The sequence below is a fragment of the Drosophila willistoni genome (genome assembly GCF_018902025.1).
Source record: "Drosophila willistoni isolate 14030-0811.24 chromosome 2R unlocalized genomic scaffold, UCI_dwil_1.1 Seg167, whole genome shotgun sequence".
Taxonomy (NCBI): domain Eukaryota; kingdom Metazoa; phylum Arthropoda; class Insecta; order Diptera; family Drosophilidae; genus Drosophila; species Drosophila willistoni.
The window spans coordinates 1,818,549-1,962,727 of NW_025814050.1; the positions used below are offsets into that span (position 1 = coordinate 1,818,549).

The 144,179-nt window shown below is 37.7% G+C and overlaps 5 protein-coding genes across 6 annotated transcripts; 3 read left to right on the forward strand and 2 right to left on the reverse strand.

The window, feature by feature from the left end:
• Positions 1 to 18,908: 18,908 nt before the first annotated feature.
• On the reverse strand, positions 18,909 to 21,435 carry LOC6644062 (protein nemuri). 2 transcript variants are annotated; one of them, XM_047010633.1, is made up of 3 exons: positions 21,243 to 21,435; positions 19,334 to 21,189; positions 18,909 to 19,280 (listed from the first exon to the last, which is right to left on the reverse strand). In XM_047010633.1, exon 2 carries the CDS (start codon positions 20,280 to 20,282, stop codon positions 19,809 to 19,811), a length of 474 nt encoding a protein of 157 aa, XP_046866589.1. In that variant the 5' UTR covers positions 20,283 to 21,189; positions 21,243 to 21,435; the 3' UTR covers positions 18,909 to 19,280; positions 19,334 to 19,808. The 2 variants fall into 2 exon arrangements, with proteins under 2 accessions (XP_046866589.1, XP_002066538.2); XM_002066502.4 differs by lacking the exon at positions 21,243 to 21,435 and having other exon boundaries at positions 19,334 to 19,700.
• Positions 21,436 to 22,666: 1,231 nt separating this feature from the next.
• On the forward strand, positions 22,667 to 23,713 carry LOC6644064 (cysteine and histidine-rich protein 1). The gene has a single exon (XM_002066504.1). It carries the CDS (start codon positions 22,667 to 22,669, stop codon positions 23,711 to 23,713), a length of 1,047 nt encoding a protein of 348 aa, XP_002066540.1.
• Positions 23,714 to 38,057: 14,344 nt separating this feature from the next.
• Positions 38,058 to 39,607, forward strand: LOC6644065 (E3 ubiquitin-protein ligase NRDP1). The gene is made up of 2 exons (XM_002066505.4): positions 38,058 to 38,134; positions 38,219 to 39,607. Exon 2 carries the CDS (start codon positions 38,265 to 38,267, stop codon positions 39,234 to 39,236), a length of 972 nt encoding a protein of 323 aa, XP_002066541.2. The 5' UTR covers positions 38,058 to 38,134; positions 38,219 to 38,264; the 3' UTR covers positions 39,237 to 39,607.
• A 5,996-nt stretch (positions 39,608 to 45,603) lies between these two features.
• On the forward strand, positions 45,604 to 105,009 carry LOC6644066. The gene is made up of 13 exons (XM_023176754.2): positions 45,604 to 45,867; positions 49,647 to 49,837; positions 85,353 to 85,394; positions 85,587 to 85,792; positions 86,111 to 86,176; positions 86,248 to 86,287; positions 86,399 to 86,554; positions 86,635 to 86,763; positions 89,683 to 89,820; positions 93,208 to 93,372; positions 93,795 to 93,854; positions 95,335 to 95,421; positions 103,800 to 105,009. Exons 2-13 carry the CDS (start codon positions 49,711 to 49,713, stop codon positions 104,426 to 104,428), a joined length of 1,845 nt encoding a protein of 614 aa, XP_023032522.1. The 5' UTR covers positions 45,604 to 45,867; positions 49,647 to 49,710; the 3' UTR covers positions 104,429 to 105,009.
• LOC6644067 (glycerol-3-phosphate dehydrogenase, mitochondrial) lies at positions 54,672 to 57,413 on the reverse strand. The gene has a single exon (XM_002066507.4). It carries the CDS (start codon positions 57,175 to 57,177, stop codon positions 54,940 to 54,942), a length of 2,238 nt encoding a protein of 745 aa, XP_002066543.2. The 5' UTR covers positions 57,178 to 57,413; the 3' UTR covers positions 54,672 to 54,939.
• Positions 105,010 to 144,179: the final 39,170 nt, after the last annotated feature.

Here is a 144,179-nt window from a genome sequence, read left to right on the forward strand (position 1 = left end):
GGAGGTAACATTGTTGCCAAAATAGCATGACAACACCGCAACAACAAACGCTACAGGCGACAACAACAAAACTGAATAAAAGGCGTTAAAGCTGACATTTCCATACCCTGTAGTCATTGGATGAAAGTGCCTGTGGACTCTGTCACCAATTCAATGAATATGTAATAGTCTTGAGTTCTGATTTTAAATCCTGTCTGTCTGAAAACAATCTATATAGTATACATATAGCGCTAATATGTTCTGGAATAGCCTTAAAGATCAACTACAAATGGTAAATAATAAGATTTGCACATATTAAGCCAAAGTGCAGGATATCAGAAAGACGACTCTACGATTTTTCTGCGTTGACAATGAAAAGTGTGTATGCCATGTGTGTGTGTGTGTGCGCCTGTTGTGTGTATGATTTTTCACTTTTGTCGAAACACATTTTTATATTATTTGACATGGCGAATTTTGTTGCTGCTGCTCGATTTTGGCCCCAGCCAAACTTGATAAAAATGTTTTCTCCTTTTTTCCTTTGCCTGCCAAGATAGATGAAATCTTTCAAAGGAATCTAAAGAATGTGTTATGTGTGTGTGTATGAGTGTGAGTCCGCATTGTTAACTGGTTTATTTGTTATGCTCTCTGACTTATGACTGTAATAAAAATATTGATGCGAATTTAATAAAAAAAGTTTCAACTAAGTGGAGAACTACATTTGAATGATAAGAAGATTACTTTGCTCTTCTTTTCGTACACTTCAATGCAATTTTCCCTTCACATTTAAGGAGGAGAAGTAAACCGAACAACCATTTGTTGACAGTTTGTATTTTAGTGCCATACGAATTGGAAAATGTTTGAAAATCTCTTATTGAAAAAACCCTCAATTAGTACTTTGTATTTTCCACATTTAGGTAATTCCTAATAGTTATAACTGGAGTTATATAAATGGAGTCATCACTGACTAAACAGAATTCCATATCTTTGTCTATGTTCATTTTTACCGATTTTAAATATTTTTTTCCTGAACTTATGACAAATATACTCAATTAGTTATCCAGTTTTTAAAGATAGTTTAATTCAAAACTGGTTTTAGCTGCCTTGAGATCAATAAATCTTACTAATTTACAGGATTTTTAATCATAGGCACAAAATTTAATACTAGTACATCAAATGAGAGTCCAAGCAATGTGTTACAAACGAGTTGATAAAACTAATACGCCCTTTGCAACGTCCTAAAGAAAGACCTATCCGCAGCTCTCTAAATAGGTCTCATCTACAACTGGAAAGGCTCTTGACACAACTGTTTGGATAATAAACCAAATAAATATTATAACTTTATCAACTGCTCACAACAATCTCGTCGACCCCCGCAAAGTGTTGAAGCGCAAAGATTGATGATAAAAAAATGTGGGACTGACCAGGCCAGCAGGAATCGACCCAAACCCACAACAACGACCTGCTAGCCCACACCCACATCGTCAGGATAAAGTTTGCTCATTTTGCTGGAGAATATCTGAAATATTTTTGACCATCTTTTGCTTCACGTATCTTCCTCAATCATCATAATGTTGACATTTTTCCTGCCACAGTTCATTGGGCCCACCCGCAGAGAGATAAGTAGGAAGAGAGAGAGAGAGAGAGATGAGGACTCAGTCTGTCTGCCTGTCTGTTGCTTTGTTTGATTGACTTGGCCTGGCCTTTGTTTCAATGACTTGAAACATCTTGATGATAACTTGTCCAAACAGAACGACGAATGAATGGCCAGTCATCTGGCATCTGTTTGATTTGTTTGGTCTCATTTTTTGTCCATTTCTTGGTTCACTGCGTGGGCAAGTAGCAGTTCAATATTTTCAATGTCATTTTCTTGTCATTTAATAGGAAAAAATAAAATTCCTCGTGCCTTGGATGCCTGCCTATTCATCGACGGCCTCTTACCTGCCCGGCTTTTGTTGTGTTGGCCGGCCCTTTTCGTGTCCCCATCGCTGTCACATCATTAGGCCACTTTCGACAATGGCAGTCGAAAGAAAAAAGAAAGTCCCATACTTCCTGTCTCACCCTCTTGCCTCTCACCAGCTATCTCTCACTTCGTTCCTTCCTCTGTCTGTCTCTGATTTGTTTGCCTGGCAATTATTATCCTTATCATTGACATAAATCGCCATTTAATTAGTTCAATGCTTTTTGTGTTATGTTTGTATTTCGAATTTCTCATTGATTTGTTGATTTTGTCCATTATGTGGCCAACTGAGAGACAGCCACACCAAAGTCCGGAATGAGATGAAGACGAACGAGATGGAGGGGCAGAAACAACGAGGGAGAGAGATAAAGGCAAATAAGAGACAGGGAGATTATTGGCCACTTGTCTGTCTTGCTGTGTTGCCACAATCATAGTGATTCCATTCGCTGTGGCTGACAGTTGGGACAGTTTTTCTAATTATGTATCCCTACATCTATTATGTTGTTTTAGTGCTTGAAAAACGTGGATTTTAGAAACTAAATTGAGGAAAAAATTAGAGGGGAAATTTTTGTTTGATTAGAGAGCATGCTGAAATAATTGTGGTCAGAGTCAAAACAAAAACATCTGTAAAAGGTCAAAATTTCAATTAATTATTTTTATAAATACATTTTTGTCAAAATCATTAAAACTGATTAAATTAAATGAAATAAATAATATAAATATATTCTCTGAATAATTCGAGTTCGGACAGCGACCTCCAATTAGACCTCGAGAAGGTTGAAATTGAAACTTCAACCCCTTTGACCTACAAAACAACGGATGTTTACTGCAACCGAAACTAAACACAATTCCTATAAATCAATTAACCAATAAAAATCAAGATCCCTTGTCACCATATAAAAAGTTCCCACTACTAACGAATGTATGAATAATTAAAAGTTAGTTCTTACGAAGTTATCTTCTAATAAAGATCAATACGTTCTCGAGTCTCGATTTTCAATTTTTTTTTGATTGGTGAAAGAATTGGGTTTATTACTATATAATACATAAACCAGCAATTTCAATTTGGGGTTGAAGGTTGATTCCAATCAAACCTCAAAATGGTTAACTAAAATTATTGCATAACCTTAGTTTATATTTTAGTATAAGTCAATTAATAAATAAAAATATTGAATTAAAACTTTATGCGATTAGCTCCCACTATTTTGTTATTGTATTTATGTATTTTTCACTCTGTTCTTTTACATAAAACTTAAAAACATTTGCATTTGTCTGTTTGACTTTAATAAACAATGTTTTAGGACTTTTCGTGCCAAATCGAAAAATGAGTATAGAATACAACTAATGGAAGATGATTTGATGATTAGAACGTTTTTGTTGTAAAGGAAATTTAAAATAGTAGCTACAGTTTCGGAAATTTATACACTAAATAGTGGTTGGCTAACCATTTGAAAAGAAAACATTTGGAAATTTCCACTTGGCCTTAACTACTGTCAACACATGTAACATTCTAATACGTGGAATTGCCATAATGCTGGTACTATTTGTTACGAAAAGAGCTCCAACTAATTTTCATCTCACAATCGGTCAACATTGTTTCAGCATTTTGATTAAGTAGCCAAGATTACCACTGCTGAGCTCACCATCTCGATTTCGCAGGATGGCTTTGCTCCGCCACAAACCTCAGCGGCCTTTGACAAACATGTTACTCATTATGCAAGTCACAGCCACAGGGGAACAGGGGAGAGCTGCAGGATCAGGAACAGGCTCAACAGGAGGACTAGAACGAAACCGAAACCTAAACACACTCCGAAGCCAGCGCATATTACAATAAGCCACGCCCACAAGCAACTAACAAGGCAAACAGTGGGATACTGTCGAGATGGGTTCAGGACATAAACAAACAAACAAGCAAACAAACAAACACACGAAGAGCCAAACCATAGAAGTAACTGAAGAAGCAGAAACAGAAGGAAAAGCAATGGCTGTTAATTGTGTAGAACAACGAGGAAAATTGCAGTGAAAACAAAATGAACGATGCAAGTGGATGTCAAAGGACAGACTAGAATCCAGCTGAAAAGGGCGTTGCCGGGCAAAAGTTGAACTATAAAATACTGCGACACATACAACAGCAGAAACAAAGATAAAGATACGGCAATCCGGTTGACCAGTACGGTGACTGGGCGAGACAAGAGAGAGGAGAGAGGGGGCGTTTATGGCAAACTGCACTTTAAGTGCTAAAAGTCGACGCTGGAAGTTAATCGTATTGACGCTGACATTAAGCAGCTTACATGAGTGCACTTGTCCTGCAACGAAACGAAAATGGGGCGTATCTTTAAGATACACAAACACTCCCACACACACACACACAAACAGAATGTACGTATAATTGCAAATGCGGCTGAGGGACCCCAAAAGTAAATTATGGCTACATTTCATGTTAATTAAGTCGGACCAGGGGATTCATTTCATGCAGATTTATGAGTAGAGTTTTACCCTAGTACCCTGAGTGCCCCGCCCCACCATTCACCCATTCACCCATTCGACATAAATAGACAAAAAAGGAGCAAACTGCAAAGACACCAACACAGCACTTTTCCCATGTCCACCTTAAACTAATGCAGACATAATTAATAGTTGCCCAAAAAAGGTGAACATCACCCAAAGGTCGATGGCGACCTGACTACATAAAATGTTTTGTCCGCATGTAACTATCACACACACATCCCACAGACACAATCACACACACACACACAAACACACACGCACAGGTGTATGAAACGGTACAGATAATGCAATTACATTACTCGTTTTAATTGTAATTTATGTTTTACGAATAAAAGTTGAAAGTGATTTATTAGAGGTGCTTTACCATCCGGCAACAACTCTACAGGCAATGCATTTGAACATTTAACATACAATTTCGCCTAATATCGGCACTAATATATATGGTAATGTTATGCCCAATGTATCATAGGTTTATGCAGGCAGATAATTTGAATTGCAACGAAATATTATCAATCTTGATTTGTAAAATGACGATCACTGTTAAAAAGAGCAAAAATAACGCGTGTGTTGTGATAAGTACTTCATCCACAAAAAACATTTTTGAAAAAGTTACGCTTTACTTTTCAACATATTCTTCTTTTAGGTCGATGCACTTAACCCAGTTGGAGGATGTAAAGCAATTTTTGATGATCGCCATCGAAGATCTACCGTTTGGTTGTAATCAACCAACAAAATAATCTTTGCTATATTGCAAAGTTTCCCAAACAAAAATGAGTCTTTATCTTAATTATGTCCTTTATAATCTAAAGGTAAACCTCAAATATATATTACAATTATTATTGTTAAGAAATTAGCTTTAAGTTTTTAAAAAGTCTCTTCTCCATTCTTCAAACTACAAAACTTTTGCTAGACTGAACTTGAATTATTCACAACTAAATAGAAGAGACATGTCTGTTGTATTATGAAGTCAATTTAGATTAACTCAATCACCACATATGTTCAGAAACAATCGGTATATATAACTTTTTTTCAAATTGAAATGCAATGCAAATATTGTTTGGTTTTTATTTCCCATGAAGTGACAGTTTTCAGTGGAGGAAAAAGTGCAACGCATTCAACTAAAAGGCAATTCAATCAAACTGACTGCACCCACTTTCGGAGCACTAACTACGTAAATGTGTGGTGGACGGTTGATGGGGAGAATGGCAACAAATGATTTAGAAAATGATTTATGGCACATTCATCTAATTACCACCGACCCGCAGAGTGGCCAGGACACAGCTTGGATATAGGCAAAAAGCCAAAGCCAAAGCCAAATCCAAAGCCAAATGCTGATAACAATTGGGTCCCATTTGTTGTGTATGTTTTGTGGGCGTGCCTCCAGTGTCTCTGTGTTTGTTTGTTTGTTTGTGTGTGTGTGTGTGTGCGTGTCATCATTGCTGACATTAATGACGCATGCCATCAGTCAGAGGCCCAGAATCCCAAAAGAAGGACACCGACAAAGGAAGCCTGGTGACAAAAATGGAGAGAGGGGAGATACTAGTTTGCCGCCTAAGCCTTTTTCCGCGACTGCAGCGCATCAATCGTCATCAGATGAGAGTGTTGGCAAATGCTTCCGTACTGGGACTGGGAAATGGCTTTCGTATTAATAACGCATCAATTATAATTTTCAGTTGACAAGCGAATGCGTTTCGTTTTAGTTTTTATTTTTACCATTATCCTCATTCTACACCTACATATACAGATATGTATGTATGTATGTATATCCGACCCCATCCTTATTTGATGCAATTTTTGCACGACTGTTAGAGGGGCTTCTGCTCCATCATCTGCCACTGCTCCCAGTATGCTCTCTCATCAAATGTATCAATTCTGCTCAATTCGAATTTAATTTACGTGGATAAAAAAGCGAAATGCTCTGCTTTCCGTTTTTATTTTATTGATTTATCATTATGGTTGTGTTTGGGTTTGTTTGACATTCGTGTTTTCTGGCACCCAGGAGTGTGTCGGTGACAGTTTTTGGCTAATGGTTGTTGAATGGATTCAATCTGAGGGAAAGTCATTACGTTGCAAATGACATTGTTCTGATTACCTACATATCAGGATGTTTGGTCTTTAAATGATGGCGACAAACAATTGATTTTGATTTCAGAATATTATAAATCCACTTATAATACACTATTTGGAAACTGGTCATTAAAGTATTATGACATCACGATAAGAACCCATAGTACTGATAAGAATGTGGGTAAAGTAGGCCAATTTTGATTAGTTTATTTCTTAAGTTATTTGTTAAACACAATAATAAATGTTTGATATGTATTTAAATATTTTATGAGATTCAAATGACATATAAAGATTCTATTATTTGAATTCATTAACTCGTCGAATGATGATTCACTTAATAAACGATTTTCTAAAAATAAGAAAATACTAAGGTCCCAGGAATCAGTGCTGGTCAAAATTAGTTATTGTTTATAAATTTTGTATAAGCTATCTGTATTTAATAAATAAATAAGACAAAACAGTTTGAAAATCTTCAACAAACTTTTATTTGAAATACCCGATGTCAATTATTTAGTGTCTGGTGTCTTTCACTCTGAATGCTTGAAACTGGGAAAGCATTTTCTACTAGATAAAGTATTATTCTTAGTCCGCATGACCAAGCATGAGAAGTTTGTCTTAGGTTTTTATCAAGCCCCTTTTAGAAAAAGAGAATTTCTTCTCCATACATTTGTGTGGTAAAATATGGCAGATGCGGATTTACTTTTAAGCTTCATAGTTGTATGACTTTAATTTCTTTCTTTTCTAATGAGATTGGGCATACTTTAAACTACCTACAAATCCAACGAAAATAACTAAAGATCTTATGTACTCTTAAATTAGACTAAAAAGATTGGGGAAAAAGCTAAGAAGAGAAAGAGATCGACGATGTTATTATCATATTAATTTACATTGACATGTTTTTATTTATTAATATTAGTATAGGATATAGTTTTCAACTATCAGCCCAACTATGTTTAACAACTAGCAACTGTGGCCTTCGTCTTAGACGAAAAATGATGTAAAGAAGTCGCACCAAGTGAAGATATATTTTCAATTTCGAAGACCAAATATATGTCTATTACATGTCTATTACATTGTTATACCCTTGCAAAAAGGGTATATTAATTTTGGTCAAAAGTGTGCAACGCATAGAAGGAAGCATCTCCGACCATATAAAGTATATATATTCTTGATCAGCACGACGAGACGAGTTCAAATAGCCATGTCCGTCCGTCCGTCCGTCCGTCTGCATCAACGCAAACTCCTCCTAGACCGTAAGAGCTACAGAGCTGAAATTTGCATGTAGGCTTGTATATACTGCAGGCGTTGTATATCTCGGATTCAGCCGGATCGGATCACTATATCATATAGCTCCCATACAAATGGCAAAGTCACGAACAGTGACTTTTCTTAATAACTTCGTTATTTTCTGAGCTATTGTCGTGAATTTTAATATTGGTGAGTTAATTACACATATAAACGACTATGCCAAATTCGATCAAGATCGGGTGACTATATCATATAGCTCCCATGGGAGCGATTTTTAGATAAAACGTTTTTCCATAGGTAAGGAAAGAGTTACCAAAAATGTTGCAAGGGTATACAAATTTTGACGCGGTCGAAGTTAGCCCCGGCCCTCTGGTTTTTACATTGTTTTTACATGCCTCATGCCTCATACAAAGACAAGAACACTCTAGCGCCGCCACTGGCCAACGACCAGTTCTGCCATTATATACCCGCCCAGTAAAATACGTTGATACGTATGTATGTACATTTTGAATGTTTCTAGACCGATTAATAACATAGTCTGTCGAATTTCATTACGATACTAAAAAAATACGCAACTAAAATATGGACAAAATTGGTGAATTTAACTTTCTTAGTTTTCGAGAAAATCAGTTTTATTCAAATAACAGGAAAAACAACGCTTGGCAAATTTTTAAACCACCAATGTCTGATCATATTGAGTAAGTATCACTTATACTATTACTACTAGAAATTTGCATGAATGCATCCAAAAGGGAAATTGAATCATTCATTCTAATAAGGTATACAACTTTTTTCTGTACAGTTTTAAATGAGTGTGAGTAAATGTTGTCAAAATTATATGAATTGACACTCACTCCAGTGTTGTACAGCGGTAAAAGAGTACACTAAAATTGGCGTACAGTTCATTTACTGCACATTAAATTGATACTGTAAAGTGAACACAAATCTTTAGTAAGAATCCACATATCTTAGTAATTTAACATAAATAAGTAATATATAGTTTTATTTTAACAAAACCTTCCGCTTCTTATCGAATTTGTTGCGATTGGGTCATTTTCTTTGGCGGCCATGTCCACCTTGTGCGAAATCTTAAACTCATCTGTACAACACACAAAAGGTGTACTCATAATTATGTTTGCTGTACAAGTTGTAGAGGCGAGACAAATATAGAACTCATTTTGGAAGTATACAACTATTACTGACAAAATGTTGTACACTATTTTGATAGCTAGATGAATATGCTGCACAGCAAAGGATAAGCTCAGTATTTTTAAGAACAATATATGTACATACTACTGAACAGTACTATGGTATTGAAAATGAATATATTCATGCAGACCTGTAGTACATACGTACCAAATTTATCAAATTTGTAGCTAGTATAGTCTTTAAGAAAATCGGAATCGAGGGCAGAAGTGGGCCTGGCAAAAATTTGAAATAAACCCGATCACTTTACAGACTGCACGAGTCTACAAACCAAATTTGGCGGCTCTAGCTCTTAAAGTATCCAAAATCTAGATGTTCATAAGGGCAGACGGCTGGACGAACATGACAAGATCATCTTGGCTGTTGATTCTGATCAAGAATATATATACTTAATGGGGTCGGAAAGGCTTCCTTCTGCGAACCTAAATGACTGGGCTAATTAGACAAGTCATCTACCATGAACTGCATATGTTTTCAAATTTCATGTTAGTTGCATATGAACAATATGACTATAAATGATTGACTTTAAACAAAATAAGTATAAAAGTTAAACTTAAAATGGGTTTTCCTGGGAAGAGAACACAAAAAAGAATGTAAAGTAGTCTAAATGCATCGAATTCGACATGGAGCAACACTTATTCCAGATTTCGTTTTTGAATGATTATGTATAATCGATGCTAAAGTTAAAAAAAATTTAAAATCGAGGCGAAAGTCACTAGTCTAAAGTCAAAGCTAAAGAAACGAAAATATTAGACATTCAGATAAATCAGTTATGAACAATAGGAGAAAATTAGCATCAAGTCTTCGTATATGTATAATTAAGAAAGTACTCATTTAAAATTACATGATACTAATTAATCAAATAATAAAAGAATACTTTCAAGAAATATTACTTTTTAACCAGTGGAAAGTACTTTCCGATACGTACATCTTCATCGGTCTTCTAGTTATACGAAATTCAATCTTATCTGTAGGTTGGTCTAGCATTTGAGTGGAATTAGCTTGATTGGGCGAAGATATCTTTTCCGACTAAAGACTCTGTTTAGCACAAACAAATGAGCATATTTGACAAACCATTTATTGTTGTTTTTTTTCTTTTTTTAGGCCTTCTTGCAAGCTAAGAACACAGACATTCAGAAAGCTCTTTTGTTGTTTTGTTGAACAAATCACCTGTCTGCAACATATCCCCGACAGGAACAAATCAAAAACTAATTCCAAAAACACGATTTCAAAGCTTTAGCACTGCTAACGCCAACGGCGTTCCTTTCCCTCCTCAGACCCCCCTCTTTGCCACCTGCCCACCCACCCCAGCATCTGTCAGAAAAATAAACAAAACTGCAAATTTTATCGTCTTGAACGTTTATGCGCAAATTGCTTCCAGGTTTTGAACGCTGTCTCATGCCGTTGTCGTCCTCCTCGATGTCCTTGGTGTCCCTGTCTTGGCAGGAGTCTTCTTATCGAATTTCGGAGACGACTCGACTCGTTCATCGATTCCAGACAACGCGTTGACGACAATGGAGCTCAGATTCTGCTCTGCTCCGCGACATAGTAAAGTTTTCTTGCTCAAGGCGTGAAATGAAATCGACAGTAATTTGTGTGTGTTTATCTGTCTGTCTGTCCCTCCGTCTCTCAGTCCGTCGATTTTCCCGTTCCGTGCGTTAAAATAACAATTGTGACAACTTTTTTGTGTCGGCGGAGAGGGAGAACAGTTGCAGAACAGGAAATTACTTTAATTCGAGAAAGTTTGCCATATCAAACTATAATATCTAAACGATTTGAGTGGTGTTAATGTGGGCGACAAATATTGTATTTTCGACTTAAAGTCAATAAGCCGACTTCATCATATCGCCATATTGGCCGGGATGGAGGGTGAGGCATCAGAGTGACTCCATCTAAGTCACTTTGATGGCGCATAAGTAAGTGCCCATGAATAATTCATGCGCTATTTATACAAAATCGAAATGATAATCGTGCACTTTAGCATTTAAATCAGTTTATAGGGTGTGAAAAGGATGAAACACCGGGGAACGCTATAAACGGAGTGTGGGGAAATAAATTTACACATCATTGACGTGGTAGAGCAGTGAAGCTTAGTTGAGGCCAACGTTAGTAGGGGAATTATTAACCCCCATCCCAAAAATATAAATAACATTTTATGTAACACAATCCGAACAAAAAAGGAATACCATTAATTGTATAAATAACAATTCAAATTTTTGTTTTGTCTCTTTTAAAATGAGGTAGGAGAGGAATATTGTCCTCACTTTTGAAAAAATCGTTAAAGATTTTAAACAAATTAAGAAGGAATAGGAAAAAGTTAGACAGATAGGCCGATTGAGATCCTTTCTTCTTCTTCTACTGTATAAAAACTGTATTTAAATAGTGCTTAGTGCAAGAATAAGTAAAAGTTCAAATTACCAATCACTGGAAACTTTAAATACTTTCAAGATGAACTATTTGAAATAGTTGGCAGTTCAGTTTGGCGTTTTCGAGTTGATGCAATCAGTTTTGAGTTTGGAGTGCTCAAATGTACATATTTTTAATGCAAATAACATTTCGTTGTGCAAGAGGGTAAAAATTATGAATAAATGGAAAAATCTGTTATTCAGATTGACTTGCCACAAGTTTGTAAGGCAGACAACGTCGAGGCCTTCGGCTGCTTTTCCATCGTTCGAGTATGAAGCATATTTATAGTTTCTTTTTCCTTTTTTGTTTTTTGTGGTTTTCGACCTATTTTTCTTTATCGAACAACAGAATAAATATTCGTATACAAGGCAAAACAAAACAAAAAAGCAAAAGCAGAAACTTACAAAAAAAAGTGGGAAAAAAAGAAATCAAAAGAAGAATCACACACAACAATTTTCAATTGAGCGGCGGAAATGTAACGGAAATAAATTTACATAAATACAATATGGTGCGTGCTTGTTGGTGCCATATTATTTGAACAATATATACATACACGTCGACATATACAGAATATATATACATATTGAACATGAACAGACGAACGAACCACCCATCGAACCCACCCACCCACTCACTCACACTCATCGACATATTTGCACAGAAGTGCGTATTGATTTGCGACACATGCAAGTGAAATGGAATTTTCCTGGATTTTTCTCTCAATTGTTGAAAATGGAAATTTAAAATAAAATCTTAAGTACGGGTAATATTGTAACACAATTTCGTGCCTATTTCTTTAAAGTTCGTGACCAAATTTCGGAGCACTATCACGTGTTCCTTTGCAGACCGCACACACCTGGCCATCCTCCGGCATCAGAAGTGCTTCGCATGCAGCATGCATTATTTGCATAAGATAAAAGATGGTAAAACAAGGACGGCAAAAACGCCAGTCCGTCCGGAGACACAAATCGGGGAGGTAAGTCAAGACGCTATTCAAAGTGCTTACGGCCACAAATGGTGAAAATGTATTTTCCATCGTAAAAGCCAAGCAAAAACACAGCCAACGACGATGACGACAGCGTCGAAGATGGAGGCGCAAGCGAAAGGAAGGACGACATCGATGTCGCCGCTGATAGAGACAACAGAACAGCACAGAACAGGAGAAACGTGGCCGCTGTCGCCATTTTGTAGCATTTGCAACTTATATGCATATGTGGCCGAAAAGGTTGCAAATAAAAAGGCCAGAACCCGCAACCCTTCGCCAACTGCCAACGTGCACTAAAAATTACATTTTCTGTGCACGAATATTCTTCTGCCCGCACTTTGCCAGCCAACGGCACACAAATGCACAAAGATTCCCTCTTTTTTTCGGCGTACCTACTTTGCTTCACTTGCTCCAGAAAGCGGTGAGAACAAAGGAACATTCCTATCACTTTACAGTGGGCCATCCAGAATTCACTTACAGAATTAAGTTCAAACTATGAAGTTCCCAAATTTGGTTTTTATTATATAAAAGTGAATAATATTCACTGTTTTAATGTGCAGAAGAATTCTATTGAAGCCCAATCGACAACTGACCATTTGGCGAAATCGACATTTGGGATTCAGGTCAATACGTATTAACGATCTTGTTTTAAGAATCAGTTGAAAGGCTCTTGTCTTTATATTACTTATACTCTCTGAGACATTATTTGATCTGTTTTTCAATACTTGCAAACGATCGTGGAACAATCCGTTCAAACACTTGCTTTAGACATTTTGAATATGCTCAAGTTCCTTATGATTTGTTTTAATAAGAAACTTAGAAGTCTATTTAAATAATAGTGAACAGTAGTAAATAACGAATTTACAACAAAATAATTGGTGTATAATATGGTAAAGAATTCAAGTGTTTGCATCGATGATGTTTCATTTGCAATTTGTTTCTCTTGATAACAGAACGCATAAAGATATATATCTCTATATACTATATAGTCTTAAATCTAACTCTAACTAAAACCAGAGGGCCGGGGCTAACTTCGACCGCGTCAAAGTTTGTATACCCTTGCAATTTTTTTGGTAACTCTTTCCTTACCTATAGCCATCAAAGTGGAAAAACGTTTAAGCTAAAAAGGCTAATGTTTCCGAAAGAACGGCCTACATAGGAAATAACGAAGATATTGATCAAAGTCACTGTTTTCCACCGATCGTTCCTATGGGAGCTATATGATATAGTTACCCGATCCTTATCAAATTTTGCACAGTCATTGACAAATATATTAAACTAACAAATGCTTAATTTGAAAGCAATCTCGGCAAAAGTAACGAAGTTATTGACAAAAGTCACTGTTTTCGAAAGATCGTTCCTATGGGAGCTATATGATATAGTCACCCGATCTTGATCAAATTTGGCGAAGTCGTTTATATGTGAAATTAACTTACCAATATTAAATAGCTCAGAAAATAACGAAGTTATTAAGAAAAGTCACTGTTCGTGACTTTGCCATTTGTATGGGAGCTATATGATATAGTGATCCGATCCGGCTGAATCCGAGATATACAACGCCTGCAGTATATACAAGCCTACATGCAAAATTTCAGCTCTGTAGCTTTAACGGTTTAGGAGGAGTTTGCGTTGATCCAGACGGACGGACGGACGGACGGACGGACGGACGGACGGACGGACATGGCTATTTGAACTCGTCTCGTCGTGCTGATCAAGAATATATATACTTTATATGGTCGGAGATGCTTCCTTCTATGCGTTGCACACTTTTGACCAAAATTAATATACCCTTTTTGCAAGGGTATAATAATACTAAACTTACCAATGTACATGGTAAGTTAAAATAATGTCATTGAATGAATGAATTTGTGAATATAAAACTAGTTATTTTTGTCGGATTCAAACCACTTTATATACATATGTGTTGGCTCAATCTCTTACCAGATAACTTGGATTTCGGTTTACCACAAAAGTATACTCACTTGCTACATTTTAGCATTCATAATGTTTGGCTCATAAGATATCAAAGAGTTTAAAGATTAACTTAAAGTGATAATGTGCGCCATCTGCTATGTCAATCCTGTTTCATACGTTTTTTTTCAAAGGATCAATCAATATAATGCCATTGTAACCGTTCATTAAAACTACATAGAATTCACAATTTTAAGTTAATTTACTTAATTTTTCACACTTTTTACAGGGGCTTTTAGAGTTTGTAGCTAGAAAGAAGTCAAAAGTCACAATTTTCTGAATCGCTTGAGCCCACATCTTAAAAGAAAGAATGATCACTTTGATCACTCACAGGTCGCTTTATCACTTTTGTTTTAAACTTTATTTCATCTTGACCCACTGTACTCTGTTAGTTTAAATGGCATAGAAATCGGTTTTAGCACTCGTACGTTTGGCATATTTTACAAATGCATTTGACATAAATTTTAAAGGGCTTAAGTGGCCCAAGCCCTTTGCTGGCTGCTCTCTTCGCTCTTTGATAAGGCGCAGAACATGGCCATGTGGTGCCTGGTGGCGGTAGCGGTGGATGGTGGTGGTGGTTGGGTGGGTCGTTAAATCTTAGCAGGGTGTAGACATAAAATAGCGCAATTACAGCCAAAGATCATAAATTATGCAAAGCTCGGCAACAAGTGAGCGATAAGCTCAAGATGCGGGCGATGGGACACACAGACGGCCAGGCAGAGGCTCGGATGGGGCAGAGTCCTTTGCTGGCCATCATCACTCAGTCTCAACTCGAGCGGAGACACATCGCGAATTGAAATAAGTGCAACTGCATCTCTCACTACAACTGTGTTTTTTCCACAGTGTGTGTGTGTATTTTTACATGTGGAAAGCAAAAGGAGCCCCGACACTCTCTAAGTACTCGGAGAGAGCATGTCGTTTATCAACTGTCAGAGTGAAAATGCGAAAAATGCATTTCACAATGCTAGATTCCTTTTCTTGGTCGGCTGCTGCCTTCACTACTCAGTTCTCTTGAAGTGAAGTGACATGCAAATCGGTTTTACCCAGGCATTAAGTGTGTGCGATTTTCTTTCAACAAGACAATTTAACAGAAAAATTCATGCTTGACAGCTGCCTGCCAATGCGTATGAGAAGGCGAGAGTAAAATGAATGGAAGGATCTGGATAAAGGAATGACGAAGACATGGACCGATATGAAGAAGCAAGCAAGACGACGGCAACCGGGAAGGAAGGAAAACCAATTGTAGTTATGAATAAATAGAGATACCACGAACTTGACTCTTTTCTCCCTCGCATAAGTGGTGCCATTTTCAGTATAGAACTTTTTCCATTTTCATACCCACTATCAATAGGGTATAGCAGACCATTAAAAAGTATTCATAACTTGTCCGTAAGAGAGCTTCGGTTGTGTATTCATTTGGCAAAGCAGTAACGAGCACGGTATCAAGACGTCGGCCATCCCGTTTGACGACTTGGACGTGTTCTTTGCTAGGCCCACATTCAACATTTTACCATGTGGAATTTTGTGGTGAACCATGAAGGGGTGTGCTATCGTTAGATTTCGCATGCTTGCACAAGCCATAAATGTCAATTGGCATGGTAAACGGAAGCCTTCCATGCATATATTGGGGCCGAGGAGGTGGCTGAAGAGTGACGAAATCACTTTAATGGCGAGGAAATGAAAAGCGGTGCAGGTGGCGCCGTAATTACAGATGAATATCACTTTATATCCAATGATAGGAATATAGACATATAAACATTGCCAATGTAAAGAGTGCATAAAAATATATTGCACCAACTGTTCTCCCCTTTGATGATAGGGAAATGGTTAAATGTAAGCAAGTGGAAAAACTCTAAACTGATATCCAAAGAGAACTGAACTTGACTTGAGCTTTATTCCTCTAGGCAATCAAAATGCTGCACTTATTCAAATATAAATTAAACGGAAATCATTCGGATTTAAGTATTTAATTGGCTCTTATTTGTATGGAAGGACGCAAATTTAAACTCCAGTTCGAATTACCAGCAAACTGCCAGGGATAGGGGAAAAAAAAATTATTCGTTATCCACAATCGTTTCCTTTATCCCCGACGGAACTACTTTTTAGTATTGCTTCATCAGGGGGAAACTCGACCTACATACGTCGGGGTTCGAACTCGAGAACAACAGAATTGTAGATTTAGGGATAGGGAGAGTGAGAATGAATGTTACAAATTAACTTTTGAAAACATTCTTAGTTGATATTAGATTCTTCAATAATCACATTATTTGAAATGTTGCCTTTGGTTTTCCATCATCCGGTTAACCCAAATCATTACTCTACGAATGGTAACAAAATTGCTACCCAAACAAAAATAGATATCTTAATGCTTTTTATACTTAGTCAAATTCAAGACAAGTCTACTATGGTTGACCCATAAAACGTATTACCATCAATTTATTCAGCTGCACTTTGATGAAATTTTCTATTGCCTCACTCCCCAAGCTGATTGTGATGAATAAAATCAACAATAAAAGTAATAGTAATACAATAACTACAACAATAATACCAACAACGTTGGACAAATGTGTATTCATAATTATTTAAAGCCCTCTGCCAGGGCTGTGCATATGAAAATTAAATTTTCAGTTTCAACAAGAACAGCTTTCTTTGCATTTCGTGATCTGAGCATAGAGGCGCATGGAATTCATTACCTAACTGGCTTATTGTTGTGTCTCTTAAATGTTTAGCTCCATTTTGTTCTATGTTGATGCTGCTAAGAGCCAAACAATGGAAGTTCATTGTCTTCTTAATAGGCCTGAACAAAGGGACAACTTTTGTGCATTGAGATACACTATCAGCAGGTATCTCTATCTGTGTCTGACAGTGGCTGAAGGCATGCCACACGATGTAGATGAAAAGGAAATTACATTGAAATATCATTGAACACTCGGAGGAACAGGAGTTTAATTAAAAATGTTGCAAACGTATTGAGAGCTATCTCACTCTCTCTCATCTCTCTCTCTCTCTCTCATTTCTCCCCCTCAACTGTGTACGAATGCAGTTTTGTAATGAAATTCGAGTGCATAATAATTGAAAATGTTCATATACGAGTATGACGATCACGATTTCACATATCACATGAGTTTAATTTCCTGCAGCCCACAAAACTATTTGAGGTTGAGCAATTCTTTCCCTGTCTCTTTCGTTTACTCTTTCTGTCTCTATCTCACTTGTTTATTCTATCAGCTCGTACACTATGAGAAACTTTTGTTGTGTTGATAAACTTGCTCATCCAGTGTCGTTGATGTTCCACCAAGTGTTGTCTAATAATCCAAAAATGGACTTAAAACTTGATGGCCACAGAAAACTTTTCCATCCAGCATACCAGTCACCCACACACACACACACAGACACACACACGCATACATTGACACCCACATCCACAACATGGCCAACAAAGAAGTTTTGGCAGAGTGTATGGAGCTGGGACCCAGGCCCGGGAACATTGGCACATTCATCATTTTTACCAAGTCTGAGCAACGACAGCAGCTGTTGCAGCATTGCCGCGGCAAGTTCTTGTCACATGTCACGTCGTCAGTAGGAGACAGAGAGACAAAGCGATACACAGAGAAGAGAAAAGGCAACTCAGAAAAAGGAGATTGCAATAGAGGCGGAGAAACAGGCCTGACATTTTCCCCTTTTCACATTTTTATACCCTTCATTTAAAGCTGGCAAAAATAAAATTTTGGGTAAGTATTGTCAACCAGAATAGGTTTGTCTGTTACACATGAAATCTCATAGATCTATATTGCTACTGCTCTAGAAATGCACTTTAAATATCCTGGAAAGTTAACTGCGCTTTAAATCTCTTTCCGCTCAGTGCAGGGTAACTCATATTCGATGCTTCCACGTTTCCAGATGTTTTTATTTAAGCCCGAAGCCCATTGAAAACTTTCTACGTATGTGTTGCTTTATGGGGTTAAACTCTCGACCCTGTGAATTATCTGAGGCCTTTAAGCTTCAAGCTGCTTTCACTACTCGACTATAAATTCCCATGATATAATTGGTTAAATATGAATTCCATCTACAATACACCAAAAACTAAAAAAGTAAAGTATAAACTAAATTCTGCGGTTCCATTTTCACGTCTCTCTCAAATGTTTCATAGAATATCATGGTATTGGAAATTAGAAGCTAAGGTAAAAAATGTAGCAATAAGTTAATAATATTTAAATAGGCATTCCATGGAGAAGGAGAATAAGCCAATCTTCATTTGTTGAATTCAAAATATGAACTGATTTTGTTTTATTGTGTTTATATGTATCTTAAATCTTAGATTTTAGGAGGCCACAATTGTTCTTAAAAATACTTTTTGTAATGACCCATGTTTTCTAGGGTTAGAAATTGTTTATACTCTATGCTCGGCGTTGGCCACTTGACATCGTGCCGTTCTGTAATTTGAAATTTGATTCTTTATGACTCAATTTTGTTTTATATTTTTGTTTCTTTAGTGCATCTGATTTGGTGAAGACATTTCAGATGAACACGATGCTTAATCTTAAACGATATTAAGAAAATTGAACCCAACTGCTCAGTACATTCTCTTGGTTTTGAAATCATTAAGATCATTAAATTTTATTTCGAGCCAAAAAATGGAGAAACAACTTTCTGAGCCTCTTATAAACGATTTGCAAATTTTCAACTTACAAATTTGTGTTGATACTCAATTGCAACTACTTATAAACAGCTGGGCTTGAGATTCTCTGGGCATATGGTTACTTTGGGCTCAACACAAGTCTTTTCCGCGTTGTCCACATTAACGGGATCCACACGCTTAAAGCCATCTGCGCATTCGGGTTTCCTATCGGTTACGGAAATGTCACTAGACTCACTGAACAGCATCTCTCCATCAACTGGGGAATAGGAGGCTCCTATTAGCTGTTCGTCGATCCATTTAAGTTGCTTGTTGATCTGCGGGAAATCGAATATTAGAAAGGACAACAAGATCTCTCTTATTTTCGGACCTTTGCCACCAGCGACTGGTTGTTATTGCAATCAAATAGTTCGGCCGCAAAGTGGAAGATATTTTTGGGGTTGTGACTAATGGCCTCGGTGATAATGACTCGAATTATGGCCCGCACCTCCGGATGCTGATGCAGATAGGACCAGTCGCTCTTTCGCAAATTCCGCGACACGTTTCCAATGGTCTCGTAGAATCTTGCCATATTTGCATCGATCAGCTCTTTTTGTTTCAAGATTTCACTCGCGCGGTGTTCGGACACTTGGCTTTTCCTAGAATCCATTTCGAATTTTTTTGTAGAAATTGTTAAACTCAAATCTCTACTACTGACTACAAACTCGGGTGATTTAAGAAAATTTGTTTTTTGGTTTGTCAAAATGTGAAAATATATTTATTGATTTACTAAATAATTTACAAGGTTCAGTTCTAGATCAGGGGTTTTTTTTTTGAAGGTAGGGATGGAATATCGAGTATGGCACTTAACCCTGGGTGCGTTTGCTGCTGCGCCTCTTCACGGAGCGACGACGGGCACCACCGCGTCCGCGACGGCTGCCACGCCTACGGTTGCTGCGACGACCGGATCTGCGGGAACGGCGACCACCGCGACGTCCGCCACGGCGACCTCGGCGACCAGCACGCACAATGCGACGGCGAGCACGGGCATCTTCCTTGTTTGCTCTCACAATGGTGTCCTTGTTCTCTGTTTTGTCTGTGTTCTCGGTGTTGGCAACAGCATCTTCGCTGCGAGCTTCCACTTCTTTTACATCAACTTCTTTAACTTCTGACTGCTCCTGCTCGAGCTCTTGAGCGGCCACATCGGAATCCTCGCTCTTCTCGACCAGCTCCGAAGAGCGACGAGATCCAACCACACGGCTACGTGCAGCTGCCTCTGTGGAGGCGATCAGGCAGCAAAGAGCCGCTAGGGCAAATACCAGGACGTACTTGGGTGACATGTTTTGTTCTTGCTAGTTGTAGTAAGCTGTTTGTGATGTCTTCGAAGAGTTATTGTGGTTCTTTTTATACTCTCGAGATGCCCTCACTCAATTCAATTTGTGGCGCAACGGCAACTGTTTAAATGTTTGCCCACTGCAGCATGCTAAACCACCTTTCCCCCTTTCCTCTTTTCTCAAGCTGCCGTCTGTGTTGGCTTGTTTGCCTATGCCCCGCATAGTCTTCTTGGATGCTATTAGTTTGATCTTTTGTTTGCCCCGGCACATTCAACTGCAGCACCAACAAGAGCAGCACTTTTTCTCCCCCTATCCATTGCTTATGGTTCATTTCGTGGCAAATTGCTTGCCCTATGGCTTCCTTTGCACAAATAATTGGTTCCACCGCGAAAGGGAAATATCATTTAAAATGGAATAAAAACGTAAATAATCGAATTGTGCATAGAAAAACTATTCAGTCGAACGATGTCCGTGGCCCTATGTCTGAGTTAGGTAATCTCTGAGATGGAGCCACAGCGGTCAGATTCGAGCAAAGGAGCCTCCGCAATTCAGGTACACTAGGAAAAGAATATTATATCCTTTTTTGCAAGAATCTTGCAATATCCTTTGAAATTTTTGGTATATTCAGTTTGAAATCAAACAATATTTTCCCTGCAAAACTAGGCAAATCCGAAGTTCTGTCTTAAATGGGAATAAAATTTCTTGTTTAGTTCAAAATGAACCATCAACCACTGATTTTCTTCAAGTGTATGTATAGGTAGAGATTGCACAATACATACAATGAGCGACTATTAAAAACTGCGGACCAAATAGCTGGCAGCGATTTAGTTACTCACTCGCGTATTAAATGAATTACAAATTTGCGCCAGGAGTAGGACGTGAGGGATGGAGTGAAGAAGGAGTTGTGCGAGAACTTTTTGAGGAGTGTGAAACATACTTACACTACAATACATTATACATACGTACATGGACATATATATTTGGCAACTTGCCCAAGAATCAAATATATTTATTGTGTTTAAAAGCGATGCCAAGACCTTTTGCTCTTGCGGGTGGAAGGGTCCACTAGTTGGGGCACGTGCGAAGCCATTGCGGAAATCACGTGGCCGACATTTGTTGAAATGATTTACAATTGTTGACTATTTAGTAGAGACGGCAAGTCAAATTTTTTGGAATTTCATGTGAAATTCAACACGGCATGCTATCCTTGATGTCGATTTGCAGCTTCTCTTCAAAAATTAATTAAAAAGCTTTGGTTAAGTGAACAAAAGATTTTCAATTTACGCCAGTAAAGGAGCTCGCATGTCCTTCTTTGCAGTTTCGGCCGAGGGAGAGCTAGAATGAGAGAGAGGTAGAGGAGAACTCTCAGATGAGTTGCATTGTCCTGACTGTTCAGTGGAGAACAATTCGTTTGGAATTTCATGGCTAGTGATAAGAAAGGATGCTGCGGAAAGTGCAGGATATTTAGCAAATCATTTTCTCTGCTTATTTTCAAAGTGTTGTAAGAGAATGCTAAACATGTGACACAAAAAATGGGAGAATGTACCTAAGTATGTACATACTTATACATATATGCTTCAAGTTGGGGTCAAATCTAAATTTGGTTAATCAAGTGGTAAATCTGAGTAAGAATCGTGCTAAATTTAGAAAAACCAGAGGGCCGGGGCTAACTTCGACCGCGTCAAAGTTTTTATACCCTTGCAACTTTTTTGGTAACTCTTTCCTTACCTATAGCCATCAAAGTGGAAAAAAGTTGGGAGCTATATGATATAGTGGTCCGATCCGGCTGAATCCGAGATATACAAACTGTGCAGTAGGAGGAGTTTGTGTTGATCCAGACGGACGGACATGGCTATATGAACTCGTCTCGTCAAGCTGATCAAGAATATATATATTCTTTATATGGTCGGAAATGGTTCCTTCTATGCGTTGCACATTTCTGACCAAAATGAATACACCCTTCTTACAAGGGTATTTAGTATACTAAACTTCATCACGGTGCACACGACATGAGTGGTCGCTTGGCTATCATAGTCTCCGATAACTAGGTGCTTTTCTGGACGGACATGGCCAAGTCGACTCGGTTGTTGATGCTGATTAAGAAAATACATATATACTTTGTCGGGTCGGAAAAGCTTCCTTCTGCCCGTTACATACATTTTAGCGACTTTAATATTCCATTTCATCCTATGAAAGTATGGTATAAAATATATTAAATCAAATACTCATTGTGCTTACTGAAATTTTTACTTAGTTTGTTACGCCACTAAAACTATTCATTCGATTTCTGGAAGTACAAGTTTCAATATCAATAATATAATCTTATATATTTATATATTTTATTTTTCATGTATAAACAGTTTGTTCTCAAAGGGTGCGAATAATTAAACATGTCATGCAATTTGGATGCAGGATCAGAAACTTCTGAAGATAGCGAGCAAAATGGCGATAACGATAAGGAGACCACTTTGGGTGGAGATATCGATTTGACGAATGTGGTTACACCTGACGGCCCAATCATGGACTCGGCTGGAAACCCTGTCCATCTTTGTGAACTAATGCGCTGTGTTAAGTGCCATACTGTCCCTATAAATGAACTCTTTCAGTGCCAGAATGGTCACTTGTTGTGTGCCAGCTGTTATCAGGTACAAGTGCTTGACAAGATGCTGGGCCCCCTGCTGGGCACCTGCCCGTCCTGCTCAGTCAGGATCTATCGACATCTTCCCAATCGCAATCTAATTGCGCAGCGCGCTCTGGCCGACGTGCAAACCATATGCAAGTTCTGTGGTGGTGCAACGAAACGTACGACCATTCGCCAACACCTGTTAAAGGAATGTCCAAAAAGTATAGTCTTTTGCAAGTATAGGCGCATCGGCTGTCAGTGGAACGGCATAAAGTCACAGATGGCAACCCATGAGGCTAAGTGCAGCTTTCCCCATAAAACTGGAGCCGAACTGCGTGAGGCGTTGTTACAGCGTCAAGCCTCATTAGATGCCGACAGGGAGCATTACATGCGCTTCTCCCGGTTCACTCAGTTGGCCAACATATCTGTGAGACTCATACAAGTTTTGCCATGCACCGAGGGTATGGTCCTTGATCAATCCAAGGCCGCAGCATGTTTCCAGGCCTACAATGTTCATTGGACCATGCTTCTGAGGATCGATACTTCTGGCCACAATTTCGATGGCCTGTGCTCCGTTATGTTCAGGCTGCGTCTGGACTCTTCTGTCGAATCTACGGTCGTCCTAAGCTACGCTATGTTGCACGGCACTTATTGTGAAATAAGGTTCTTGCCCAATCTTTGCGAACGTTTTGGATTCTCCAACGAGAAGAAGCTGGGACCAGTTAATGTAATCTACCGCCACGTTAAGGAACAGTGTCTGAAACTATTGAATGAGCGCGGTCTCTTTGGCCGACTCCTAATGGCTCGCGCCTAGTTCCAACTTTTTTAGTAATGTTTATACAAAAAATTATTTTCCAAAAATCTTTGTATCAGAATCATAATTATAATATATAAACATAAATACTAAAGGCAATGATTACGGAAAGTAAATCTATGTAATCTCATCAACCTCATAATAAAAAAGCAATACAACTGGAAAAGGGGTATGTTTTTATTACAGTTCACAAAAAGGAACCTAGTAGCTAATCTCATCGGTGAAAATGAATTTTGTTCCAATGCCAATATTGCCTAATAAAATTTAATATTCTATGGCATTGCTCATTTGTGAATAGGAATAAGATTTTTTTCAAATACTTTGTAGAAAGTAGCCAGCAGACTATTCGGACGGTATAAAGAAACGCACTCCTCTGGTTTAATTGGCTTTGCTATCAACCTTATCAGGACAACTCTTAAACGAGAAATTTACTTAATGGTTGCACCAATGGAAAATCAAAGTCAATGCACTAGTCTGTGCAAGAAATATACACTTTAGAAAGAGGAACTTGTCCAGAACTTATACTAAAGAACAGTGACATTCCTTAAAGCTATTCAGAGAATATCTTATCTTAATAGACGGCTAATGTAAAATTAGTCTTGAAAATAAAGTAAGCATGCTTCTACTTAAGCGCTGCATCTTCAATCATTTTAATTGAGCCGACTAGTCCTCTTTTGGTTCATGTATATACAAATTTACTTATTGTTGGTAAATACAAAATTATATTATCTAAAGAAGAAAACGGGTATGAAAAATTTGGAGCTTGAAACATTCTACACTGTTCGACAGTTATATAAATACATACCTATTTTGAGTCTTTATTACTAAATCTGATGTCTAAATCTGAATCTCCTCCAACTGGTCATTGCCCAGTTATTGTCACCGCCAGGTTGATGATACATACATATGTATATGTATCTACTTCATTTCTTTTAGAGCTTGAGGGAATGTTTGACGATGGTAGATGAAGGCCATCTATCGCCATGATAATCTTTTTATGTTTCGGTTGGCCTTCGCTGACTTTCGACGATTCTAAATTTAAGCCAGACTAGTGCAGCTAAAACACCAGTTTGTCTAAGCCTGAGCAGGACACCAACGACAGCTTCGGGCCATTCACCGGCACTCCAAGCAGAGAAACTCTTTGGGCTTTCACACATTTGCTTAAGTTATTTGACTTTTTCTCCTGTTGTTTGTTGTCCCCAAACAGCAAAAGGGCAAAAAGATGCTCTCTAACATTTTGTTGCCAAAACATGAAGTTTTCTTTTATTTTTCGTTTGGTTTTCTCGTTTTCCTTTTTGGTTTTCGCCATTGTCTTGCACAAGGACTTGCCTGATATGGGGAAAGAGAGAGTAGAGCGTGTCAGATCCCTTGACATGCCTGTAGGGCAGGAGCACTGGGTCTGATGTAAGTACTGCTAGTATGTAAAATCCATTGATGTGTGTGTGTGTGTGTGTGTGTGTGTGTGTGTGTGTGTCGGTGTTTGTGTTTTGTATGTCGCTCGACTTGATTGAGTTTTATGCACAGTTTACTCTCCATTTCTCACTCTGTCCCTGTGCATCTCCCTCTACACACTTCTGCTTTTCTCTCAGCGGACTGAGTGTCGCTTAATAGCCGCCAGGCCTAGGGCACACGTGCCGTACATCTTTAATTCGGGCGTCTCTTTAAAGCCAAATAACGAAATCTGTCAAGTGAACTTACGGCCTCTCATGTTTATGTATGTGCTTAAACTTGACTTGACTTTTGCCTCATCATTGCCAGCTCTCATTGTTCTCATTGCCTCCCACCATCTCCGACTCTTCGTTTGTTTGCCTATTCACCTTTATTTGCTTCAGACTTTTATTTCGATTCCAAATTTATAAAGATTTATATACTCTGTTTACTCTCGGTTTAATAGAATATATTTAGATAGTAATTAAGTAAGTTTCATTGATGGAAAACCTAGAAAGATTCTTTTAATTGGCAGTTTAGGACAAAAAACTTACAATAACGAACAAAAGTAATATAATTTGCTTGGAATTGAAGATTTTAGATAATTGGATAATTTTGGTATAACAACTTTTATTTAATTGAATAATTCGAACTCAGCATTCGCAAGTGTATTCAAGAGTCGCAGCTTTGGCTTACTTTCTTTATGGGAATGCACGTAGCTACAAAAATTTATTTATTTGGCTTTTAGCTAAACTTCAGTTCTTTTAGTCTTTTGTGCCAACTTCTATTTGAATGGGTTGGCTGCTGCTGTTGAAGCTGCTGCATTCATGAGAAGTCCTGTCTGGTCCTTCACTTTTGACTCGTGTGCCTTTGGTTTGGGTGAGTCTGCTGTTTTATTTTGTGCCCGCTTTTGCGCTTATTTGAAAGTCATTGCTTTCATTCAAACAACCAAATCCTTGCATTAAGTTTTCCTTTTTGGCGTAGCAGCATTTCGCCCGTGCCAACATAATCAATAATTTGCATATTACCTGCTCGGCCTTTTTGGAGCAACACTTTCAAGTCAGCTTCAATTACAGTGACTTCTCTTCTCTTTTTATCTTTATCTTTCTCTTCTATTCTTCCTTGAATACTTGCAAGAGATTTTCTATTTGCCATCAACGCTTATGCAAAGTACGTAGACGACTTCACCGTCGTCCATTATGCCTGGCAATTGAGGCGAAAAACTCAGGTCTATAAGGGAAGAGGGAGAGAGAGAGAGAGAGAGAGACAGAGAGTATCTTCTTCTGTCAAATGAATTTCAGTACCGAGTTTATCGATTGAATCTGCCATTCCAAGGCCATTAAATGCAGGCCAGATAATGGTTAGACAGACTTGTACGTTGCCTATATTATGGAAAACATTTTGATACAAATAAACCCAAGCCCACAGATACACACACTCACCCGAATGTGTGCCCCTGAAATTAGGCAACAAAAATTATGATTATGATGTGTTCATTGTTTTAATGTGAGAAACAAGCACCCTCTCCTTACGTTGCCACATTCGTAAAGTCACATGGAACTTTTCAAGTGCTTACAAATCGTCTTTGTATTCGATACCCTGTAGAATATTTACTTGGCTCTGCTTATATGTGCATATCAGTACTACCAGACTGATGAGGTTCTCTTTATTTTAGACAGGAATTTAGTCAACTTTCCTTCTTAAAATTCATTGTCAAAATCAACTTAAGATTTCAATGGTTCAAATCGAGTTCTAATATTTTGTTACCAATCAATCCCAGCTTTGGCAGAATCTATTATCACGTTTCATAAGTTGTGGTTTGTGGTATTAGTACACAAACTATTGGTTCAGAGTTAATCCTTGGGACATAAGACATTATTTAGCCAAGTTTTGTTTCCTAGAAAGTGTCAAAATTTCATCACTATCTGCCTTATTCCTAGATGTTGCTTCTCAGATATCTTTTTTGCTCTAATATAGGAGTTTTAAGTTTATATCCTTTTCGATTATTGCTCCTCACTTTGTTCGACATGAAAAGAAACAACTCATATTCCTTTGCTGTCTTCCCAATTGAGATGATAAATGAGCTTAATGTGGTTAACTCGCTAGTCTTACCTAGAATGTTAGTAGCAACGTCACATTTAGTCGGATGGTTAAAAAAACTATGACCATCAGTTTGTTTAGTTAGTCTTGGAGTCGTTAATGTTTTAAGCCCAAGGTCATAAATTGAAATGAATCCTTTACTCAGTTTCTGATAAAAGTCGGGACTACCGAGGGTATCAAACAGTTGAGTTTTCGTCTTAGAAAGATTTCCCCTCTGTTTTGTTTTGTGGATCAAGAATTGAGTTTTGTTTACATTTTGTGCTGCTGCTAATCACATGCAAATCCTTTTAAGTCGCAATGACTTTGTGACTCGAGCATATAATAAGCTCATTTGTAATGGAAATAAGTACGCACACTCACACACACACACACACACAACCACATACGCACATTTAAAAGGAAACAAAAACAGAGAAAGCAGGAGAGGAGAGAAGAAAGACCTTTTGGGTTGTGGGTGTGTGTGTGTGTGTGTGTGTTTGGAATAGCTTCAGGTTATTTGGCATAACCTTTTTTCCTCTTTTCCAAACAAACGAATAATGGGGGTTGGTGGGGCTTTTCCTCGCCCTTATTTATATGCCTCTGCTCATGCCTCCTCCATTAAAATATGAATCTAATGTTCATTTTATGCGCGTAATTTACGCTGCAAGGCATTTGGAAGGGAAACACACAAGCCTCATTTGTGTGCCTGATACGGAGCATGGAGAAGGCTCGACGAGCTGCTGAAATGGGTGCAAATGAATCTCCGAGGATATATAGAGGAGCGCTCGCTGGTGCCTGACAACTTTAATTTGAAATATGTTTGAAATTTCCTTATTAAAAAAATATATATTTAAATAATTACATTTGCAATAAATTTTGCTATTTGCCTATCTTTAATGCGTTTCGAAATCAAACGTAATACATATACACACATATCGAAACGCATGATTTATTCTGCAACAAATTTTACCCAATTTGAAATGTGGACCAATTTATTAGCTGGCATTCCACTCTGGGGCAGGCACCTTAAAAATTTTGTAATAAATGTCACACACGGTGGGGAAGGTGTGGGGCAAGCAGTTCGCGGGGTCACCACGCACCCACCGCGCCAGCGACAGGAAATAAAGTTATGGCCACGCATTTGTCACATGCGTTTCATACGGAAAGCAATACAAACAACAAAAAGCATTCTGAACACAAGCGGAAAAATACAAATAAATACAATAAATAAAAATATTTTTAATTAAAATTTCAAATAATGGGAAATTTAACTTGACTGAACCGAAATCAGGAGGTGTTCTCATATACTTCACGCTTTATAAACGGATTGGGAATCGATATGTTGAAAGCAAGAATCCTATCAGGAACTGATTTTTGACCATAAAATTTCAGGATTTATATATCAAACTACTAGGTCACTAGCCCCTTACGCCTGAAGCTGTGGACGTGGACGAAACAAAAGAGAGTTTACACTAAGTTAGCCATTACTAACGTAAGTACAGTTATTATTTATACCATTCTATCCTAAATGAACTGGAGGTTCCTGCCACCGCGGCGCGCCGCGATGAAAAGATAAGATTGTGACGGGTTTATAGATGTTCCAGTGTTACATTTATATGATCATATGATAAAATAGATATATTGTTAGTAAATTACTTTCACAAATAATTTGTTTCTTTTATTGCTTGCTGGTCTAATTTGAAAATATAATACAAATAGTAAGTCTACTATAAAAGTGTAAATCGCACGTCTCCAGAATAAAATCGCAACGCGTTGAATAGATAACGTAGCTTCCGTAGAATCTTTAGGAAATCGGAAAACACAATTTCTTAAACACATGAATGTACTCTGGAAACTCCATATAAGTACATTAGTATACATAAAGTAATCTGCCAGAGACCATTTTCTTAATTTAAAGCAGCCACAGCGATAATAATGGAGATCCTATTTAGCGTATAGAGACTTACTGCTCAGAAGGGTCAGAACTAGCAATCTGATTGCTATAGGAAAAACTACTAAAGATATCTGACATTTATGCAAACTATACTGTTTCATTTTCAACCCATAGAGATAAATAGTAAATGTTTCTGCCTAATAATATTTTTAAGAGTGGTTTATTTATGCTTTATTAGAATACCTTTTCGTTTTAGAAACTTTAGACTTTCTTAAGTGAATAAATATTCAAAAAACTCTTCTTTCGATAACACTTAGTCTTTTGGGGCCTAAATGAAGCAATACATACATAATTTAAAAAAAGTGAATAGGATAGATTGTTAGTTTTTTTTTTGCATTTATGCCATTCTATATTGAATACCTTAATATTCGAAGTAGGAGATTTTCTTGTTTGAAACTAATTAATTTATTAACGGTTTACAAGATGCTCTTCCTAACTGTATCATTACCTTTGGATTCATGTGACTCCAAACAATTGTTTATTTTATTTCAGAATTTTAAAAGGCGCTCTTGTATCTTGTCGGAATAGACAATGTTATCGTTTAAAATGAGAGAATTAAAGGTAATTAATCGTGACAAATTATCCTTGAGATATATTTATAATAAATATTTTTTAAAACTCGGCGGTAGCTTAAGTGCTACTAGATCTTTGCTTCCTAGCTTTTAGCAATACTTGTCCTTCGATTAACCCTAAAGCTAATGACTCTTTCACCTTTCTATATTTGGATGAAAAAGTTTTCCGGAACACTCTGATGTTCAATCATATACGTGTAAGCCGTATTTTTGTTGGTCACAAACATCGAATTGAATGCTTGAACAAATGCCACTGCCAATTATAAGCAAAGAAATTTATAGTGTGAATTTATTTGTTTCTCCTTCTTTACACCCTTTTTTTACCCCATTGGACTTCTGCTTTTTTAGACTTGTTTCTGAGCACGTTTCTGGGGACCAAGACAAAAATGAAATGGCTGGTGTTGCTGCAACATTGGAGGCAGGAGAAGCGGCATAAGCGACGGCAGCAGCTGTTGCATTTTTAATGCTGATTATATAGTTTTCATTTTACGCCCCCGTCCATTTCACTTGCTGTCATAAAAGTCAATATGCCTTGACCCTTTTTCCTTCAAAGCCCTTCGTCTTCGATTTCCCGATCCTGTAACACATATGCGCCAACTTAATCGCAGCATTTTCATAAAATTTTATTGAATTTAAAGAAAAGGAAGAAAAAAGAGCAGTCGGCTGGCTACTTGAGCAAATATCATTTATTTTATTGTTCAATTCCGGCGTAAAGTATTTGTGTGTTACATGTCCTTGTTAGAGCACTCTGCGCTTGTATTTGCGTCTATGTGTTTGTGCTTTGTGTGTGTCCGTGCTTTGATTTCCTGGCCGTCTGCTGAAGCAACTGTGGCAGCTGCTCTTTGCTGGCCATCGTCCTTCGTCTGTTTGTGGCATTTCGGGCCATTCGTAATGAATGTTTATTGCACCGGACATGCTCATGTTTTGCTTCTGCTTTCTTCCTTTTTTGTGTACATCCCCTGTTTGCCCTCCTCCATCTCCTTCGACTAGCACCACATATTACTAGGTCTCCTCTTTTTCTTCTTGCTGCTATTTTTGTTTTCAATGGTCCACAGGACAACTGCGTAATTGCTTTTCTTCTTAACGATTCCTTAGTTCAAACACATGACAAAGCTATTGGAGCAATCTTTTTCAAAACGAGAACAAAAACCACCCACAATTTTAAAATGTTGTTACGTATATCAACATAATACTTATATGTATACATTATATTTAAAATGGGTACTAAAAGAGTACGATTACGTGTTAAAAATAAAGTCATTCACTAATTGAATTCTCTTATATATACATTTAAACGAAATATATCTGGAATCCTATGAGAAAGATCATTTCTTGGATAGGACGAAAACTTCTGTGTAAATACATAGATTGGAAATATTTACTTTAGATAACGCGACGAGTTGAATATCATATTTATTGTGTGTTTTGGTAGTTTCGTATAAATATTAAAGATCGATCGTTCTAAAAAACTTTTTTAGTTTCATTTGAAAATTTCAACAACCTTTTGACCAAACATAAACACGTAATAAGGTCGATGTCGAAATAAGATGACCAACATTTTAAAGTTTTCAGTTTCATGAGGTTATGTATATGTATTATTTATGAAATCAATGGTTTCGTTTAGTGTTTACTAGTAGAAATAGTTTTGAAAATTGGTTTTAGAAACAAAATTGCCGGAAATAAGTTCCCAATGTTCCCTAGTCAAATGTTTGTTGGTTCGTTAGACTATTTTCTGTTATTTTTCCTCAAATTTTTAATGAATCCAATTGAAGGAAACCCTAACGACATTGAACAAACATAGATGCGATTATATTAAAGCTCTCAAGATGTGAGCAAGAAATAAACATATGTAACATTTTAATAATCATAAAAGCCAACAAGCAAAAGCCGAAAAGCGCCCACAACAAAATCTAGTTAAATAAAAATAAACGTTTCCACATATTAAAAACGAGGTGGTCCTGGCAAACCGCAGGAAACGTGGGCTGGGGCGATGGGCTGGGGCGATGGGCGGGGATGATGGGCGAAAAGAAAAAAAGAGAAATTCGAAACTCAACAAGGATGACAAGGACGAGAGTAAGTCATTGTTATGCATGACGCCAACTGCAAAAAGCCAAAGCCAACCAACTCAGAGGGCGCCTGTGATTTCCATAAACAGCAGCAGCAACGGCCCCAACACCATGAACTATGAAGGGGGCACAGAGAGGGCTATGGCGAGGACAGAGGCGTTGTGCTTGGGTAACAAGAAAAATATTAAAGATTCTCGAAAAACCATAATCTTATTGACGTGATAGGATTACACTTTGCTAAGTGAATTAATAAAGTATGCAGGATGGTGGCAAAAGTGTGGCCAACTACTTAAAGAGAAGTATATATGTGCGAGGGGCGGAGGAAGAGTGCAGGGACAGAGGGACGGAGGTCTGAAACGTGGCCTGATTCTTGACAAGGGATGAGCCTTCTGCCGTCTGTACAAAAACTTTTCTGCCAACTTCTGCCTACTCAACATTATTAACATAATTTATCACAACCAACGGTAATGCAGCTCAATAAGCCAACACTTTTGTTCAAAACTTTTCGAGTTGCACAAAAAACGAGAGGAAAACAGCACCGAGGAAAATGAAGAAAACGGCAAAAACTTTAGCCCCCGCCCAGTTCCCAACTAGAACATATTCATTACATAACAACGATTTCATTAACACCCATCGCCCAGTTTTCCGGTGGCAACATAATTATGTCATCTGCAAAATGATTAATCACGTTTCGATTCGTTAGACATTTGAAAAGTTATTTTCCTCAAGCACAATATAAATTGGCATTTATTGTGGAGGAGCGTCGTTCCTTTGACAACTATATATCAAAATGTCCAACAGTTGTTTAGCGCTGAGTGCCCCCCAGGGAGCATTTAATGTTGCCTTTCTGCGGTGGCTTCTCTTTTTTCTTCCCCGTATTTGAGATGGCGAAGATGGGGGCAGCATTTGATGGGCGAATTTTAAACGATTTGGATTTTGTGAGGTTTTTCTCCTTGCCCGCTAAATTGATTTCAAATGTTTGGTTTGACAGAGGATTTTCCCTTTCAGCTACCTAAATTAGCGTTTCGTGCTGCCAATTTATTTTGATCTATGACTAACCTGCCACAAAATAATCACAATGTGAAATATGGTAAACATATTATTTATCAACATCATCTTCTTGAGATACGGCGATTCCCAACAAATTTCTGGACAGCAAGAATCATGGCCAGAAATAATAATGAAAATAACTATTTTATTCGAGTAGTCAAGTAGCAATTGAAAGTTTTTGACAAGAAATATTCAATCGCATTGTGGAAATATACTGACTAAAGCTCATTTAAGACCCATTTGGATAGCATTTAAGATTTGTTAGAACACGGTTGAAATGGCATTCGATGGCTAACTTCAGGACTTGAAAAATGTCGCTAAACTTATGGACTTTTGCTACCTACATATTAGCGGCAACTTGCTGACCTTGAGGAGAGAATCCTTTTGGCTTACAGATGGAAAGGTGGAAAGAAGAGGCTGAAGAAATTCCATTCCAACACCCATAAAAAGTGCCCGGCTATCCATAATTTGCAAACTTTTGGTCGACCAGGCTAACTAGAGCAAGTCAAAACTTGAAGTTTTCAAGTTTCGGTGGCCATTAAAAAGTTGCGCGTTTTCATTTCAATTGCCCCGACAGCCGGTCCACCCGCTCCGCTTCCCCTCCGCGTGGACCCCACACTCCAAGTTGGCTAAACAAATTATAAACTATGTACAAATTTGCACTTGGCAGAAAGAGAATGACATTCCCGGGCAACATGGTCGATTCGGTGGTTGGTGGTTGGGGGGAAATGCCTTGTTGCAAGTGTTGCAAGACTTTGTAGCATGAAACTTATTTTTAGCAGTTGCCAATAAATGCAAATTGCCAGCCAATTAGTTAACAGGAGAAAGGAGGTAATGGGTTTTAGGGATGGGCCAAAGTTTGAGGATGGATAAAGATCAGTCATGATATTTATTAATTGGTCTGCTCTTTGTTGGGGTTATGGTTAGGGGCACTTTTATTTCTGCACTGCAAGTAGGGGAAAGGCTGTTGGGGAGGGGAACCCGGAAAAGAGCAGCGGAAAATTCAAATAATTCGTGGTCGTAATTAATGCAAATTAGATATGAGCCTTTGTTGAAATGAGTTTTTCATCAAGTCTAACAACTTAATTAGCTCATAAAAATGACGCCTACCCCAAAAGCTGTTAACCCAAACCCAAACCCAAACCATAGTCCGCTGCGTGTTGCGGACACTTAAACGCGGCACAGATTGCCAATTCCCACTCCCAATCCCCTATCCGACCGACTCCTTGTACCACTCTGGCTGGCGGAAATGCTCCATAGCAGGTCGTAGGTCACGGCGGCATAGGCGCAAAGCTAATTAGTATTAAGTGCTCTTGTGGCACTTCAGGCCGTCTCTTATGATGTGGTTGTTGTTGCTCTTGTTGCCGGTTGCTTGTCGCCTCGGGTGTGGCAGCAAAAAATATTTTTGTGTGTGCGGTCAGTTGTTAAATTTCAGCCAAAAACGGTTGAGCAAAGCACCAAAATATGAGAGCAATTTGCTCTTCTTGATAAAGTGATTATCTGTATACTCTTTAGCACAACTTTACCTGCAAAAGAATTCTGCGAGAACTAGGTGATAATCAATCAGGTTAGAATGTGAAATAGGTTCAATCCTTTTGATTACTGGCCGGAAGAAAATATCTTTACAATTCGAATTTCGGTGGAAGGGCTACAAAGGGCATCTCATAGTCAATAAGCCCTTCATACTGGGCAAGTGGAGCTGGGGCGGATCGGGTGGGGAGCCCAATGCCAATGGCATAATTTGTACAAGCGATTTAGTATCGCTTGAGCGGACAATAAAGTCAACTCCAAGTCCAAGTTGGCCTTTTGCCTAATTGTGTAGTGAAATCGAATGACGACGATGCCGACGATGATGTTGATTATGACAGGCCAATAGCAGGTGACTTTGATGTTTTTATGACTCAGGCCTAGGGTAAGAATGAAGTTTCCCAAATTTAAACATTTTGTTACATTTCATTCGCCAACGATATAACGATATATGAGCTATCCCATATCCAAAGGGAGGTCAATTATCTTATTAAAATCCATTTTCACTCGTCTAAAAGAACCAAGTGAAGTGGAAACTGTCGTTTGCCGTTTGTCATTCATTTGGCCAGCACGTAGACGCTTTACTTTAGTTTTTCAACTCATTTCCGCTGCTCACATGACTTTATGCAATAACGGAGGAAATAAAATTATCTTATCAGCCACTGAAGCATCCTGCGTGTCCTGTATGTGTGTGTGTGTGTGTTGGCTAATTTTATTGCATAAAACTTGTGCTTATTGCGTTCTCATCCTGCAAAAGAAACTGCACGTTTCGGTCATACAATACGAACGTGACCGCTTGCTCACGGACCAAAAAGATCGGGCTGACATGGCCACACGTTTGGGCAGCCTCTTCATGACGATGATGTGGATGATGTGGACGATGTCTACGATGACCACGATGTACATACAAGATGGCTTGTGCCATTTCCTTGTAATGTTCATGGCTTAGCACAAACAGCACAAGCCAAATTACAGTAATTCATGGTAATTTTTTGTATATTTTGTCCATTTGTGTAGTACAAACAGAATGAAACAATAGCATGAATAGGACGGCTACATTGTTGTCCTAGGAAATATATCCTGCCGAAATAAAACCTGTTTAACATCGAATAGACCAACAAATTCAAAGACTTTTGTCTATTAAAAATATGTTTAAGCTAAGAGAGGTAAGTAAGTATTATTAACTGACTTTCTTAAACAATAATTAAGAATCCAGGGTGAATCCAATTCATAGTTTGTATTGATACTTCTCAACCCTAACGATATGGATCGCAGTCGTCTGTTTATCATATTTAAAGTATACAGCTTAAAGATAAGTACAGCGTCAGCATAGTCCTCAGTGTCGTAACTGTTCAAGTCATAAATTCATAATTTTGTTGTGATTTTTTGTCATGGTTGAGTGAGCGAGAACTCCTAGTAAAAAGTTTAGTAATGTGTAGCTTGTAGTTTGATGTTGAGAGATTGTAGTTTTGGTATTTACGATACCAACTTATTATACATTTTCACTTATTTGAACCCTCTCTGTTGCTCTTTAGATCTTTCTTTAGATTTCTTTTAAGTTTTTTACTTTCATTATACGAACAAAAAAGAATTTTCAAAACATTGCTTTCCAACATTTAAATGGTAATGCCAATTCCCATTAGAAATGAGACTGAAATGAAATTTATCAACAAAAAGGAAAACTATCATCCATTTTTGCACCTCGTTTTTTTTTTGTTGTTTTCTACCCCTCGTCGTCTCCTGTTTTGCGCATTTTCTTAGCCTGGTCGTAAAACCCTTTTGCATATTTATAGCCTCCAAACTGTTGCGGAAGTTATGCAAATTGGAAAACTTATGGCACAACGCACACCAACAAGCCACACACACACACACACACACATACAGGCAGGGCGACATTTAAGCAACCAACTGTGTTTGTATCTTGGGCAACCAACAAGCCAACAATCTAGACAAAACAACAAATTTTGCCAAAATTGTATTTATAAAGTAAAATTTTAACAAATTAACTGCAAATGCTGAGACATTGGCAAACAAATAAATTCTTACACTTGGAAAAAGAGACAGAAGCAGAGACAGAGATGGAAGGACTAGGAGTTGGTTGCACTATGAATAGAAAATGTGGCAGCAGATGTGATGGGCAAAGGGAGAGGGGATTGTGACATCATATTGTCATGTCAAAATATTTACACTATATCAACTGCACATATAAACACACTGAATATGGATGGGAATATTTCTAGTTTGAGTTTAAAATTTCATTTGGTTCTTGCCATCCGTTTTGGATATTAAATTTCATATTTTTCTTCTTTTGGATTTGCCATTGTTCACAGATACTTTCAGTGTTTTTCCTCTCTCTCTCTCTCACTCTCTCTCTCTCTCTCTCTCTCTATCACTCTCTCTCTCTCTCTCTCTCTGTGTGTGTGTATAGCTCTAGAACATTCTTCATTTCCCTTTAGCCCCTTTCCTACAAACAGCCATCACTGGCTTATGCAATTTCTTTTTGAATTGCATTTCCAAGTGACCAAAGCTTGCTTATCTCCGAATGCAGCTGTCACTGTGAAAGTTTTCATCTCTTTGAATAAGTTTCGTCCACCAGGATGAACAAACAGTTATTGAAATTCTAATCGAAAAGTGTTGTTCTGTTTTTTTTCCCCCCTAAAGGTTTTTTGTATTGGTCAACACTGCTGGAAATAAATCAATCAGCTCCTTTAATAACTACACACTTATGGATACATATACATATGGATATATTGCTACATTGTTAAACTGATGAAGCGAATTAGAAAATTATCAGCAATTTTCATTTGACTTGATTCCGATAAAATGAAAGCCTGCTTCTCGACCCATTGAAGCGGTCTCATTTGATAAGCCAGGCAACAACAACAACATTTTTCCAATTGAACTAACGCTATTTAATGAAAATCAACACTTCCGGCTGGCAAGAGGATCCGATTCCAACGACTCGCAACTAACTAATAACGCTGGCTCCATCTCCGACCAGAAACACTTTGTGTACGTGAGACTCTTTAAGGGTGTGTGTGTGTGTGTGTATGTTGGTGTAACGAGCTACAAATGTTTACCGCAAAATTGTATATTTGCATTTATATTTGTTGTACTCGTTGTCATTTCATTGCAAAAAGCGTACGTGCCACATTTGCCCCAAGTTGCCGTTGCTGATGTTGGCGTTGTCAGCGACGATGCGTCCCACTCATTTGATGATAATCATCCGAAGGCTAAAGGAAGAACGATGGCGGCAACAAATGAGGTCGACAAATTTAAGGGCTTATTTCGTTGTTTAGTAAATGCAGCAAAATAAGGACAAATATACATACTTGTGTGTCGTACATTGTCAGTAAAACAAGCAATCTAATTTACCTTTTGCCAAAGTACTTTTAAGTTGCCTATCGACTAAAACTATGCACTGAACAAATTGATTGAGAAAGATCTTACAAAATTTTGCAATAATAAATTGATAAATACGTCATTTGACAACATTTGACAATAAGGTCATAACATAGATGATGAATCGAGTGACAAGGTCAATGGGGTATATCGAAGTAGGCGTGTCGACTTTGTTAATGTTTTCAAATTGAATTGAATTAAATTTAAATTTTAGTAGGCTGAGAAATTAAATGTCAGTTGTGAAAAACTTAACATACCAACTGAACACAACACATTCATTTCAAACGAAGATTTCGTAGAGTCGAGTTGTTCGGACAAAGTTGTACAATAAAAAGAGTCTTTGGTAATTTTCCCAGCACCGAGAAATTAAATTTCGATTTTTTTTTTTTACGAATTTTCAAAATTTTTATTCGTCGTTTTCTTTTAGCGACAGCAACATTGACACCCTTATTCGAGAGGAAAAAAAATCAAACATGGGCTTCGACATAGCTCTTATTATCGGCCGCACCGACGAGGAACTCATATGTCCGATATGCACAGACATCCTGGAGAGTCCGGTTCAGTCGCCCTTGTGCGAACACGCCTATTGCCGGGAGTGCATTGGGAAATGGATTAAGGAGAAGAACAACTGCCCGGTGGACCGCTCGGATCTCTTCCACAGTCAGTTGGTGCCAGCCTCGCGCCTGATGCGCAACATGCTCGGCCGCTTGAAGATAAAGTGCTGCTATTTCGAGAACGGATGCGCTGAGGTGTTGGAGCTGGAGGACTTTCGATCGCATTTGGCTAGCTGTGACCATAATCCCAAAATGGATATTAGGTGCACAAAGGGTTGCGGAATGAAGGTACCCAAGGACGAGATGCCCAGACACAATTGCGTGGTGAACTTGCGCGAATTGGTGACGAAACAGCGAGATGAGGTAATCAGGATAAAAGAGGCTTTGGCTAGTCAGCACCAGCGCATTTCGTATCACCGTCGCGAACTGGAGCTGGTGCAGCACTATATCACCGGTTTGAGGTACACAAATTCGGTGGTGGGTAATATCGGGGACCAGCTCGAACGGTTCTCACTAATGCAGTGGGGAAATAATTTGAGACTGGCCCATATTACCAACTGGGGCAGTCTCATATCCACGCCGGATATATTTTTACACATGAGGATTAGGGATGGACTCGGCGCAAGTAGCTGCCCGTTGAACCTGATAAATAAGATCGCTGATCGGTGTCATGAGGAACGTTGGCCGGAAGGATTATTAAATTTAAGCACAAGGCGAGAGAATCATCACAGACTCATGCTGTATGTCACACGGATCTTGCCCATTTTTATGACTGGGAAATCCTGCGTGGTTATGCTGGGCTGCGACAACACACACATGCCCGAGAACCTTCGACCCGGGGTTGGTATGGCCATGATCTTTGATGATGGAGTCGTGGAGGCGTTGCTGTAAGACGCGTCTATCTTGGTCCTTTGCTGTACATTTTTAACAAGTTTACATTGTCCGTGCTTCACTCAAGTCAAAATTTTAACCAACGTTCTTAGCATTAGCCGCATCTATCTATCTTATATACCCAATTAATACTATTTTGAATTCATACACAAATGATACTAGACAAACCATACAACACGATCTGGAATAGTTACATTCCTAAAACTGAAGGAGCCGAAAAATGTATCCTTATGGCAGAAGCATGTACTTATTCATACGAATAATATTCGTATAACAAAATTTTGAGAATGTTAAAAAAAAAAAAAATGTAACATAATCCGCTCCTCTGGAATTCATTATCTATAAATTCATTTATAAAGCTTGATCAAGAATCGAAAGACTTTTTGTTAACCCATTTTTTTTAGCTACTACTCATCGGATTACAAGCGCAGTAAAAGATCGACTTGAACGGATGCCGGTCAATAATGTAAGCTGCGTTTTCGCTTTTTAATAAGTAAACTCTCGAAGTCCTGGCAACTGTTTTATTGGGCATAAAAATTAAAAAATAACGCTAAAGTTTTTAATAGATTTTAAGATACCATCGCGCCAAATTTAGCGCAGAAACTTGTAATGGAAATGTGAAAAGTTTCACGGCTCTTCGCTGTAGTTAGCGGCAGTTGACAGTTTCCAAAGTTTCCTCATGGAATATTTTGAAAATTTAAAATGTGTAATAATTTCAGATAAATTTGCTCAATAAATTTACTTGCCATATGCCAAGCCAACTTAGCCAACAAATTAGTTGTTTTGTGCGAAGTTAATTAAGTGACACGGGAAAGTTGCGTGAGGGGCAGAGGAAAAAGTGACTTGATTAGACAAAGACCACAGACTAACTAACTAACGAACTAATACTCAAGGCTGATACCTGAAACAAAGGCACACTGTCCAGACAAAAACCAAAAACTTAATTAATATTTACATGAGCACTAGGGGTAGATTTTTGGTGGGGCGAGACTTGTCCATGTTGCAGTTTCTGCCTTATCTTTGGTGCTGTCGTGTTTGCATATGTTGAGCTGACTCCCGTCCCCGTCCCCGGCATCGGCCCCAGCTCTGGACCCGTGTGTGGTGCTGCTCCTGGTCCTGGTGGCAGCTTGCATGGCTGCTAGAAATCAATTCGCATTGTTAACCCATGATTGGATATTATTGATTCAATTTGCTGCCACTGGGAAGCGAGACATGTTTTATGCATGGCCCATGTGTGTGTCTCTGTCACCCAGGCTACCCCCTTCTCGCTCATGTGTGTGTGTGTGTGTGTATGTGTGCTGATAATGTCTCTCTGTATCGATAATGGAGAACATGCACGCTCGCACACCAACACCCATACCCACACCCACACCCACACACACGCACACTTTCATATACATTGACTTGACTCTCGGTTAAGTTTAATTTATGCATTTGTTGCACTTGACTCTCTCCTAAAACAGTGGATGAAATGGGCGAGAAAATTGAAAAACAAATTCCAAACAAAAATATTACTCAAGATGAAAATCAATAAACACTTTATATATAGGTATACTATAATAGAACCTATTCTCAAGTTACCCAGCATTTCAAACTTAATCGGTTTAAGGATATAGAAACAGAATATCACGCCACTGGATCAACAGTTAGCTTCCGACATATGACTTTAAGGAGAAAGTTTCCTTTCATGCCTCCAAATTTTCTTCCTTCTACTGGTTTACTTCAGACTTCCTTTTGTCAATTTTAATCGAGTCTATGATAAATATTTAAGTTTTGTGCTAATGTAAACTATTTCTAAAGAAAGTGACATTTTTATATCAACCATTGTTGTTTTATTTGTCATTTGCCATACACATACCTATCTAGTAGGTCCTGAAACATTTACTCCACTTGAGAACCTTTAAGTTAGTCCATAAAGTTCGAATGAATACAAAGTTTAGATATTATTTGTTCGGGTATTGTTGTCATTGTGTTTGGCTTCTCTTGTTGCTCTTGCCATTATCGTTGACAATGACAATGATAACACAATGTCAAACAATCACACAAACACGCACACACAAGCGGACACACACGGGCAGGACTCGATGCAACACCACGCCCACAATTGCCGCCCAACGCTTGAGGCACATTGTTTTTGGATTTTGAAGTGTTTGACATTTCCTGTTGCATTCGAACTTGATTGTTAAAGTGAAATTTTCAAATTTCTGAATCTGAGAGCCAGCAGAGAGCCCAAGACCAGAGGCACAGCCAGCTCGGTTAACAATTACGTCTAATCACCTTGGTATAAATCACTTGCTCTCGCTCTCAGCACAATGGAAACGTCTGGAAAAGCGAATGCACAGAAAAAAGGCGGCAGTAAATTGGCAGCGATAAAAATTGAAAGCCCTGTGGAAGCTGAAGTCAGCCAGACGAAGAGGCGATGTAGGCGCGTTGAGTTGTGAAAACCAAACGGAAATGGCGGCCATAACTCGCCAATGCTGCCACAAAGGCCCGTTGCAGAGATATCGGGCCAGAGTCCTGGCTATTAGGTGTATTTTGCTTTATGCTCCCATTCATGTTTCTATGTTTGTTTTGTGAATGTGTTGCCTACTCGCTGGGTGAATGGATTTAAGGATTGGAGCCAGCCAGCGAATATATAGGGAAAGAGTAAGCCAGCAAGAAAGACTATGGCAATATGGTATGATTTTGATTAGCCGGAGTTGTTAAAGGCATCAATATTGCGAGGATATAATTGAGCAGCCCTCAAATATATGCTGCATAAAATTCAGCATATGGCAAGAAATATGAGCGACTAGTGGTTTTTCTTATTCTAGGTTGTGAAAATGAGAGGAAATCGCATGTTAAATTGGCAGCAACCTAAATCTATTTGTTTTCGCCAAATAAATCAACCTTTAAGCTTCACTTGTCTGCCTTCCGATATCGTAGCGCTTATTTCTTTTACATTCTGCTTCGGCTGCCCCGCAAATAAAACACAAAACTTGAGCCACAAATTATGCAGAAGTCCTGCGAACTTGGGGGCAAAACCGTTTATCCACTTGCAACCAATTGACATATATTTCACTTGAGCTGTCTGAATGGAGGCTAAACGATTTAACCAATTTATGTACCTGGACAGCAACAAATTCATTGCGTATGTGTCTCTGAGCTTGTGTGTGAATGTAATAAAAATTTAATGGCATTTATTAAGTACACATTAAATTGATTTACGGTTGCAAATATATTTATTTTTATTGCCAGTTGTGGAGCAAAAAAAATGATGAAAACATTCAACTATCACTTTAGATAGATTTCCCTCTACTTTTCCTTCCGCTATACTATTGTCCGTCAGTCTACTGCAAGTCATTTCATCAGCTTTTCGATCAGACCGCATCGATTTTATGATTTCAGGTAAATGAAGGATAATTGGGTCACTAGTAATGTAAAGGGCAACCCGCATGACTGGCAACAAATAGTGAATTAGTTCCTTTCCAAAAATATCTCATTGTCTTTAAAGGCCTGGTACGTTCTCTGTCCCTTTGCTAATACTCTGACTTTCAGTTTATTTTGAAAAATCAATTGTTAAGAGACAGGGACATAAATTGCATGCAACAACAATGACGAAAATATGGTAATAGGACTCCGAAAAGCAGATTAAGTACCAGTATCTTTCCCCGCTGCCAATGCCAACTCAAGTAGCAGCAGAACCCATTGCCAGTTGTTGCTTTAATGTTTTCCTTTTTTTGTTGCTTTTGCATTCCCTTTTTTTCTATTTTGGTAAGCTTCTCAATTTCTTCTCTGTCCCCTCCCCTCCTTATTCTACATCTCTCTCTCTCTTTTGTATCTCTGGTTTTGTCTCCTACGCATATTTGCTGAACACTTGAAATTTTAGCAGCAATTTACGCTTTTAATGCAATCAGTTTTTTGTTGTTCCTGCTAATGCGATTTAAGTTGAATGCTGCCACGCCCTCGGAGTTGGCCATTCTCTAGGAATCAATTGGCAGTTGCCACTTGGGGGTCATAAGAGGAGCCAAACAACTGGCATCTAGCAGCCAAGCAAAAAGGGTTTTATCTCTTTGCTCCCCCTCCCGCTCCCGCTCCCAAACGCTCTTTTACACTTTTTGTTACTTGCAATTTACGCCAATTGCATTGAGGGGCGAAACGGAGAGTTCTTTTAATGCCCGCAGTTTTAGTTGTCGTTTCTTATATGACATCCAGCTGAAAGTGTTGAAATTCGGCTAAGCGCTGATCCCCGGAGGGCCATAGCTGGCTAGAAAATGGTCTGAAACACTGATTCGCAGTCAAAGGGAATTTGTTCTCGGTCTAAAGAGCTCTGTGCGATTGTGCATGGAACAGATTCTTCAATGGTATTAACTTTTTCCAAATTTTTATTTCATCTTGACAAACAAAAACTGCTAAAAATAAAGTCAAATGGAACCTTTATAAAAATGTTTTAATGCGCTTTGAAATGGATCAGGGGGAAATATGAAAACAGGGTCTCGTTTGGCCCATTTGACTGAGTCGCCGTTTGTCAACTTTGCCACTTATCTCCCCACCTCTCCTATCTCATTATGGCAGTGAAAAATTATCCTTTGTTCCTTTTTTTTTTTAGTTGCCAGATAAAATGTTGGTCAAGCTTCAGCAACACTAAGTGGGGCCAAGTGGAATGAGGTTCCGTCATCCTAACAGACTTGGTTTAAATTTTTCGTTTATTTCATTATATTTTTGTTGTTGCTCCTGCTATCGGTGTTGTTGTTGTTGTTGTTGTTGGGGGTTTTAGTTTCTCCTGGCTTGATCCAGCCGTCTGTCCATTTTGCTCGGTTTTAAGTTTCCCCAGTTATGTTTATCTAACTGATGCCAGCCAACACTGCGTATGTGGAATATTTTTATTGTGGTTGTCCAGTTTCCAGTTGCTAGTTGCCAGTTGCCAGTTGCCATCTACCAGTTAGCAGTTGTTGGTTAGCTGCTTTTGACATTTGTTTAGCCCCAAGATGGGAAGGAGAGGGAAAGACAGCGGGCAAGAGGGGGCTCGAAATATATATAACAGGGAGAATTTTTGTGTGCTTTAGCAGATAAGCCAATTTATGCAGTTGTTGTAGTTATTATTTCTTTTTTGTTGTCTTTGAATGTGCGTGTTAATTTGGTTGAGGGGTTCAAAGAGAAAGCCATCGCAAGAGGCGGGAAGGATGGTAAGTAAGGGGTGGGGTTGGTGTTGTGTATTAGCTTGTGGTTTAACTTGGTTGTGCTCTATCTGTGTGGTTGGGTTAATAAGCTCAGATGATAAGGGTTCATTTAATATGTGGATAATTTGCTTTGTGTTTAAAACTTTTTAATTATCGTTTTGTACTTCAATCCAAGATTTCTACTGCATCGAAAAGAATTGATCTCCTAAATTTGAGTAAACTGTTGTTTTGAGTGCTTAAGTATTTAATTACATTTTGGTGACAAGCATCAAAGCGAATGAATTGATGAAATATTTGCGTAAAACTTTTCACATTATTAGAGATAAAAGTGCAAATTTAGGTTTAAAGTGCAAACTCTTGGCGTTAATTCCGATTAAGCCACTTTTATAATCGGAATAAACTAAATATATAATAAATATAAAACAAATCCTAGGGCTAAATTGAAAATTTGATATGCCATTTATCTTAGATTACCTAGACCTACAACTTCTTCAAAGAATACACATGTCTAACTATAATATTAAAGATTTTGGCAAGACTGCGCTGAACTATTGTCCAGCTGCGAAGAGGGGCTTTTCGTTCAAACTTACCTGAAAAAAAAACGTCGAAAGCTGGCAAGTCATTATCTAAATATAATTATCAAGAAACTACTGTAAACATTTTATATTTAACGTTACGTAAACAATATTTGTGTCTAAATGTTTAGAAGAAATAATGCTGTGCTTTCATTTTTGTGATTGCATATTTTAAATTATTTTGAAAGGATCTGTTTAATAGTTGACTTAATTGATGCACCTGCAATATACATAAGTACCATTATGCAGTTAATTTGACTAGGGATTACAATTTGTTTGATAATCCCAAAATGTCCTTATTAGCCTATCCCAAGAAGTTGATGCTTGCACTAGCCAATCAACTTTCTCTACCCCCACTCTGTGTATTATTTTTATCAAATCATCTACTAGAGTCAAACACCATATCGAAAGGACATATCACCTTGCCAGCAAAATGAACTCAACGCCAAGTGCTTCCAGTGAGGTCCTCTCTTTGGATTCATTCTCTCTTGTTTTTCGAATTTCGAAAAGCCGACAGGATAAACTCGTGCCGCGACGAGAAGCGAACCGATGTCAGCTCGTCGTCGGCTTGGACTAGTCGCCGCCTTTCCACCAATGGAGACGAGCGCCATTTCAGTAGTGAATCGGTTTTTCATCTGCACGGACGGAACAGTGCGTTGCGTTTGATTGTAGTTTGACGTAAACGTTGATTCTTTTCCATCTAACAGGCGATTTGCGATTTCACGCGAGTGTTTTTACGGGATATTCGACACGAAATGCTGCTCGGTGCGTTGTCATTTGCCGGTTTCATCCGCATCCTTACCCGAGACGAGTGCGAGTGAAAGTTCTGTTGTGGAAGTTGCTCCACTTCGGTGTATTATTACTCTCATACCATAGCGTGTTGCTGCTCAATTTAATGTAATTAACAAACTGTTTGCCCTCATGCGGCCAAATCATTTCTGAAACTAATTCACGGGGCTGGAGAAAGCATTTAGCGGGGTCTGACTGTTGACAAAATACCAGATACATATGTATAAGGACACGTTTGTTTGTTTGTATTTTGGAATCCACTGACTTGACTGCACCTATAAAGTCTATTTCGATTCATCGAGTTGTTTTAAATCTGTTGCTTTAGTTTTGGTTGTAATTTTAAAGGTTGTTTTTAGATTTGCCTAAAACAAAAGTCTTGGTATCTTAGTTACAAACAATAATGACAGTGTGTATTTAAATTAAGCAAAAGTATTTTCGTGGAGTAACTAAATATCGTCTGATTATAAAAATCCATGTATTTTATGAGATCAATCTTGTATAGTTCTTGATCGCTGCGATCGTTTTTGTGACGAAGAATTTAATTATTATTATAAGCAAACGATTTAAAAACGATTTATTAAAAATTGTTAAAAACTCATAAAGCAACCAAGTTGATGGCTCAGAAATATGTTGGAAATGTGAAAACATTTTCGCCCTATTCGACTAAAGTTTTGCAAATAATGTTATTAATAAAAGAAATACGTATGTATAAATAATATTTTCCCATTTTCAAATAGAATTGTTATAAACAAGAACTGAAAAATAGCTTTGAAAAAATTTGTTATTTCGCAATTTAATGTCATTTAAAATTCATTTAGTTATTGGTGTTAAAAACTATTTTAATATATTGTAACAAAATTAAAAAAAGTTCTTAATGAGTTGCTAATCTTTAAAACCGAAAGAAACAATACACAAATATGATTTTGGAAAAATACTTTTGGTTTTTATTTTTTTATTAAATGAAATCAAAAATAATTAAATCAACTAAAGTTTCGATATTAAAAATTTGTTTAAAGCTGCAGTAGAATTTATCCTACGAAATAAATAAATGAAAATGAAACGAATATATAACGATCTTCTCTTGAAAACAATGCAGACATTTTGAGTTACATTGTAGGATAAACATTTTGAGTATTCAGCTGTCGGTTCATGATCCCTTTGATTCAAATCGCTAGTCCATATAAATCCTGTAATCGAAATATGTTGATATTTAAAAATCAACAGAAATAATAGGAATCCGGATTCTCCTCTGCTTTCCCTCGTTAGCGACTTTGTCATGCTTCAGTATACCACTACGTCAAACTGTCGACGTTATGCTTCCCAGCCAAATCAACTTTGACAAATGAAATGATTACACAAAGTAAACAGCAAAACACGAAATACAAACCACCTGTCAGAAACTTTTTCGCAAAAGGCAAACACAGAGAGAAATATTCCCTGCCCCAGCAAATTCGCCCGACTCCCCAATTCCAATCCCAATCCCAGCCATCTTCGCCCAAAGTTGAACCTGAAGCTAAAAACATGGCAACATTTTACAAGCGGAAAGCCAAAAGGAATATTATCAACACAACAAAAATGCCAAAACCAAAGCGAACCCCAAGCCATCCCACCGCATTGTACCGCACCGCACCGCGTCTCACTGAAAACGCAATGGCTGATGCCTGCAAAATGGCAATGGCAACACTTCCGTTTCCGCTTCCGGCGCTGCGGGCGTCTTTCTCTTGCACAGTTGGCAAAATGTTGAGCAAACTCAAAGGCAACAACCAGAACCAGCAACAGAACCAGCTCCAGGACAAGGACAAAACATAACAAAGCTTGTTAGTGTTGTGCCCCAAAGAGCAACAACAACAAATGCATCCACCAAGCCTCGGGCCAAAAGGGCTAAGGGGGAGAAACTTTTGCGAAGCACGGACTGGGCCATGTTCCCGTCCAGACATGGAACAATGGCGACGAAATGCACAAAAATTTTAAACACTTTTAATATTAAAGCGTCCGGTATAGAGACACAAAGAGTGGCATGGCAATATTGGGGATGAACGGCTGCGAGGGGGAGGGGCATACAAAGTGCAACACGGCGTGCAACAGCAGAAGCAACAACACGAACAACAACAAAGCAAAACATTGCCACTGGCATGTGGGGCATGCAAAAAGCCGCGACTCTATGAAAATGCCATGCGAAAACTCAAAAAATAAAAACAGAAAGAGAATGGCAAACGTGAAGGAATTCGCACAAGTTGTGAACGTCCAACAAGACCGCTCACGAGAATGGGAGACAGAGAGAAAAGACAGAGCAGCTGACAGAGATAGAGAGAGGAAAAAAAACCGAAAAGAATCTCCAATACCCTTAACAAATTTAGAAAATGATCAATGATCAACTTGCACCTACTTGATCTTGGTAAAAAAAAATAACAGAAAGAGACAAACAATTATTAATTATTCTGCACTGAAAAGTATGCTAAATTTTTGTAAATAATTTTGATCTAATAATAATCTCTTATGTTGGATAATTTCCCCTTTCTGATATCATCAAAGAAAAGCCTAATGTGTACTACTAATTGATGTTTTATTTCTGTTTAATGTAAGTTCACATTTTAGTTTCTGCTACATCAGACTCTTAAAACTAATTTTAGTCCTTCGGATTTTCGTTCCATGAGCAAAATGTTTTAGTACTTGAATAACAAAATTTTCTGCAAATTGCATGTACCTCTTCTTTGCATTTCTCATACTACAACTGGAATGTCTAGGCCCTAAGGGGCACTAAGGACTTCGTTCTCATCCGCAACCTATTTGTGATTGCATTTTTGCAGTTCTTAGAATCTGTGGCCAGTTGCCCAGTCGCCCTGCTGGCTCTCTCCTCCTGCTTCGTGACGAAAATGTTTCGCTTAACTGGATTTTCAAATATTTATTGCAGTAAATTATTTTGTTGGTTACATGGCAAAAGTGTTACATTGTTTGTGCCTTGCCCTTTCGGCTCTCTGCAGTTGGGTTTTTATGGCTATTTAGTTTTGTGATTTTTTCATTGTGTTTTTTGTAAATAGGATTTAGAGGATTGAGAGTTTTGCGGTCTTAAGCCCAATTGCCGTATAAATTAAAGGTATTAAATATGTATAAATTGCATTTTATTTTTGAGGGCCAGATAAAAGAGTAATTTGTGGCAGGCTTACCCAAGCATTTCCATTTGAAGTTAACAATCTGTCTCTACAATCTGTTGTTTAAACTCGGCCATCGCCTGTTTACTTGGTCTTTGAACTTTCATGATTATATCGCAGTTAAATCAAATTAATGTCTAGTGCTGTCTAAGCATATTTCATTTAATTGCATATCCAAAAGTCAAAGGTTCTTCAACCTCAACACCTCAAAATTAAGTTTGGCAGCAAGAGTCAAGAACAAAATACAAGCAAACAAGGTCGAAAAGCTGTAGCTAATACTATAGACGGGAAAAACGCGTGTTAGCAGCAGGAAAAGGCAACAACATCGGCAACAGCAACAGCAACAACAACAATAACGGCAAATACAATTTTGACTTTTACCACGCAGCCGGAAACGGAATTGAGGGAGGTTTCTGGCTATCGTCTCCTCCATTTCATCGTTAAGTGCTAGCAAACCCGCACGTCATCATGATGGCCTTCACCCACATCATCCCCATCATCCCCATCATCATCGTCATCATCATCACCATCATCGTCATCATCATGACGCTCCATTTCAATCCTGTTGACGGTGTCGGTGTTGATTGCCACCTTGTTGTTGTTTTTGTTGTCGCTGTTGTTGATTACGCGCCGTTTAAGTGATTAAAGGTGAACAACGCCCCCGGTCTAAATCGCTCCGCGGCCCCCCACCCCCTTGAACACTCTATTGATGTCTCCGATTTCGTGTGGAATTTTTAGGCAACTCAATTTGTACTGTTGAAGCAGAAATAAAGTAAAGTAAAAGAATTTTTTGTGAGCCATCATGCGAAAGGCAGCAGGAGGAGCAACCCAATCACGACCACATTGCCTGGTCATTGTACTCATTATCCATGCCATCGTTGCCATGCTGATGACAGCCAGACCCACACTGGCCGAGATTCCCTCAAAAGGTAAGTGCTTTGATAATTTAATGAGCCAATTTCAACTGCGAGAAGGGTGGTCAGTTGGAAGTTGGCTTCCTAACAACTAATTGCTTGATTTACTGACTATGGACGACTTGCCGAAGAACTGCAAGTGCTGTACAAAGCGCTCAGCGTTTCCCTTTACCATCCGTAATAATCTTTGATAAGTAGATCATAGAACAAACTCATTAAATGAAAACTATAATTTTTCATCTACGACAATGGGGGTTCAAATCAAATACTTGACTTGATGAAATGAAATTGACACAAGTACTTTTTCTTTGATTTTGAAGATTTGGTAAAAGTAAGAAAACAATGCGAAACATTTTCTGGACATCAGCAAAAATCTTTTTGGTTTCAAAACTCGTATTTTCAGTGCTTCTACTAATAAATCTTGGAATTCCCAATATTAGTTTAACTTTTTCGCCTTTAATGCCGTTTTCGATATTAATGAAAGCTGAGTTGAGTTTGAGTATACAAGTCTCTCTTAGTAAGAGTTCTGCATCTAAATAGATTTTTAAGTACCTCTTGAAAATTTCTAGTCATAAACTAATCTGAAATGTTACTTCTTTTGGATGACTAGAACGAATTTCAAAAAATTTTGTCACATTCTTTTACTATCTTAGATAATCAACAAAAGTTCAAAAAGTTTATAGTTTATTGTGTGAAAAGTACTAGATTTATTTTACGAGACTACCAAAAAATGTATGAATATATTGAGTAAAAGAATGTACCAGAACAATAATTCAAATTCTCAACCTAGATATATTGAAAAATATTCAGTTCAATATCTTCGAGTAGTTCCAAAAATGGAATTCCATTTAAAAAGCCACAACTAAGTATCTGGCCAACTTGACATTTGCCAAGAAAAATATTATATTTTTCGCTTTACCATGCATAAAATCATAATATATCTTGAGATACACACTCGTATTCATACACACACACACACACACACAATATTGAGAAAGGGAGTCGACGGAAATGAGAAAATAGTAAAACAAGCGAGACAGAGAGACATTCTGAGAATGGCCCAAACGATAAGTGACAAACATGGTAAGGGCAAACAAATGTATGTATATTTTATACTTACATATGAAAAGTTGCTTGCGGTGGAGGGTGTAAGGGCAAGTGGAGATGTGAGGGGGTTGGTGGAATGGGACAGAAGATGCACAACTGTCAGATAAAAGCGGAGAGTATTTTGCGGGAGCTTCGTTTGCCCGCAGGTGACATGTTAAACGTCTTGTAAGCATTTGCATTTCCTTCTCGTCGCCCATAAAATACAACAAGAAGACAAGTCTGAGAAAATGCAGAAGAGGAAGAGGGATAGCAAAGCCATGGCAATGGGAAGATGTGGAAAAGTAAATTTGCTAAAAATAAATAAATAACTAAACAAAAAGCAGAAGCATCTTTTATCTAGCGACAACTTCAAAAAGGGTTGAGATGTTGACTTTGGCTTAAAGCATATTTGATTATGTCATAAAATATCCTTAAAAGGCAAGCTCCTCCAATGTCCTTGGCTCCCAATCTGCTCTCTTCTCCACCGCCTTCTCCACTTCCGTTTTGAAATGCCCTTGAAGCACTTGCCGTTTACTTTACTAAAGATAAATTTAAGCAATATGCAAATATGTACAAGAAAATTGGGAAATTATTTTTTCATAAATTTTCTCTTCTCGATTTTTGTTTGATGTGAACGAAACAAAAAACAATTTATTCAGCAAAGCATTTGGAAATAGGCTCAAGCCTCAATACCAAGGAACCAAGCTGAGATGATTTTCTTCACTAAATTGCTTTTAATGGCAAGAGTAAATAGTTTTTCCAGCAGCAAAAGGGAATTATTTACGGATAGAATGCAATCAGATACACTTTGAGATAATACAAAATAACATTTTCTTAGGTTTAATTGAAAAGCACCAGACAGTGAAAGACTTTCTCGATTATGAATAATCTTTCGAATAAATAAATTTTGTTTTAATTATTTAATTAAAAATGCATTTAAATGTCTTGAGAAAAAGTCATAGCAGGGATCCGTATTAAACAACACTCGGACTTTATTCTATGCACTCTATTGCAATTGGTAAGAGTTGATTTAAGTAGAAAAGTGATTAAGAGTACCATTATCAGCAATCTTCCACCAGATTCGGATTCTACGAAGAATTCTAGGATACTTTCGTCAAGACTACTCGTATGGTCTCTAAAAAATGAATTCCTAGACCGCCGTAAGAAGCCTGAAGTTTTTGTGTTAAGGAATATTTTGGTAGTTTTTTGTGTTTAAGGTATGAAAAAATAAGTACTTATTGCAAATACTTATGAAATTTGTTGTAATAATAAGAATCAGAATCGAGTTTAGCATTTTTAAAAATCTTCTCTTTTTTCAGTACCTTAAATACATAAAAAATACTCAAAAATACCTAAGCTGCAACCGAAAAAGCGGAGGCTTCTCAGCGCACAGGCTTCTTTCCGCGGGCTAGGAATTCATTTGAGACATATGGTTTCTTAATGAAAGAAACTCTTATTTTTTCATAGTATCTATATCTGGTGTATATTATACATACATAATTGAAAAAATAGATATCGGAACACAAACATGTTCATCAATTTAGCCTCAAAATTTTGCCATGGAATGCGACACCCTAGTAATTCGACAAAAATTGATTTTCCTTCACTTTTCATAAATTGCTTTTGCATACATTTTAAAGACTCTGTTTAGTCATCGGGCGTCAGTAGAATCGGACCTTAAAGTTCTTTCTCTTTTGTCAATTTAGATTTTAGGGAACACAATTTTTGCATTTGCAAGTTTATAGGGAACGGAACTTGCTTAACACTCTACAATTTGGCTCCCCTCCCTGCCTTCTTATGGGAAAAGTCTTCTCGTTGGGAGAGTAGATTTTCTACTTTCATGGCAGTAAAGCATATTTTATTGCCCACTATTTTCGTGTTATTTCCGTTTGCCATTTTCTCGACAATTCTGGTATGGGTGATTTTTTTTTCCATACGTTCTTGTGTTGCTTCGCATTTTAAAGCATTTTGGTTTTCTTTTTGCCTAAATGTCCTTGACTGCATTATAAAAAGGAACTGCACACATGGGTCCACGTCCCTGTCTCTGTCTCTGACACTCTCGCACACTGTGCCACCCTGTAATGGCTGCGGTTCGTTTGCGAAAAATTCTTATTATTAAGTATGAGCTCGCGTGTGCGGCACATGCATTTTTCCGCCATTATTACGACTTCCGCAGGAGTCGGCGGGGCGAGGAAACTTATTAAAATTTTTCGTGCCGCAGGCGTTTACCAACACTGGAGGGCGGCCTGGCCCAGACCTCGTGCAATTTATGTTTTTCAAGAATTTTTGTGTGCTGAAATTCTTGAAATAGTTTCGCGTGTTGCAAATTGTTAACGAAACTAATCAGCATATAAGAAAATGCAGCTGCAGAAGGCGAAAAAGCGGGAGAGAGTTGAAATGCCGCTGGCAATTGAAATAAGACTGTGGAAAGTGTAAGTGTTTGCTAGCAGGAAAATGTATTTACTAGCCTTATTTATGGACTTAAAGTAGTAAGCTGAGCGTGCAAGAGAGTTTTCAGCAAAGTAAATATTGCAATTCAAATGAATTTGTTAAAAATTTAAATATTCATTTACATGCTCGTATTCACTTTAACTTCGATTTAAGTTGCTAAGACTCCCCCACACCCACTACCACCCACCCATCCATCCACTCACACACGCAAAAAAGAAATTGGCCATAAAAAGCTCATTTGTGTGGCTAACGAGGACGCCCACCATCGACTCAGCAGCTCGCACAGCTTCCAATCAGCCAATAAATCAAGCAATATATTATACGAACGATAAGCATATTGCTTTAAAAAATATAACAACGAGAAATGCCTTCATTTCATGCCTATAACAGTAACTCAAATTGTGCCACCCCCTCCCCAAAAAAAAACATCCCCTCCTTGACTGAAAAATCAAATTTGGCTAATTTATTAAAAACAAACGACAACAGCAGCAGCAAATTGCCAAAGTGACGCCAAGCAACCAAAAGAAATGAAAAAGCCCTTCGCACCGACTTCGTTATACCATGCACCAAGTACAAATGCCTTTCTTAAATTCCCCTACACAGAATTACAGTATTGTAACGAGTCTATTAAACAATATACCCCTTTTCTTTTTAATTACTGGGTGAATCAAAATTCAAAACAAAAATATTTAAATGACTTCCGTGTGTTGGCAAAAAGAAATTGAAACCTAAAAATGGAAAACTTACCAATACATACATACCTATGTATATATGTATTTCTGTAACTTATTTATATTGCTATTGGTTTTGCCCCAAGCTCATATTTCTAGGCGAGACTAAAACTTAAAAGGACGAGAAAAACGAAAATAAAAATAAATTGTTTTCCACAATTTAAACATCTTTAAAGTAGAAAATACTGTGTGAAACTTAATATGTAGATGTTTCAATATAAAAATTTACTTAATTCGTATTGATTTAAATAAAATTCACATTCTGTATTTTAGATCAGACCACAAAACGCTTCTTATTGAAGGGAAAGTTGGAGTTGAAAACAAATACCTACAGAAGACGACAAACTAAACCAAAAGCAAAGTGCTGAAGAATTTTACATTTTTAGTCTCCTATTTCTAGTTTGCATTTAATCGGTTAATTGAACAGTTCACTACCCAAATCCGTTTGATTTTGCTGCTGACATTGTATCCTTAAGCTATGTTATATCACATGCATTGAACAGGGATCTAGTGATCATATCCGTGGTGGTATGAGTAATTTTTAAGATTTTCATAAACTAAAAATAAGGAAACATCTGCGATTTGTGAAGTTTTTTTTGCTTTTCCGAAACTATTTTTATTTTGATTTTGATCTAAACACCAATCGAGAGTTAGATGGAACTTGTTTAATGGGCTCTTCCGGTCCTTCAGCAGACACACACAAACGCACGCACACACACACACTCACAGAAGCGCACACCTCGAGTAGCAGTGCGTGTCTGTGTGCCGTTCGTGAGGTGTGAGCGGGTCGCAGTGAGCGCATTGACAACTTGCGTAGCATCCTCGTGCCGAGCATTCCGTGGTCCAAGCTTAGCACATGAACTTGTTGCGCCAAAAACTATCGGTGGCGAGATCGTTGTTCTTAGGTGGTCCTTGTTGGCTGGTTGTCGCAGGCACCATCCCCGGAGAGCTGGCGGCACTTTCAGCAACTACAGGTGAGGTGATTCCACTTGTCATTGGCAGGACTGCAGGCATTGACAGAGGTGTTGTATTTTGGTAAAGCACCAGACGTTGATTCACAAGATTCTTTGCAAAATGACATTTATGGTGCTGCTGTGATTGTTGGTGATAAGCGGGATGCTGGAAGGTCGCCTGTTTGGGCGGCGAGGCATCTGCTGCAGCAGATGTTTGTCCACCTGAGTAGCTGCGCACCTCCATTTTTTGCGGCGAGCCGCCACTTGGATCAGAAGACCCAGAGGAAGCCTTCTTTGTGCCCTTGGGTTTTGGTTTGGGCTTAACAATGGAACCTAAGCCCATTTGACGGACCAGGAATTTCTGTGCCATGATCAGTTGCTTCTTTTGCTCCTCCTCATCCCAGTTGTGGTGCTTCGACATGATGGCCAAAACACGAGGCAGCATCTGCAGGGCTGCTACGGCATCCACAAAGGCGATACGCAACCGTCTGGCTATGATGTCCACTAAAGTGCAGGCGTATTCGTGTCTTGCAGCGTATTGAACCTCCGCCTCTATGTACGGGAATAAGGGATGCAATCGTTTCTTCAAGGCTGGAGTGGCCTCCGACAAGAGAACGTGACCATTATGTCCGTAAGAATCGGAAATGTGTTGGGCCACGTCCATGGGAACGTCGTAGGCCTGCACAAAGTTCAGAGGCGTCATGCAGCACCAACCTTCAGCTCCATCCAGCATCAAGTCCTTTGTACAACTGGGGGGAGCCTCACGATCAAGATCGCAGTAATCAATAGCGGCATCCACAGCTTCTTCGGCCATGACTCGATATGTGCTCCATCTGCCTCCACCAAGGGTAATCAGTCGGCAGTCGCTGATCTCCAACAGATAACTACTAACAGGCTGCTGCTCCGGTGCATCCTCAGGCGGAGAGCAGGGCCCTCTCATAGCTCTGGATTGAGCAGGACACAATACATTTGTCCTCATGCCTGTCCACGCACTGAGCACATGGCCAGACCCTAACTGGACACACTCATCGAAATGTTCCCGTGCCATATCCAACAGCTCTTCGACATCTTCGGGTGTGGGCGCTGGGCTCTTGCACAAATCCTCCACCTCGCCATCCGTAGTACCAAGGATCACTCGATTCTCAAACGGCACCATTATGAGAGAGGGCTCGTCCTTTTCCGTGCTAGGGCTAAGTAGACCATATTGGTTCGAGCCGAAATATTTTGGCAAGGACAAATGTGTGCCCAGGGTAGGCACAGAAATGGGCAGCTGAGTGTTATCGTCCATCAGCCGCACCGTATCCGTGTGCGCTCCCGTACAATTGATTACAGCCTTGGCCTGAATGAAGAACGTCTCTCCGGTAAGGATATCTTTCACGCCCGCACATCGACAGCATCCATCCTTCCGGATCAGCTCAGTCAACTCCATATGGTTTGCCACGTTGGCGCCCAGTTCGACGGCCGTCATGATCAACGCTATGCACATGCGGGCGTCATCGAGTTGTCCATCGTAGTAAACCAGGCCGCCCCTGAGACCATCTTCTTTCAGAAGGGGGAACTCAAAGAGAGTCGCCTCTTTCGAGACGAAATGCGAGCCACGCACATTCGACATTCCCGCAACCCAGTCGTAGACCTTTAAACAGAACCAGTAAATTGGCATTTGCAGGGCATTGTAGATTGGCATCAACATCGGTTGCACGCGATTCAGGTGCGGGGCTATCTTAAACATGGTGGCACGTTCCTCCATCACCTGCTGCATCAAATATAGCTGGTCGAAGTTCTTCTCCCTGATAGCTGCACTAAGATACGATCCGGCGCCATCAATTAATTTGCTCGACTTGGAGCTGGCACCGCTTGAGAAATCGTCCGCCTCGATCAGGGCAGTCTTGAGGCCACGGCACGCCGCATCCACAGCACAACCGCAGCCAGCGGCTCCACCGCCAATTATCAACAGATCGAAATCTTCCTGCTTTAACGCATGCAGATGCTCCTCCCGCGTAGGCACCTTCTTCTGCATGCTTACCCCATGTGCTTGGTGAAGTTGCAAGCCTGTGGCTGTCCGCAGCAAGTGGCAAGCCTCCGATGAACGGCAGCTGCCACATCGAGCCAAGTTGCAATAAAGTTTCGAAAGCATCTTTCAATAACGAAATAAGAACTGGAAAAATGAAATGAACCGACCCAACTATTTTGGGCTTACTACTGAATTTTGAATTTTGCACCCGGTTACCATTCTACAATTGCATCTCACGGTTTTAGATATTTATACGAAAATTGTTTCGGTACTTGCAAAATTTAGATTACTGAAATGCTACAATATTTTAGGCGAAATGAAAATCTTAATACACAACCGAGTTAAATGATTTCGACAAAGGGAAAAACTAGAATAAAGGCCTACTGAGCACTTAAGTAAGTCTACATTACTGGAAATTTTCAGAGTACAATGTACATATACACCAGCTAGCTAGCTACTCGAAAATAAAAGAGAAGTTGCTTCAGGACAGTTTTCTTGACAAACTTAAGCTCTTTCGTTTGTTCTCTGATTAAAGCCCGAATAGTGCGAAGCCAACAAATATTTAATTTCTTTGAACACGGATTGAATACTCCCGTGCTTCATTGATTATTCTGCTGTCTTGGCATAAATAGTTAGAATGAGAGAAAAGCTTCTGCTCTCCCATCCACCCAGAGCCAATTAAAATTAATGAAAATTATAGATATGCGGGTCGCCGTTTCACCTTATCGTCCGTCTGCTCCGCCAAGAAAGGTGTCACCCTGTCACAGTTTCTGATAATTTAAACTCGTGACTGGCCTTTAACCGCAGAAGGGGCAAAGCCGGAGGAGAGGGAAGTAAATTACTATGCTTAACACATTAAGGTTGGAAAATTTAATTACACAGAATGACCGAAAGGGGGCAGCAAAAACAGAAAAATTTCTTGAACGGGAGGTGGAACCAGAAACAATGGCATAGGCGTTGTCCCAGTGGTTAGACACGCTGACGGTAGAGAACAACAAACACAAACATGGGCAACAACATTTTCCCTTTGGGGAACCCAAATGATCCTGGCCGAGGTGTAAGAGGGGGCATGCGAGTGGGACAAGGACAAACAATTGGTGTCAACATTGGGCCAGAACTCTGACTTTCACACGCTAATGAGTTTGTTTAAGTAATTTCAATTCATTTGTTAATTTTCAACTATTGTCTCTCTATTGACTTTATTAATGTTGCCGTGCCGTGGCGCAGAGGTCCTCATCACTCTGACTGCCAGAGCGGTGTCAGCCTGTCAGTCCTTCAGCCTGTCGCTCTGCTTGTCTCTTTGTTTGCCACTGGGAATACAAGTATTTCACATTGCGTGCTCATAATTATTGGCAGTGTCCTTTTGTCATTGCCCATCGAATGGAGCTGGTCATTAATATGAATTTTGCTTCTTTTCCTTTGGCCTGATAGATAAGTAAATTGTGCACAGTTGTGCGCTACACTGATAAGATATACGTATCATAAAGTAAATGGATTTCAATTTTCAATTCGTTATGTAATAAAGGATACTAGAACTTTTCTACCATTCAGTGAATTTAATTTATTTTTCTGATTATGTACATATTTATTTCAATGATTTTTTTTTTAATCACTGATCCACATTAAATTTTATACACTTATCGATGGATAGGGCGCAAGAGCGAAGTCACTGGTGGATTTCTTGACCCTTTCTGCGTCGCACATTGTCACCGTGCCCATGCCCATTTCCTTTTGCAGCTATTTCACAGTATGATGCAGTTCAGCTTCTTTAATTTCGCTACTCCACGTGAGATTTGTTCCCAACATCCACTGCGGTTTGGGCATACTCGAAGATTACTGCGTATGAACCCAAGTGAGGGCCACGTCAAAGGGTATATTGAAGGTATGGGATATGTCGTAGGGCAGCTGCTTCGTCCAAAGCTGAGCTGCATCTAGGGGAAGCTTTGCAGTCTGGCACTCACAAATGACTGGAAGATTGGCTATTTGCACTGCCTTGTCAATGGCGTCTTCGGCCATTGCTCCACTTACCACAAGCAATGGTAAGCAAATTGTGCTCACTGAGCAGTAAAATGGATCGTTCAGCTATCGGATTGCATGTACCCGCAACATTGGGCCGTAAGTCTTTCCAAGCACTTAAATCATGCTTTCAGGTCAAATTAACCTCGGGCCTTAGCTTTCACCGGAATTTATCCAGCAATTGTTCAACTTCATTTTGAGTAGGCTCTAATCCTAATGGTCCATCGCTGCAGCCTAGTAGAGCATGCCCCTTCTAGGGCATGACACAGAAATCATCTGGGTTGAGGCCAAACTATGACTTATCGCAAAGTATCCCGACAAGACAATGTGGGTCCCGGCGGATTTTTGAGCCATGGCTTTACCTTTATCAGAGTCCAGCCGACGCACTGAGTTCACAAATGGACCGGTCGCACTGATCCCGCACTTGGCACTAACAAGGCAAATGCGACGCGATGGCAAATCCACAGCAAAGACGCTTCGCATACCATTTTTATCTATCGTCGTCTTTTTGGCTTGGACATAGTTGCTACATTTGCCTTTTGGCGGGCAGCTGTGAGGGCCAGAGCCAGACAAAGCCAAGCATCGTCCATCTGTAGTTCATAATTGTCCAGAGACCCCTTTAAATTCTCTTCGACCGCCAGTAGAGGACAAGCCAATTGCGTTTCTTTGGTCGATAGAAAATGCGAGGACCTTACATTTGAGTACATTTACAATAACGCGTCAAGTCACTGTAATTGTCTACGGGCACCAACATGGGTATTGCCTTTACCAGATGAGGGGCGATCCTCAGGAGTGTCGCCCTCTCTTTCAGTGAATAATAGAGTAAGTGCAATTCCAGGACATCGATTCTCCTCAAAGCCGCTTGCAAACTCTGCAATCCACCATGGAGCCCGACTCGACTTTAAGCTAGCGCCGTTCCCAAAATCTGACGCATCCACCAACGCCGTTTTTAGTTCTCCAGAGTCATCCAGAGCACAACCACATCCCGTAGCACCAGCTAAAACAACAAGCACGTCGTAAACGTTTTTATTGAGATCTTCAAGTGGCTGCTTCCTTGTCGGTAAACGCTTGAGATCCTATTTATGCCGACTCTCTTGATGAAGATGAGAAAGGAGCGTTGGGCATTGACGGCCTCACATGAGAACAAGGACAACTGATTTGAAATTTGTAAAGCTCCCACACGATTTTGAAATCATATTCTTTCCATTTTTTGTTAAAACTCAAGATTTTGTTGTCCTTGGAACCATAAGGTATTCTTTAATTCGTTTCGTACAGAAGTTTTCGTACAGCAGAGTTTCATGCTCAGGCTACTTTGCATTATTCGAAATTGTCACACATACAAATTAAAAGTTCCATCTATAGAAATTTACTATATAGTTTCTAAAATCAGTAATGTATAATGGAGGTTAAATTATTGTTCCAATGTGTGTTCTTAAAAAATATAGCTATAAATACTTAGGTATATTGAGACAAGTTTCATTGAAAATATTTGGACAGTTTTTATTTGCCTTTTATTTGGATTGCATGTTTTTCAAGGTAAACCTGAGCTCAGTGTATTAGCCACCTCCCATTCAGCCAAACACACAGTAAACATCGAGTCGTAGTGCCAGATAGGATCCAAACTAACCGAGAGTGAAGGACTGCTGACAGCAATAGCAACAGCCTAAATACAAATTTCCGGTTTAAGCCACATAACAAACCAGGCCTGTTACCGACACCAGAGTTGCCTTTCCGGCTTTCCATTGCCCTGGTGACCCCGACGACCGCCCACCACTTTGTTACATTTCGTTACCTCGCCAAAAGTGCCTCAGCACATTTGGACCTGGGGTCCCCGTTTGGCCTTGTTGCTGCAACTGGCATTGTTTTTCTTTCTTTTTTTTGGCGTGTGGCTCACCTTTTTTTTCTGATTTTTTCGTTTCTTTGTTTTGTCCAAGGGTAGACCCCCGGCAGGAAGGGCATTATTGCAGCTATAAAGTCAGTGCCTTGAACTTTTTTCTGTTATCCCTTGTTCTTTTTTCTTGCTCTTTTTTTCGTCGCCTTATTGCTATTGAAGTTTGTTTTTTATGGCCTGGCCGAGCTTGACAATAAGCACGATGGCGGCAAAAACTTTTCCACTTCTCATTTATTATTACACTCTCCTGCTTCTTCTTTTCCGGCTCGCCCCCACCATTTGTTGTCAATGTTGTTGTTCTTGCTGTTGCTGTTGTTTTTGTTGTTCTTGTTGTTGTTGCCAGGACAACCTAACGACAAGAGTGAAAAAAGGAACACAAATCGCAGACCCCGACAAAATGCAAACAAGCGCATGAAATTTGTCTAATATTCCTTTTTTTTGTTTTTGTTTTTTCCCTAGCTGTGTCCTAGAGTTTTCTTTTTTTTCCCTTATTCGTGAAAATTAAAATAATTCAAATAAACGATTTGTTGCGCTTCGACTAGCAATCAGCGAGGTGTTAAGTGGCACAAATTGTCTGCCAGATGGATAGAGATTTCCCAGAAATTTGCTGACAAAAGTTTTGATTTATTTCTGCAAAGTCTGGAGCAATTTTGAATTGTTTATTGTTTCAGCTACAGGTGCATTTAACAGAAAATTTTAATTAGAAAAGAAATGAGTCACAAAAATGGTTAATTTGATCGTATGTGTCATGTACTCATACGAATGTGGTACAAGGCTAATTGTAAGACTTATTTCATAAAACATTTTCGCATATTTTCATTCTTTAACTTACAAATACCTTTTGAGCATACCTAAGCAAAGAAAAAGAAAGTTTGAGTCTCTTAAATTGTTTGTTAATTCTTAGGTATATACCTTTCCATGATCACTTCTTTCTTATTACTACTAAAACTACATAAACTAAATGGTTTGTTTTTTACTTGATGATTTACAAATTTTAAGTTGAGAAATGGTTTTAATGTGATTCATATCATAAACGTCGATCGGACCCTCGAACAAAGGTAAAATTAAATGCCTTAGAGTAATTATAAGTCGATGGGCCATAGGGATTAGGTTAGTCTCAATGATTTCAATGACAGTATTTATGAATCCATTTTCAATATTGATGTTCATATTAAATGACCTAGTGCATAAAAGTAAAATCAACTCAAACGCGTAAAATCCTTCCCTTTTTAATCAGTATTTAAATAAACTCTACCCTAAGGATGGAGCATGTGAGTAGATGCAATGCTGTGGATAACCGCAAGTTAAGTGTAGCATAACTAAAAAGCCAACGGGGTATTGGGTAATCGATATAATATACAAACAACAATAGAACAAAAGAGTCTGTTGCGGTCCAGAGACTGGGGCAGGATAAAACCGAACCACAACAGTTGCTGCATGTGGCAAATACAAATAAGTGGCCGACTGACCACAAAATGGCCAACGAAAGGGAACAATTAAAAAGCTCCAAGGCTTAAGTTTGAGAGCAATGAAAACCATCATTCTCCTTCGCCGGCGCATTGAGTCATTAATTTTAGGTAAAAGTAAGCCAAAGCATTGACAAGTTGTCCGGGGATAAGGAGATAAGTGGGAGGGGCGAGACGGGGAATGGCTTGCAACCTTTGCAATTTGTCCACATCGATTAGTGTCTGGGCTGGACAGGTTGACAGGCATGTCCACGTCTATTATTTTCAACTTAACATGGTGCGCGCCTTTAACAATTGGCCGGGACATTGTCCTTCGGTCTTCGTTTCGACAGAGTTGCGACTTGCTCACCGCAAAACTGCACAAACGGCGACCTACAAGTTACTTCCTTCCGTTTGTGTTTTGGACCCAGTGCCACGCCCTGCTTTCTCACCTCCACCCATCCTCAGTTGGTCTACACACAGAGACCGACATACACGCGTTGCTGTCCTTTCTACTTCGTTTGCCCTTTGGCTCGGTAATATCTTTAATGTTTTTGTGTTTTTTTTTTCTTTATATCGTTGTTCTTGTGTTTTTGTTTTGGTGCCCTCTGGCAAACGTGTGTCCAGCGGAAATGACAACGACAGTGGCAATTACATTGTTGCATGACACAAATAGTGTTGCCTACAACAACAGCAACAACAATTGCTGCAAGCACGAAACAACTGAAGGAAATAACAAGTGGAAAAGTCTCAATGGCCACTAGTCGCACCGAGAAATACCCTGCATCTGGAACAACATATGCGTCAAACTTGAAATAACAAATTCAATATTTTTAATATTACCCATAAATACACTTCAACAAGTGCTTTGACAACAAAAGATCCATAAAGACATCTATTCAAATTTGTAATTTTTTGAATAATTTTGAAGAGTAATAAATTTCCTTCATATGAATACACTGAAAATTTAAATATTTAATTTTAAATTTAATAAGATAATTTAAAACAAATTCAAGTGAATAAAATATACTGAGATTTGAAATATCTACAAACATAATTCTGGTTATGGATTTATTTGCGAACATTTCTTATAAATGGGAGAATTCTTCAACACCGGAACTTGAATATTTTGTCAGTGGAAATGACGAACTTTTCAGTTCTATAATTATTAACAAAGTTTTGAATTTTGCTTTGAATTTAATTATTAAGGGATTATTTCATCCAAGTCCCAACTCAGGGTATTACAAGAATTGTAATAAAATAAGTTACTAGTGTTAACCAAAAGCTTTTTCCCCTTCTTTCTCTTTTTGCTTACCCTCTCGCTCACTCTCTACCTATCTCTTTTCTCCTGTTCTTTCTTTCCAATTTTATATCTTTCACTTTTTCAGATATTGTTTGTGGGGCGTAAGGCAGCGGAAGAGGTTAAAATTTAATTGATGTCATGTCGTGAAAAATGCGGCACCAGCAATAGTTGGTAGTGGCGGCGCTTTAAGCGTGGCTACGTTTATTTAATTGTTATCAAATGTCCTTTGTTTATCCGCAGTCGTCTGCATATCGGTCTTTGCTCGGTGTCCTCCAGGCAAACCCATTTGGCATTTGGCCATTTGTCGAGTGCCAAACTAATTGCTACAAATTAGCGCCTTTATGCTCTCAGGCCACTGGCTGAGCATTGGCTTCGTTTCGCCATCCATCGACCTGACCGCTCCGCCTTGCTCCCCCGTGCCGAACCTCCTTCCGCCCACAGCGGGGCCTGCCCATACCTGTGCGTGTGTAGGGCTCAATTATGCCTGAATATATTGTACGACAACAATTTGTTGACTATATTTGAGTTGACAATTGTAAATGCCTTTTGGGCAACATTCATTACGGACCCACCTCCCAGCAATTGATGGACTTTGTGTTTTTAGCAAGTGAGAAATTATGGCCTTTAAATGGCCATGGAAAGTGATTTGTGAGATAATAAACATACTTAAACAAAATAGTGTCCATTATACTGAACTGTTAAACAAATTCTAAGATAATTAAATTAAGTTCACTTAAGGGTTTAGAAAAGTTATTTAAAAGTAGGTACATTAAATGTTAAAAAAAGAGGGTCGGGGCTAACTTCGAGCGCGTCGTAGTTTGTATACCCTTGTACATTTTTTTTCCTTACTACTTTACGTATAACCAACAACGTAAACAAGATTTTGTCTAAAAATGTCTAAAGTTGGCGAAAAAACAGCCTTCAAACCTAGGCAATGCATGGATATAAGTTTCCAATTTTGATTTAGCACAAACATCTTCTTTAAACTGAAGAATATTAAATTATAAGGCAATCGTGTGAAAACTACCAAAGTTATTGATAAAAGTTACTGAGCTTTTTGATATAGTTATCCGATTTTGATCACATTCAGCACAGTCATTAATAAGCATACTGGACTGACAAGCACATTTTTATGACAATCGCGTTCAAAGTAACAAAGTTTATCATAAAAATCACTGTTTTGACCGATCGCTCCCTTTTTGCAAGGATATACAAATTATATTTTTATTATAAGATTATCAATATTCCAAACCAGGCCGAATATGGATGATTCTAAGAACACTAGTCTATTTGTAAGTTTATTAAAACATTTACCTTCATACCCGAAACTCCGACCTCGACCAATCAAGTAGTTCTTTCAACATAGTAAAAATATTAAGTTAGATAAATAATTTTGGAGATTTTAAGATATTAATATTGTAACTCAATTATTTTTCCCGTATTCAGTGGAACTTTTTGTGTTTATTCATTTCTTTTCTAAAAATCAACATTGTTGAGGTCACATATACTGAATGTTGAATAGAAGCTTTTCTTCATTTTAAAACCATTTCATTCTAAATTTCTTTAAATATGTTGGTTATATAAAAATATTAATGATACTCATTGTCAGGTTTGGTACACAAAGTATTAGTTCATTGTAGTAAAAGTATATTTTTATAGAAGAAAGTAGTAAATTCTATAGAATCAACTAGAGTCCTAGTCTCAAGATCCTCAACACTTTGGGGATAATTTGAAAATTTTTGTTACTCATAATTTCTCAGTTTGACTAGACACGCAATTTATATTTTCTTTCAAGAGGTGTATATGGGTATTATTTGTCTGACTTTGCCTTTTAAGTTGGCAAAGTATGTAAGAGTTAAAAATAACACAAGCCGACATGATCTTTGGTGACTTTAATTTGGGAAGTGCTTCTAACTAATTTGGTTACGCTTATTCTGAATATGAACTCGATTTTTGCCCTTCACGTCCAGATTTATCAAAATCAGGGGATCGGGGATTGGTAAATGGGCACCCAAATGTAAACTATAGAAAGTAAAGTAATTTGTTTTGTACATTTTAAACAAATTTTAGATCCTACTTAAGAAAAATATTTCTTGTTTGCAAACATTATTAATAAATAATCAATTTGTTGAATTCAAGAGATTTCAATAACTGTTTACAATTGAATAACAGAAATTTTGTCGAATCTCTATAGCATACTTTTAGGTTTAAATTTTACAACCTACATTATGGCAGAAAAGTACATCTTTGTCTTTTCATTACACCTAAAATAAAAATGATTTTAGTGTGATATTATGTTTATATTATACAATATTGCAAATGCGGTGACTTTTAAATAATTTGAACACATTTTCCGTAAACCTGACGTGATGGAAAAAAACCAGGTATAGAGCTGCGATCACCTTCAATTACTATAGGACATTATTAAACTTAAAACACTTTTCATGACCTCAAAGAAGTCGACCTGTATAATCGGAGAACTGTTTTCAGTACATTAGTTAATAGTCCATAATCAATGTTCGAAAACTTACTACATACCCGATTACTTACTTAATACACACATTTTACTGAGCAACATATGAAATATTTTATTGATTTGTAATTGTAATGAATAAATATTTAAATCTCTTTCAGGTAAGAGTCGTGTATGAAGATCTGACAAAAGTTTCCCAAAAAGTTCTACCCGTAAGTATTTGATTTTTTCAATTTCCTCTGACCTTTGGTCACGCCCAGAGAATCACTTTGTCCTAACCTGATTCCGTGTGTGGGGCTTCCCGCCCCTCTTTTGGCACTTTATCACCTGCTTGGGCATGGACAGCCATTGGCTCACACCGACACATCGACCATAACATTTAATGGCGCTCCGCTTAATGCTTGTAAACACATCAGGCCACGCCCCTTTGCCCTCGACAATCAGTAGTTGTGTGGCTATGTGTGTGTGTGTGTGTAAGTGAAAATTTTTGCTATTTTCTTGTGCTTCAAATCCAAATTATGCCCATTGGGCATGCTAATTTCACTTTAGCTTCAAAACTCTACAATTACCGCTAATAGGTGCCTGGCTGAAATCGACTGCGTGGAAGCGAAATCAAAGTCCGCCCAAGAGCCATTCATTTGGGTTAATTGTAGGAAGAAGGAAGGTTTGAGACGGAATTACTACAAATTAACAAATCGCTGAAAATTAATTAACCAACTTGTTGGTTAAACTTTAACAATTTTCCATCCCATCCGCAGAGCAAATAATTTGAATTTATGCCAAATGGAAGACAACAGCTAAAAATTTGAATGGGAAAACAAAAACCCAAATTGCCATTAGGCCTTAACGCTCTGCTTAACTCGTTATTGGAGCTGAAATGGAAAAGAGCAAATAAAAATACTTGGATATATATAGAAAAGTCTATATAGAAAAGTTTTCAGCTGCCGGCAATTATCCTCAAGGCAAAAGGAAGCGGAATTGACTTAATTGATTTTCTTACCCAGCAGCCGTTACATTTTCAAAAAAGGATTTTAATAAGCGCATTGAGTTAGTATGTGTGTGTGTGTGTGTGTGGAAGTGTGAGTGTGGGTATTATCGCATCTTGTCTAAAGGGATTGTTGGCCTTTTGTTCGTTTAGATAACAAATTTTTTTGTCGGCTTTTTTTCACACTTCTTTTGTTGTTCTTGTAGGCGGACGTGCTCAAGTTGGGTCGAGGCTCGGCTCGGACCGGGTTGAAGGTTGAAGTTCAAGTGTGTCTGTTTGACCGGAAGTTAAGCTGTGTGTGTGTATGGGTATGTTATGCCAACAGCTTGTAAGTTTAAATATAATTTGGAAATTGTGTTTATTTAATTGCCCAGAAAGCCCATTCGTTCCCCTTCAATTTTCGCAGCTGATTGAGTTTAAGTGAATGAGGAAAGGCAAAGTATTCCATTAAATTTAAGTATGTGTGGGTAATGATGCCTGGTCGAACGTTTGAATAATATAGACCCTTGCCCATGTGTGCCAAATAAGATTAAAAACCCTTAACTACCAGAATCCAATTATTTAATATATTTTAGAGTGGTTAATGTGTTTCAAAAAGCTTTCCAAACCAACATTAAATACATAACTTAAAATACTGTATTTACTGCTTTTGACTGAAAAACGCTTTCCTTAGGTGGACATTAAGAATAAGCTCCAAAACGTTGATTAAATACAATTGTAACTAGGGATTGAAACAGACTATTATGCAAAGCAATAAATTATAAAACAATAGTTTGATTTGATAACTTTTTTATTAAACCACTTTTGGGCATCATTCAACTAGCTGACCTAGACAATGGAATATTGTGATCTAGAATCAACAGTTGCTAAACCAAATAATTACTCCCCTTGCTAAAAAGGAAAATCAAAAGAATATCCATGGATACATTTTAGCGTGATGTGACACGAATTCAATTAAGCCCCAGGATAGAGAGACACAGAGACTCTGCAAGAATGCAATGGAAACCATATTCATTTGCACCTAAGCATGGGAAACTTTTCAACACACTTCGAGAAAGTTTCGCCAAAGCGGATATTCTTGTAAACTTGGCAAAAATTCTCAAAATGCCATAACTAAAATAAGCAAGAGCGAAACAGAAATGGATATTGGCATGGTGGAAGGAGGCAGGAGGTCTGGTTACATATTATACCTCAGGGCAGAACCAGATTCCGAGCATGTTGAAGTTTTTCTGCAATGGCAGTGCAAGTGCTTGATGCAAATTATTTGGCCTAGAGGTTAACTAGGGTCGTTTAGCAAAATGCCTAACACACGCACTCCCCCACAAGCGCCACCACGCCCCAACGCCCCTACGTCTTTTTATGAGTTGCCCAGAGTCGCCTCTATGCATTGGCATTCATAAGAGTAAGTAAGGCATTTTTCTATGCTGAGCTGGGGATTTCGCCAGAGCCAGGAGGAGTCGAGAGAGCGTCTGCAGGCTCAACTCCTCGAACAAGAACAAGAACAACTACAACAACAATGACAAGTACAATAAATGCCTTTCAACTGCGGTTTCACATGCACTTGAAGTGAAGTGGCGAATGGGCGGGTTGGATTGTGGGCGTCTCGATGGTCTGTGTGCTCCAAGCCCCCGCCAAACCACCCACTCACCCACTTCATAAGCCTCAAGTGTAATTTTGAAGTGAAGTGCCTCGTATACTTGAAGTATGATAGCTGGCCTCTATCTCACTCTCTCGTCTCTCTCACTGTCTGTCTGACTGCGGCTTTACTTTAGTTTTGGGTCCATGCTAGGCTCCTCTTAATGAAACTTTATCCCAGGAGTGTTAAAAGTCTTGCCATCTGGCAGAATCCTGTCAAAGTCCTCCAACGCCTCCTCCAACTCTCTAGTCATATTGGTGCCCGTATATGTGTATTGACTCTATTGCTCTCACTCTCTGTCCTTATCGTTTTCTCTAATTCTCTCTGTATGGAAGTTGCACTTATTGAACATTGGGTATTTTAGTTCTTTTGTTCTATTATATTCTGATTTTTTCCAACAAATTAAGCAAAAACTTCAATTGAATATTGATTTTATAAAACAAACTGGACAAGGTTAATTTTGTCCATATTGAATTCATATTATAAAACTTAAAGCAAATATTTTGTCAATTTGCAATTTATAACTTAAATTCCACAGTCTTTTATACTAAGTAGCAGTCAATATTAGTTTGAATTGTTTAAAGTGAAAATATTTGTTCAATATGTTTGGGTAATATGGAAAGTTAAATGCCAAATATGGAGTTAATTCTTTTGACTTTCGATGTTATCACAGGGACTGTGACCGTAATTACACCTTTTAATATGCATGGTATACAAAAGTCGGTGCCACAACTTGGCTAATTGTCATTGACAAAATAAAGTTTAAACGAGCCATGAATAACATTTAAATTAACATTGAAATGTTTTTGACTACTTTTCTATTTTGTTCTATTTATTATCAACCTTTATTTTGATAGTTTGTTCGGCTTAAACTAATCTTAAACTACGTTGAAACCAATCCAAATTAAAAGCGGAGTAGGACAGAGAAATAAAGTTCCAGTTAATGCTTTATATGTGCGTAAATTTTGCTCCTTTAAACTAGATCAAAGGTTATTCCTTTTTATCTCCTAGTAGTTAGTTAATTAATACCTATGCTTTCAGAATAGGTCAAACACTCTCAAGTAGATTACTGTCTGACATTTAGTTGCTTAAACAAAACAAAACGTCTACACTTTCTGCATATTATACGAGTTCTCACATTCACTTGCAATTAGGATAAGCAGTTATTTGGCTTAAAGACACTAATTTTGGTAACCAGTTGTCGCATATGCCTGGTCCGGGAATGTCGTAATAGGAATCCACCAACCCGCAGTATTGACTCATTTGCTATGGAGGGCTGAAGCAGCCTTCTTGGAAAAAACCACAAAATGAGCGAAATAAAACTTCAACTTCAATTAGTTGAGCAATCGCAGGAAGTAAGTAATAAAACTTGCTCCTGCACTAGCAAGGTTTCCCAGTGATTGGCTCTAACAACAACCTAACAATAGTAGGAATTGAACATTTTCTAATGTCTGCCTCGTGCAGGACCTTCAACGCAAGGGAAGTGAAATCTTAATTGAGATTGATATGTTTATTTATGTGTGTATGGGTGTGTGTGTGTGTGTGTGTGTGTCATTCGTGTGTCTTTAGTTGTGCCTTTCTCTACAGGTATTCTCATTTTCCAATCTTGTTGTTTCATTCAAGGAATTATTTATCAGAACGATATAATTTTTTTCCGCCGAATTGTTTTTGCTGGACGTGTTAAAGTAATTAGTCGATAGACCGATATCTTTTTGCTCTTTTTTTGTGTCTGTATTGAACTTTGATTTTTGCTTTTGTGTCGAGTCAATCAAAGTGTCATGTGTCCTACAACTGGTTCCCTTTCCCACTCTCCCGTTTTCGGTTTTGTATGCCAATCCTTTTCTCATTCTGTCCACTGATTGATATGCACAAGAAAAATGAAAGGAGATGCAAGTGTGTGTATGCAAATTGCAGTCACTGTGCCTAAGTAACCATGCTTGTGGTCAGGTGTGTGGCAGAACGATGTGTGGAATTTAATGGCTGCTGTGGTAAACCGCACCAACGGCAAAAGGCGGATGTTAAATGGGTGACAGCAAAGTGTTCGATTTCCATTGACTCGCCACCATTTATCCATGATAGTTTTCACCCTGTGATACTCCTCTGAAGCGTTTGAGAAGCCAGAGATAATAAGTACGCGACTATTGAGTATATTAGAGTCCTCTAGACAGAGTGGAATGTATTTGTGGAATCACAAAGTTAAATAGGTTCTTATGTAATATGAAAAACATCTGCATTGACAAGTTTGTTGCTGGGCTAACATTAATAAGAAATATAATTGAGAACAGTTCCCTTACAACAATTGTCTTAGCGATTTAAGTAGTTTTTCTTTCCAATGAGAGTTATGTGGGAGTAACTTTAAAACAAGTATTTCAGCTTCAATTAAAACCTCTACAGAAATTCTATCCGACAATACTCTTTTACTTTTCAGCATCAATCAATAAAATCTCCATTCACTCCTCGTATAATCTCCAATTACAATTTCGTCTTTCCCCCTGTCAAAATATCAATAAAAGCAATTAAATTTTCTATTAACGAAATCAACTGTGGCAAATGCGGTGAGCACCGAGAAGCCCATAACAGCTACAATAGGAACAACTTCATCCACATCACTATCAAAACCATCATCGTCATGATCATCGACATCATCATCATCATCAAAATCAACAAGCAGCAGCGCATCATCTATAAAAACAATCAAAACCATAGCCAGCCGGCAATTGCCGTACAGAGTTCATCAAACCAGCGAGCAAAAAGAGGAAAAATAGGGGAAAGTACCCCAAAGCACAGCCCCAAGGCCCAACCTTCATCATGATAGGGATGAGGGATGAGAAGTAGAGGAGGGATGGAGGGGGTGTGGTGTGTATGTCGGCGTTATTGTTATTGCTTTTTGTCCAGAATCGCTTCACAATGCAGCAGCCTCATGCAAGTTTTTTTGGTTTTTCCCTTTTATTTTTTGGCTGCCTGCCAAAAACTCTTCATCATCAAAAAACATGAGAGGCAGCCGTCAGCCATACAACCCTGTAAAAATTAACATAGACCTGCGGAATACTGAAGGGGAAACTGTTGCCTTGTAGTCGGCTCAGATGTGCAGCAAATGAATGGGAAATTCGCCGTACTTCAAATGCTGATGAAGTTGGATTCGAGAGAGTAGCAGAAGCAGGAACTGAATCCGTGGATTCATTGCATTGCATGGGTTTTGCAATTGATGGGGAAGGGTTCGATGAGCAGATGAAATTATAAATCAAAGAATTCGTTGGCAAATTTTACAAATTTAAAGTGAGAGTGCTAAAATTCTGTATGGCTTCAAAGCGAAGAGTTATTCACATTTTCTTTTTTGCTCTATCTATTTGTTTTAAAATTTTCTTATGAATTTGTCCAACGTTTGTTATAGACAAAAAGATAATTTAATTGGAAACTTGGCTCAGTTGCCTTAAACTCGGTTGAAGCCTTTGAAAATAAATCAATAAATTGAATTTGATGTACAGGCAGTATCTATGTGACACACACTGACTCACACACACACAGGTTTCAATTAAATTTAAACACTTCACAAACATTGTTGTTGAGAACATCAAAGCAGAAGGGCACTTTGATTAGTCTCATGTCCAAGTACTTACAGCTACACGAAAATTCTCAACAGTATTTCAAAGTTTGAAGTCCTCATGAGGAAGCCACTTAAGCATATGTATGCAGCACTCAGGATATATGTTTATTAATTTATTAAATTATGTTGAATAAGACAAAAGTTTCAAAGTTTTCCTTTTGCCCCAAAATCAATTTTCAAATAACACAAAATTTATAAGTTTTTCTCAAGATAATTCAGGCGGGTCAAAGTCGAGTGAATTGTCAATGAAAGCACTTTCATATTAAAGTTTTCCCCCTAGAATTCCAATTTCATTCAATTCTTATCTAACCATAAGTAATGTATGTATATACATATCTAGGACTCTTTTTTCAAGTTTGGTGCGCCGATAAGCACACCATTTATAAATTTAACTTTAAATTTCACAATGTTACTTAAAAATCAGCAAAAGATTGAAAGAAATTAATCATAAAAAAGGTTCCCTCTTTGATTTTTGACATTTTACCACACCCGTTTTTAAACCGAAACAATCTTTGACGTGTTTATCTCAGTAAAGCCTTTCTTGGTCAAAATATCACGGAACAGATAACACACTACGTCGTAATTTGGACTGATTCGCTGGAGTTCTTAGATTTAAAACAAGATTATCTGGAATCGTGATTAATACGAATTTAGAAAATTATCTTATAGCCTTTTAATTTCTATTTTTTATAAAAAAACCCTTTTATAATTCAGAATAAATGTTTTCTTTCAGTGTTATTTGGAAAATAAATTCGAACTGTTTGCCCAAATCGTTTAACTTAAATTGCCGTAAATTTTCAGCCCACACAAACAAGTTGACTGAGGGCATAAAAAATTAATGTGGCCAAGTGTTGGGCCTTTCAATCTGAATCCAAAGGCAAGGTCCCTTGAAGCTGGCACAGCTTTTACTCCTTCTTGAGCTAAGAAGGCCATGAAACGGGCCGACGTCAAAGGCCAAAAAGTTAAGCGCAAGCTGGAGTTAAGTTCCTTTTCACTTTTCTCTGGTGTAGGCCCTTTGGGCATAATTTCGCAATTGCAGGCACATGTGGCACACACACACACGCACACTCTCACCCATTCACAGTGGGAATTTCTCATCCATGCCTTCGCACCATTTCACACTCCCTCTTCAATCAAGCACAATGGCCCATTGAATCTCTCCAAACACACACAAAACATACAACACTTTTACCACGGTCAGTTAACGTTTACGCATTGGCCACGCCCACCCGGCAGCTTCTTCCTTCAACCGCCCTACTTGTTATTTATATTATGACCACTCACAGTTGTTGGCTCATTGTCATAAATTTCTTCAAGTGTTTGCTCTGTGGCCCAGGCAAAACGAAAAAAAGCGTAAAGATTTTCCCCTCCCCCTCTCCCTCACCCAGTCGCTCTGTATAGTTTTTCTCTCTTTTTCCTCCCCATTTTGTTTGCATTGTTTTGTTTGGCCAACTGCCTAAGGGCTTTTGTAGCAGCTACACAATGGGCGCCTCTTGGCCAATTTAATAAATTCCATAAATTGTTTATGTTTAGCCTGCCCCACTGATGTATGTTTTGGTTGTTCTCTACGATAGAGCTCGACTGACTGGCTGGCTGACTGACATTGTCGTTGAATGCTTTGACATCTGAGTAGTTCTCTCGCTTTGTTTGCATTTTAGAAAGCCTGTTAAGAGACGCAAAACAAAGGCACTTCAATGCGTTGAAATAACTAAATTAGTGCCTAGTAAAGGGCCAATAAGCAGACAATAAACAAATCCAAGAGATACATTTTCAACAATTTTAAAATCAATTCATTGTACTGCACAAAATTCAGTCTAAGGGTATTAGAGTCACTGCATATCTTGATTGATCTGCATACCATATCGAAAGGAATTCAGAAAGGAATCAAAGTTGTATCAACTATCAAGGCGTTTAAGACGGATTACGGATTAACAAGTTCAAAAGCTGTCGATAAGTGTAAGCGAAATGGGCGAATAGTTCGAAGGAATAGTTGCGCCTAAAGATTATGCAGGTTACTATTTAAGATTGGAAATTAAACTGAAAAGATTTTGACCACATTTAAACACTAGAACACATTTAAAACCATTTAAAAGTGAAAACAGTGTTAAAAATTTCAAGAGTACCTATAGTTGTGATCTGTATTGACTTTTTATGATTCCAGGACTATTGAGTTTATTGTTTATTGGAAAAGTTAATATATTATTGGTTCTTGTTTCAGAAATGGTAAGCAAACATCGCCTCTCACTAATATATCGCGACTTTTACAGTGTCTGTAACAAAGCAGTTATCCAACAAAGACCCACATCAGTCTAGAACCAAAACAGAATTGATTGGCATCAGTGGATCATACATTTTGCCAGATATGTCCCTGAAAATATATCTGAGTTGACTTTGCTTCTCTTTCTTCAAGTCAATTAAAAGCAAATTATTTCGTCTCGCATAATGGAACCTTTATGTACATATTTATAAAAAACTGGCACGTTTTCTTTTATAGAAAAAAAAAGAAGAATTCCTTGCCCGTTTTCCGTGTTGTTGTTGATTTTTAATTACTGAAACTCCGCAGAGCTGCGAGACCCTCCAAAGACATTGGGCTTTGAACAAGGAACAGGGAGGAGTCGGCAATGGGTTGAGAGAGATGGGGATGGCTAGGGTGTGGGGGGATGTACATTACTTTGGCATTAAAAAAGTAAACTGGTCGCCAGCAAAATAATAAAAAGGAGACCAAAAAGAGTTTTGTGTGCCCACCACAAAAACTTGCTGAATAATTCAACAACGAATGTCCTGCCAACATTTTAATTTAAGTTTGCGCTTCGTTGCCTGGTTAGATAAGAAATTGTTGGACATTGGGTGGGGGGGGTTGGGTTGAATGTGTGTGTGTGTGTGGGGGGGGGGGGGGTCCCACTGACAGGGACTGAGAAGTTTGCCGTATTTATTTACACTTTTACTGGCCGTTGTCGTCACCGCCAAATGACAACCACAAAAATTAATAGAAAAGTTTCACTGGGCAAACGGAAAAATAGACGAAAGACGAAAGGAAAGTACAAATTATGCAGCAATTTCATTTTGATATTTTCTTCTTTCTTTGGTCTTTTTTCTGTTTTTGGTGTGTTGGCTTGTTGAAAGGATGTTAATGTAAATGACTGTCACAAAAGTAGCCAAAGAAAAAGAAGGCGGCAAAAGAAAGCAAAAACTTTTAATAATGTCTCAAAAGACACATTTCTTTTATTTTTTGGTCGGGAGGCTTTTGTTTCTGGTTCACACTTCATTTCAAATTCAGGCCGGGTTCTTTGTTGTGTATTGTGTGTGTGTGTCAGAAATGGGTCTGGCAATGAGGGCAAGGACTCGCGATGCCTAATTATTATTCGCAGGAATATAAGTCCTTGGCCATGGGTGGCACTCGATGTAAATTATGTTTATGCTTGCCTCTGCCCAATGCCATTAATTTTTATAGCCTGACTTTATGGTCCAGTTAAGACAGTTGTTGTCCCGAAAAAATTGCAGTTGGCCATAGATTGAGGTCAGTCAAGGAAAGGAAAAGTAAAGGAAAGGAAATGTGAATGTGTTCTTTTTGAAAGCCTTTATATAAGTATGAAGACAATTTTATCCCAAATGAGCTGCAATAACCTTATGCCTTCGTAGTATCACTGATCACTGAACATAGATCAGTAGATAGATCTTGCTTATGAATATTTATGATTTTAAACTAGTTTCCTACTGGTAACTGGGCCATTACATGCATTTATTAAGTCATTCTGAATGAACGATGGTAAAAAAATTATCTTTAAATTCTCATCATGAAAAGTTTCATTTAGCCTAAGCTAGAAACCGCGACACATATTCCGAGCTTTCATTGCTGGCCAAAATTCAGGCCATATGTTAAATGTCTGTACGTGCCAACTGAAAACGAGTCGTTGCCATGTCTGGTCCGCCCCTTTCTCTTTCCCGTCTCTATCTATATATCTCTCTCACCCGTCTGGGATTGTCGACATATCTTAATTCCCATAACCAGGCAAAAGCGTCTGCATGAATTTCAAATTCAATTTGGCGCATTTTACATATTTTTACATATATTAAACAAAGGACTCAACAACAACAAACAGAACGTTTTATTGCCTGAGCGACGGCTAACAAGGCACTTTTTCCGCCTCCCTTCGCCTCTATCACACACACACACACACACACACACAGCTTTTCCCTCTCACTTTTTGGATATATGTGTGTGTGCTTGTGACATTTATAATTTAGGTGCGAAGATTATATCGTTGCAATATGGTTAAAATTGTTGACAACTTAATTTGTAAAGTGGTTTCTGTGTGGCCGGTAAATTCCGCGTGCTCCTACAGAGGAAATATCACAGAGAACAAACTGTAATTTAACTGCGAGCAAAAGTCACGCAATAGCAACTTCAACGCCAGGTCCAACTCCGACTACAACTCCGGCTGGAGAGACAGGTGAGAAATGTGCTGAAGAAGAAGGAGAAAAAGAATATTGAGAACGGAGTGAGGACAGGAGCAATTGGCAATTGGCATTGGCCAATTGAATTATTGAAAAATTAAAAGTGCTCAGGGAGAAAATTGCTCAACATGGAAATGCATTTTACCGTGTCGTGAAAAATTGCCTGAATAATGTAGCATACTTTTACGGGCTGCAGCTGACGTTTCCCGATTCCTGCTCTCTTCACGCAACTAGGCCATCGTCTGGGTCTTTAATTGCCGTCATCTGTTTGTTAATTGCTACATAATTGTTTGAAATAAATTCACTTACGAGTCGGCTCGTTTCGTTGCCAAGATGTCGACATACTCCCCGGCGCTCTTCATCCCACCATACTCCACTCCTTGGATCCAACGTCCTGATGACATGGCGTATGAGTAATGTGCTGTAAAATGTCACACAATTCGTGATGGTTGGCATCGCGCAATTTGCATGTAGTTTAATTCTCCACTGAGCTAAAGGAAAATGCGCATTTCCCATATTGTTGTGATGATGTGTGCAAGACAACTGATTGTGAGTGAGTGAGTGATGAATTCAGGAAAAGGACTTTCATATCTGGATGGCGAATAGCCGTACATCTGTAAATTGAATGTGGTTTAAAAACTTTACTGAATATATGTAAAAGAGATTTGCGTTTAACTGAATCTAATTAAAATCAGAATAGACTTCAACATGACTTTCGCGTTGAAGTTGAATATGAAATAGCTTAAGAATTACTTCAGTGACTCAAACACAAAATTGAAGTGAATACGATATTTAGTGAGTTTAAGGACATTCTTATCAATCATATGAACCATATTTGTGGCAAAGTAAGCATGCTTATATATGTCTTTCGATTTCAATCAAATTTAAAGGAATTTATCTTATGCATGTTAGTTAATTATCCAGTTTTATCAACTTGTGTTCATACTTTATAAGGATCCAATAATTATACATATTAATTGATTGGGGCAGGACATGTTCAAAGTGTTCCTTAAAATTAACGTCGCGTCATAGTTTCACATTTCTACTCAGCTCAGTTTAGAACTTTACACAAAAACAACGAGATATTCTTGAATTTTTATCGCCGTGAAATATGTTGAGTTATACTTTAATCTTTTTCGTGGTATTCAGTATAATTTTAGCACGGCTGACTTAAAAGCAAATAGCATTAAGCTTCAAATGAAAAATTGAAGAAATGAACATAAAACTAAACTCCATTAAAGAGGATAGGGTTTCATTGTGTGACTGAATGCCGGTCAAGTCGAGTTTCCATCAAAATGTTTCATCTCTCGTCCTTCTTTCCTTGCCCATCTTTCAGCTGAGGCACTTTACAAATGTTTCACAAGCGTTTAAGAAATTTGAGTTAGCAGCAAATCTCATTCGCTTGAAAAATAAAACTGCTAAATTGAAAAACGCTTAAACATTTTTACAGCTTTTAACACGGAGCCGCATATTGAATTACGTTGCTAGCCAGGGCCATTGCCAGGGCTCTGGACTCAGACTCCGGGACGCAGAGTAGAGTACTCTGCCACTGGACATTGCCTTCTTCCTGTCGTTCGTCTGCTAGAACTTTTTAACTTCTTCCCCGGCAGCTGCTGTCTATGCCTTCCTTTTCCCCACCAGTGTTTCTCTTTATTTTTCCTTTTTGACTGGGGGAAAATGCTCAACACGATTTTCGCTGTTGATTTACGTTTTAGCACGTTTTTCGTATAGTTGGGAGTCAGGTTTTCCTTAGCTCCTCTCTCTGTATCACACCTTTTCAATTTTACCTGCCAACGTGCATTTGAAGATTATTGTCCTGGACAAAAAAAAAAAGGACAAGGAAAAAACACTGCACTTTTTTATCGTAGGATTTAATGAGCAATTTTTCATTTTGATTTGGATTTCAAGTGAACAGCAGTTGGCTGGGATGTCAGCTTATCCATGCCTTGCTCTCGTCTATGGTTCATTTTTTGTCCTGTTGTCGTCTAATGTCAACATGTTTCGACTGTCATCAGTCAGATCTGTTTGCCTTTGCCTAGGCTAAAAAAGGTTTCTACGAGCCACCTGAAAACTGACCTGGCTCTTTATGCAAACGCAACTGACCATTCAATTTATCAGGCTCGACGGGGAGGCCCTTGTTCCCGCCTCCGATTCCGGCCAGCTACTCGGGCTCCTGCAGTTTCGCTCTTTTCGCATTTCCGCTTTGTGCAAACAAAACGCGACTGCTAAATGCCAGAGAACTCGGACTACTTTCAACAGATTAGATTTGGAAAGCTCAACTATGGGATACCCCTTTTGGAAAATCAACGGCTGGCTTCCAAAAATGGGTCTAAGCTAGATTCTAAAAAGAAGCTTGTTCTAAAAAGTTGCGCCAGTTAGACCGAACCAGCCAAGCTATGAATACCCGTACATACCTCGTAGCGGCAAATCAAATTTGACTGCGCTTTTTTCGACAAATTTATTTTTACCTCCCTGCTCGACAGGCTGCAGCTTCTCCTGCAGTCTTCTCCTTCTGTGCGTGTGAGTAAACACAAATTGTCGGCATACCTTTTGCTGTTGGGCTGGCTTTAAGAGCCCGGCTGTTGGTTTTATGCCCCTCGCTTAATATTTAAATGCATGTTATATGAGCATCTAAAACTGCAAATGCAAATCCGCGCCGCTTCACTTGGCACGTTCTCTGTCAAACATTAAAATGTGAGTCGCTAGCATTTACGAGAGACACGCGGAAGGCCACATCTTTGAATGGCTCGAAGATGACCATGACCAAGTTCTACCTTTAATATTGGTCCACCTAATCTCGGCTGGTTGCCGTCAACCAAATGGTTGTCATAAACAAAACCCCAGCTCAGACCCACACACACACACACACTCACACAACATTGGCTCAAGGTGCCGATTCCTTGACTTTTTATTTCCTCCATTGCCAATCCATTGTCCTTAAGTAAAAACCAAAGAGCGTACTATGGAAAGAATCAAAAGTGTTTGCCGTCGCAAGAAGCAGTCAGATCAAAAAATAAATTTTCAAACATTTAGTCTTTATAAAATGATTAGACATAGATAGTCACTATTGGTCCCAGTCTCCAGTGTTAGATATGAATATATTTTACAAGACTCCTTTCGAAGTTACAATGTGGAATTTGCATTTTTACGTCAACCTTCCTCTATGTTGTTTATTATGTTGCAATTTCAGAAGTTTCAATAGGATAAGTATCTTTCGTAGATTGACTTATCCGAATATCTTTCACCTATTTGTGATTTATGATCTGAGTCAGAAAAGCTGATATTTGAAATCAAGTGAAAGAGTTCAGTAGACAATATTTCAAGAGCGTATGTTTTGGTTTTTTAGTTTTTTGGAATCACTCCTCTGTTTGTTCCACTGTTTGTATCAACTTCCCCTGTGAGATTTCGGTGGGCTCCTTCAGGATTTTTATGGCCCCATCTTTTTTGCCGACCATTGCCTTAAACATTCTGCTGTTGTTGTTGTTGCTGTTCTGGCTGTTACTGTTTTTGGGAATTTTCGGTCTTATACGTCTTGCCCAGGCCGTTTATTGTCGTTTATTTGTCTTTTTGCCATTTTTATATTTACGCATATAATCGCTTTCAACGCCGTTTGCCGCCGCCTTGGGAAATCGTGAGCGATGGCCATCTCTTGCCCTCTTCCTTACTTGTTGTTTTTTCTTGGGAGGGGGAGTGTGGGGGGTTGGGTTTGGGTTTTTGGTGAGGGTTTTGGGTTTCGGTTTTGTTTGTGTTTGGACTTGAGAGCCGCTTATAAATATGATGTTATCGCTTTTTATGGGTCCACTTTTATTGCCAGCAATCAGTCTTCTGTTTTGTTTGCTGATTGCTTGCCATTATTCAAATGTATTTGTTTAATTCTTGGGGATTGGACGAACCACAAATCATTTTAAATCCACAATATGTCAACAAATATTTGAAGGGGATTTCTTATTCTCATTTTGTCTTGGCTGTTGAATTGTCTTATTTAACAGAGACAACGTTAAGGGGTGCATACTATGTACATGATTAAGAGAGTGAATGGGGCGAGTGTTGGAAGTGGGGGACGCCCGGAAGAGCTGCCTAATCAGTTCTGCTTCAGTTCATAATCACATTGCGTATAAGTAATTAGTTTAGCGATGACAAGCTGCACTGCTTACACCGTGTTTCTCCCCCGGTCTTGTCCTTGTCCTTGCCCGACTGCTTCTTCTCCGCCCAGTCAGTTATCAATCCATCTGCCGTCTGCTGATATATGCACTTTGTTGACAAACGAGCTGATTAAATGCCAGCTCTCGGTCATTATGCAATTAAATGGCTTCAGAGTTTGTGGGCATTGGTTTATTGGCAATGAGACGAGTGAACCATCCGTCGAGTGGGACTCCCAACTAACCAGTCATTCAGTCAGTCAGACAGACACACCAGACAGACAGTTAGACCTACAGATCCGATTGTGTGTGGATGTTAAGGGCATTAAACTGTGTACACTTATTTAAACAGACATTTCCAAGTGTGAATTGGAAAAATTTTATTAATTTTCACCTCTGATGATTAAATAGTGGAAAGAAAACAAAAAGACAAGGGAACAGATTCTCCTCTTTATTGGATTTAAAATAAAATTTTAAACAAAAGTGTTTTCTGTGTACTGTCTATTTTCTATTAGTGCTCCAAAAAACGATTTTACTTCTGACATAAGTTGAAAGTTTGATTTTTAAATTGGAGTTCTTGAGGGACTTTTAATAGATAGTTTAAGCAAGCCTTATATCTAGCCTTAACTTGTATCTAAGAAAATTGTCGTGCGATAGGAAAGCCACGTGAAATCTCTTTCAGTTACTCAAATCGAAATTCTCGGTAAGAAGGAAACATAAATATAATTTACAAGGCAACCATAAAAAAAACATGCAAGTGCAACATATGAAATGCTTTATGCAAATTGTTTACATTTTTCTACAAAGAGAGACGGAGAGAGATAGAAAGAGAGAGAGAGACAGAGAGAGAGAGAAGGAGCGACACAGAAAAAGGAAAACCAAACCAACAACTACCTCTTACGAGGAGGAAAAAATCCTGATGCAACCCAAAAGTATGCAATGAAATTTTTCACAGCACGCCGCACACACACAAGCACACAGGCGGGAGTCAATGCCAAAGGCAAACCGAAAATAAGAAACCGAGAAACGGGGAGGATATCGCCGCAGTTGGAGTTGAAGATGAAGTTGGCTTCGGAGTGGGGCTTAAGCTGAGATATTTATATAGGAGACCGCAAAACAAATTTCGAATGCAGATATATTCACCCAACTTGAGTAAACGAATGAACCAGAACAGAAATTCGCATATGGATTTTCCAAATGTGTAACAAGTTTTATTTTTTCGTTTGGGTTTTTTGTTTTTTTTTTCGCTTAACTTTATTGGCAAGTTGCCTGAAAGTGACTGAGTCTCCGACAATGTAATCTGTTGTAAGACAAAGCCAGCTTGCACTTAACAGCTCAATTTACCATTTTCTTCATCCATCTTTCCCCTTCCCGACCTCTCTCCTTAGTTGGTGTGTTTTAAGCAAGTTGATTGATTGAACTGCGATATAGAAAACTCATTAAGAACTTTAATTAAATCGAGACAGCAATAATATGAACAATGTGCAAGCAAAAAGAAAACTCTCATTATTCATAGCGAACGACACGAAAATTGCAGCAGCTGCAGCAAAATATGAAAAACACCAAAACAAAGAATGAAAAAATACACTTACTTATACCATAAAAAGAATGTGCGAAAATGTGTCAGAAAGTGAGCGAAAACATAAAATATGGTAGCAGTAGCAGCACCTCGACACCATCGTTCCCCCACAACGCCAGCAAACTCCTCCCCGGCGACGCCTCCTGCCCCACATTCTGGCTCCCCATTCATGAATCATGCTACGTGCTCGGCTCCGAGAGCTCTCGGAGGCGAATCCCGCTTGGAGTGGATGACGATGACAGGATCCAGGTGACGGCTGTGCTGTGGCTTCGTTTAGGGCTGTGTTTAACATTTTAATAAATGATTGTGACAAATGCACAAGCATGGATTTACTTCAAAAAACGTTGTAAATATTAATGCCGACTGCTCGCTCATTTGGGAGGCAGAACCCCCAAAAGCGTTTAAGCAGGAAGTGCATACACACAGAAAACTGCTTCAAAAGGTAACAAAAGTAACAAAATCCATACGCAATTTGAAAATATTTCGCTTGGTTTATAGATATGCAAATCGGAAATTTCTTCTGGAAGTCTCTTAATAGCTCTTCTCTTACGAAAAATGGACTGGGAGGCTTCAGTTGAGTAATTCTTGAAATGACATTAATAGTAATAGTACAGATCCGAAAAAAACGCTCTTTTCTGTAAAATTGCATTAAATGAGCTGAATTGTTAATTATATTAGGGAAAAATATATTTTTACAGTTCTTTGTACACATTGAACTTCATTAAATTCTCCATCGAATGGGATAGATTTTTCACCAAAATCGAAATTGGATAGATTATGTCGACTTGTAAAATAGAGTTAGGTATACTTACTACTTACATATACTTACTGTAATCAGTGTTTACACTGCTTCCGAAATAAAGAAAAATATAAAGATGTTCTTAAAAATATTTGTACTTAACAGGCAATGAATATTATTAATATTATTGTTAAGGAACGGCTGATGAATTCTGAATTTTAATATTTCAGGATTTTGTATTTATGGTACATGGTCACACTTTTTTTGGCTGATGCAATATTAAACGTCATAGTGAAATAATAATGTATGTTGAGTTTAGTTAATTGCTAAACAGAAAACATCACATGGAATCTATTTTTACCTAAATGCAAACCAGAAAAGTTTTTTTTTAACCCTTTCGACCCTATGGAATGAAACTTTTTTTTTCACTCTTAATCTTTTTATATGAATTTTAGAAGAATTTAGGTCAAAATGCTAAGTTGCCACCGCCCACCGATTTGGGGGCTACAGAAAGTTGCTCGTGAGCAACATTAAACTTTAAAAATAACTCACCTAATTATTCATTTATGATTATATATAGCATATAGCAAATATGAGCATATATACTTTGTTGCTGATGTTGCTCACAGGCAACGCTGGGGTGGAAAGGTTTGAATATCGCCAACTGTAGTTTATATTTCGTAATTTAAAGTGATGAAAGACCAATAAAAATACATACATATGTACATTTTGGTGTTAAATTAAGTATTTATAGGATGAGGTTTCAATTAGTTTTACTAGGCTTATAACCTTGAGAATTGTTAATTGCAAAATATGTCTTTTTTATCTCTTTTCAATTTTGGGACACATCACCAGACACTTAAAAAACGGTCAATATTGACAGACTAGAACTGTTTACTAATATTGTTTAAAAATTGCATAAAATCATAATTTAAAAAAATTAAAATAACATAATTTAAAAATAATTTTAAAAAAAATTCGACTTTTTTAATTTTGCCGCCATTGTGTAATCAAATCTCATGTGTACAAAAGAAAGTAAAAACTAAGAATTTTTTAAAAAAGCCCGCTTGATTCTTCCCACGAAACGCGCAAATGGCCACACTAAAAGCGTATAATATACAAAGAGAAAGACAGGCACACTCTTTCGATAAAAATAAACAATAAGACCACATGTGCATCAATGTTCTACAAAATTTAAAATCTACGAACAAAATAGCAATCCGCAGGGATTGGTAAACAAAAATAACTTTAAGAAATTTGAACATTATAAATCTAGGTCAATGGGTCATGACTGCATTAAATAAGTATCATCATTATCTCAATGTTTCTAGTCTTTCATTATTGAAAATTCTTAAATAATTATGAAGTGAATAGTTGGAGTGAAATGTGATTACCTAATCTATACAATTTTGTCAATATTTAACAATTAATTTGCTGCTTCAGTTGGTTTGACATATTCAAAGAGCCAAACAAATTACAAGTTCATTAATCAGTTGTTACAACTTGAAATGTTAGGATTTCTGTAGAACTCCAACATTGAATGCTTCGATTTTTTGCGTGTCCTAAATCTATGTTAGTCCAAAATCCTTTACCAAATACCTTTAGTCTTTCACAGAAAACTTTTACTATTGAATATTTTTGTCGATGTTGTCCCCAATTTTCATGCTGAATGCAACACCTTTCACCTTTCGCTGAAACTTTGGCCAAATGTCAGAAGGAAAACGAAAAGTTTTTGTGTGCAACGTGGAAAACTGCAAACGTTGCCAATTTTCACGGAAAAACAATTAAACTTGAACTTTTGTCATATGAATCAGAAAAAATAAAAAAACTGTAAAATTGAAACATAAATGGAACCAAAAACTAAAAGCACAGCAGGAAACTCGCCATATCAGCAAAACATGGCCAGGCGATGCTTTTTGTCCAAGTTTGGCGCTAATTAATTTTTATTTATTACATTTGCGAGTGGCCAGGCGAAAATGTTTTCCCAATTAAATTTCTCTAACTATTTGTTTCTCTCTTTCTTTTTTTTGCAGGAAAACACACTCGCCTGGATACGCAACAGACGGCACAGGAAGGTAATTAATATGGTGACTTTTGCCTTTTATTCTGCTCTCTTTCCCACCCACTGGGCTTCCTTAGCGGAGTGCTTTCAACTGAAGTCATCGCACATTCACTGCAGCAAAAGGCACGATTGTGTATGGCGACAGTCACTGGAAACCATTCAGACCAAGTTGAATCTTCTCAAAGCACATGCTCTGTTCTTATAGATGCTGATTTCCCACGCTTCGCCGAACCGATTGCCAATGTAACCGTTTCCATTGGACGGGATGCTCTACTCGCGTGCGTGGTGGAAAACCTGAAGGGTTACAAGGTGGCCTGGGTGCGAGTGGACACACAGACGATTCTCTCCATACATCACAATGTTATATCGCAAAATAATCGGATAAGTTTGACCTATAATGATCATCGATCGGTAAGTCAAAAGTTTCTTTCAACTTTCTTTATTTGCAATTGAAACTTAATCATCAAAAATCTGATAATAATCATAGACTTAGCCGCAATTGTTGAAGGACATTTCTATAAAAGTACATATGAGTGGTTCTAATACAATCCAATTACTTTGATGGCTTGAAATAACCATAATTTTAATTTCAATATTGGAAATTATTCAACAATTTATTACCTTATGACTTTACCTTCAACTTTTGCATTAGTTAAATCAAGTTTAAGTATTTATAATAGATCTTTAAATTGTGGTTAATTCGAGAAATGAATATTTCAATATTTCCAGTGGTACTTGCATATCAAAGAGGTTGAGGAAACGGATCGCGGTTGGTACATGTGCCAAGTGAATACGGTAATGAAATAAATTGCAAACAAATATTTCTTAAAGTACTTTACTTTATTTTATTATGATGTTCTTCGCAGGATCCCATGCGGTCCAGGAAGGGCTACCTGCAGGTGGTGGGTAAGTACTCGACATTATCCACAAGCCAATGCCAATTGACCCCTTGCAAGACGCAACTGGCGCTTAACTCATTGAACTTTGCTTACCCCCTGGTCGGTTTCCCTCTTCCAGTGCCCCCCATGATTGTCGAGGGCATGACCAGCAATGACATGGTAGTGCGCGAGGGTCAAAATGTCTCGCTGATGTGCAAGGCACGCGGTTACCCCGAACCCTATGTCATGTGGCGTCGCGAGGACGGCGAGGAAATGCTAATTGGCGGGGAGCACGGTAAGCTGGCACTCTGCTCCCAGGCAGCTGCCGGAGAGGTGGGATTAATCTGGTTTCGTTTCGACCTTCTTCTCTTGCAGTGAACGTTGTCGATGGCGAACTGCTGCACATAACGAAAGTGAGTCGTCTCCACATGGCAGCCTATTTGTGTGTGGCCTCCAATGGTGTCCCGCCGTCGATTAGCAAACGCGTCCATCTGCGTGTGCAATGTGAGTGCAAATTGTGTTACTATAAAGCTAGGAAATTACAATTTTGAGAGGCTAAACAAATTTCCGATCAATAGCAGATAAAAATGTACCCAAAACGACAAAAGAAGCGAAATCTGTTCCCTGAATTCAGTCAAAAATTTAATTCTTTATACTAGACACTTTCCAATCGTCAGTTCTGTTGGGAATTAAAAACGTTTTCTGATGATCAATTGGAAACAAAAATTCCAAATTCACTGGTTTTAACAGTGCCAGAAAGTTCTCTAAAAACCATGCCAAATGTAATGGCTTTAGCCTCTGCAGAGTCTGAAGTTTTCCTTGCAATCCGGCATAATCGGTCAAACAGATGCCAATGTCCATACGGACACCCAATCTTCGGAGATTAAGGAGACCAACTTTGTTCGAACCTTGTTTAAAATTGTTATCGTTATACTAATTTTATTCGATCAATTTGTCAATGATTAAAATGGCACATAAACCTTGTCTGCTTTGTCACTGAATCTTCACCATGGCTAACAGGGATCTGTTGACATTATTCATTTTTCAGTTAAGAAAAATGTTCCATACACATCTGAAATTAACTTTATAGAGTTAGTTGCTAAAACCTTAAGCTGATTTCGAAAATCTTCTTATATAAAATCGAGTTACTCGACTTCCATGATGGGCTATGTTAATAAATATTGTATATAGAGAATAGAATCACCATTATTCATTGCACTTTTTATTGTTGTTCCATTTAAGAGGAAACGAAGACATCTGACAATGACCGTCTCTGGAACTTGGTAATAACAATCCGTTTAGCCTTATCCGAATTTTGCATTACTTAAAATAAAGTGCCAATAAAAAGCATGAGGACTTCTTGTTTTAAACTCACTAAAAAATGTTAACAAAACGTTGGGTAACCTGAAAAACGGAAGTGCCAAAAATAACGTAAAATCCATTTTGGAATCAACTCTTGTGTAATATTTATGGTCTGTTGAGAGGACGAACGAGCCAACCAACGAAAGGCATACGAGGAAATGGGGGTTTAACGCGCAGGGTGGGAGGGGAGCAGCGCGTTGTTTAATGCGTAAAATACACAAAACAAGGAGAGGCAGGAGCCGGTGGAAATAACTGGTAGGCAGATAGGATTCTTTACTCAACCCTCCCATCTCTCCATTGCATCTCTTTGCAAACTGTTGCCAATGCAGTTTTTGGGGCAATAACCGCAATGCGTCCTCAACATTGGCATACAAAATGGATGGGAAAGGACCTGAAATAGGTTGGGGCTGGCCCATTCTGGGTGAGGGAAAGGGGCGGAGTGGGGCGTTGGCGGGTTGCTGTTACCAACGCACTTGGCCGAAAATCGACCAAAAGCTGCAGTCACGTTAAATTAATTTACCTGTGAGAGAGTAATGGACGCAGTTAGAGATGACAACGTGATAAAATGTCTTTTGATAATCGTACAAAAAAAACATCATTCAATTGGTAGCACTTATTAGTGCTATAAAAGGAAATACAGTCAATATATCTCGTATACACCTAGACCTCGCTTTGCGTCGTTTCGTTTTGCGTTTTTTCGAAGTTGCGTCGCTGCTTTATTAGTACTAACTTTCACCGTGCGTCGTTATATTCTCGTTGATGCGTTGTTTTGAGTTCGAGTGATTAACTTTTTTTCTTCTAAATCAGCCATTCTGGCAACGCCAATATCAACTTTTACCAACATTGGCCTTGAATTTTTGGCAGTTTTACGTTTTTGAACATTGACATCTACCTTACCTACTTCTGTTTATAATTGCGTCTTGCTATCAAAACTCGGGGACGGTTAAGTAGAAATGTTCGAAGAACAGTTTTTAACCTCTAAACAAGAAATTTATTTAAATTTACAAAAAAAAAAGCTATTCACCAAACTTTGGACAAATTTTTGGTGAACGAAGCTACTAAAAACTCATAAAGATAAAATAATTAAATAAGTTATTTTGATTTTCTTTTTAGAAAATCAAGTATTTTCATGGCCCGGGAACCTATCTTTGATCTTTCCATGGTTGCCTATAGAAAATCTTAATTCACTTTGCGTCGTTTCACTTTGCATCGTGTTTTTTTGGAACGTATCCCCAACGCAAAGCGAGGTCTAGGTGTATAGAAGTCGGATTATTTCACTGTTTAGTGATGGAATCTAACTTTTATCACCTCTAACATTGATTTAGCTAGTGGCGCACTCATTTCACTCTGTTTGCGGCAGTTTTGTTTGTTTGTTTGTCAGCAGGTGTTATTTTGTGCCCCCGTTCAGTGTGTGTTCATTGTGTGTGCATGTGTGTGGCGAAAATGCGTTCCTTTTTGTTGTTGTTACACACACACACACACACATACGGCCACACATATGGCAACAAAACCTATTTACACACACACTGCCCAGAGCCCAGCATAGCAGCAGCAGCTTCGGGTCCACACCAGATCCACCAGCCCACGATGTCCATAATGTCCCCGCCCATGTTCAAGGCACAATCACTTGCTTTGGGCGCGCTTTTAATGACTGAGTGCATTTTAATCCAAAAACAGTTTGGAAACTCACGTAAAATGCAATGCAAAAAATTATCGGCTAAAAGTCGTTGTCGGGTGTTTGTGTATGGGTTCCCACAGGTACCTGAAAATTTGATGTAAGTGGGAAAACAATAAGGATTTCTCGATACTGAATATGGAATATGAGAAGATGCCATGCAGCCGCATCGAATGACAGTAAATAAACATGACAAACTCGTTTCCAATGAGAACTTTAAGTTTGTGCTAGTAAATAAAAGCGAACAGTAGAATGGGCTATGAATTCCAATAAAGTCGGATCAATAATTTTTAATTTCAGTACATATATTTTATTTTGTAAAAAACGATAGTTTAATATCTATTTTCCCTATATCCTAACAGTTAAATTAATTATCTTGTTTACAGTTCCACCGATGCTCTCCATACCGAATCAACTTGAAGGAGCCTATTTGGGTCAGGACGTGATCTTGGAGTGCCACACTGAGGCCTATCCCCAGTCGATCAACTATTGGACCACAGAGCGAGGAGATATGATTATATCGGGTAAGATGTTTACTCCATTTTTCCATAAATCAGGACATTACTTGCAGCTGTTTCTGTAAACTTGCTTCCTGTGTGTCAGTCATTGTCAAACCGTGCGTTGGCATCCATATGAGAAGGATACAAAAGAAAACGCAATAAAGGACCCAAGCACAGAGGACATGGAAATCCATGGCATTGCCGCTGTTGCGTTTATTATCTGAAAAGCGTTTGTAAATGAGCTTACAATGTAATCAACATGCAGTCCGAGTTGCTACTCGCGGCAGCAGGCAGAAAATTGTCATGTAAAATAGTGGAAAACAAAAAAGAAACTACAGAACATAAAAAAAGTAACCTGCACCACACTTGCTCTCGGTTTCATTGCGTGGCATGTGGCAGAGTTTCGTACTGACGACGAAATGTGTTAAAAGTATATTCAGTCCTTGCAAGGATGCAGCATTTCTGACTATACAAGGAGTATTTCAAACACAATCATTGTAAAATAGGTTACATTTGGCTACAAAGTTAGATGAAACGAACTAAGCAATGATTTTATGATAGTTCGAAGTGTTAACTTTAAGATAGGGTGTCGTCAAGTCTGCTATTCAAATTGACATCGGAAATTTTTATTAAGCACTTTTTTGCTGTTGTTTCTCCGTCATTGTTTTACATTCGAGTTGGTCGCTGTGAAATTCGTTACTCGTACGCAGCGTGTGACAGGAAAGTTGAACAAAAAAGAATAATCCAAGCAAAGGAAAAAAGATGAAAAACGAAAGGAATCGTGTAAATATACCCAGAGACATTCTGACATTGATTGCGAGCTTTTAAAGTGAATCGTCTTTATTGAATGAGGTTTTTACACTCTGCTTGATGGTCAAAAGGTCACTTTGTAGGGATAAGTATGAATCGATCTGAATGTTTATGAAACTTTTCTCTTTTAAGTAAACCCCAAGTCTGCTTTAATCGTTAACCAAACAGAATGTGAAATCAGAGTAATGAATTCAAATTGATCTGAAAATATCTTCAATAAGTTAAGCTTCAATTGTTTGAAGTCAAAATTTAGCTAGTTCTACTTAATATGATAGCATGAGGTGTTGATTCATCCATTTCACTAAATGCAGTATGCAGACTGTTCGGAATTCGTTAGATCACAATTTATTCCATGTTATCGATTTAAATTAGTTGCCAATTGGTCGTTAACTTTATTGCCCACCCTCGTTTAGACAACGTTTTCGAACAAGAATTATGAAACCATATTTTGCGGCTTTGTTGCTATCCCTTTGAATGCTGCCATATTAAATTTGATATTTGAAATGGAATAATTGGCAATTGATTGAGTTAGCAGCAAAACTATTGGCATGTGCATTTCAACACAATGTTTTTAATTAACCTCAGAGCGAAGCAAAACACCAATGCGAACAGGCAAATTGAATATTATCTAAAATCGAAATAATCAAAAATAATAACTAACAATTGTGACAAAGTGAAAATAAAATAAATATGCATTCCCTGCGACTACATCGGATTGCCGAAATGTACCGAAATGGGCAAAATATATTATTTTGTTGCGGAAATTAGTTTAACATAATCACAGAGCGACGGGCAGGCAGGCGGCAAATGCCGACTATAATCTCCGACCAAAATTGAAACGGAAAATAATTACCATTGAGTGTGTATTTGTCTCTGTGTTTCTGTGTCGCCCCTTAACGCTCTTCATTCGAATGGATGTTAAATGAGCCTGAAAAAGCATAGCCTATCATTTGGGGCAACATCCCGCTTAAAGAGGATTTGGGCCAAAACTAAACATAACTCCTGGCATGACTCATTTAAACTATATATAGAGTAGCATTTCGGTTGGAGTGACATTTCTTTTTTATGCTTAAATGGCATATTGTTTGTTCGATAAGAATGGAATATATGGAGTATATGTAGGGGGGCCCTCACACGACTCACGTGTGCCAAATTATGGCCACAGCCAAATGACATTTCATATGCACACACGCACAGGACAACAAGGCTAAAGCTCAGCCGGCTCTGGCAGACAAGACAAATAAAAATGCGCAACGAACCGAGATAGCAAGCGACCCCATAGTGATGTATGGCCAACAGACACCAAAACTTTTTGGGGTAATAAATTTTAAGCGCATTTCACATAAATAGAGTTGGAGATAGAAGAGACTACTCTAGGTGACACACTCCAGGAAGCGAATGGCTCTAAAATTATTATGTTTTAGTAGTAGTGCAAATAATAGAACGTATCCATTAAGATCGAAAGGAAACATTACCTCTCCGACATTAGAAGGTTTCTAGAGTGTTCAAGCGAAAAGTTTCGCCGAGTTCAATAGGCTTGGAGTTTCCAATGGAAAATCTTTCGACCTACCCTCGTTAAACTGCTCCCAGCACCTGACATAGATCACATAGCTCTGTACTTATGTATGTATATGCACATTTGGTGGGGCAGTGCCATACTAAAAAGAAAAGTCCAAAGATCCAATGAGAAATTTCCTTTGTTTTTTTGTTTCCTTTTTATATGACCGAGTATTAAAAGTATAAAGTTCTTTTGCCTGCAGACCCAAATCGTTCGGCTGATGGTTATATGAGTAAAATTATATATTTGCGTGCCAGGTAGATGGATAGATGGGGAGACCAAAAAGTATCACAATAGGTGACTGACTATAAAAAGAAGCCTGGCACGTTATATGGCAAGTTGTTGGTTTCTTGTGTGTGTTTTTTTCCCTTTGGCTTTCGTTTTGGATGGAACAGAAAGAAAGAAAAACTAAAGACATTTGTCAAACTATAAGGGACAACATGACGTATGAGTAACATGCGATATTGCCTTACAATGCGCCAAACAATCAAAGTGAAATTAAGTTTATATATTTAATGCCCTACGACCCAGCAAACACAACACACAAAAAAAAAAAAATAAAAAGAAAAACGTAGGCAATACAAAAACGAAACGAAACGAAATTAAAGCCAGAACAAAAGTTTTTCTTTTAGATTTTCACTGATTAATGAGAAAAGTTTTAGTTAGCGTTCGTAGCGTCCGTAGACTCGGATGAAATTCTCCCTGCCGCAGTTTTAATTACACATATATACATAGTGGAAGGAAAGCCGTGGCCCCGCCAGGGGGGAGGGGCCCGTAATTAGTTGAAGTCGCCATTGAAAGCGTGTTTTGGTTCATTGCACAGTAGCAACGTTGCAGGTGACATTAATTAATTGATTTTTTGATTTTTTTTTCTCCTGTTTTCCTGCTACTTACTATAGCGAAAGTTGTCAAGTCAGACGGCTTGCTCACCAGCCGAATGGTTGTCATTGTAAATTATGGCAAACAAATTGTTAAAGCCTCATCGATAATTTAAACTGTCTCTCTCTCTCTCTTTCTCTCTCTCTCATTGCATCTCATTGCAGACACTTCGCGGGCCGGCGATAAATACGAGACCACATCAACCGTCAGCGGTTACACAAAATACATGAAGTTAAAAATACGCTCGGTTGGCCCAAACGATTTTGGCACCTATCGCTGTGTGGCAAAAAACTCGCTGGGCGAAACCGATGGCAACATCAAACTGGATGGTAAGTGCCGCCTCTTTTATTCATTGCAATTTATTGGCTTTTTTTACATTGTAATTCATTTAACCAGGCGAACGCAAATGTGCAACATGTTGAAACAGATAAGCAGAAGGCAAAAGAATATATAAAAAACCATTCTCGCTATAATTATTGCATGTTAAATGTCGAGAAGAAGCCAATTTGCCGTGTCTCATTTTCCCATGCTCATTATTTTAATCATAATTACGTCAACTTGATCGAAATAATTACTTTACATATGGTTAAACTTTTCACATATATCAATTTAACATATTAAACATTTAAATGATTAGAATTGAACTATGAGTAAATCCTACAAAGTTCGTTTTAAATTAAAAACCAAATAAACTGAATCTGTCAGGAGGTCTAATTCCTTCCATTATAATGGATTTTCTTGTACCTTTCAGAAATGCCCACTCCAACGACTGCGATTATATCAGAAATGGCCATGTTAAATCGAAGTTATGGTAAGCCAAAACACAAGTAAAATAGTTCAAAATTTAATTGAAAAGTATCTAGTTCGTTCAAATCCAATTACTCAACCACATTAGCTTTGCCTACATAGAGAACGTCAAACACAATTCTGCATTATGCAATAATGAATTTTTATTTAATGCACTGCAAAGCACAAAATCGAGTCAGCTCTAAAACATTTATTCATCAATTCATTCATCTGAAAAAAGTCATTAATGTTCAATCGTGAACAAATTTTGCTTAAATTACTTAAAATATATTTTTTTTGTTTAACATTTCACTAAAGTTATCATTACATTTTTAAATATATGTACATATATTTTAAAATAAATTTAATTAGGAATAATTTAACTAATTTGAATTGACAAAAAGTGGACTGGAACTCCAATTATCCGCATAGGTTGTGGTCAGGCTCCATTTAGATAGTTTTTTCAAAAAGCTGAATAAAACCTAAAGAAATAGTATAAAATTGCTTTCACCATTAATCAAATTCATTAAAAAACTCGTTTTTGAACTGTCAAATCTGTTAATATTAAAAGTGGTGTATTCTAATTTTTGACTTTTGAAATTAATACTCAAAGTTGATTTTGGAAAAGTAAGACTCAATTCTGAGTTTTGTAAGAAGAGGACTTTTTTTATACATTTGTACAGATCCAGTTACCGATGAATTTTTCTGCAAATCGAATCAATTGCTGTTTTCTTTAATATTTTGAAATAAGCAAGTGATTTTTAGTTTTCGACTTTCTAATCTTCCCAAACGGTTTACAAATCAGCCAAAATCAAATTGTCCACTTGAACTTACCCTTCCGACCAATTTTATTCTTAGTATTAAATCCATTCCATCAAGACCATTCAAAAATAATTATAAAGATACAAATTCATGTCCAAGTGTTATATAAAAGTGGATAGAATCCGCCATCAAGAAGAAACAGTCTAATCCCCTCACTCCGCATCAATCCTCACCCCTTCACTTAGCTTTATCAAAGCTTTCGCCTTGCATGCAATTTCTGTGTTCATATTATTTTTTTCCCCCCTTCCCCGTATTGTCCCCTCTTTTTTGTTTTTGTATGGCTATTAAATGCAAATAAATGCAAAAAAAAATAAAAAAACATTAAATAAAGAAAATACCTTTAGCATACAATTACCGTTAATATTTTCATATGGTTTTGTTCTCTGTTCTTTTATTTTCTTTTCAAAAACGAAAAAAAATTCAAAACAAAAACCTTTTCTTCCCTTTTAAACATTTCTTTCATGTTATGCCCGTCCTCTACTCCAAAAACAACAACTACAACAACAACAAATCGCCATTATTCATGGCTTCCCCCAACACCCGAAACTCTCAACTCTCGACATCTCCTTGACTGACGCTTGCTGCATAAAATTAAACTTGAAAAAAAAACACCCACAAAAACAAAATGCCAAACAACTAAAACAAAAAACCGAAAACACACAAAAAACGAACTCGAAAAAAAGATGGGAAGAGACGTCATAGAAATAAATTTGACTCGGCTAACGCTTTGCCCGATTATGGGGTTGAGGAGTGGCGTGATGGTGCCCAGGGTAAGTACACAGCGTCTTCATTCGCCCCTTCCACCCTCATCACCGTCACCCCTTCACTACCCTGCAAACCTCATCCTTGTCTCACCATTTAGTTCTCCAATCGTTGGCGTTTTATGGCCAGTGTCTGGAACCTGGAACCTGCACCGGGCACTTTTTCATCATCATAATTTGCACAAACGTCATCGCTTCTCCCACTCTCTCTCTCTCTTTCTCTCCCTCGCTCACACCATTTGTCTGTCTCTATCTGTTCGTGTTGCATTTTCCTTTCATCCATTTTATATTTACAAATTTCAAGTACCAAGTCGTCGGCAGAGTCGTCGCTTCAGAGTGTATACTGACTATTTCGCAGCGTTTTTGTGTTTTTGGCCAAAAACGTTCAAAATTAATTAAATTTCCCTCATTTGGCTAAAATGACGTTTGCAGTTTGAAGCTAGCTGCTTTCCGTTTCCGTTGTTGGCCATCCAGATGCTTTTCTATCGCATCCATGAAGTGCCCTTAGCACAGAAAGCACAATAGACAAACAGAAGAAGCCAATAAATCACATTTCAGCTGAGGAAACAGTTTCAATCACAGAAACAAATCGTATTAAAACTTGTTATTTTGCTTAGGAAAACAGGAGACAGGAGATAGGGATCGAAGTCGTGTTAAACTTGAAATTTGATCTTTTAGAATGATTTTTCTATATATGATTGAAAGTATTCGAAGCTGAAATGAGCCAGATCTGAAAATTGAAGCACTGAAAATATAATATCCTTTCGATTAAATGTTTCAGAATTGGTAATAATCGCACGAGAAGTCATAAGCTTTCAATGACTGTATTTTTCTGGCCGATCGGCTCTTTGGGATGTGTATAATATAGGGGTCGAATCAGGTTCAAATGGCATGACATCGAGATCTACGTGTAAAATTTCGTCATTGTTGCTTTAATTACTTAAACCTTTTTGCAATGGTGTAACATTATACAATGTATTATTAAAAACATTGTGTCCTTTTATTGGCTTAACACATCAGATCTTTAGTATTAGTAAACTAGATACTCACTCTTAGTAATATATGTATAAATTTTAACCAGAACATTACTATCTTCAACTAAGATCGAGAATCGTGATTTTGACCTGATATGATTTCTCGTTGTCGAGATTAGACTTTATATGTAGCTACAGTAGAACCTCATTTGTCCGGATTAAACCAACGAAGTGCTGTGGCAAACAAAAAGCCAAGATATAGGATTCTGTTGTTTCAATGTAAATAAAAGATCAGATGTCAATGTAAAAATGTTGACTTAATTAAAATTGTTTAAAAAATTTGGACCTATTTTTGTTTAATACTCCAAGCAAAGCATGTTAAAATACTTTGCTCTTCTTTGCTTATTAGCATTAATAGTTGCAAATATTAGCATGAGATTCCAATTTGAAATTCAAAGTTCCAAGTTAAAAGCATTAAAGAGAAATATCAAAACTCGATTAAAATTTAGCAAAACGTTTAACAAATATTTCCAAAGTTAAGAGATTCTGGAACTGCCTTATTTTGTGACCCATTTTATTTCAATATTTTGAATGCACAGTTTTGTATTGTAGGTAATATTTCAGACTTTTAAATTTTTAAAATTAACTCTTTTGTTCAGGCTGTAATTTGGTAAAGAAATGAACCATGAACTAACCTTTCAGTGATCAAACATATCATTGACTAACTGACTCAAATTTTAATTGATTTAATACTTAAATTTCAAAACAATATATTTTAATAAATTCTTTTTTAACCCTTTCAACACCTGGGTCTACAATTGAATTCTCTTTTGATTAAAAAAAAACCTTTTCAAAAAGTTTCTGAAACAGGACGAAAATCCCGATTTGAAAATGTACTTTACACTCCTGGGGTCGGACCAAACCCATACATTTTCATACTTTTGTATGGGCTTATATTGCAACTTCACCTTTTTATTTTACCCTCATGGGTGTACATTTTGAGTTCCTTGACTTTTGCATATCTTAAAATGTTAAAAAATAAAAACATTTTACTTTTGCGGAAAATCTTGAAACCAAAAATTGTCTACATAAACGTTGATTTATAGTTTTACTAACTATTATATTTTTTTTTCGGGTAAAACCAAAAAAAGTAATTTAAATTTCACCATGAACGCAATATTTTCAGTTAAAATTTTGTATTGTTAAAAACAAGAAACTATAAATAAATACGAAAATAACATCGTCCATCTCTTTCAGTCCATTTCTCCAACTCCCTTAGCTAAAATTAAAGAATTAATAAAATTATTTTTATTTATTTTTTGTTTTAGGTTTCTTTTAAATATATATACAAACTAAAGAGAAAAGAAAATTATTAAAAATTCACACTTAAAATGCTTAAAAATTAATCCGCATTTGGCATACTTATATTGCCATACAAATGAATGAAATTGTGTAGAAAATGTAAGGAAAACGTCTGGCTAGACCCAGGTGTACAAGAAAACTTTAGAACAACAGAGAGTTATCACATCCATAGAAAAACATGAACTGGCCCTATACACTTATCACTGGACCTAATGATTTTTTAGTCTGTTTTTCTAAAAATTCAACTTCTATAGTTTTAATTAAAGCAAGCTGAAATCTTATCTGATTAAGTGATTTTGTAATTTTATAATAATTAAAGTGACTATGTTAAGTAGCTTTGATCGTTACTAACTTTCGATTATCGTTCATACAGCCCATTCTCAACAGTATAAAAAGTGATCAGGGAAAGTTAGTACAGAGTGAACAAGTGAATCAACTAAGTCAGTAAGTCATTGAGTAATGAACTTGTTCACTCACTAAAAAGTGAGCCAGTTGACTTGTTCATCAAAATTACTCTAATATTGCTAAGCAGATACTCAAAACGTTGTTCAAAATTTTTCTTCTGCATTAGTCTTTAAGCACATTCTATTTAACGTCGAACTTGAATAAAAAGAATTTCGATTGCAACAGGGATAAGGAGTACAATAAGATTAATAAGAAAGTGTTTCTTTACTTCAAATAAAATGCTCTCTGGTTCTGCCTTTAGTCTCCAAATGAAATAAAACCAGAGGGCCGGGGCTAACTTCAACCGCGTCAAAGTTTGTATACCCTTGCAACTTTTTTGATAACTTTTTCCCTACCTATAGCCATCAAAGTGGAAAAACGTTTTATCTAAAAAAGCTGTTTCCGAAAGAACGGCATACAATCTTAGCATAGGAAAAAACGACGATATTGATCAAAGTCACTGTTTTCCACCGATCGTTCCTATGGGAGCTATATGATATAGTAACCCGATCTTTATCGAATTCGGTACAGTCATACACATATATATTAAACTAACAAATATTTAATTTGAGAGCAATCGCGTTAAAAGTAACGAAGTTATTGACAAAAGTCACTGTTTTCGACCGATTGTTCCTATGGGAGCTATATGATATAGTCACCCGATCTTGATCAAATTTGGCATAGTCGTTTATATGTGTAATTAACTCACCAATATTAAATTTCACGAGAATAGCTCAGAAAATAACGAAGTTATTAAGCAAAGTCACTGTTCGTGACTTTGTCATTTGTATGGGAGCTATATGATATAGTGATCCGATCCGGCTGAATCCGAGATATACAACGCCTGCAGTATATACAAGCCTACATGCAAAATTTGAACTCTGTAGCTCTAACGGTCTAGGAGGAGTTTGCGTTGATCCAGACGGACGGACAGACGGGCGGACGGACGGACATGGCTATATGAACTCGTCTCGTCATGCTGATCAAGAATATATATACTTTATATGGTCGGAGATGCTTCCTTCTATGCGTTGCACACTTCTGACCAAAATTAATATACCCTTTTTGCAAGGGTATAATAATATTCGGCTAGAATCGTTTAAGTCCCTAAATTTTCTGTATTAATGAAAATTTGCTCAAAGCAAATGAATTTAACAATAGCCTGCATTTTCCATATCAAAGTGCCATAACAAATTCGAACATCAAACCACAAACCGTTGGGCAAAAAACCCACGAAATGCCAGACCATAACAAGGAGGAATAGAAGAAAAATACGTAAAAATATCTAACAAATTTATTTGTATTTTATTTTATTTTATTGCAATTTCAATTCGAATTCATGTTAGATATTTGAACCGAAGCGTTTGTCATGTTTGTGGCTTCTTTACCATGTGTGTGTTGTTGTGTTTGTGTGTGTGTGTGTGTGTGGGACTGTGTTGATCCCTTCTACATACCATTCCCCTGCAACATTTTCGCTTTTTCCTTTTGCTCTTCTCCTAACTCTTCTTCCCAGCGTCAGTCAAATAAATTTGCCAGCAATAAAAATGCCATCAAATGACAAAATGCAACAATGGCAACATGAGGAACAACAGCAACAACAACAAAGTGATTGACACTGACATTCGACAGATGTTAGGTGGGGCATGTGCGGATCAGTGTGGGTGTGGTTGGCGGACATTTTTATTGACTGTCAAATTTTGGCGGCTAAATGTTATACCGGATTTTGCGGTAAATTAGTTGCCAAAACACAAACAAATTAGCCAATCGCATTGTTGTTGCTGTTGTCGACATTTAATCCTTATTGAATTACAAGGCCAGCAAACACCGAAAACAAAAATATGCATTTATCTCCCTTTTTTATGCATTTTTTGTTGGTTTTCGTTTTTATTGCATTTAAAATGCAATTATTTAAGGCACGCGTCCGTAAAATGCCGTTCAACCGACTGCACTAATGAACTGGAGCCAAAAAATGTTCAATGAATCAAGGGGGTAGGCGCTAAAGGGGGGTTGTACAACAGAATAAACGTGGTGGAGACTCAATGAGGGGGAGGCGATGGAGCTCTGAAAGCAGTCGTGCATTGCAAGTGCCTTAAAATGAAGAGAAAATGAACGGAAATGTAGTGGAGTGAGTGAGCAAGAAATAAGGGGGGATTAAGAAGGGACAAGAGACACAGAGAGAGTGTGAGGGAGACGGAGGAGACGAAAAACAGATAAAATACTTGTTCATTGTTGGGGAAAAGTTGGGCGGCCAGGAGCAGCTCAAGGAGCTGGCTAGGTTGGGGGCCATTGACTTTATTGATTCAACATTTGGAGTTTGAAGTTTCAAGTTAGAGAAGCCAGGCAAAGTCCTGAATTTCAATGAAGATGCAAAAGAAAAACGAATAACGAAGAAAAAACTACTTAAAAAATAAAAATGAAAACTAAAGAAATATGCAAGTGGAAATGAAATTCATGGGAAACCGAGCAGCGAAATAAATTTATAGGCAAGTATATATAGACATCCGATATGGTACAGAATGACGCGCCAATTCAGTTCTGAAGGTGGAACAAATTTGGAGACGAACGTGTGTCTCAAGAAAGTCGAATAGTTTTTTTTTTTTAACATTTATGACTATGTCATTTAATTTTTTCAAGATTAAAACAACATGCGTCAAAAGAAGTTCTCCAACATTCAATTTTTTATACTCCTATATACAAATATACCCAAGAAAGGATATAAATAAATCTTTTATAAAATAGAATTGTTTCGAAAAATAAGACATAGTACAAAGTAGAGGGGCCTAAGCATTTGAAGCTTGAAATATTCCACCATCCCCTCCGGAAAATAAAAGTTGTTATAAACACAGGTAAAGACTTATACATATGTACATATACCCGTATATATGTACATATGTTACATTCTAACTCGAATCCAGAAGTTATTTGAAAGATACTTCAATCCGGAATAATGGAAAGGATTGTGAATTTAATGAGTACCAAATATGAATACATATTCCAGATATATCGATAACTCTTCGATTAGGAAACACATTTTGCAAGAAAAACACAAAATCTGAAATTATGAGCCCAATTATATTCTAAATTCTACGACCGATTTAATTTGCACTTCAATTATTAAGAGGACCTTTTTATTAAAGCAAATAAAGATTTTAAAGAAATATCGATTTTGCGCTTTGCTCGAAAAAAAAAAAAAATGGAAAAATTGGGGGAAACATTTTTCGTATTCACAAAACAAAGGAAAGCCATTTCCATTTAAAAAAGTGAAAACCTAACAACTCAACAAAACTCAAACCAACAATTTCGAATGCATTTTGATTGATTGTCGATTGGCAGTTTTGACGTTGATTTCTCAACGGTCGCAGCTTATAAATAAAATATTAAAATCAAGAATAAAAAAAATAAAAAAGAAAAACAGGAGCGAAAAAGCCGAAAAGGCCGACAAACCGAAAACAAAGAAAACCCGAAATAACAAAAGAGCCAAAAGGGAAATATTTATTGCTTGACATCAAATGAAATATGCCATCAAAAATTGTCTGAATGTCATAGCCGTCGCGTCGCTCTGACACCTCTTCAATATGCTCTCAATGAAGCGTAAATATGCGGGCATATTGGCAAACAAATGGGACTTTTCCTCTCCATGTTTATCCCCGTGTCTCTCTCTTTCTCGTTCGCTCCCTTTAAATCTGTCCTTATCCTTATCTTTGTTGATTTTTTGGTTTACTGATGCGTAACGTTTATGCCTTTGACATCAATCAAATAGAAATGACTATGTGAATTTCCACACCGACGTTTCATAGGCGGAGTAAAGCAAACATTCCGGAGAAAGGTATCAAGGATGGACTCTTTATATACTCGTAGTTGCTCAAACTTTATGTAAAGTAGTCGACTTTCTGAATCTGAAAATGCGTTCTTTAATATGAATCGAATTGCGAGCACCATGTACGAGCCGACTGACTTTATATAAATAGATTCAAAAAGGAAATAAAAGTGTTCTAATTCAGCTACCTTACTCTATATCTAGTTCCAGACTCTTACAAATTCTCCATTGAGCCAATGCCATACGACCTGTAGGTTTTTCCGTTTATTTAACTACCCACAAATGACCTCGTTTGAAAAGCATCTATCACTTTATATTTATGACTTTGTCTATAGTAAACAGTCATCTAACTGGCCAGACAGATTCGGAATAAACTTGGGGAAACCCCCACACAGCAAGGGGAAAAACAATCAATTCCCCCAACAAACCCAACAGTAAAATCAACGCATTGCGCTCCCTTAAAGCCCACTTTGTTGTTATTTATGAGCGTTGCCTGATGAAAAGTCAAATGCCAAAAGATTAAAAGCAGATAAAATATATTTAATAGCTCTACCCCAAACTAGGGGCAAACACCCAAAAGTGTTACAGTGGTGTGAAAGCTTTTGAAAATCTAAGGACGCAAAATGACATCACTGGATAATAGTTTTTTTGTTTAATAATTATTAGATTAGAACTTTAACCCTTTACTTATTTAGTTTAAATGTAAATTGCATTTTTTCCGCATACACAACCACTATAACATATCATATATGTAAGCAGATATTTTAACTATATCGTATATATCAAACATTGACATGCGGTCAACAAAGTGCGTTCAATGACGTGCATAAAAGTCCCACAAAAATAACAGCAAGAGCCACATGTGCTCCTGCAGCAAGTTGCCAGTATATATATATATATATATGTTTGTAAGTACATATATATATTTTATGCCACAACAAGTCCAGGCAAGGCACTCAATCAGCCAGAGACAGAATGGAGCATGGGAGCGAAGGGACATTGACTCGACGTTGTGCGGTGAAATATTGTCAAGTAATCGCTGTTCAAATGTTCTTACAATTGTGGGACGTTCTAAGGACACCCAGTGCATGACAATGCAAAAAAGAAGGAGTAAAAAAGAACGACAACATGCACAGAATGTAGCGTGAGGCAAACAGACGCTAACAATTGAGAAGTTGGCCAAGACGATGGACGAGAATAGCTACAATAAGTCCAAAGGAAATACTTATATTTGTTGGGCTTTACTTCTTTTTTTATAGTTTGCACGGAAACTAACAAACTGGCTTAGAAACCGTTCGCTAAATTCAACCCTGGCTAATGACTTTTCTCTGACTCTAACTAACCACTGACTTCTCGATAATCCTTAACCATAGCCAAATGTCAATGGCCCAAAACGAATAACCACAATAGCAAAATCAATAAATTAACAAGGAAAATACACACACTAGCCTTATACATACACACACATACACACACACACACCAAGAACGAACTATTAAATGCACAGCATACTTTTCAGAGCAATTTTCTTTTATGCTCCCCTCGTACTATTCTCCGCCTCATCATTTTTCCCGCCTCCTCTCATGATGATGTATCCGATGGCATTTTGGTTTTGTGCAGAACGCACGAAAATAAATGAAAATATAAACCCGACTAACCAAAAAACTGATTACTACAGATAGTCTATCTCTTTCTCTCATATACGCACTCCCTCATTCTCTCACTCTCTCTCTCACTCTGCTTCTTTTTCTCACTCTCTCCCACTCTTTTTCTGATTGTATGTTTTGCAGGCAACCATGCTGGCGGCAACAATGGCGATAACAATCAAACGCCCGTGCGTAATCCGCCCGGAGCATTTCACAATTCTGCTGGCTCACTGGCGCAGCATAATCTACTTGGTAAAATAATGCGCGGCATTAAAACGCAATCATTTGGGATTTTCAAACGTTTATCGAGTTATTTGCCAGCGACAGCATCGGCATCAGCTCCAGCTCCAGCTTCAGTGGCAGCTTCAGTGGTGGAGGCAGAGTCGAGTCCGCAGCGGTGGCGTATGAGTAATATGAAAAACCAGGCATATTTACCGGAGCAGGCAGCAGCACTCTCAATAGGCAATGTTGCCCATGAACAGAGCGACCTATGGGCGTGGCACCAATTGCCCATATTTCACATGCCGCACACACGATGGCCATGGTGTTGCTGTCCCATTGTCGTCGCATCAACGCATTCCAAATGCCAATGGCAATGGCCCACACTCATTTGCATAGTAATATTAGCTGGCGTTTTGTTGCTGTTGCTGTTGCTGCTGCATTTTATCGCCGGCCAAATCACATTTTCTATTAGCACGGCGCATAGGCAACATTTAATGTTAACATTTTGGGACCCAGCCAGTAGGCATTGCCTTCAACAGTTTTCAAGATGAAATCAAATAATTGCAAAAAACTCATTTAGGGCACAACAGCAGCAGCAGCAGCAACAACAACAGCTACGACTCGATGGAAAACGAAATCAAACCAAGGCAAAGTAAAAGTAAAGTAAAGACGGAGACTGTGGAAAAACGCAAGCGTGAGGGCCGGCACAGGATATAGTAAGTTCTATACATACACAGAGTTCTTAGAGAGATAGAAATGTGTGTTTATGTTAGAGAGTAAAATGAAAGTAATGTTGGCTCTTTAGGAATTCAACAGCAAAATGAATGGAGACTGGCAAACATCTGGCATTGGAATGGGTTACAAATTAAATCAAATTAATCGATTTTCTACATTTTATAAACTTTTTCAGATGATATCTACGTTTGAAAAAGTGGGAGCAATGCAAAAGTAACGCTTAAAAATCAAATCAATCAAAATTCCTATTATAATATTTTTACATCATGCACCCATAATGGCTACTAATTTCCCCCAACAGGCAAAATGAAGTGTTTCCGACCCCTTAAAATATTTATATATTATTGATCATTAAAATATCTCTCACCACGTCCGTTGGTTTCGACAAACACCAAGATCTCGTAGACTATAAAAAGCTAAAGCCACCGAATATTATATGGTGGCTCTAATAATCTACTCTTAGAACTAGTTTATTCCAAATGCGAAACCCTTTACTTTTGCTAAATATGTTGAAGTTATGACATTTTCCAGATGATCAGTCAGAAATTAGAAACAGTTTCAAGATAAATCCTTTAATATGCTTCAAGGCTCTCCTTTTATATTCGTGTAGTTTCGTTGCTGTTGATTCATTTGAGAGTATTGTCTATTTAAAACCTTTTAGTGACATTTTATTCCCATTTATAGGCATTCTAACTGGAGAAGGTCTTCTACAGTCCTATAATTGAACAATTGGACTTTCGTCATGAAATTGGTTGTCGGTCGCGTTGTAACTTCTTTTGTTTTGATTTTTCAAGTAGAGAGCATTCTGATATTAAATCAAATTTGGTAGTAACACGATTTCCAAACATTTACCATTCCATACTATTTTCCATCTTTTTGAATTTGCATTTTCAATTTTGTCAATTCGAACCGTAAGGGTTTAATTAATTCTTTTCAGAACTCGATAGTTTACATATGGATATACATATGTAGGTATACTTAAACAGAGTCCCATTTCAATGCCAACTGCTAAATGCCAAATTGCCAATTGCTGATTGATTGAAAAAAGTTTCCAACTCAAGTTTAAAGTGGATGTGTGCTTGCTCATTGTACAATTAATTTGGAAATCAATAAATATGCTTATAGGATATTGAGTGTATATGGTACGAATATAAAAATGTTTTTCATGTACATGAATTTGATGAATTACATATGCATGCCAGTAAAAAGGAAAAAAAACAATATCTGAAAGATAAACTAGCCAAGTATCCACAATATGACGAGGATGATGATGATAATGGGGACATATGTATGTTTGTCATAGTCATAGATACATATGCCTAATTAAATGGAAATAAATTAATTATAGTTCACAAAAGACAACAACAAAAACTGTTAATCAAATTTGCATTTAGATACAAGTATTCATACATACAAACAAACACACATACATAGCGAATTTACATAGTAAATTTAGCAAATAAACAGAGAGAATAACCAAAAACCAAAAAGATATAGCAATTAGTGTTAAATTTAGTCACTGACATTAGTTAGTAATACGGTTGATGGTAAGCACAAAGGAAAGCGAGATATTTGATTGTTTAATTATTGTTTAACATACAAATTATATTGTTATTGCACAATTTATTTGAGTTCAATCGCATTTAATTGGCTCAACTATGAGCAACAGTTTCTGTCTACAAATTAAAACACAAAAAAGACAAAAACAAAAAAAACAAGCAGATTAAATTCTAATTTTCTATTAAACGATGTAAATACAACAATAACAACTACAACAACAACAAACATAAACGGTCTTTTATTAAATAAACATGTCACCTTTTCATGCTGTAAATATTATGAAACAACAAAATCATTTAACTTTTTGTATAAACTTATAAAAAAGAAAAACAAACCCGATTTAATTATGTATGCGGTAGCCTATTAAAAATAAGTGCATTAGATTAATTAAGAAATTTCCACAAAATAGCGGAAAAATTAAAGGATACGCTTTAATTTAATGTATATACAAGCAAAATCATGGCAGTAAAGTCGTATAAAGAGTTATGAAATGTATGTTAAAGTGTTGAATAAATCAAATATATATAGAAAATATTTACCATTAAGCAGCATTGCAACAGGAAAATCACAAAAATGAAACAAAAAAACAAAATAAAACAAAATTTAAATGGAAAACTGTTGGGTATTAAGCATAATGACAGAAAATACTTAAGCTATACATAGACACTTAAGAGGCAAAAGCGTAAAGAAGCTCATACATAACTATATATAGGCAGTTATTATATCGTACATACATATATGATTGTATGTACATCATACATACATACATGTGTATGCTATATAGACGTATGTATCTATCAATGTGAATAAGTTTGTGTGTGCATATCTATGTGACATATTTGTATGTATGCATCAAATAAAACGAAAACAACAGCAAAAACTGTGAAAAAACAACTAAAATGCTTACAATTACTACAATCAAAGACCGGAAGGGGTGGGCGGAGTGGGTGGGTGGGCAGTGTGTTCTTTTGAAGGACATTTGCCATATGTGAACAATGGAAAATAAAAGCATGCTGAAACAATTTTGCAAATATCGTTAGAAACAAAACTGAAAAAACACAATCATCAGGCAGAAAAATGAAACAAAACACAGCTGGCCTCCGCCAAAAACTCAGGAGCTGATTCCCTTCTAAATTAAGGCAAGAAGATTACGTTATCATTAGAGAAAATTAATAAATAATAAAAACTAGGTAAACGAATCGAAAATACAAGGACTGGTTCCAAAAAGCGGTCGGATCTATATCTGAAATCAAAACCTTTCTTTCAATGCGTTTGTGTCAAAATATTTTAACAGATTTTTCAAAAGATTATTTAAGACTTCTAAGAAGCATATGAAGATAAAGTTTATTTAATTCAATTCACAATTCAATCCATCGAGTTGGCAATTAAAATGTTTTTTCTTTATAAATTTATTTTATTAGGTAACAGCTTTAACCCTCCAAATCTGCTCCTGATAAGAACTTTTAGAAAAATTTAAGGAAAACGAGAGTAAAAACTTGCAAGTGCCAGCAGCTGTAGCCTCATCCGTAGACTTTGCTTAAAACCAGGCCAAACAGATTTTCAGCCACTTCTCTTGTTCGTTTCTTTTTCATTCTCTTGCCTGGCGTGTCTTTCTGTCTCTCTCAATGGGCTTGAATGTTGTTTAAAATATATGTGTGTTGTTGTTGTTGGCTGCACTTTTTACACAATTTTCCTCACAGTTCTGTTAAAATTGTTGCGGCTGCCATTGAAATGTTGTCGTGTGGAAGTGAGCATATTTTCCAAGCAATTAGTGGTAGAAAGGCGTATGCCAAAATGGACAACGTCGACGTTGGCATCGCTGTTCCTGGTTTGGTTAACTGAGATACAAAAATATATATACATGCACACTCACACACACACACACACACATTCATGCATGAGTTTCTGCATGCGTAAAGTGTGTGGGCAATTGTGGCCAACAGTGCGTATGAGCAATATTATTGGTTTCCACCATCATATTGATAATTGATTGAATTTATATAGGTACACTACTTTAGTGTCCACAATTGGTCAGATATGCATGGTGGGCGTTTACTATATGTCTATGATTCAAGGTGCAGTTGAGCACCATCTATCTAAAAGCTATAATTAGCCTTTAAGCTAGATATTTGGAAAAAAAAAAGTGATCGGTATTGGATCAAAAATTTATTTTGAAATCAACTTCAATCAATTCGGGAATGTCTTGTTCAAATAAAACATGTAACAAGTGTTAAGGTAAGTTTTAGTTATATTAGTATAAAAACCTTTGATCTATGTTGTTTCACGAATTATACATAGGTATATACATATTGACTAGTTTTATCGAACAATCCTAGGCAGCTATTAATTTCTAAAAAATAAAATTGACCTGGTTACGAAGATTGCGACCTTTTTAGTTGCAATTCCAAGTAGTTTTAACGTTAAGGATATGGTATGGCCATTGCAATTTTGGAGTTCTAGAGCAATTTTGAAGATTAAATCCGATTCGCCCTCAATGCAAGGTTTACATTGGAGATGCGAAAGTTTGTTCTTACTTTTGTGTGATACCTTTATGAGCTAAACAATGAATTGCAACCGCAGAAGATAGGTTAATGTTTCCGTACCTTTTGCAGCCTCTCTATCTGTCAATGAACAAGGAGAATTTTGCTTTACACTTTACACCAAATCAATGAAGTTTTGCAGGAATATGAAAAAGAAAGCAACCCCATCATATGTATGTATATTACTGTAAGTTTTAAAAAAAAAACCGACATAAATACACTTACTTCTATTGCCAAACAAAAGTGTCCAAACGGGCCATGAAGCTTACACGTCTAGTACTAGTAATTAAACAATATGAGTTGATTCTTCATAAAATCCGAAAAAATCTATATCATTACAAAATGACCACACTCACTTTTCAGCCGCTAATATGTACATATATGTATATTTGTTCGTATTTATTATTGAATTCAAGTGACTTATTTTTTTTAAGTCTACTAAGCAAGTAAAGAGAAAGAAGGCGTACAGGAAGGTATCTTAAAAATGTTGTATCGTAAATAAAAAAATAAATTAGCAGAAATGCTTCAACATGTTTGCTCTTAAAACTGAACCAACTGGACCATATCAAAGTATGAGATATCCTTGGTAATCTAACAACAACCTTAAAAGATAAAAGCGTTTGGTGGATCTCATCGTACTTGGTTTTTGCCACATTTCTTTTCACACTCATTTCGCGAAAGCTCACTCAGGATGCTGCGTGTATGCAAGTGGAAAATTCAATTTGTAAAAGTGCATAAAAGTAGCACCAGACCATGGAGAGATGATGCCACGTGTGAGTTTACTTTCTACACGCTCTTCATGTTTGTTGTTAAACAAAAGCGTCAGTGGCCCCCACTCGGCGTCACCCGACTCCGTCCGACCATACCACAAGGCTCGCCAGCATCTATGAACTCCTACCCATTCAGTCACACTCATATGAAGAAATGTTTACATATGCTGCAATAACAAAAGCCGAGTTGCAAGTGGCATAAACGTAAACGCAGCGCCAACATTGTAATTAAATCTGCGTCAACACAAATGAAGAATGCCAGCGAAAGACAAGAGGGACGGGAGACGGCAGATGCCTGTGGAGGTGGAGGGCGAGAGGAATGCCGACGACATTTCTGTATGCCAGATGGAGACGGAGACTGTGTGCTTATGCCTCTGGTTTTGCATTGTACAGATGTCTGGCAGGAAAGTGGCAATGACTTGCCTTTTGGCCTGCTCTCCCATCTGCCAAGGTAAATAGCGAAAGTTGGGACACTTAAAGTTCTACCTCAAACCATTAGGACTACTCGTTTCACGATATAAACGTCAAAATTACATTTGTAAGAGTGACACCAAAATGTATAAAGTATGTTCAAAATAAAAAACAAAAACAGAAAGAGCTGTTTTGTCCTGCAATGATCAAATGCAGAGCGAAACAATCCACTCGGGAGTCAAAGATTTTTTCTGGACCGCAAGTACATAGCTACCAATATATCAGACGATGTTCAAATTGAGCTAGGCAGCACTGCGAAGATCTAAGATGATCTAGCCCGCTTTGATAAATGTCCGCTAGGATTCAGTTGACGTAAGTGAAACACACAGAAACTTAGTTACGATTTTTGGCTTAGCAATGGCATTGTCTTCGGTGTTCACACACTGGATTTCTCTATATAATGACGGATGGGTATCATTTTGCATATATCAGCTTGGTATATAATTATTTGGAATTTCGACATTCTTTTAAATACATACATCGTCCAATTGAGCGTCCCTCCTCAGTCACACTCAATCAAATCTGAAGTAACTACTATGGGCAAAAAGTAAGGTGAATTTTCAATTCAACATTAACGCGGGCTTTACATTTTGGGACAATGATTTTTTCTAGTAAAATCTGGGCCAAATTTCATGTCAATATCATTATCAGTTTACGCTTGTGTTCACCAATCGACCAAGAGTGCATTTTTCGATTTTTTACTTGTTTGGTACAGAAAACGCTAAATTTCTTGCAAAAAAGTTGATGTGTGTGAAACAATGCTCGCTGACTATCAGGACAAGCTCAAATGCATAATTACTGGAGATAAGACTTGGATTTGTGCTTACGACCCTGAAACAACCGACCAATCAAGCGATTATCGTGCTGAAGGCGAGGCCAGACCGATAAGAGCACGTCCAAGTCGTTCGAAAATCAAAGTCATGATGACAGTTTTTTTTCGATTTTCGTGGTGTCGTGCACTAGGAATTCCTTCCACCTCGCCAAACTGTTAATAAGGAACATTTTTTAAGAGTGATGCGTCGTTTGCGTGAAGCAATTCGTCTAAAAGAACCAGAATTAGGGTCCAACAACTCTTGGTTTTTGCATAACGCTCCGTCTCACACTGCACTCGTTCTTCGTGACCATTTCGCCGAAAATTCTACGCATTTCGTTCCGCAACAACCGTATTCGGCTGATTTGGTTCCGTGTGTCTTCTGACTATTCCCAAAACTCAAGGGACCACTCCGGGGAACTCGTTACAAGTCCATTGAGGTGATAAAAGCTGAATCGAAAGGGCCGCTGATGGCTATACCGGAAAGGTATATTAAATATTTGCCATGTTTTGAGGATTGCAAAAACGGTGGCATAAGTGTATTTTATCGTGAGGGGATTACTTTGAAGCTGATGAAACTGATTTACAAGAATAAATAAAGATTTTTCATTTTACAAACAATTCCTTACTTTTTGCCTACAGAAGTATAACAGGAAATAATTACCATTGTCAACCATGGTTTCGCCAATTTAATTGGGACATGCAACTCATAAAATAAAATGACCATTTTTTCGTACTTACTCTGCAACTATAACTTCATCCGTAGCACCAACCTTTTTACACCACCACAAATCAAATTCTTGTTCGTATTTTTATACCCTAGCAAAAAGGTTATATTAATTTTGGTCAGAAGTGTGCAACGTTCAGTTCATATAGTCATGTCCGTCCGTCCGTCTGGATCACATACAAACGGAAAAGTCACAAACAGTCCCTGAGCTATCGTTGTCAAAATGAATTTGTTTTGTATACCGGGTGACTATATCATATAGCTGCCATAGGAACAATCTGTCGAGTGACTTTTATCAATAATTGTTTTAATAAAATAATCGATTAAAAATTAAATTAAAAATTACTTTTAAAATTTTCGTCCATTTTCGCCCGTTCAATACCCGCTGTTTTTTTTTTCCCCGTATCGCTCGCGTTCATTGGATGGATCTCGGCTAAGCCAGATATCGATTGTTAGACGAGATGAGACTCTTGACCTCTAGACGTCGTACTACTAAGCTTACGCTTTCTTTCCATTATCGCACTCCAAAGGTCTACAGAGAACAGTAGAAATTTTATTCGTCACTGAGAAGTATCCCGCACAGTTATTATGTTTTACATGTTTTTCTGTATCATCAATTCATCAATGCACAGACAAAACCTACCAAATATCATTTCCATTCCTTTTTCTTCTTCCCCATGCTGCGATTGGCACGCATACACATACAGTTTACATAGCGTTGTGTCTGTGTGTGTTGCGTGTGCTCAGCTGCTCGGTGGATTTCAAGCAATGACGTAGTAGAGCCGATTTATATTGACTGTGTTTGAGATCTGATGTTTTATATCCAAAACTATCATATTAGTAAATTTCATGTGGATACTCCAATTTTTATGAAAATATTTCTTCTAGAGCTATATGATAGTGGTCCGATCCTGACAATTTTCATACTTTATCTGCTCCAGGCTATAAGTAGTAATATCAGGTTTCCAGACGGACGGACGGAAGGACAGACGGACATGGCTATATCGACTCGTCTTCTCATGCTGATCAAGAATATATATACTTTATGGGGTTTGGAAACAGTGTTTGCATTTGCTGCTACATAGCAGCAATTTCAATAAAAATATTGCTCTGCTCCCGCTACTGCTCTGATTTCGAACGGCTACGTAGCATAGCAGAGAGCACAAACGGAAAACGATTGCTCTTCTGCTCTGCTCCGTAGCATACATCGTCGGAGCACAGAGCAAGAGCAAAAAATTTTCGATACGCTATTTGTAGTTGTAGCAATAGCACAAGCATTAAAAGCGAGATGAGAGCGGAGCAAACAAAATAAATTTTTGTGCTACTGCTACGGAGCATTTCCTTTTCTGTTGCTCTCGTAGCAATTTCGTAGTCGCTCTCATAGTAGATCTGTACTAGAGGTGGGTATGGGCCGAAATGTTACATCCAACCCAACTCAGCCCATGGGCTTAAAATTTCACCCGCTCCCGAAAGCTAAAAAAATTTGGACATTCAGAGGAATCTGTAATTCCACAAACTGGGAGCACAACAGGGATAAATCCAAAATGCAAGTTAACATGGACAAAAGGGTATAGCGGATGCATCTGCAATATTAGCAGTGGCCACGATCGCTGGGTAACATGAGTCAGCCAATGCTTGTGATTCTTGGATTTGGCGCCTACATTCACAGTTGCTTGGCGATAGGCATCAATGTATTTCGCAAGGTGAAAGTCCAAGGATCAACTCTGGAGTGATGCCACTCTGTTGGTTGATGTCGTTGTGTTTGGCTACCCTGGTGAGCTGTCAATTGCCTTTCTTTCCTTTCCGGTCTCTGCCCCATACCCTCCCGCACCCAACTCGAAATTTCGTTATTCAGCCCATACTCGCGGGTACCCGTCAAAAACCCAGCCCATGCCCACCTCTTATCTGTACCAAATATTGCCGTTAAGACGTTAATTTCAAATTATACGAATTTATTTTTCATGACATTGTCTATACTATAGTACATATATGTATATACGAATAAACCATATTAAAAAATTAAAAATTGAATTTCAAACAACCAGTAATATCCACTTCTAATTTTGATTTTCGTCTTCAAACGAAGGAAAGTTGTCGATGGCACGATCCAAATGAGATGAGTAAAGTTTAACCAGTAAAATATTTTCCAAAGTGTCGTGGTTTAACCTATTTCGATTGTCGGCCAGTACCAGTTTCAATGATGAAAATGCTCGTTCTATTGTGACCTACATAAATAAAATAAAAAGATGTGAACATATTTCTTTCAGCTAAAACAATACTTCTTACTTGTGTTGGCGGAATGGCAAAACATACTTTGCTCAGTTCATACAGTTCAGGATCAGACGACTTTCGTTTCGTTCTCTCCAGAAATTCAAAATATTAACATTTGCCTTCATGTAAGGAAGTTTTAGGGTTTCGATTTTTGTATAAACATCCGTGCATTCATCTGTAGGCGATATTGTAGCTGCCAAATAAGTGTCCAATAAGTCAAAATCGTTATTTTCCTGCCCCTCTTCAAGAATTGAACTTATTGAAGTTGTTGAGGAGTTCAGTTTTGAGCTATTTGTTTTAATTTTCTCCCATAAAGCCTTTAAGAAATGTACAGCATTTTTTTTTTGAGTCCAGGAAAGAATTTGTTGAAACCTCGGATCTAAGTATAGGCATGCATCAAATCCAACATTCGATATAAGTTTTTCCGTTCGAGTTAAAGCCGATAGAATTTTCGCTATCTGATCGTGATAGCCAAATTTGATTAGTAGTCAGCTTACATGTGAGCCACAAAGCATAAAAATTGCCATAGTGCAATTGCTCTTCTTGGAACTTTATTATAGTTTTTTGCAGTGGGTTCATTATACATGTGTAGCAATCTATAAACTCCCACAACATAGAGCTAGCGTCAAAATTTTCATCTTCCGTTTTATTTTCGATTGCTTCAATTTCGCTCAAAACGTCCATAGCTTTATGCAGTCTATCGATCATTTCATACGTTGATCCCCACCTTGTGGGACAATCCAATTGAGGTAATTTCAGTTGACGAAACTCAAATACCTCACGATATCCATTTGATGGCTTACGAATATATTTGGTCATGTTGCGACATTGAAGAATATAGTTTTTAATTTCTGCCTTTTTTAACACATCTAGTGCGCAAAGTTGTGCAGTATGTGCCGCACACCGGCATATTTGTATATTACCCACATGCAACTCATCTGGGGTCTCAAAATTATCCATTTTTTCAGTATAGTCTATGTTTTTTTCGACTTCCTCTGCGCCTTCAAAATCATCACCAAATATATAACTTTGTGATAATATTTTTGTTGTTTTAATCATATTAGCTCCATTGTCTGATGTAATTGAAACAATTTGGTTCAATCGGATATTGTACTTGTCCAAAGTTGCTATTATTTCTTTGCCCAGATTTTTTGATGTACTTCCACTAGCGCCTTTTATTTCAGACAATATCCGGGATACAATTTCATTTTCATTAATAAATTGCGCACTTATTCCAAAAATATTACGGTTGAGCCGAGTTGCGCTATCTATTTTTAAAGACAGTAATCGGCCGTGCATTTCTTGTTGCATTTCGGTGCGTATGTTTTCCGCCACATGTTTAAGCATGTTTTTGCATTTATTGCCATTTAATTTAAAGCTTTTTCCGTTCTTTTCTGCAAGACCATCACAAATCGGATCTATTACATTTTTCATATTTTCTGAATTTAGAACATTGAAAGGGATACTTTGTTCTGTCACCAGGCCTATGTAAGAACGAATCAACTGTTTTTTGTTTATTTTCACTTTGATTATTTCTTTCCTGGGTTGAGATATGTTTTCTGAACAAGAGGACTCGTTGTCTTGATTATCTATTTTTATTTTGTGCACTCCAATAATATGTTTCTTCAAATTAAATGTACGATCCTTCTTTAATAACCGATCACAAGATTTGCACTGTACATATGATGACCCGTCATCTTCAAAATATTTTAAAATATTAAACGAAGATTTGCGCGAAGCCATGTTGATGCAATAGACCAATTAATATTACTGCGTTTGTATAGGAAACTTTACCAAATGCGAATTATATTGAAGTGCTTTTATATTTGTTTTTCCGGCTTATTTTTAGGATTACTTTTTATAGTTTTTGCGTGCGTTGCGTCGTCTATGGGGCAGAGACCGGAAAGGAAAGAAAGGCAATTGACAGCTCACCAGGGTAGACAAACACAACGACATCAACCAACAGAGTGGCATCACTCCAGAGTTGATCCTTGGACTTTCACCTTGCGAAATACATTGATGCCTATCGCCAAGCAACTGTGAATGTAGGCGCCAAATCCAAGAATCAGAAGCATTGGCTGACTCATGTTACCCAGCGATCGTGGCCACTGCTAATATTGCAGATGCATCCGCTATACCCTTTTGTCCATGTTAACTTGCATGTTGGATTTATCCCTGTTGTGCTCCCAGTTTGTGGAATTACAGATTCCTCTGAATGTCCAAATTTTTTTAGCTTTCGGGAGCGGGTGAAATTTTAAGCCCATGGGCTGAGTTGGGTTGGATGTAACATTTCGGCCCATACCCACCTCTAGTACAGATCTACTATGAGAGCGACTACGAAATTGCTACGAGAGCAACAGAAAAGGAAATGCTCCGTAGCAGTAGCACAAAAATTTATTTTGTTTGCTCCGCTCTCATCTCGCTTTTAATGCTTGTGCTATTGCTACAACTACAAATAGCGTATCGAAAATTTTTTGCTCTTGCTATTGCTCTGTGCTCCGACGATGTATGCTACGGAGCAGAGCAGAAGAGCAATCGTTTTCCGTTTGTGCTCTCTGCTATGCTACGTAGCCGTTCGAAATCAGAGCAGTAGCGGGAGCAAAAAAAAAACTCCGACGTAGCATAGCATTTTCAATCCCTGTTTGGAAACTTCTGTGCGTTACAAACATCTGACCAATTTTATAATACCCTCTGCAAGGGTATAAAAAACCCAAATAAAGCACCATGACCAAAACAGTCGGACTTCTTAGTGATTGTTAAGGTAAGACCTTGAAGGAGGAAACATTGTAAAAATATTTTAGAATCAATCCGATTAGACATGCGCAGCATGGAGCATATGTAAGATGTTTATAACTTTGAGTTGAGTTCTGCTGAGTTCTGAGTGCTGCTCCCTCAACGCCTAAATAAGAATTTCATGTTGCAAAGCATTGGAAATCAACATTTATAATCCTAAATTGTTGAATTATAAAGAGTTTTGTAATGACCACAATAAGTATTTGTTAAAACCGACTCAGAATGGAATTAAAAACCTCCTCACAAGTCAAGTAACTGCGCCCTTCTAACGAGTTTCTTAATCTAGGCAGACCCTGTCGACGAAGAAGATGATGAAATCGAAAGCCATAATCCTATTGTATTAAGCTTAACGTGAACATAATGTACTACAAATTTCTACAGTGTATATCGAATATACGCAAAGGTCGAAATAAAACAAAGATAAAAAAAATAAAAAGGCATTTAGATGTCGGAAAGTGTTTATTCAGTGACTGATTATTCGAAGCCTACTGTTTAGGCTTACCTTTGCAGAGGCTGATGACACTTGGAATGTTAAATTTGCAGGATGACAAACATCTTTGCCTTAGCAACATAATTAGAAACCAATGTTGAGAACTGTCTTCAGGTCGGGTCCTATATAAGGATGGGCATTGGGCTAGAAAGTTCGGAACAACATACCCCAGTGGAACTAACCACACAGCTTCTCCAAATTAATAAAGGAACAAGCCAATAAATAAGAGTTCTAGTAAAATAAAAAGAAGTATAAAAAGAAAATCAAGAGTTAAAATGGTACTAAGGATAAGTAAACAAAATAAAACTATTGTTGTTCAGGACGCCCCGACAAATATGTATATGCATTATATGTATGTACATTCATATGTCAGGTCATGTACATGTTTTTTTCCAAATCATAGACCCACTTGAATGATATTATTAGTTCTCAATGGTAAAATAAAAAACCACCTTTAAATTATTATTACACACATCAACACACCAAAAATGTTTTGATTAAATACAAAAAGCTATTGGATACGTCTTAATGAGTTTGGTCAATCTATGCAACCACCTGTGCTTCTTTTATCTTCAGTATGACACCTCAAAAATTTCAACCGCATATTTTTTCCACAATTTTTTTTAACTGCCATTTTTTCTTACCAATTGTGAGGGGTATTTAGGCAGTCCATGTGTTAAAAAATTTGCTAAATTGATTATCCCCATATTATTTGTTGAAGGAAAACCCTTGATTTAAATTCATTAATTTATTTATGCTGAAATATTAACCACTATGTTATTCTGTTAATTAAAAAGCTAAAATATCGATATATCGCAAGCTCAAAGAGAGTTTAATCTAGCATCACTAACTGCTCTCTTTTTGCATTTGCCTTCTCATTACTTTTAAGAAATCACTGTACCACGAAAACTCAAATGCGTCGGACGCAAATATACATACATTCGTATAAAACTATAAGGTCGTCTAATCTTCATAATCACCAATTGGCACAACAAATGGATCTCTCTCTCTCTCTTTCTCAGCTCGTCTGTGTGTCTTTGTTCTCTGAATATGAGTGTTAATTAATGCACGCAATGTTCTACCACAACAGTGTAGACAATTTGGGGAGACTGGTTTACAGGTTGTACTTTTTAAACTAGCCATTCTGCTACTAATTTTTATATACATATATGCATATGTATAAGTATGGCAAAGATATATCGTGCAACAAGTTAGAATATCAGAGAAAAATGTTGATAGAAACGAAATGTTTGTGTGATTGGGTCTGGCATCTCCGTTTCGTCAGACTTCAAGGATGAGCGGCGAGAAAAGTCGGAGCGAGTTCAGAAAGAAGCCGAGGCCTAAAAATAAACTTAATTACTCCATTGATAGAATCGAAGCTTATAAAGATGTTATGAGCGATGTCCATGAAATGGTTGTCGATTATATCGAATTTTTATCTACGAAATTAGAGTTGCTTTCGTAGGCTTCGCAATTATTTTGGCAATTCTAAAAAATTATTGCTGTACAACAGTACAAGCACAATTTATTGTACTCTATAGCAATAGAGTGCTTTTAGTATTTATTAAAAGTTAAAAAGAACCCAAATAGTGCTCAATATTTTCCAAATTTAACTCATTGTGAGTCTTTTAAGATAGTCATTAAAGTAAACTGTTTAAGTAGTTCAAAGAACTTTTGAAATCTGCTGTTAATTCTTTACAAAAACAAAAGTTTTGCCACATTATGCGGAATCATACTTGTGTCATTGTTCATTAACAATGGCTTATTATTTATCTGTTGTTTGTAACAGCTTTTTTTACGTCTGTCGTCTTTGTTTCAGTGTTAATTAACGCGCCAAATCTTCTGCCAAAACAGTGTAGACAATTTAACGAGACTTATTTATCGGTGGTCTTTACATTTTAACTAGTCATCTTACTAAAAAGATCTGTCGGGCAACAATTTAAAAATTATTGTACATTTTGTGGGCTATGATTTCAACCGAAATAGATATTCCGTATAACAAACTTAAGAAAACTTTCCAGTACAGAGGTATAAACTGTTTTCTGGAAAAAAAAAAAGAATTAACAACTCGCACATCGTTTTATTGATTATAAGGAAAAACGCATTGGCATTGACCAAATTATTAACAAGCATTCATCCTATTATAGAAATATAAAAGCACAGGAAAATGTTGACAGAACCATATTGATGTGGAATTGGGTCTGGCATCTCCGCTTTGACAGACTTCAATAATGAGCAGCTGGAAAGAAGACGAGGCCTAAAATTAAACTAAATTTCTACATTGATAGAATCGATGATCATAACGATGTTATGAGCGATGTCCATGAAATGGTTGTCGACTATATCGAATTTCTATCTACGAAATTGGAATTGTTCCTTTGGCATCTTCGCTTCGACAGACTTCACGAATGAGCGGCGGGAACGAAAACGAGAACAAAAATAAACTAAATTTGTACATTGATAGAATCGATGATCATAACGATGTTATGAGCGATGTCCATGAAATGGTTGTCGATTAAATCGAATTTTTATCTACGAAATTGGAATTGTTCCTTTGGCATCTTCGCTTCGACAGACTTCACGAATGAGCGGCGGGAACGAAAACGAGAACAAAAATAAACTAAATTTGTACATTGATAGAATCGATGATCATAACGATGTTATGAGCGATGTCCATGAAATGGTTGTCGATTAAATCGAATTTTTATCTACGAAATTGGAGTTGTTCCTTTGGCATCTTCGCTTCGACAGACTTCACGAATGAGCGGCGGGAACGAAAACGAGAACAAAATTAAACTAAATTTCTACATTGATAGAATCGATGATCATAACGATGTTATGAGCGATGTCCATGAAATGGTTGTCGATTACATTAAATTTTTATCTACGAAATTGAAGTTGTTTCTATTGACAGTTTCAATATACATGTATACCGCATTTACATACAAATATATTTTATTTTAAAACCAATGCTCCAATTGAATCGTTTTTTAAGATGCTGAAAAAAGTGTCATCTAAGATAAAAGACAAAAAAATGTCAGACTTACATTCATATGTATGTTTATGCCCGCTTGTTGTTTACCGCTCCCACGATAAGCGTAAGGCCAATAATGGTACAGCAATTTCTAGGTCAATTTTAGGGAAAATGTCTAATAGAAAATGGTTAGTATTAGTATAAAAACCCAAAAAATGGGAACTGCGGCTTATTTAAAGGTGAATTCACCGGACAAAATCACCGAAGAAATGAAGAAACCAGTTTAGTCTAGGAAGGATAACCGCGAACTTCGAAATTTAAGTGTTGCATTGCAAAGAAGGTATTGCTAGGCTCCTTAAAAAGACTAATAATTTTGTATTGTTATGAGAACCATTTTTTTTTTATTTCTTTACAAGTTAACAAGAAAGAGATAAAGGAAATGTTTTAAAAGTATATTAACTTCAGTAATGTAATTCTAAACACCTGCTTTTAGGTTTATTTTAATCTATTTATCTTTTTACTACTTAAAAATTCACGTCTGATCTCTTTCACGGTCTCTGATTAAATAATTTTTAAATGTTCGGTCCGCGTTCGTTGAACCTCATTTAGTTCCGTCGCGCTCTGTCGTTGCACGCAGGGCTTTCCGACTCTCTGTCTATCTCTTTCCCTCATGCTGTTCTGCGGCCAGACTCGGCTGCTCTGCCAGCATTCTGTCTACGTTTGGCGCCTTTCTTAGCCAATCGGAGCTCTCTCGTTGCCACAGCGCATGGACAGCAGAGCTCTGCTGCCAGTATGTGTGTGTGAGGCAGTGCTGCCAACTTTACTAAAAATTATTACTCTTTTTACTACAATTTTTTCTTCTTCTTCCATCATTCCCTAAGCAAAGCACCGCACGCATACACATACAGTTCATGTAGCGTTGCGTCTGTGTGTGTATGAAAAAAAGGGGCTGCGTCGCTCTCTGTCGCTGTCGGTGTTGCCAGATTTTGGAAGGCACCATAAATCTAGATTGAGAAAATAAGCTTGAAAAAAGCTATAATAAACTAAAGATTAAAAAAAATGCTCAAAAATAAGCTAAGCATAAAAACACCAAAATAATAGATTTTTAATTTTATGAAAGTAAGGAAATTATTTCATCAACTTCATTTATTGATTCCGCATATTTGGCGGTTGATTTAATTTATTTTAGGTACTTTTTTTGGCAGATTGTAATTATGACAAAATTTGCCATGCCATCGCAGTCCCTCGTATATATTAAATAATTTGACATTTTAAAAAAAAAACTTTTGCTTAATATTGGGTTCAAACTTTTTAAGCACATTTTTTTGCGCAAATGGGTTTTGACAATATTCATTTGGCTGAATACTTTCTCAACCGCAGCATTTGACCATGGCAACGAAAGAATGTACCAGTTGCTCGAAAACGTTGTTTTGGCCAGCATCGTCGTAAACTAATACGATGATTTTCGTCCAATTTATCAAAAAAAAAAAAAAAAAACTTGTTATGTTCTAAATTTTTTTAAGCCGAAATAAGCTAAATTAAATTTAAAATAAGCTATATTTCAAGCTATAAGCATTTTAATTATTTTTCAAGCTATTTGATTTAAAAAAAGCTAAATCTAGCTTAAAATTAGCCAACACTGGTCGCTGCATGCAGGGCTCTCGACTCTCTGTCTCTCTCTGTCCCTCATGCTGCTCTGAGGCCAGACTCGGCAGCGACATGCTCTGCCAGCATTCTGCCTACGTTTGGCGGCTTCCTTAGCCAATCGGAGCTTCGGGAAATGCTTGTGCCGTTACCGAAACTCTCGTTGCGACAGCGCATGGGCAGCGGAGCTCTGCTGCCAGTTTCAAAGTAATTCAAGCTCTCACTCTATCCCTTTCAATTGTGCTATACCCTATTTTCCATCTCCTTTACACGTCCTTTGTATGTATGTGTGCACTGTACACGTCTGCATGTGTGTCTGTTCTGTTGATTACGAGCTGCCGGCAGCGCTGTCGTTAGAGCTACAGAGCTGAAATTTTGCATGAGGGCTTGAATATACTGCAGGGGTTGTATGTCTAGGATTCAGCCGGATCGGATCACTATATCATATAGCTCCCATACAAACGTCAAAGTCACGAATAGTGACTTTTCTCAATGAGCTATTGTCGTGAGAAATTTAATATTAGAGAGTTTATTACGCCTATAAACGACTGTGCCAAATTTGTTTAAGATCGGACAACTATACCATATAGCTCCCATAGGAAAAACTTGCAAGGGTATACAAACTTTGACGCGGTCGAAGTTAGCCCCGGCCCTCTGGTTTTTTTATAATCTTTGAATTTGATTTTCTTGGCTCTCAAAAAATTTCATTATGAAATTTGTTTAGTTATTTGTTGGTTAGTGTATTTAGAAGATGACCTATAATTATTGTTGTGTCAGCTTTTAACGTTTTTTTTTACAGGTGCGTTTGAACAAAAAGACCCCCCTTCCCAAATTCTAGTCAATAGTTTAGCGCAGTCTTTCCAAAATTTTCTTTGGCAGCGATAATTGACTGCCCAGATCTTTCTTATGCACATATAGCTCAAGAAAGGAATAAACCAAATGCATAATTTGCTCAACATCGCCATTAATTATTTCATGTATGTACATACATGAAGGATCATCGGTATGTGCAGCTACTTCAATGAGGTGTGCAACAGATGATAGTTGGCATGCCAGTCGATTAGATTAGTGCTATATTGACTAACCAATTCCAGACGAACACTGCCCGGCAATATCCGATCGAGCAGATGGAACCAGACCGCTCCATTACGCAATTCTTTGAGCGATTTGTAATTGCTTTTTTAATGTTATAGTTAGACTTGTGTATTCTTTAAAGAAGTTGTAGGTCTAGGTAATCTAAGATAAACTGCATATTAACGATTTTCAATTGAACGCCAGTACTTGTTTTGAGGCCATTTGAAATTTTGGGTTTTTGTATGTATGTGCAGTGGTTCCATCGCATAGTCGGGCAAAAGTTTTCTCTGCTTTATTGTGAAATTATTTCTGAAATTAAAGACGTACGCATTTAAATTTTTCGTTTTATTTTCAGTTCAAGGTCTTATAATTCTAGTGAAAGAAAAAACGCGGATTCTAGCGCTCAAAGCATAATCGGACACAGATAAATTTCAACGAAAAGATAACAGATTAATATTTTGTTGCGTAACCTTAAGTTTTCCAAGCGTTTGTATGGGAAATGTTGCCCGATCACAAAAATTTCAATGATTGTATAAAACGCTAATAAGAAACGTCTATTATTAGTTCGTTTATATAGAAATATTTATTTTTTCGGCAGCTGGTGTGTCTAGCTCGTTCAATCGTCACCGGAAGAGGAAGGGGCTCACTTCCAGCGTGGCCTTAGGCCACATCTCGATATTTTCCACATGCTGACCTAATACTAACAATCGATGCTTAAAAATACTGACAGCGATATATGTGTAGACATCTAAAATTAATCGAACAGAACGATAATTCTTAACAAAAATAAATGACATCTTACAATTGCAGTTGTGGTCATTAAGTTGCACAGGTAATTGTTTTTGCAGTCGTTTTCGTCATCAGAAGCCGATGAAATCTGCGTACTTTCTACACGACAGAGTCTTTTAGGTCGCAGCATTTGGCCTGTATTCTTGTCTAGCTTCTCTTTTTACTCTGGTGGTGTTCGCCCCGTAGCCTTTCTCTTTCCGCTGGGACTGCGAATAATCGTCGCTTCCAGGAGACTACTATGTATGGATGCACTTGATGTGCAGGGCTTTGCCAATTCCGGTATCACCGTCTCCACTTGTGCGGTAGCATCTTTGGCATTAGATTTAATCATTAGAGTTCGACAATCATCGAGATGATCATCAGGGCGTTGATTCGCCACTTGAAGTAGACGCCAGAAAATCTTCAGCCGTAAAATCTTTTGTTATTTTATTTTTGGATTAATATCCTGTATATCCTTTATTTTTGACAACTTTTTCTATTCTGTTGGGCATACTCCTAATTAAAGCTTAGCAGGTCTCAATCGGAATCTTCCTTCAAGTTTCTTGGACTCAGGCCCATAATTGGCGTTTGTTGTCACACCTTTGCTTTGCCATCTGCTTTTGCAATCCACTCCACAAGTTTTCGATCGGATTTAGATCAGGAGACTGACTAGGCCAAGCGAAAGTGGCCACATTATAAGCCTCGAACCAAGTTTTTACTATTTAGGACGTGTGTTTCGGGTCGTTATCTTGTTGGAAAACCCAGCGCAGGGGCATGTTTTCCTCAGCATATGGTAGCATTATATTTTCCAGAATATCCCTGTAGTCAGCTGCTCTCATAATGTCAGATATTAGGGAAATCGCACCTACTCCATACCAAGAGAAACAGCCACACACCTGTAAGATGTCAGTTACTTACGAATTGTGTTAATTGTTCGTACATACACTAGGCGGCATAAATATTTTGACGTAGAAATAGTTGCGCATTTTGTTGTTTAACTTTTAAATTTCTTTATAGAAAATTATTATTTAATTTTCCGTATTGTGTATGGTTAATACAAACTTAAAAATAGGAAATCAAAATTTTTTTGAAACAAACTTAACAAAATTATAATTCATTTAATATTTTAGAGTATGGCCTAAGTATTTTGACAAGCTCTGTCATACTTAAAAAACATATTTTAGGCTTAACAAAATTAATTTAACTAGCTTATATTTAGTAAAATGTATAACCTCCTTTAGCTTCAATTACTTTTTGGAGGCATCGCGGCACAGAATCCACTAAATTTTGAAGGATTTCTGGAGATATCTCTTCCCATAAGGAAGAGAGCTCAGAAATCGTTTCTTCTCTGGTTTTGTTTAACGCTTCTGTTCTCTTGCGCTTCAAAAGAGACCAGACGTTTTCTATAATATTTAGATCTGGACTTTGGGGGGCCAGTTTAGCGTTGGAACATCCAGATCCTTCAAAAAGTTGGTTATCATCTGGGCTTTATGGCATGGGGCGTTGTCGTGCAGGAGAATAAACGACTGCCCGATGAGCCGAACTCCGGAAGGAAGGCATTTTCATTGAGGGTGGTCAGGTATTGGCCTTGGTTCATCGAACCAGAGATGGGAATGAAATCCCCCAGCCCATTATATGCCACACATCCCCAGAACATCACAGAGCCTCCACCATGGCTCACTTTTTGACAAACGGGCCGTCTCTTTTGTCTTTGCTCGATGGGCAGCTTTACAAATACTTTTTTTCTTAAGAATTATACTCAAAGGAGCTTTCATCTGTCCACAAAACACTTCTCCAGAACTCCTTTGGTTTGTTTATATGCTCCTTTGCAAATGCTAACCTTTTTAACTTGTTAACCTTTGAAATGAAAGGCACGTCCTTGGCTACAAATGTTCCGAACTCTCCTTCTTTCAAGCGGCCTCTGACTGTCCTCTCGCTGATTGACTTATTGGCTGTCAAAGTCAGCAGATCGGCTGCTTTTTGAGGCTTCAGCAATACGTTTTTTTTAAATTCCCGTAGTAGGACTCGGTGATCAGTCAGGGTAGTTTTCCGTTTTGCGCCTGTTCTTTTTAAATTTTTCAACGAGTTATACTTTTTGTCCTTATTTATTTGGTAGTGCACCGTTTGTCGAGACACCTGGCAATGTCCACTATTTTTTTTCCGGCGTGAAACTTAGCCACCATTGCCGATCTAACCTCCAAACTTAATTCAGCCGTTTTACCCATGGTTTACAACATGCCTTTCTAAATTTTTATTTTTTCAGTATCTTAAATATTTTTTAAATTTAAATTCATACGACTTTTGGTTCAAACGCGCTCAAAACTGAAATCACATGTGCAAAATGATTTAGTCAAAATACTTATGCCACGCAGAAATTTGATGTTCGCTTGCATTCTTATAAGCAGAAAGAGAATGCAAAAGCTAAAGAACTTAAAATTTGGCATGCACTTAATAGAGCAAGTTGTTAATAGATTCTTTGTTTTGACATTCATTTTCGCACCGTTATTTAACGGTACTACGCATGGACAGCTTCAAGAGGCACAAAACGATTTCGTCAAAATATTTATGCCGCCTAGTGTATATCGAAGTCAGTATTTAAAGTATCGATTGTTAGAAGTAAGTCAGTATTTTAAGTATCGATTGTTAGTGTTAAGTTGCCCAGGGAAAATATCGGTATGCGGCAATATCTTCTTCCGGCAACGAGTCAAAGAGACAGACGTCTAGACATCTCAAGAAATACATCTCTTGCCATCGTTACTTATAATTATATTTTTCAGAAAATAAATAAGCCTTTATAACTCAGAAGTAACCCAGACTACCCGAAAGGACATATATTTCGGTACACGGCAAGCCACACGTTTCACATCCAAGGTGGCCGCCTCCATTGCCGAGTCTGCTGCGGCCGCGCCCACCGCCGTGTCCACTGCTGACATGTCCACTACGGCGCCTGCCGCTGCGGTGCCGGTTGCTATTGTGCCCGCCGCTGCTGTCTTACCCACTGCTGTGCCTGCCGCTGCGCTACATGGAGGAATTCCGAGCACCGAGGCAGCAAGTCAGTGACTTGAGTGTGATCGAGAGCATGGTGGCCCGATTCTCAGCGGATACTACATACGATGTAAAGAAATGTTTAAACGATCTGGAGGACGCGTTTGAAATCCTGCAGTTGATAGATCGCCTACGTTTGATTGCATGCTGGAGAGGACGGCGGCGATGTTGCTGCGCACGGTATCGGTGCACAGCTATGGAGAACTCAAAGCAATCCTCCTCCGAGAGTTTGGACGCTCGCGCAGTGTTGAAGAAGTGTACCACCCTCTGCGTAGCCGGCGCATTAAGGCAGGCGAAGTATGCTCGCAATCGAGATGCAGGAGATTGCCATGAATGCTCCGGTTCCGGAGAACGAGTTGGTCGACATTATCATCGATGGTCTGCGGGACAACTCTACTCGAGTCGGCATGCTGTATTCAGGTCGCACGGTGGCCGAACTGAAGCCCCTACTGGAACGCTACGAGCGTTTCCGTATGCAAGCAAAGTCTCAGTGTGAAAGTACAGCCAACAACAACTGCCTCGTCGTTTGGAAACAAGTCCTCAAGCACCGCCACAAGTGAAACCAGGTGTTTTAACTGCTCGGGATGGGGGCATTATAAAAGCCAATGCCCGAAGCCGATTAGACCTCCAAATTCCTGCTTTAAGTGTGGCATAGTGGGCCACATTTATAAAAACTGCCCGTCTCGGATGGGAACTGCCGCCGCCACCCTTCTCATGCTGATCAAGAATATATATACTTTATGGGGTCGGAACCGTCTCCTTCTGTGCGTTACAAACATCTGACCAATTTTATAATACCCTCTGCAGGGGTATAAAAAGTAAATAAAAATGTATCAGAAAATATATAAAGCATTATCAAAAACTTTGACCAAGCTGGGAGTCGAACCCCGGCCGCCCGATCGCCAAGCGAGCACACTAACAACAGAGCCACGTCGACACTTTGTAAATTGCCGTCGAGTTCTGTAGTTAAGCACGCATCTCATTTTCGCATTGTCGCTAGCTCGTCGAAAACTCAAAAAGTCTGCGAGCGAGCGATTGAAATGCGATGTTGTACAACTTCACGTCACACACACACTACGAAGCCTGAGCATGTACCGACGAGTGTACACATACATATGCAAAGCGAGAACACAGCGACAAAGACATGCGTTCATCGTTCTTCGATGCGTAGCGACACTGCTGCGAGCGAACGTTTTTCGCCCTCGCTGCGGCCGCTCTCTGGGGTTCTAGGCTGTTCGGCTTTTGCCGAAGTTCTCTGGGGTTCCAGGCTCAGGCTAGCGTTTGTAATCCAAAAACCTTGAGTTTGACGCATCTATTTATTCTATGGTTAGTGGTAAGACCTTGAAGGAGGAAACATTGTAAAAATATTTTAGAGTAATCAATCCGATTAGACATGCGCAGCATGGAGAATGTGTAAGATGTTTATAACTTTGTGGATTGTCTAAAAAAGACCTAAGAGCTTCTGCATTCGGATATCTGAGTTCTGTTCCCTCAAGGCCTAAATAAGAATTTCATGTTGCAAGGCATTGGAAATCAACATTTATAATCCTAAATTGTTGAATTATAAAGAGTTTTGCAATGACCACAATAAGTATTTGTTAAAACCGACTCAGAATGGAATTAAAGGCCTCCTCACAAGTCAAATAACTGCGCCCTTCTAACGAATTTCTTAATCTAGGCAGACCCTGTCGACGAAGAAGATGATGAAATCGAAAGCCATAATCCTATTGTATTAAGCTTAACGTGAACATAATGTACTACAAATTTCTACAGTGTATATCGAATATACGCAAAGGTCGAAATAAAACAAAGATAAAAAAAATAAAAAGGCATTTAGATGTCGGAAAGTGTTGATTCAGTGATTGATTATTCGAAGCCTACTGTTTAGGCTTACCTTTGCAGAGGCTTCAGAATGACACTTGGAATGTTGAATTTGCAGGATGACAAACATCTTTGCCTTAGCAACATAATTAGAAACCAATGTTGAGAACTGTCTTCAGGTCGGGTCCTATATAAGGAGGGGTATTGGGCTAGAAAGCTCGGAACAATATACCCCAGTGGAACTAACCACACAGCTTCTCCAAATTAATAAAGGAACAAGCCAATAAGTAAGAGTGGTAGTAAAATAAAAAGAAGTATAAAAAGAAAATCAAGAGTTAAAATGGTACTAAGGATAAGTAAACAAAATAAAACTATTGTTGTTCAGGACGCCCCGATAAATATGTATATGCATTATATGTATGTTACAAAAAAAAAAAAAAAAAAATTATTCGTTATCCACAATCGTTTCCTTTATCTCCGACGGAACTACTTTTTGGTATTGCTTCATCAGGGGGAGAAACTCCACCTACGTCGGGGTTCGAACTCGAGAACAACAGAATTGTAGATTTAGTAGGTCTCCACTGAGCCACCGACTAAGTGCATTATATGAATGTATGTACATTCATATGTCAGGTCATGTACATGTTTTTTCCAAATTATAGACCTACTTGAATGATATTTGGGTTCTCAATGGTAAAATAAAAAACCACCTTTAAATTATTATTACACACATCAACACACCAAGAATGTTTTGATTAAATATAAAAAGCTATTGGATACGTCTTAATGAGTTTGGTCAATCTATGCAACCTCTTTGTGCTTCTTTTATCTTCAGTATGACACCTCAAAAATTTCCACCGCATATTTTTTCCACAATTTTTTTTAACGGCCATTTTTTCTTATTAATTGTGAGAGGGGTATTTAAGCAGTCCATGTGTTAAAAAATTTGCTAAATTGATTATCCCCATATTATTTGTTGAAGGAAAACCCTTGATTTAAATTCATTAATTTATTTATGCTGAAATATTAACCAATATGTTATTCTGTTAATTAAAAAGCTAAAATATCGACATATCGCAAGCTCAAAGAGAGTTCAATCTAGCATCACTAACTGCTCTCTTTTTGCATTTGCCTTCTCATTACTTTTAAGAAATCACTGTACCACGAAAACTCAAATGCGTCGGACGCAAATATACATACATTCGTATAAAACTATAAGGTCGTCTAATCTTCATAATCACCAGTTGGCACAACAAATGGATCTCTCTCTCTCTTTATCAGCTCGTCTGTGTGTCTCTGTTCTCTGAATATGAGTGTTAATTAACGCACGCAATGTTCTACCACAACAGTGTAGACAATTTGGGGAGACTGGTTTATAGGTTGTACTTTTTAAACAAGCCATTCTGCTACTAATTTTTATATACATATATGCATATGTATAAGTATGGCAAAGATATATCGTGCAACAAGTTAGAATATCAGAGAAAAATGTTGATAGAAACGAAATGTTTGTGTGATTGGGTCTGGCATCTCCGTTTCGTCAGACTTCAAGGATGAGCGGCGAGAAAAGTCGGAGCGAGGTCAGAAAGAAGCCGAGGCCTAAAAATAAACTTAATTACTCGATTGGTAGAATCGATGCTTATAAAGATGTTATGAGCGATGTCCATGAAATGGTTGTCGATTATATCGAATTTTTATCTACGAAATTAGAGTTGCTTTCGTAGGCTTCGCAATTATTTTGGCAATTCTAAAAAAGTATTGCTGTACAACAGTACAAGCACAATTTATTGTACTCATAGCAATAAAGTGCTTTTAGTATTTATTAAAAGTTTCATTAAAAGACGGAAACGGAAAAATAAAGTGATGAAGGGAATGAAAATAAGAAATGCAAGAACCCAAGAAAGGAAAGGAAAACGTAAAATTGAAGAAAGAAAAATGCAAGACTTCTTCTGGGCTTCTTTTTGAGCGTGCTCAAGTTTTATTTAACCTTTTGATGTTAAAGAACTAGACGATATTGTATTGTAGAATCTACCTTTCTAGATCCTTTCGGCAAAACCTGAAAAGCTTCAAAATTAAGTCGATACATTTTTGGATTGATTAGCTATAAAAATAAATTACCTGAAGCTTTTAAGTACATGGCGAAGTTTATCAATTGCGTTACAAGAATCCAAATAGCGCTCAATATTTTCCAAATTCAACTCATTGTGAGTCTTGCCCAATAAACGGTGCTGAGCCTTCTCAATTCGTGGAAGTCGCTGATCTCCACTCATCCAGATTTTTACTTAAAAATTCCAAAGCTGCTCTAGCATTGGGAAGCCCTCTTCATGCTTGGATACGTAAAAGTATAGGGGAAATGGGAAATAATCTTTTTCGTGTTCTCTTTCTTTAAATTCTTAAGTCTGTTTTCTGCCTGTAAGTCTGTTTTCTGTCAATGTAGCACAATAAAAATTAAGTACAAATAACAATATAGACTCTCCAAGTAAAGATCATTTTAACCGGTTTTAAAATAGTCATTAAAGTTGAATAGGGATTCCCGGAGAGAAGGAAAATAACCCAATCTTCATTCGTTGAATTCAAAATATGAACTGATTTTATTTACTAAAGTACGGAGTTTATATAGGAAATCTTAGGCTCTAGGAGGTAACAATTGTTCTTAAGGAGATCTTATTCTAGTACAACTCACACCCACGCATTCGGGGGTTGAAAAATTATTATTATTTTGGGCACGGCGTCGGCCACTTGACATCCTGCCGTCGTGATCGTTTGGGTTAGTTTACAATTACAAGTGTTTTTCCCACAACGCGTGTGGCTGATTATAATTCTAGTCATATGCTAGGTTAGTTGTTTGTGCCAAAGTACAGTTGTATTATATTTTCTTTAGTGCATCTGATTTGGTGAAGCCGCTTCAGATGAACACGATGTTTATTCTTAAACAAAAGTAAACAGTTTAAGTAGTTTAAAGAACTATTGAAATCTGCTGTTCATTTTTTCCAAACACAAAAGTTTTGACACATTATGCGGAATCATATTTGTGTCATTGTTCATTAACAATGGCTTATTATTTATTTGTTGTTTGTAACAGCTTTTTTTAGGTTGTCGTCTTTGTTCCAGTGTTAATTAACGCGCCGAATGTTTTGCCAAAACAGTGTAGACAATTTGAGGAGAGTCATTTATCGGTGGTCGTTACATTTTCAACTAGTCATCTAACTAAAAAGATCTGTCGGGCAACAATTTAAAAATTATTGTACATTTTTTGGGCTATGACTTCAACCGAAATTGATATTCCATATAATAAACTTAAGAAAACTTTTCAGTACAGAGGTATAAACTGTTTTCTGGAAAAGAAAGAATTAACAACTCGCACATCATTTAATTGATTATAAGAAACAAAAACGCATTGGAATCGACCAAATTATTAACGAGCACTCATCCTATCACAGAAATATAAAATCAAAGGAAAATGTTGATAGAACCGATATTGATGTGGGATTGTGTCTGGCATCTCCGCTTTAACAGACTTCAATAATGAGCGGCTGGAAAGAAGACGAGGCCTAAAATTAAACTAAATTTCTACATTGATAGAATCGATGATTATAACAATGTTATGAGCGATGTCCATGAAATGGTTGTCGATTATATCGAAGTTTTATCTACGAAATGTGTCGGAGGCCACCGCAGCTTCTAACTGGGTCATCACACCGCCAGAATGGATCGTCAACACCCCGGATAGACGAGTGCCCGCTGAGATCCGAGATCGGGTGGCGGTAATCCATCACGATGGACCCCGCCGAAACCACCGCTTCCTCATGTGGGCGGAAGATCATCTGTTCCGCATTGAGATCAAGCTACATGGGCGAGTCACGATCCGTTTCGTCAAAAATAGATTCTGAAGTTTCACAAATTCTTTACATGGATCAAACATTTTCTTCTGCAGATGCAATGCCCGTCTTGTCGGTACCATATGGGACATACTGGCCATTCAACTCGTAACGCATATGGAAAAGGGCCTCTTTATGTGCGATTTAAATATGTGATTTAAAGAAAACAAATTAAAGATGGCGTGCTGTAAATTAACAGTGTTATGAAATAATTCAAATGTGCTTTTTCCAATAAAAGCTCCAGCAATATTCCAATTGAATTTAAATTTAAAAAAAAAATTGTTTAGGTTTATTTTAATCTTTTTTTCGACGGCTGGTTTGGACTCAGTTTTCCTATTTACAAATTCACGTCTGATCTCTTTCACGGTCTCTGATTAAATAATTTTTAAATGTTCGGTCCGCGTTCGTTGAACCTCATTTAGTTCCGTCGCGCTCTGTCGTTGCACGCAGGGCTTTCCGACTCTCTGTCTATCTCTTTCCCTCATGCTGTTCTGCGGCCAGACTCGGCTGCTCTGCCAGCATTCTGTCTACGTTTGGCGCCTTTCTTAGCCAATCGGAGCTCTCTCGTTGCCACAGCGCATGGACAGCAGAGCTCTGCTGCCAGTATGTGTGTGTGAGGCAGTGCTGCCAACTTTACTAAAAATTATTACTCTTTTTACTACAATTTTTTCTTCTTCTTCCATCATTCCCTAAGCAAAGCACCGCACGCATACACATACAGTTCATGTAGCGTTGCGTCTGTGTGTGTATGAAAAAAAGGGGCTGCGTCGCTCTCTGTCGCTGTCGGTGTTGCCAGATTTTGGAAGGCACCATAAAACTAGATTAAGAAAATAAGCTTGAAATAAGCTATAATAAACTAAAGATTAAAAAAAATGCTCAAAAATAAGCTAAGCATAAAAACACCAAAATAATAGATTTTTAATTTTATGAAAGTAAGGAAATTATTTCATCAACTTCATTTATTGATTCCGCATATTTGGCGGTTGATTTAATTTATTTTAGGTACTTTTTTTGGCAGATTGTAATTATGACAAAATTTGCCATGCCATCGCAGTCCCTCGTATATATTAAATAATTTGACATTTTAAAAAAAAAACTTTTGCTTAATATTGGGTTCAAACTTTTTAAGCACATTTTTTTGCGCAAATGGGTTTTGACAATATTCATTTGGCTGAATACTTTCTCAACCGCAGCATTTGACCATGGCAACGAAAGAATGTACCAGTTGCTCGAAAACGTTGTTTTGGCCAGCATCGTCGTAAACTAATACGATGATTTTCGTCCAATTTATCAAAAAAAAAAAAAAAAAACTTGTTATGTTCTAAATTTTTTTAAGCCGAAATAAGCTAAATTAAATTTAAAATAAGCTATATTTCAAGCTATAAGCATTTTAATTATTTTTCAAGCTATTTGATTTAAAAAAAGCTAAATCTAGCTTAAAATTAGCCAACACTGGTCGCTGCATGCAGGGCTCTCGACTCTCTGTCTCTCTCTGTCCCTCATGCTGCTCTGAGGCCAGACTCGGCAGCGACATGCTCTGCCAGCATTCTGCCTACGTTTGGCGGCTTCCTTAGCCAATCGGAGCTTCGGGAAATGCTTGTGCCGTTACCGAAACTCTCGTTGCGACAGCGCATGGGCAGCGGAGCTCTGCTGCCAGTTTCAAAGTAATTCAAGCTCTCACTCTATCCCTTTCAATTGCGCTATACCCTATTTTCCATCTCCTTTGCACGCCCTTTGTATGAATGTGTGCACTGTACACGCATACACTTGCGGTTTATGTATCAATGCGTCTGCATGTGTGTCTGTTCTGTTGATTACGATCTGCTGGCAGCGCTGTCGGTTGCGTTCAAGCAGAGCCGATAAATAATGGCTATTGTCTTCTATTTATCCTTTCTTATTAAAATTTTGGTACATGATGTCTTTCATTCAAAACTATCAAAGACTATATACAGTGGTGGTCAGAGGATAAGCGCTTTTTATACCCTTGCAAAGAGGGCATATTAATTTTGGTCAGAAGTGTGTAACGCATAGAAGGAAGCATCTTCGACCATATAAAGTATATATATTCTTGATCAGCATGACAAGACGAGTTCAAATAGCCATCTCCGTCCGTCCGTCCGTCTGGATCAACGCAAACTCCTCCTAGACCGTTAGAGCTACAGAGCTGAAATTTTGCATGAGGGCTTGAATATACTGCACAGGTTGTATATCTCGGAGTCAGCCGGATCGGACCACTATATCATATAGCTCCCATACAAACCGCAAAGTCATGAACAGTGACTTTTCTCAATAACTTCGTTAATTTTAACGCGATTGCTTTCAAATTAAACATTTGTTAGTTTAATATATCTGTTAATGACTGTGCTAAATTTGATAAAGATCGGGTAACTACATCATATACCTCTCATAGGAACGATCGGTCGAAAACAGTGACTTTGAATAACTTCGTTATTCGCTAAGCTAAGATTTTAGTCCGTTCTTTCGCAAGCATTCGACTTTTTAGATAAAACTACAAGTGAGGAAAGAGTAACAAAAAACTTGCAAGGGTATACAAACTTTGACGCGGTCGAAGTTAGCCCCGGCCCTCTAGTTTTTTTTATAATCTTTGAATTTGATTTTCTTGGCTCTCAAAAAATTTCATTAAGAAATTTGTTTAGTTATTTGTTGGTTAGTGTATTTAGAAGATGACCTATAATTATTGTTGTGTCAGCTTTTAACGTTTTTTTTTACAGGTGCGTTTGAACAAAAAGACCCCCCTTCCCAAATTCTAGTCAATAGTTTAGCGCAGTCTTTCCAAAATTTTCTTTGGCAGCGATAATTGACTGCCCAGATCTTTCTTATGCACATATAGCTCAAGAAAGGAATAAACCAAATGCATAATTTGCTCAACATCGCCATTAATTATTTCATGTATGTACATACATGAAGGATCATCGGTATGTGCAGCTACTTCAATGAGGTGTGCAACAGATGATAGTTGGCATGCCAGTCGATTAGATTAGTGCTATATTGACTAACCAATTCCAGACGAACACTGCCCGGCAATATCCGATCGAGCAGATGGAACCAGACCGCTCCATTACGCAATTCTTTGAGCGATTTGTAATTGCTTTTTTAATGTTATAGTTAGACTTGTGTATTCTTTAAAGAAGTTGTAGGTCTAGGTAATCTAAGATAAACTGCATATTAACGATTTTCAATTGAACGCCAGTACTTGTTTTGAGGCCATTTGAAATTTTGGGTTTTTGTATGTATGTGCAGTGGTTCCATCGCATAGTCGGGCAAAAGTTTTCTCTGCTTTATTGTGAAATTATTTCTGAAATTAAAGACGTACGCATTTAAATTTTTCGTTTTATTTTCAGTTCAAGGTCTTATAATTCTAGTGAAAGAAAAAACGCGGATTCTAGCGCTCAAAGCATAATCGGACACAGATAAATTTCAACGAAAAGATAACAGATTAATATTTTGTTGCGTAACCTTAAGTTTTCCAAGCGTTTGTATGGGAAATGTTGCCCGATCACAAAAATTTCAATAATTGTATAAAACGCTAATAAGAAACGTCGATCGATTATTAGTTCGTTATATAGAAAGATTTATTTTTTCGGCAGCTGGTGCGTCTAGCTCGTTCAATCGTCACCGGAAGAGGAAGGGGCTCACTTCCAGTGTGGCCTTAGGCCACATCTCGATATTTTCTACTATGTATCGATGCACTTGATGTGCAGGGCTCTGCCAATTCCGGTATCGCCGCCTCCACTTGTGCGGTAGCATCTGTGGCATTAGATTTAATCATTAGAGTTCGACAATCATCGAGATGAACATCAGGGCGTTGATTCGCCACTTAAAGTAGACGCCATCTTCAGCCGTAAAATCTTTTGTTATATTATTTTTGGATTAATATCCTGTATATCCTTTATTTTTGACAACTTTTTCTATCCTGTTGGGCATACTCCTAATTAAAGCTTAGCAGGTCTCAATCGGAATCTTCCTTCAAGTTTCTTGGACGCAGGCCCATAATTGGCGTTTGTTGTCACACTTTTGCTTTGCCATCTGCTTTTGCAATCCACTCCACAAGTTTTCGATCGGATTTAGATCAGGAGACTGACTAGGCCAAGCGAAAGTGGCCACATTATAAACCTCGAACCAAGTTTTTACTATTTAGGACGTGTGTTTCGGGTCGTTATCTTGTTGGAAAACCCAGCGCAGGGGCATGTTTTCTTCAGCATATGGTAGCATTATATTTTCCAGAATATCCCTGTAGTCAGCTGCTCTCATAATGTCAGATATTAGGGAAATCGCACCTACTCCATACCAAGAGAAACAGCCACACACCTGTAAGATGTCAGTTACTTACGAATTGTGTTAATTGTTTGTACATATATCGAAGTCAGTATTTTAAGTATCGATTGTTAGAAGTAAGTCAGTATTTTAAGTATCGATTGTTAGTGTTAAGTTGCCCAGGGAAAATATCGGTATGCGGCCTAAGGCCACACTGGAGAGTGGCTCCTTCATCTTCCGGCAACGAGTCAAAGAGACAGACGTCTAGACATCTCAAGAAATACATCTCTTGCCATCGTTACTTATAATTATATTTTTCAGAAAATAAATAAGCCTTTATAACTCAGAAGTAACCCAGACTACCCGAAAGGACATATATTTCGGTACACGGCAAGCCACACGTTTCACATCCAAGGTGGCCGCCTCCATTGCCGAGTCTGCTGCGGCCGCGCCCACCGCCGTGTCCACTGCTGACATGTCCACTACGGCGCCTGCCGCTGCGGTGCCGGTTGCTATTGTGCCCGCCGCTGCTGTCTTACCCACTGCTGTGCCTGCCGCTGCGCTACATGGAGGAATTCCGAGCACCGAGGCAGCAAGTCAGTGACTTGAGTGTGATCGAGAGCATGGTGGCCCGATTCTCAGCGGATACTACATACGATGTAAAGAAATGTTTAAACGATCTGGAGGACGCGTTTGAAATCCTGCAGTTGATAGATCGCCTACGTTTGATTGCATGCTGGAGAGGACGGCGGCGATGTTGCTGCGCACGGTATCGGTGCACAGCTATGGAGAACTCAAAGCAATCCTCCTCCGAGAGTTTGGACGCTCGCGCAGTGTTGAAGAAGTGTACCACGCTCTGCGTAGCCGGCGCATTAAGGCAGGCGAAGGATGCTTGAGATTCGCAATCGAAATGCAGGAGATTGCCATGAATGCTCCGACTCCGGAGAACTTGTTGGTCGACATTATCATCGATGGACTGCGGGACAACTCTACTCGAGTCGGCATGCTGTATTCAGGTCGCACGGTGGCCGAACTGAAGCCCCTACTGGAACGCTACGAGCGTTTCCGTATGCAGGCGGCTGCCGCCAAGCAAAGTATCAGTGTGAAAGTACAGCCAACAACAACTGCCTCGTCGTTTGGAAACAAATCCTCAAGCACCGCCACAAGTGAAACCAGGTGTTTTAACTGCTCGGGATGGGGGCATTATAAAAGCCAATGACCGAAGCCGATCAGACCTCCAAATTCCTGCTTTTAGTGTGGCATAGTAGGCCACATTTATAGAAACTGCCCGTCTCGGATGGGAACTGCCACCGCCACCCTTCTCATGCTGATCAAGAATATATATACTTTATGGGGTCGGAACCGTCTCCTTCTGTGCGTTACAAACATCTGACCAATTTTATAATACCCTCTGCAAGGGTATATCTTGATCAGCATAAGAAGCTGAGTTGATATAGCCATGTCCGTCTGTCCCTCCGTCTGTGTGTATGCGTTTTACTCAGCCGTCTTAAGAGCTATCGGGCTGAAATTTTTTTTCGGGGTTTTTTATTACCCGTTTATTTTATTTTTATAAAACCCCAGATCCCAAAATTTGAATGTGATCGGATAAATATAACACAAGTTACAGTCAATATAATAATCGGGCCTGCTCCCAGCTCTGCCGGCAGCGCTGCTTGCTGTCTACTATGTCTTTCGTCATCAACAGAGTACATGCATACACACACAGACGCAACGCTACATAAACTGTATGTGTATGCGTGCGTTGCTTTGCTTTGGGAATGCGGGAAGAAGAACAAATTGTAAAGTAGAGAGTAAAATTGTTTTGTTTGTGTATTGATGAATTGAGTTGCAGAAAACAAACATGTAAAATTATTATTACCTAGGACTGCAAGGGTATATAAACTTCGGCATAGCCGATGTTGGCTTCTTTGATATTTTTATCCTAAACTTTCTTTTTTAGGCTGAAGAAATCGAGTGTACCTATTATTTTCAACAAGCTCTTTACAATGAATTGTAAATACTATAAATATAGGGGGAAATGCAAACATTTTTTTGGCATATTGCCAGACTGCGTTCTTAGAGTTACCATCCAGTTTTTGTCAAAAATTCCAAAAATTAGTTAGTTATGACGAAATCTCAAAAATTATTTTGGTGTACTTATTGTTTTCATCATGAGTGTATGTATAAAAATTAATGGGGTCTCTGCATTACAAACATCTGACTAATTTCCAATTATCGCCAGATAAGGTATAAAACCATTTAAAACTAGCTTGATAAAAGTCAAAATTGCGGTTTTCTGAAAGAACACAAACGCACCTTTAGTTATTGGGAAATTTTCATGTGTTCGATCGTGGCTGATTGGCTAGTCCAGGATGTTGTTAATTGCTTATGTAATCCTTAGAGGGAGCAACAAAATTGGCATCTGTATTAAATAACAATCCGTACGGGCATTTTCATTTAATTGTTTTGCTACATGACGATAATGAACCGACCATTGTTTTTTTAGGTTCTAATTAACTCTTTACGAAACACTGATTAACTAACATCAAAAGCATTTCTGCTCTACTTTAAGTTCGTTGCAACTCAGTAATCGGAATATGTAAATAAGGCTTTCATGGAATTCTAACTAACTGCAAGTCTCTTTGACAAAGTGACTTTCTGTTTGCAACAGATGGAGACCAGTTCCCTTTCCGCTCTTTTCCCTTTCACATATGTACATACATATGTGGATGTGCTTGTGCCAAATGTAATTTAACTTTTCAGTTTCTCTTATCAAAAACAATTAAAAAGTGTCAAACACAGGGAATCAGAGAAACGAAAAAAACCATTAAAAATAAAACATGACAGACGAATTCAAAGGCGAAAAGTAAAAAAACATTCTAAATATGCGTGTCGTCCACCTAAGCAAAGTAAATTTTTATTTAAACAAAAACATTAACATTTTTTGAGTTGAAGGAAAAATTTACATTCGAATGCGGGCTGAAAAATAATCATCTCCATATTCCAGATATAATAGGGATCCGCCAGGGCCATCTTTTAAAAAAGTTGTGTTAATTAGTCAGCATGTTGCGTTAGACAATCCGAGACGATTAAGCTTATGAAGAGACAATATTATTAATCTGTTTATTAATTTTCATATTCATCTAATTTGAAAGTATTTTTAATTTATAACTGTTTTGTCTGGAAAAATGCGAATATTTGTATATTTTGTATCAAGGAAAATCCTCCATATGACAACAGTCGGCCAAAACGATCCAAATGAAGGAGAAGAAAATTAAGTTTTATGAACGTGTGGGTTACAATTTTCGAAAAGCATTAAGCCATTTTAGCAAGGACTCGTTACAATTAGGATAGTGAATATTGTCTAAAAAACCGACAGGCATCAGCAAATTTTTTTTACAATATTTAGTTTAATGTGGAGTGGAGGAAAACTGATTTCTTTAGAAGATACAAGTTTCTAATGAATTCTATGGGCATCCCTTTTCTCACTCTTAACACGCTTTTTTAATCATCTGTATTGAACTGATTTCCCTTACAGACACTCGTCGTAATCGCATAAAACACAAGTGTCTTTAGTATATCCGCCTTAATGTCCGTTGACCATGGCAACGACCTTCCAATCACAACACACATGCCAATTTTCTAGTGTATATTCGGCCAATACCACAGTAAATTTCCTTTTTTGGTATCAGTTCCTAATAGAATTAGTGTCAATGGCTTTCTTCAAGCTTAATTTCGAACCAACAATGAACAGTCTTCAATTGTTTGCATAGCCATTTGCTTTATTAAGGATGAAATATCGCGACTATTAGCAAAAGTACTTTCTTGGTTTGCAGTGTAATTTAGGATTTTGTTGTTGTTTTTGGATTTTTAGAAATATGCTAACATTCCTGTTTTATGCTGTGTTTTTCGAATTGGGCGATTTGACACTGATAGTTCGTGAATATACTCGGAATATTCATACATCCCATTCTCCGATGGGAGAAAAGACTCAAAAACTCTGTGCCTGGATAATTTGGTACTGGAATATCCAGAGGCAGTGCACATTCTTTCTTTTTTTTAGTCCGGACAAAGGCAAAGGCATACCAAATCTTTGGGTCGTGACCTCCTGGATCGTCCCACATCATTGCACAGTGGTACCGCTTGTATGGAAGAGCGGCCAAAAATACATCTAATAGCAGTAGTAGATATTTGTAGTTGCAAAATCCGGAAAATGTAACAAATAAATAAACAATAACAGTGATTCAGTTTCCGTTTCTTTATCATTCGCCTCTGCAGCTTCCTCTGATATTTAGCCAATTAAAACAATTGCACGGAAGATCCGTGAATGAGCAGTAGTACCAGTGATAATCCCTTTGCCCCGATCTTAAGACTGGACTACTATAAAGCCCATTTTGTCCCGATCATCTTTTCAACTTCTTTCTTTTTTATTATTCATTTTTTTTATTTTGTTGGCGCCCTTTGGCCTGCCATATTTTTATGACCGACTTATAAAAAAGGTGTTAAAAGTATTTAAGCCAAGCCAAGTCGAATTCGAAATATTTGTTTTATACCACTTTGTCCAAACATTAATTCAAATTGTTCATCTGCGTTGGCTTTGCATCGCATATACTTGTAACATTTAGTAGAGTGCGAATCACTTAAAGCGCTTCAATTTTTTCCATCTACCCTAGTTAGTTGTAAGTAGACATCTGCATGGTTCCATTCACATACTAATAAAATGAGTACACTCGAATTGTATTGAAGTGTATATAGTATACAAAGGATACAAAGCGAATTGAGTGAGAATGAATACTGATTAGCACGAAATAAGAATTTAATCAAAAGTGAAAGCATTCGGATAACTCGAATATCCGATCTCAAATTTTGTTAATTACATAGGTACTTAACGAGAAAGTACCTATGTAATTACAGGAGTATAGTTGACCTTGTAGCCTGTAAGATGTGTTTGTCTGTTCAAAGGTTCACAAGTAGTACTTCAAATTTAACCAAGCATTAATGCTGTTTGATTAATGCTAGCAAAACACAAAATGCTTCCCCGATTGATGTAAAATCAGAAGCTAAGCAGGAGAGCGTTGCTGTTCCTACTGAATGGGTTATTCAGAACTGCCGTCCATTAAAAATTACCATCATTTCTAATTAATGTTGGTGCCACTTATAGTTCTAGTGTGGACGTAAATCAATTGTTACCACATCCAACAACAATTTCCCGGAATATAGCGAAAATTTATGACTACCACTTTGGCCCGATAAAAGACGAAATTGATAAACATAAAGCCTTTGGATACGCCATCATCAGCGGAATATGGACAGATAGCCTTTTGAAAGCATCATATTTGTCCTGCACTGTTTGTTATAATATGCAAGGAGTACTCGTTGGTCGTCTCATGGCGATGAAGTCAATGAAGGAAATGTCGGGTACAGGTATTTTAACTTAATTTACGAGTATATAACTTTGATTCAAATAATTTTTCGAAAACTACGTCCAAATAATCGCCCAAATAGAGGAAATCTTAGGAAGCTTTGAATGCAATCTCATGGTGGACAATTCCATAATCGTCACTGATCGTGGGTCAAATATGATAAAAGCCTTTATGGATTTTGAAAAAATACATTGCGTTAATCATCTCCTCAGCAACGCTGCTGAGAAAGGTATTAATGCCGTAACTGAGTTGGTCTATATGGTCAGTAGTTGCAGGAAGCTATTAAAATTCTTCAAAAAATCTGGAACTAAATCATCATTGGGATTTTCGCTCAAAAGCTTTTGTCAGCCACGTTGGTATATTGTTTACTACCTGCTGAAATCAGTTGGAGTAAATTGCATTAAAGTGTCGACAATCTTAAAAGATAAACATCAGATATATCGATTTAAAGGTATAAACTTCAACCACTTAAGCAGTCAAGCGTCGAACTAACTATTCATTTGATAATTCGGAATTTAAATAAACCAAAAAAACCTGTCTGTCCGATATCAATGATATTGAAATTTTTCAAGCTCTTCCCAAATTTTAACCACAATAGCACCCAATTTATCAATTTTTAACAGCCCTTCCCCTTTTCTTTCACCCACAAATAGGCTACTAAAATTTTTTCCGATCGAAAAACAAATTGGAATAGTAAACGACGAATTTGCAGATTATATAGAGGCTCAACAAATCGACCCAAATAAAGACCAAGTAGAGCAGGAAAAAAGGATACTTGAACATTAATGTGCCATACAGCACCAATTTCAAAATCAAAATATTTTTCCAAAACAAGTTGTAGAATTTTTTTGTATTTCCAAAAGAACTTTTTCAAACGCGAGAAACAAAAAAAAAAAAACAAAAAATAAATAAATAACATCATTCGAACACATTCGACACCTGTCATCTCATTCGACTCTTTCTTTTCGTTTCAACATCGTTTGAATGAGTGTAGTCCGAGCTAACTACACTCATTCAGACTCATTCTGTTTTTCATTCATACTCACTCAATTCATTTCGAGTAGGGTATATTCGAATGCGTTTTTTTTGCCAGTTATGCAGATGTTTAGTTGTAAGCTATGCTTAAGGAGTATTTTTATATTCTGTAAACTGCAATCAAATCAAATATTCTGTCCGCATTAACACGTTGACGAAGGCCAAGCGATTTTTCAAATAATTTTTATACCCTTGCAAAAAGTGTAAATTCCAGGGACCGTAATCATTATAAGTTATATTAAAAAACTTATTTGATAATCATTACATTTCGATTTTTTTCAATTTTCTTCAAAAAAGATCATTAATTTTGAGTAATTTAATAAGAATTATCCATAAAAATCTTTTTTGAGCGAAAAAAATAAAAATCATTTTTAATCATTATTTTTGATTTTTATTTTTTTTGATCAAAAAAGATTTTTATGGATTATTCTTATTAAATTACTCAAAATTAATGATCTTTTTTGAAGAAAATTGAAAAAATTGAATTTTTAAAAATCTTTCAAAAAATGCATAGATGGTATCGAATTAAATATTTTGGTGTAATCTATTCTTTTCTAAGTCCTCTATAAGTAAATGATTTTTTCATTTAAAAAAAAAAAAATAATCATTATTTACGGTCCCTGGTATATTCATTTTGGTCAGAAGTGTGCAGCGCATAGAAGGAAGCATTTCCGACCATATAAAGTATATATATTCTTGATCAGCATGACGAGACGAGTTATATATAGCCATGTCCGTCCGTCCCATAGGAACGATCGGTCGAAAACAGTGACTTTTTTAAATAACTTCGTTATTTCCTATGCTAAGATTGTAGACCATTCTTTCGCAAACTTTAACCTTTTTAGCTTAAACGTTTTTCCACTTTGATGGCTATAGGTAAGGATAGAGTTAGCAAAAAATTTGCAAGGGTATACAAACTTTGACGCGGTCACGAATAAACTTTTGTCGCCTACACCATTATTACAAAATTCAGTTCATATACAGTTGCGAGCAAAAAAATAGTAGTGCATAACACTCGCCGATATTTAATACGATAACTTGCAAGAAAATATTCTTATCTGTATACTTTTTTTATTTTTTTTTTATTGTTTTTCTGAACGCACAACATCTCAAGAATAGTGTGTTAAAATTTTTAGATCGATCCGAGTAAAACATCTAAATTTATGTGCAGCTGTACGCAAGTCGGACGACCGTTTT

Coding starts and splice junctions, on each gene's coding strand:
- LOC6644062 (XM_002066502.4), bottom strand. CDS start 19,612: ATGGATTCTAGGAAAAGCCAAGTGTCCGAACACCGCGCGAGTGAAATC. Junction 19,281..19,333: donor ACCAGTCGCTGGTGGCAAAG/GTCCGAAAATAA, acceptor GATTTCCCGCAG/ATCAACAAGCAACTTAAATG.
- LOC6644064 (XM_002066504.1), top strand. CDS start 22,667: ATGTCATGCAATTTGGATGCAGGATCAGAAACTTCTGAAGATAGCGAG.
- LOC6644065 (XM_002066505.4), top strand. CDS start 38,265: ATGGGCTTCGACATAGCTCTTATTATCGGCCGCACCGACGAGGAACTC.
- LOC6644066 (XM_023176754.2), top strand. CDS start 49,711: ATGCGAAAGGCAGCAGGAGGAGCAACCCAATCACGACCACATTGCCTG. Junction 49,838..85,352: donor GGCCGAGATTCCCTCAAAAG/GTAAGTGCTTTG, acceptor TTTTTTTTGCAG/GAAAACACACTCGCCTGGAT. Junction 85,793..86,110: donor CCTATAATGATCATCGATCG/GTAAGTCAAAAG, acceptor CAATATTTCCAG/TGGTACTTGCATATCAAAGA.
- LOC6644067 (XM_002066507.4), bottom strand. CDS start 57,177: ATGCTTTCGAAACTTTATTGCAACTTGGCTCGATGTGGCAGCTGCCGT.